General features: G+C 40.0%; 1 protein-coding gene across 1 annotated transcript; it reads right to left on the bottom strand.

Moving 5' to 3' along the window:
* Nucleotides 1-36,735: 36,735 nt before the first annotated feature.
* CDH6 (cadherin 6) lies at nucleotides 36,736-101,000 on the bottom strand. The gene is made up of 11 exons (XM_023545402.1): nucleotides 100,694-101,000; nucleotides 68,699-68,993; nucleotides 65,066-65,185; nucleotides 60,555-60,722; nucleotides 57,718-57,905; nucleotides 54,971-55,224; nucleotides 49,097-49,233; nucleotides 45,817-45,938; nucleotides 43,591-43,708; nucleotides 43,178-43,429; nucleotides 36,736-37,352 (listed from the first exon to the last, which is right to left on the bottom strand). Exons 1-11 carry the CDS (start codon nucleotides 100,919-100,921, stop codon nucleotides 36,862-36,864), a joined length of 2,373 nt encoding a protein of 790 aa, XP_023401170.1. The 5' UTR covers nucleotides 100,922-101,000; the 3' UTR covers nucleotides 36,736-36,861.
* Between the last annotated feature and the right edge of the window lie 43,179 nt (nucleotides 101,001-144,179).

Here is a 144,179-nt window from a genome sequence, read left to right as displayed (position 1 = left end):
GTTCATTGTAACTTGAATACATAGTAAGTCAGGGACTGCCTGTGTGTGTGTTATACACACACACCAACACACACAAGCATTTATGCTTGTATAGAAATATGAAAATATATGTTCAGTTGAAATTTCATAGAAGTTTAAAATGACATCTTGAAACGTATTTACCAAGATTTTATAACTATGCTTCCATTTCTAATGCAAAACCATTTTCTAAATAAAAAAATATTTAGCCACAAGTACAAAATTGGAATGAGATTTAATAATCTCCCTTAGGAACTGGTTTTACGGTTTAAATTGTCCTTTTATGAATACTGTATTAACTCTTAAATCCTTCTTATAATGCCTTCTTATTTCAGCTTCAGTGGAGAAAGAGAGGAGTTTACCATTCTCTCAGTTATTTAAAAATATTCCTGGATTTAAAAATATTAACAGCTGCTGCTTGAAGATGGCAACATAAAGATAATTGTACTAAACTCCACTCTAATATCAACTGAAAGCAACACAAACTCTTACAAAAAGATAGACTCCTCTCTTAATAAAAGCAGGAGACAGACACAATCCCAAACTATAAAGAATTGCTTCTAAACATAGGGACATTTGGCCCCAAATATGGGAGGATGTCCAAAGTAGACTCACATTCTACAGCCCATGCTCCCTGCAGAGTTCTCTAATATTAGGCAACACAGCTCTGGAGGGTTTCATGGGCTACCCTTTACCAAACCAAAACCAAACCTGTGGTGCTGAGTTGATTCCGACTCATAGTGACCATATTGGACGGAGCAGAACTGCCCCATAGGGTTTCCAAGGAACCCTTGGTGGATTCGAACTGCTGACCTTTTGGTTAGCAGCCATAGCTCTTAACCACTATGCCACCAGCGTTTCCCTACCCCTTACTGGGAACTATTAATTCCACATCCCACACCGAGGAACTGCAGGCCAGATGGGTTTGGAAGGAGAAAAAGCCATTACTTTGCAGGAAACATGTGGGAGCCATGTAATGGGAATAATAATAATACCACTAATAGTAATCTTGACAATAGCAATGGCCATTATTTATTATGTATTAGGCATCAGTTTAAATGGATTACATGTACCAATTCATGTAACCCTCATAGTAACCCTATGATAAACCCATTTCTATCGAGTCATTTTGACTCATAGTGACTCTATAAGACAGAGTAGAATTGCCCCATAGTGTTTCCAAGGAGTGGCTGGTGGATTCAAATGCTGACCTTTTGTTTAGCAGCCAAAACCTTAATCACTGTACCACCAGGAAGAGTTCAAACTGCCAACCTTTTGGCTAGCAGTCCAGCATTTAACTGTTTGCATCACCCAGGGGCTCCTTCCTTATCAGTAAAATTGGGATAGTAACTGTACCCTCATCATAGGGAGGCATCTTGGAAGACAGGCCCAGCAATCTGTTCCTGGAAGGTCACTGCCTTGAAAACCCTATGGAGCAGTTCCACTCTGACACACATGGGGTCACCATGAGTTGGAATCAACTTGATGACAACTAACAATGACAACTGATAAGGAAACTAAGGAAGAGAAAGGGAAAGCACCTTGCTCAAGATCACACAACTAACTAGTGATACAGCATGAATTCAAATGCAGAGCCTGTGTTCTTAACCACTATGCCTTACTGCCTTTCTAATATGCACATGGAATCAGCTCAGATGAAGGGTTCAAATTCAGTTGAGGAGAATGAAAATAAATGCCAAGTTACCACCCAGTAAACTTGAGCCTTATGAGTCTTCCCTGCTCACTTCCAGAGGGAATGTGGGTCACTGGGAAAAGACATGCCTTGAAGCAAAGGCACAGCAGAGGTGGCGAGAAAGTCATCTGAGAATATTGTTGGAACTAGGTCCCTGTGACCATAGCTCATGTCTCCTTTTATTTCTCATACAATTCCTAAGCAAAAAGCTGAACAGGATGGAGCTGCCCTCACTTAAAAATGAGTCATAATTAGAAAGGAAATAGCATAGACTATATGATAGTTGAAAAAAAATACTAGATATTTGCAAGAATAAGCGAAGGAAGGAAGAGAGGAAGAAGAGGAAGGAAGGAAGGAAGAGAGAAAAATAGCAGATGGTGTAAGTGGAGAAAAACAAAAAAAGGCAAGTGGATAATACGCATCAGATGAATTAAATTGTAAAGTGAATATAAATTTCAAATGAAGACTTTTACATAAAGCAGAGAACAAAATAAATGGAAACCCTAAAATGTCTCAATGTTAAAAAGAAAAAAAAATTACTACCATAAAAGAAGATTTGATTCTGTGGATCAAAGGTGTACACCATGTCCTCGTGTCCTAGGACATTAGGTAATTGGTAATGTTGGTGGATGTCAAGAATGAAGAGTCTGATATGGATCTATCAGCCAGAAGAGTACCCATTACAGACCAAAAAACCAAACCCGTTGATGTCGAGTCAATCCCGACTCATAGCGGCCCTATAGACAGAGTAGAACTGCCCCACAGGGTTTCCAAGGAGTCGCTGGTGGATTGGAACTGCTGACCTTTTGATTAGCAGCTGAGCTCTTAACCACTGTGCCACGAGGGCTCCTCCCAATCCCAATACATAGTAGACATTAAATTAATATTTGTTGAATAAATGAATAAAACCAAGGCAGAAAATAAAGTAGTTCACCTTCATCAAAGGAAAATCAAGTTGGCATTAAACTTCATGGCAAGACTCAATGCTAGAAAATGCTAAGGCAATCACAACAAAGTCTTCAGAGAAATAGTGTTCTGAGATTTTTATACCCAGTTAAATGCCATTTGAGTCTATAGAAAACACTTTGACATATATGAAAGAACTCAGGGAATATGGTACTCATTAGCATTTTTTTTGAAGTCCAGCCAAACAAGAAATAAGAGATAATTGAAAATAAAAACTCGGGAATAGAAAAAATGTGAAGACTCATGAACCCTGAAAGTAATTAGATGTAGCACCAAGATTGAAAACTGGGAATTACGGCAGTAGAAACGTATGTAAAAGTTATAAATTAATTGCATAGAAGTAAGGATCTAAGTATAGTAATCCAGAATTTGGGGATGTAGAGATTGGAGGAAGTATAAATTTCCTCATTTCCTCATATTTCATTGTGGAGTTTGAGAATATCTAACAAATGCTGATAAATTGTGAAATTTTAAGTGTACTATTTTGATGTATAAAGATAACAGCAGAATAGCTTAAAATAACAATAACCAAAACCAAAAACAAAACCCATTGCTGTTGAGTTGATTCTGACTCATAGTGATCCTATAGGTCAGAGTGGAACTGCCCCACAGAGTTCCAAGGAGCGCCTAGTGGATTCAAACTGCCAACATTTTGGTTAGCACTTAACCACTAAATCAGGATGTGGAGGGGTGTATAAATTTCGAAGGATATATACTATTGTTGTTAGTTGCTGTCAAGTTGGCTTTGACTCATTGTAATCTTATGTTTAACAGAACAAAACATTGCAAGTTCCTGTGCCATCTTCATGACTGCCGGTATGTCATGATCCATCTCATTGAGGGTTTCCCTCATTTTTGTTGGCCGTCTACTTTACCAAACATTATGTCCTTTTCTAGCCATTGGGATATATACTAAAGGAAGTTTATAGATACTGTCTAAGGTTGATGAATCAATTTTAAAAGATATTAAAATATGTTCAAAAGGATAAAATTGAAAAAGTAAAACTTTATTATAAACATAAAATCACATAAGACAAAATAGAGAAACCTAGAGTACATGACACAGTGTAGAAAAACCGGAAGTATTAAAAATGTAAAACATAAAGTAAAATATGGAAGTATAACCAAAGATATTATCAGATTAATAAATGGAGTAAACTGCCTATTGTAAGAAAGGGAAAAAACAAAACAAAAAAACCACTCCTCATGTTGTTTAACAACAAAACTCCACAAGAGGAAATATTCAACAGATAATATCTAAAACTAAGTAACTCAGAAATTTTGAAAACTAAAAGTGAATGAACCCCACCCCCAAAAGAAACCCCCCCAAGCCCCTATAACAACCAAGGAAGCAGGGGTTGCAATGTAAATATAATTCAAGGTTGAAATGCAGGGGAAAAAATGATTAGATGAGAAAAATAAAGCCATTTTTTAGTGATAAAGTTTAATATTCACAATAATCTATCATTGATTATTAAATGCTAAATGTGATAAGATCAAAACTCCTAGAAGCAAAATCTCTGTGAAATATAAGAAGAATATACAGAAACCCAAGTGTGGTGGAGTGGACCCTGGCTGTCTTCTAGTGTTGCCAGATACTTAGATGAAACATTCATTCAACAGACCATGCATTCACTGAGCACCTGTGACCTGCAGGATGCTATGCTGGCTGGGTGATGGGGATAAAATGTGAGCAAAAACAGACAATGCTCCTGCCCCAATGGAGCTTACAATCTACTAGGGTCAGACATGAAATCAGCACAAGGGAACGGTATAATTGCAACATGATAAATGATATGTGAAGGGAAGGCACGTGGTATGGTATATGGGAAAAAGAAAGGGATCTGGCTGAACCTAGGTGGTGTTAATTCCCAAGCTGAGACTGAAGATGAGTAAGAGGTTGTCTTAGTTATCTAGTGCTGCTATAACAGAAATACCGCAAGTGGATGGCTTTAACATAGAGAAATTTATTTCCACACAGTAAGGTAAGGTAGGCTAAAAGTCCAAATTCAAGGCGTCAGCTCCAGGGGAAGGCTTTCTCTCTCTGTTGGCTCTGAAGGAAGGTCCTTGTCCTCAATCCTCCTCTGGTCAAGGGGCTTCTCAAGCGCAGGGACCCCGGGTCCAAAGGACACTCTCTGCTCCTGGTGCGGCTTTCTTGGTGGTATGAGGTCCCCAACTCTCTGCTTGCTTCCCTTTCCTTTTATCTCTGAGAGATAAAAGGTGGTGCAGGCCACACCCCAGGGAAACTCTCTTTACATTGGATCAGGGAGGTGACCTGAGCAGGAGTGGTGCTACAATCCCACCCTAACCCTTTTAACATAAAATTACAATTACAAAATGGAGGACAACCACACAATACTGGGAATCATGGCCCAGCCAAATCGATACATTTTTGGGGGGGCATAATTCAATCCATGACAGAGGTAAATCAGGATGGGGGTGAGGGAGGATCATTTCCAAGAATGGGAACAACATGTATAGAACCCTTTTGGTGGGGAGGGATGATGTTTTTGAGGAACAGCAAAAAGACCAGTGTATAGGGAGTAGGCAGAGTACAGAGCGGAGGCTAGGCTACAGAGTCGTGTACCCCATGTTAAGGAATTTTACTTCACCCAAGAGCAATGGGAAAACACTGACTAGTTTTAGGCATGAATGGCAAAGTAATCAGATTTATGATTTGAAAAGATCTCTTTGGCTGTAGTGTAGAGAACGGACTGGAAAGTGAATGTAAGGGGTCCTGTAGGCAAGTTATTCCGAGTGAGAGATGGTGATACCTGGGTCAGAATGTAGAGGAGAATACAGAGAGCAGTACATGGATTAGTGCCGGGGGCCAGCCTCAGCAATGAACAGGGTTACCAGAGGAGGGGTAGAGTTCGGCGAAAAAGAATGAGAGGTAATGTGTCTTATATTTTCATTTTGCAGAAAAAGAAAGCCTCTGCTCTTTATTTTTTACATGGTCTTTTATATCATAAGCTTACAAAAGCATAACATCGCATGATCAATAAAGGGGCAGTACAAGATATAATCATAAACATCATTTCCCAGAGACATAATTTTCCAAGTGACACATAGTACAGTTCCGCATACACACACAAGTACAATGAGTTTTTGTTTAATTGAAGAGAATATTTTGTTGATATATTTTTACACAAAGTAACAATTGACTTCATACTGCTTTACACTTTATGCTTAATCTTGCAATTCCTTCCACAGTTTTTATAATAATTAATCTTTTTGCAAAAACCATTGCCACATAGGCTTTGTCCATTTTATCCAGGGTGGCCAAATTTTTGAAGTCCAGCCACTTTGGGTTACGTCATATTGTCCACGATTATGCCAAGGACAATTAGCCCAATCTCTATACCCAAAGACCAGTCAAGCGCAGCAGTGAGCGGGGTAGACGAGAAGGTTGACCTGTAATTGGCTGAGAAATTGGCTGAGAGAACTCACTGCCTTTTGTTTTTCCACTTTTATGGGATCATGTGTGGGTGGTGGTTTAATCACAAAAGGGCCTCGGTAAATACCAGGATTCCACCATCCTGTTTTTGTTTTCCATAGTCGAGCTATTTGTTTTTCCCCTAAGACAACTTCATGTTGATCCCCAAGTAATACACGGGCTGTCCCTACCCGAGATTTCACCAGGGGGTTATGAGTAGGACGCCCCCCGTCCAAAGGTCCCTAAATCTATAATGGAATTTTATGCTTATACATTCTGCTATACACAGGCTGAAAATGAAACAGAAACATAACACAGATGACAGAGATATTCCTGACTTTTCAGGAATTCTTCAATGTCTATGCTAGGGGCAGTGGGTGCAGAGGGGCCGCCCTTGCAGCCTGGCTCTTCCTGACTTTTCAGGAATTCTTCAATGTTTATGCTGGGGGCAGTGGGTGCAGAGAGGCTGCCCTTGCAGCCTGGCTCCTCCTGACTTTTCAGGGATTCTTTGATGTTTATGCTGGGGGCAGTGGGTGCAGAGGGGCCGCCCTTGCAGCCTGGCTCCCAGCAGATTAGGAAGGTATTTATAAGATAAATGTACTAGGATTTGGGTGATGGCTTGGCTATGAGAATGAGGGGAAAGGATATATTGTGGATAGCTCCTAGGCTTCAAGTTTTCACAAACCAAAAGGATGGGGGAAGGTTTTCCTCAGAGAGGAAACCCTGGAAGGAGACCAGCACTGGGGTGAGGAGGTTATAGGTTTGGACATGCTGTGTTTGAGATGGTTATGAACAGTAGAAGTGGAAATGTCAAATAAGCAGCTGGAATGGACTCTGGAGCTCAAAGAAGTGAACAGATTAGGAACTGAGAAGTCACATTGTTGGATGAGTCACCAAAAATGCTGTGAATGTCCCCAAGAATGATGAAAAGCGTACAGGTAGAGATGATTGATACATAGTACCTGAAACATTATAATCAGTTCTCAATAAATGCTAGCTAAAAAAAATTTTTTTTATTCTGTTATTTGAGCCTTGTTTCTGTTCTACTTTTTCTAGTGTCTTTTTCAGAAATTCCATTTATCTATGTGTGAGTCTCTGTTAGCTGTCTTCCAAATATTTATATCTAGTTTTCTGTGTGTTCAACCTCTTCTCCAGGCACAAGCTGTGGCTGTGCCTTCTCTGTTTCTTCCCTCATATCATCCAGCCCAGCTGTCATCTAGCTCTCTGGTGGGTAGTTTGGCCCATGCTCTTGGGCTCACAGCACAGCTGCTTCCAAATGATTGTGGATCCCTTGTGCCACGCGTTCTTGTTTTTAACACTCAGCCTTCAGAATTGGGGAGTGTTGCTAAGATTTTTCCAAGAACTCCTCTGCTTGCTTTAATTTGGTTCCATCACTACTGTATCTCTTTGAAGTTATGACACGTGGAGGAACTTTATCTAGTTCAAGTTCAATAACTTTTTCACGCTTTCAAAATCATTTTATCTCTGTAATAAGGGCCTGCAAGGGAGGTAACACACCTTTGCTCAAATCACCATTTTACCTAAAACTCCTTCTCTTCCTTTTTCTTCTTTCTTTTTATTGTGCTTTAGGTAAAGGTTTACAGAGCAAATTAGTTTCTCATCAAACAATTAATACATATATTGTTTTGTGACATTGTTTGCCAACCCCATGACATATCAATACTCCCCCCTTCTTGACCTCGGGCTCCCTATTTTCATTCATTGAGTTTTGCTGTCCCTTCCTTGCTGTTTCCCATCCTTGCCTCTTGGCTGGTGTGCCCTTTTAGCCTTGTATACATGGCTGAGCTATGTGTATTACTGTTTGTTTTATGGGCTTGTCTAATCTTTGGCTGAAGGGTGAACCTCAAGAGTGACTTCAGTACTTTGGTAAAAGGGTATCCGGAGGCCATACTCTTGGGGGTTTCTCCAGTCTCCATCAGACCAGTAAGTCTGTTCTTTTTTGGGAGTTTGAATTTTGTTCTATATATTTCTCCAGCTCTTTCTGGGACCCTCTATTATGATCCCTGTCAGAGCAGTCAGTGGTGGTAACCAGGTACCATCTAGTTGTACTGGATTCCATCTGGTAGAGGCTGTGATAGTTGTGTTCTATTAGTCCTTTGGACTAATCTTTCCCACGTGTCTTTGTTTTTCTTCATTCTCCCTTGCTCCAGTTGGGGTGGGACCAGTAGACATATCTTAGATGGCCACTCACAACCGTTTAAGACCCCAGATGCTACCCGCCAAAGTAGGATGTAGAGCATCTTCTTTATAAACTGTTACGCCAATTGAGCTAGATGGCCACCGAGACCAATGTCCCTAGCCCTCAGCACAATATCTCCATTTTTTTCTCAACCCATTGAAATCTAAATATTCCTATCTCTTGTTCTTCTGGGTCCATACTCTAGTTTCAGATTCTGCTTTTGAAACTTTCCTTTGGAGACTCTGGTGGCACAGTGATTAAAGTGCTTGGCTGCTAAGCAAAAGGTTGACAGTTTAAACCCACCACCCACTCTGTAGGACAAGGATGTGGCATTCTGCTTCCTTAAAGATTTACAGCCTTGGAAACCCTGTGAAGCAGTTCCACTCCTTCCTATGGGATCGTTATGAGTCGCAATCAACTTGCCAGCAAAGGGTTTGGTTTTTTTGGTTTTGGAGACCCACTGACTTTTCCATTTGGCTCTCTGATTCTGATATTTTATTTACTCTCCACCCAGATCTTAATACCATCTTCTTACCACCATGGTCTTGGAGGAAAATCACTTCCTTTACCTCCACTCTTTTAAGGTGTTGCAGAATTTAAGGAGAACTGGCGGCACAATGGTGGCACTGTGGTTAAGAGCTCGGTTGCTAACCAAAAGGTTGGCAGTTCAAATATACCAGCCACACCGTGGAAACCCTATGGGGCAGTTCCACTCAGTCCTACAGGATCTCTGTGAATCAGAATTGACTTTGACAGCAACGGGCTTGGTTTGGTGGCACAATGAGTAAATGCTTGGCAGCTAACTGAAGGGTTGGTGGTTTGAACTCACCAGCTGCTCCATGTAAGAAAGATGTGGCAGTCTGCTTCTGTAAAGATTACAGCCTTAAAAACTATATGTGGGCAGTTCTACTCAGTCCTACAGTATTGCTATGAGTTGGAATCGACTTGGTGGCAATGGGTTTAGGCAGAATTTTAAGATGGCCCGCATGACCTTTGTCTCATATGTTACTTCTATGATTATGTTATACTATATGGCAAAAGGGAGGTTGTCCAAATGAGCCTAATCTAGTCAAATGAACCCTTAAAAGCAGAGAGTTTTTTTTTTTTTTTTTTTTTTCTGGCTGGTGACAGAAGATGAACTCAGAGAGATTCTAAGCACTAAGAGGATTCAGCATGCCGTTGCTGGCTTTGAAGATGATGGTGGCCACATGCCAAGGACTGCAGGTGGCCTCTTCAAGCTAAGGGTAGCTCCTAGCTGACAGCCACCAACGAAAGGGGGACTTCAGTCCTACAACAACAAGGAACTGGGTTCTTCCAACAACCTGAATGAACTTAGGAATATATTCTTTTCTGGAGTCTCCTTATATGAGCCTAGCTCAGCTGATACCTTGATTTCAATCTCAAGAGATCCAGAGAGAAAAACCCAGCCATACCATACCAGACTTCTGACCTACAGATCTTGAGTTAATAAATGGGTCTAGTTTTAAGTTGTGGTACCATTTGTGGTAACTTGTTACACAGCCATGGAAAACTAATATATAAGACATCACTCAGTAGCTTAATAAGTCACAGAAAAAAAGAATATTCCAATGCTTCTGTGAAAAGTGGATGAACCAAAATATAAAGTTAACTCTTTTTTTTTCATGCCTGTCCACCAATCACACAGTCACCAGACAAGAAAGCTGGTAGGCATCATAGCCTCCCTTCTCCTCCTTCCTCAATCTCAGTTAGTCTATGATTCTGTCACATGTCTGTCTGAACTATCTTCTTCTTCTTCTTTTTTTTTCTTACTGAGTGGTCTTATTTAGAAACCCTTATTACTTCTTGATTAAATTACTGTATTAGCCTTCTATCTCAGGGCTTTACTCAATGCTCTACATTGTTCCTGTTTTCAACTTTCTGCTTTGCTAATATGATTATGTCATTCTTCTACTTTAACTCCTTCAAGGATATCCTATAGCTTCAGGAGAAAATGCAAACTCCTTGGCACAGTCTTTCCAGCTTGAAGTTCTCCCACACTTCTTATTGGCTTCAGTCTTACTAAATTACTTGCCTTTACAAGAATGAACCATATTTTTTTCACCACTATATGCTTGAAAGTTCCCCAAGTGGTGCAAATGATTTGCTCTTGGCCACTAAAATAAAGATTGGCCATTTACCCAGAAGTACCGCAAAAGAAAAGGCCTGGCGATCTGCTTCCATTAAGGCAAGAAAATCCATTCAGCCAAGAAAATCCTATGAGCAGTTCTACTCTGAAACATATGGGGTGGCCATGAGTTGAGGTTTTTTTTTTTTGTTATTGTTGTTTTTTGGTTATGCTTGAAAGTCCAACTCATTGGAATTGACTTAATGGCAATGAGTTATGCTTGAAAGACTACTCTGCCAATTCTGTCTTGAAAATTGCTATTCATCTTTAAAACTCAATTAGAGCATCATTCTTTCCAGGAAGCGTTCTACGAATTAGATATTGACCTTTCTCCCAGAGATCTCCTCGTTCTTAGGTGGCTAGGTGCCTTAATGGAGGCTTTTTTCTCTGCGTCACTGAAAAACACTGGCACCTACCTTCCCAACAGACAGCGTTCACCCTGGATTGAGAGTCACCCATAATTATGCAGATGTGTGTCACATAGGCTCCAGCCCAAACTCAAAGCTATTAGTGGGTCTTTATGGCTGTCCGGATGTGACAAGCTTTGGAACAGATATGGGGCAATTTACAAGAAAACTCAGAGTTGCTTGGGAAGGACGATTTAATCAGAGTTTTGAAACTGTTCATACCAGTTCAGTCATGGCTGAGGACTGACACCAGAGCAGACCTGAATTTTTACAATTTGGGTGAACCAGAACAATAACTGGAATTGGAAAATTCCTGGTTGAAGCTCTGGAATGGGAGACTTCCAAGAGGCATAGTAAGCCCTTCCAGGAGTCTGATGCATGAGATTGGATTATTGCAGGAGTTTTTTTTTTTTTTTATGGAGAGTTACACACATTCAAAGCAGGGTCAGCTGCCATCTTTAAGTGAGGTACTGCTGTTTCTGCCTCCGCAGAAAATGGATGGGCAGCAGATTTGGTTGCTATGCAATGCCCACGCTGCCCTTGTTTTCCAAGAGGGAGATTAAGTTTCTAGAAGGGCTTCTAATGTAATTTTTACCTTTCCAGTTATCACTACTGTTCACCCAAATTTTAAAAATTCAGTTCTGGTGTCACTTGCTTGGCCATGACTGAACCGGGAAGAACTGGTTTGCAGCCCCAAGTCTAATTATCTTGTATCACATTGAAATTCAAGCTTATATAAACCCTGGGGTTTACAGGCTTGACTCGATGAAAATCAAATGGCGAGGAAGACAAGGTCTTGCATACACAGTTCAGAGAGACATGTGAAAGGCTAACCCCCTGGGATGGTGGTTCTGGATCTATTAAGTGATGCTAAAATGGCCTGAACTGGTTCCTCTGGGACCTTTTTTTGCCCTGGGAATGTGGCTATGTGAAAACCAAAAGGAGCAGTTACTCAGGCTCACTAAGGCATTTCCCCCATGATAGAACAGGCCACCTTTCCTTGAAGAACATTCTTGAGAGCACCTTGGAGCAGGAACTCAGCATAAGACAGGACAGTGTGAGGGAGCTCCGCTGCTGCCGCCATCACCTTAGATTATTACTCCAGGCATGTTTCTTCAGCCTGAAGCAAATTATTTTTCCCTGCTGCCCAAATATTTGCCTTCTACAGTCTGTGAGGTGACATATACCAGAACTCATTCCATTTGTGCCTGAAGTGGCAGCCTTATGCCTGTGTAAGTGGCTGAGTGAAGGAGGAAAAAGAGATTTGCCCTGAAGGCCTAGGCTGCTTCACTTCTTACTGAGGAAACACTGGGCGTGGGCATGCCCCTTTGTGGAGCTACTATTGCTTTGGTAGCTAGTAGTGTAGGGGTTTGGTTCTGCTTGTGTGCTTTGGACAAGGTCTGCCATAACCAGCTTCTCTTCACCAGTCAGAGCATATCCTCTATGCTGGAGGTGGGAAGATATAATGGACTTCCTTCTGGTACCAGGATACGGTGCTTGATCACCGTGCTCTGGGATCTGACTGTTGTTTGTACCCTGGACCTCTCACTTGTCATCATTTTCTCAGTAAGGTTTTGTTTTTGTTTGGGTATCAGTAATAGAAACAAAACCTGAGCTACCTAAAGCATTTGTCTAATAAGCTATGACCAGAAGAACATCCTCATACTGGAGTGGGACAGGCGGTCCTCAGGCAACCAAGGCTGGGCAGACTCCTCCACAGGCATCTGCAATAACACCCTATTGTATTCACTGGTTTATCTGTTTACCTGCAGATATTTGGGCAGCAGGGAAAAAATAAGAAACCAGCTAATAAACATTTTAAAGTCTTATTCATTTTTCTATTTCTAGTCAGTAACTTGTTCACAATAGGCAATTCAATAAACGTCGAACAAAGAAGAAAAAATGCAAGGTTTTATACCTTGCATTTTTATTCGTATTTTTATTACGATGTGGTTTTATAGCTATAACATGCATTCTCAAAAAATGATAAACACTGATGATTGAATATACTGCTAAATTACAAGTTATTCTGGTATTAGAGAAAAATGTTTGATGCAGATTTGTTTGTAACATAATTCCATCTGATCAAATAAATACTATGAAAGTTATAATAAGAATACTGCTCTATCAACACATTGAAGGCATATTGTTCTCTTCCAAACTTCAAAATTATCTTAAAAGACCAAAGCTTTCCTCCATAGAAAGTATGAAAACAAGAAATAATCAGAAGAACAGATATCAAATGACTATATATCTCTCTCTCTACATGAAATACTATTTTTACATCAATAAAACACTTTAATGTTCAATTTTTATAATAATTTTTTCCTTTAATTCCATGAAAGAAATTAGTAATTCATAAAATAAAGGAAGGGCACTAACAATTTGAAGGATAATTCTAATTCTAAAATTTTACTACAAATGGGAGACAATATTTTTTGTAAAGCTTTTTCCTTTCTTCACTCTATACAAAATTATGCAAAGTAAAAGACTCTGAAATACTTCGAACCATGATTCAATGTATCCAATTCTGCAGATGGAAAGGTAGCCTATTAATTTCTCCTCGGGGGTTTATTAACTCAAGCACATAACAGACTCGTTAGAAAAGCATCCATTATGGGCAAAAGAGCTAAAGGAATCAAGTCATTTTTTCTTCTAACTGGTGAAAGCATATAGAATCATTTTTAATGAACAATGCTGAACCGTTCCCAGTGTGAAAATATTTAGCAACTCTTCTAGGATAAGCAAAAATCTTACTTTCTTTTTATCCCTGACATAGCTTTGCAACGAACGTTGCTCGGAGCAGGTTCACAAAAAATGCTTCTCGAAACAATTGAATAAATTGTTCCAGAAACAAAGAGAGGTTCCTGCCAGAGTCTGCTGAAAGCGAAACTCACATTAAATGCCTTGGGCATTCGAGAAGATGAGAGTAAATTTAAATAAAAATAATTTCATTAACCCTCACTTGGAAATTCGTTATTTTCATCTAAGCTAGTGATTTTTTTCTCCCCCTATCTGCAACTTTCAGCTCTCATCGGATCCTCATCCCAACAACAGAATATCCTACCTAAATGACCAAATTTACTAAAAATAAAGAGCCCCCCCGAAAGTTCCAGAAAGCGAACTTAATCCCAAATCTCGGTCTTTAAATAACAGAACTTTGAAAATTGTTTTTGCCCCTATTTGCAAAGCTGCTGGATGAGACGTTTTTTCGTCAGTTTTGATGGTGCAGTATTTTTCCGTGGTCACACTAAAATCCTGAACATTCTGCTTGCTCAGCACCATTCTCCTCCCCGTTATCATGTATTCAGAAGAGGTGAGCATTGTCTTTTTGTGGGTGTATTTCACTTGTCCCCCAGGTATTCAACCTCTTTTCTCCTGATTAAGAAGCCCAGATGCAATGTTTAACACTTAAAAAAAAAAAAAAATCTGATGTCTCTTCCTGAGTCACCATCCAATATTGTACCCGGGGATTTCCAGGTCAGTGCACAGGGCAACCGGACACTGAGAATCTGTAACAGGCGGGATCACTGCAAACAGGAAAAAGGTGCTTTGTGCACTCGCTCTCTGAAAATGAATGTGAACGCATGTAAAATTTAAGGTACAAAAGCTTAGGAAAATATTACAATTGTCACACTCGATTACTTTTAGACACAGTTTGACATTCCTGAAGAATAGATATTAAAGAGTAACTATTCTTCAAAGATATAAAAATTCACTCATTCAGGTATTCAATAAATATTCATTGGGGGCCTACTGTGTACATAACACAGCAGGTACAGTGATGGATAACAAAGACATATAAACTTATCACATTGGCCACATGTGTATCATTTCCAAGGGCCTTACCGACGAGGCAGAAATAAAGAGGACTGATTTTCTACGGTAAATGGTAGAGAAAGTTATTCCTTATGTGCAGTGGTAACATGAACAGGCATCCCTTTAACATTCTTGCCCTCCAAAAGATACATTATGTATTAGAGATAGTCAGGGAGAATTTTAAAAAGGCACCTGGTCACTATGAGTCAGAATCAACTCGATGGCAATGGATTTGGTTTTATTTATTTTTTTATGGAGCAGTAGACCTAGGGCAAATCTGATTAAAGATAGATAATCCAAGCACCCATGTTTAAAAAAATTTCCAAGTGAAATGACATAAGCCTTGCTTGATGACCGGTCATCCATTTCTGAGATAATCACGTTGATTTTAAAAAAAGGTGTCAATGCAACACAGGGCTCTCATGATTAGAAGGGGGAGGGTTTGCATAGTATAGGAAGCTGCTCTCAATCCCTAAGAACCTGATGTGGTCTTTGAAACTAAGGGAAGGAGAGTAATCAAATAGTTGTTTAAGAGAAACCTTTCCAGGCTTTTTCAATGAGGAAACATGATTTTCCAAACTGGGAACTAGATTGTCAAAAGACTTAATTTTTAACGCTGATGAATATGCCACTCAATTGTTCTATAAATATGACTGTTTCCTAAATTCTTTACATAGCTTACAGGTTTGATGGGAAGATGAATGGCTTTATTCACATCACACTTCTTATATTTTTGGAAAAAAAGGAGATGATTCAAACTTTAATCGCACTAGGATAATGATTGGGACTCCTACAATTCCATGTTATCAGGAGGGATCAGTCCCTGGAGAAGGACATCATGCTTAGTAGAGGGTCAGTAAAAAAGAGGAAGCCCATCAATGAGATGGACTGACACAGTGGTTGCAACAATGAGCTCAAACACAGCAATGTTTGTGAGGATGGCGCTGGAGCAGGCGATGTTTCATTCTGTTATACACAAGGTCACTATGAGTTAGAACCAGCTTGAAAGCACCTAATAACAACAACACAGTTCCATAGTCTTGAACACCAGCTTGGCTTTTAACGCTTTGTGGAAAGCCTTCTCTTTTTCAGCTCTTTATCCTTTTTTTTAATCCTACTCTCAGTAGAGGTAATTGGGCTTTCTCCTTCACAGACCTCCAGAACTTCCTGAACTCAAATCTACCAACGTATCAGTTTACTTGTAACTTATGGAGAGAGTTGGCAAAGTTCATTGGCTCCACATTCTTACCCACAGCAACCTAGTTTATGCCCCCATCTCCCCCTGAAATTGCTATAGCCACAGTCATGAGTTATCTTCTTGTGTCTACATCCACTGGAACCTTTTCAGTCCTTAAATTTTAGTTGACATCTATGTAACATCTGATACTGTTGATCTCTTCATCCTTATTATAACTCTTTCCCTAATGTTGGTAACACCAAGTCTCCTAGTTTTCCTCCTAGATGTTGAGAAAATCTTTCTCAATCTGCATAATAGGTTCTTTACTGTGGTGGTTAAGGTTGTGTGTCAACTTGGCTGGGCCATGATTCTCAGTGGTTTGGTAGTTATGATGTAGCTTGGCAGTTATGTCATGATATAATCACCTCCATGGTGAGATTTGATATAATGTAATCATCTCCATGATGAGATCTGTTATGAGTAGCCAATCAGTTGAAAGGGAATTTTCTTGGTGTTGTGGCCTGCATTCAATATATATGAACTTTCTGGCAAAGCTTGCTGGCTTTTGCTCTGCTCTGGATCCTGCATTTGGCTCATCATCATCTGACCTTTGGTTTTTGGGACTTGAACCAGCAGCCTGCCCTCTTAACCTCCCGATCTTGGATTCATCAGCCCCTGTAGCTACGTGAGTCAGGAGAAGCCTCCAGCCTGACACGTGATCCACAGACTTGGGATTTTCCAGCCCCTGTAACTATATAAGCCATTTCTTTGATCTCTCTCCACACACACACACACACACACGTGCTTCACTGGTTTTGCTTCTCTAGAGAACCCAGCCTAAGACACTTGGTACTGAGAATGGTTCCAGATAAACAAAATTTTAAGGATGAGTTTTCTGAATTGGTTCCCAAGTCTGGTTAATCTTAAAGACTTTACTGCTTCCAGTAGTAAAGAGGGCACTGCTAATCCATGGCATGAGGTGGCAATAGAAATGCACAAAATATCACCACCAATAGATCAAGTATTGGAGAGAAGCAAGGCTCTGGGTAGTCGCCTGTTTGATACTTTTCTATAATTTTGTTCTAATGAGAAGTGTAAGGAAGCTGGTTGGTTGGTCCTGCTTTCACTGTTCCAATAGGTTTTGCCCTGTCTCTCCTCCCTTGAAGAGCCCTAGTGGTTCTGTGGTTAAAGATCTTGGCTGCTAACCAAAAGGTCGGTGGTTTGACTCCACCAGTCACTTTGGGAGAGAAAGATGTGGCAGTCTACTTCCATAAAGATTACAGTCTTGGAAACCCTATGGGGCAGCTCTATTCTGTCCTATAGAGTCAGCTATGAGTTGGAATGACTCAATGGCAATGGGTTTTGGCTCCCCCCTTCACACTCTACAGACTCTCTACATGATCTCATCTATTCCTATGCCTGAAATAATGTGTTGCTAACTCTCAAAGCTACATCTACATCCCTTTAGATTCATATATTCTACTACTGCTTGGCATCTCCTCTTGAATGTCACACAAATACCTCAAACTTAAACAAACAAATAAACAAAAAAACCCAAACCCAGAAGAACTAGATGATGCCCAGCTACTGCTACTGACCATTCTGGGACACAACAGATGGTCCTGTATAGAATGAGAGAAAATTGTAGAACAAAACTCAAATTCCTGAGAAAAGGCCAGACTTACTGGACCAGTGGAGACTAGAGAAGCTCTGAGATACCCTTTAAATTTTGAACTGAAACCACTCCTGGAGGTCATCTTTCAGGTAAATTACAGATTGGCTCATAAAATAAATGATATTATCCATAAATTCTGTGCTCCTTAAAAAAAAAAGTCAGTTATATGAGACCAAAGATCAACATTTACCTAAAGCAAACATGAGAAGTTTGGCGTGGGGGCAGGGGGCAGGGAAGCTAGATTAATGGAAATGGAACAACCAGAACAGAAATAATGAGACTTGACACAATGTGGAAAATGTAACTAATATCACAATATGTATAGAAATTGTTAAATGGGAACTTAATTTGCTGTGTAAACTTTCACCAAAATGCAATCAATTATTTAGAGAAAAAAATAAATCCAAACCTGTTGCCTTCAAGTTGATTTTGTGTTATGACAACCCCATGTGTTACAGATTAGAATTGCTCCATGTGGTTTTATTTCTAGATAGACTGCCAGGCTTTTCTTCCAGGGTGCTGCTGGGTGGGTTTGAACCACCAACCTTCAGGCTGGCAGATGAGCACGAACCTTTTAGGACATCCAGGAACCTTAAACTTATGCTCAAATAGAACATGTTGTCTTTCCTGCAAATCATTTTCTTTTCCTGGATCCTCTCTACGATAATACCATAAGCCACATAAATACTCAGTCCAGAAAACCGTAGGGATGGTCCACAATCCAGTCAATTACCAAACTCTTCTCTCACAAATCCATAGACACATTGAAACAAAATAAAACAAAGCACCCCAAAAAACTGTTATCACTGTTTTAGTCTTGTGTGTCCTCATCCCTTGTCTGAATTATTATGCTAGTTTCCTAACGTATGTCTCTGCTTGTAATTCCACCTGCCTTTCAAGTCATTCTGTACATTGGAGCCAGAGCTACCTTTCAAAAGAAAACCTAATGGTGTCACTCCCCTTCTTCAAATCTTACAATGGCTTCCATCTTAGGATAAAGTCCAAACTCCCCAAAATGTCTTAAAATGCTCTTCATGACTTCTTCCCCCTATTCCTCTTCATCTCAGCATCCTTCCCCCACACACTGTACTCCAAAGTACCATGGTCTCTGTCAAGCTGGGGTCTTCTCATAGAGTGGACATTCCTTCCCTCCTCTTCTGCCTGAGTCTTTTCTGCTTTTTAGCATCACCATTTATTCCTCTCAGAAGCCTTGATGTGTGTCCATACCATCCCATACTTCTATCACACAGCACTTTATTACGAAGCTGCTTATTTATTTTATTTCTGTAAGACTGTAAATCCCATGTGTCTGTCTTCTTCAAGGTTGTAGCCCCAAGTATTTATCACAAAAATATTTATCAATATTCATTAATTGAATGAACATGAAAAGTACATAATTGCTGGGTAACACATTGGATGGAAATGCCTAGATTTACTTACTCCTTCCAGAAACTCCACTAAAAACCAACAGAATAAAGAGAATGAAAAAGTAGCTGAACGCTGATGAGAGATATCAATAAAATTCATAGGATGAAAGGAAGATAAATGAGTAGCAACTTACTTAGCAGAATGGGGAAACAAAAAACTAACTTGTACCAAAGGGAGGCACTCCAAAAAGAAGAAAGCTGGCTCATAATGCGAAACTCAGACAAGACTAGCAATTAGACAAGATCAGACAAGTGCCGGATACTTCTGATTGCCAGGGTGTGGGGTGTGGCTGAAAACAGATTGGCAATCTGTATCCGGAGCAGTTAGACCCCAGCTCCTCTTCCCTGCCCTGCACAGCCAGGTGACTTTTTTTTCTCAATTCTCCTGCGATCCCAGCAGAAGGCAGGAGGCTTACTCTCTGGAAAAGCTCAATTAGAGAGGCCATGTACTTGGGAGCAGCAGGTACAATTGAGGGCAAGTGGGAGAGCTGTACCTCAAACAGGGAGACCAAGTGAAAATGTATATTCTGAACATCAGGGTTCCCCAGCCCCCTTCCCGGTGTTAATCTCTGAATATCGGCAGTCAGGGCTATATCCTGAGGGAGGACAGATGAGGAGTCCTCTCGCTGGAAACTGACCCAAAACAAAAGGCCCACCACTGCTGACACTTGGGTGCCCTGATGAAGCCACTTGTTTCCTTCAGTCACCCTATGATGATGCTTGCCAGCTGATACATAAACCAGTTGTCCTCAAGTCGGTTCCGACTCACGGTGACTCCATGGGTGTCACAGTAAAACTGTTCCATTGGGATTTCAACAGCTGTTTGTTTTTGGAAGTAGGTCGCCATCAGGCCTTTCTCCTGAGGAGCCTCTGAGTAAACTTGACCCTGCAACCTTTTCTTTAGCAGCCGAGCAAATGAACCGTTCGTACCACAAAGGAACTTCTCATTAGGTTTTTGATGCCTCATTATTAAATGTGAACAGATAGCTAAGGAACACCAGACATTTGAGGAAGACTTCTAGTGTGGAAGACAAAGAGCGAAACGATCAGAAAAAAAGAAACTCAGAAAAAAGTAGAAATAAGCTGCAGGGAATAGAAGAAAATCTAAAAAAAGAAAAAAATTATTCATGATGTCAAAGAGATGGAGAGTTTCTGGAGTGGTATTGCAAGCAAAAGAGGAACTGACAGATTCCTTTACACGGTTGAGAGGAATTTAAGAATCTGTCAGGAAGTTTAGGACTCAATTAGAACACCCGAACCAAAAACCAAACCCGTTGCCATCGAGTTCATTCTGACTCATAGTGACCCTATAGGACAGAGTAGAACTGCCCCATATGGTTTCCGAGGAGTGCCTGGCGGATTTGAACTGTCAACATTTTCATTAGCAGCTGTAGCTCTTAACCACTACACCACCAGGGTTTCCCTGAATTATAATAAATATATATAAAATGAGGCAAATTAAAAAAACAAACAACGACAAAAAATGACTAATTTCAGGAAAAAATAAAGTTGTTGTTATGGATTGAACTTTGTCCTCCCCTAAAATATGCTGACCTCCTAATCTCTGTACCTGTGAGCCTGAAGAACCTTATTTGCAAACAGGGATTTTTCTTGGCAGATGTTATCAGTTAAATTAATCAGGTCATTGGACTAGGGTGGGTCCTAATCCCTTCTGAGTGGTATTTACAAAAGGGGAGAATAGACATGGAGTCACACACCCAGGAAAGATACCACGTGAGGGTCTGTTTACAAGCCAAAGAATGTCAAGAAATACATGAAGCCACCAGAAGCTGAACGAGACAAAGAAAGGATCTTCCCTTAGAGTTGACACAGAGAGGACATAACCCTGCAGACACCCATAATTCAGACTTCTAACTTCCAGGCCTGTGAGACAATAAATTTTTGTTCTTTGAAGCACCCACTTTGTGGTATTTTGTTAATGGCATTCCGAGGAAACCAAGACAGTTGTAGAAGAAAGAAAGTGAAATTATAATACACTCAAAGGATCAGCTGTGAACAAGATTTAGGTAGGGATAATATAAACTCAATATTGAGAATTACATACCGGTCTGTAACAAGTGGAAAGCTGGGGACGAGGAGTGCGCATGCGCCTGTTGGGTTGTGGTTAATCTAAACCCTTACTCTCCAAAGTGGGAAGTCAATAAAAAATGTTCAAAACTGTAAACCCAAGAAATAGCACCATTAGGTTAAACTCTCTGAAATTGTTGATATTAACTACTCCTCATTTATAAAAATGGTCATTTCTTATGATTCAACCTAATAAAAAAAAAAAACCTATGAGCATGTTATTTAGAATACGGAAGTAAATACCTGGAAGAGTAGACGGCATTAGCTTTGGATAGGGAAATCCGGGCGGAGCAGGAACTGCGTTTTTTTTTTTTTTAAATACTCTTATAAGAACTATTTGACATTGAAACAATATACAAGTATTAATTTAATAAAAGCTAAAATAAACAAAAAAGAATAAGTGGCTTCCTTCCAAACCACATAAGTGAAAAAGCCCCAAATTTCCTATGACGAACGATTAACAGCTCTAGTTGATCTGCTTGCGCTCACCTTTTCTCCTTTAAGGATTTTTACCTTTTAAAAAATGACTATTAGGACAGCTTTCTCTGAAAAGACACACACACAAAAAAAAGTCTTTTCTAATAGCTCGTTTAGAACTTTAATTGGAAATTTGGTTGTGTCTTCTACCAATTTAGCTAATTGAAGCGCCGCTCTGATTGGGCCCTAGGAGAGGAGGAGGTCCGTAGCCGCAGCTCATGGAATAACAGCTGACTTTAAAAAGAAATAGAAGCAAATGCTTAGAAGACTGGTGAACCAACTCTGGAGGGATTTCTGTTATTATTGACTGACACATGCGGGGAAAATAGCCAGAAAAGTTCTGAAAAAAAGGTGGGAGAGGGAGTGGGGAGCTGCACCTGAGGTTTTAAATCAAAGTGTAAGAAACACTCTGGTATTTTAATTAGAAACTTGCAACCTTTTCAAGGGAGGGCACCTGTTTTAATCCCTTTATCATCTGCTAGACAAGTACATGCTTTGCATCCAACAGGTGTAGGAAAATTGGAAGGGATGTGCAAAAATATTAGAACTTACCTCCCTGGGTATCTCTTTGAGAGCCTTCTTTGCTGGTCAAACTCATCTATTCACGTTTGGCTTTGTTGCTTCAAAGCTTTGTTTCTATCTCATACTTTAGTGTCCATAAGAATCACCCAGGAACTTCCTATAAATGCAGATTCCCAAATCCCATTCTCCACTTTCTCCAAGATGCCTTTTAATACATTAGGCAAAATATACCCAGTCCCTAGTTCCTCTTGGAGGAACTACAGCCTAAAAAACACTTGGGGGGGAGGGGCAGGGGCAGGGGAGGGGAGCCCTCCAAAATACAAAACAAAAATTGCAAAAATAAAATTAAGTCTGATGGTGTGTATAACAATGCTATGTAAACTAATAAACTGCCACTTAATTCATGTATTTAAGGCAAAGTGTAGTTGCATTTTAATATGCTTGATAAGGCCTAATGCTATGATGCTGGCAACTATGCTACATGTATTTCAAATTACCAGCAGGATCACCCATGCTGGACAGGTGTTAGTGGAGCTTCCAGACTAAGACAGGCTAGAAAGAAAGGCCAGGTGATCTACCTCCCCAAATTAGCCAGTGAAAACTCTATGGATTATAACAGAATACTGCCCAATATAGTGCTGGAAGATGAGCCCCTGGGTTGGAAGGCACTCAAAATACGCAGTGTCCACAATCGTGGACTTGAGCATACCAACGATCATGAAGATGGTGCAGTACTGGGCAACATTTTGTTTGTTGTACATGGGGTCGTCATGAGTTGGAGCCAGCTCGATTGCAACCAACAGCAAGGCCTGTGGAGTACATAACATAATCCAGATTATTTCTGGAATGGGGCCAGGGAATTTGCATTTTACCAAAGCAGCCCCGTGATTTTGATGTAGGTTTTAGTGCTTTTACAGAGGCTGGGTTCAAGTCCTCATGTCACAGTGAATCTGCTCCTCAGCCTGCTCCCACTTGATAGCTATCATCTGATCTTGGTATCATTTTGCCAAATTCTTTTAAAGATAGATAGTTTTTCTTTGGATGCAAAAGAGGTGGCCATCTGGATTTAACATGTTTATTGTTTTCAATACAAAACGTGGAATATATATTCAATTGTGACTTAATTTTTATAACTTTGCAGGATTTTTCATATAAATGTCTTCACAAATCAGAAAATACTTTGTCATGATCTTGATTTATGATAACAAAAAAGGTGTTTTACATATAAAGTAGATAGTACTCTTTCACATAAGAAATGTTCAGAAATAATTGAAGACAGGCTCAATTTAATATACTATTTAATGTATTTAATAATATAAATGAATACATTTTATAATGCTTATAGATGGAAAACATTGTTATAAATTGGCATTACATTTTAAATAGTGACATTCTGAGGTAACTTTCAGCTCTTTATGAATCTTTGCCAAAACTGTCAGCCAGGAAAGAATCAGGTGTCTTTCGTAAGATTTTGATTTTGACCTTCTGAGGATTAGGCGAAATGACAATAGCATAAAAAAACCATTTCCGATCAATAAGGATCAGTCTCTGTGCTTTGAGATAGTTGGGAGGGCAGAGCGGAGGGTTAAGACGGAGAACAGAGAATTGCCATATTTTTTTCTGGAACCCATGTGCTCCTCCTAGCCCCCTTAGCCAGTTAACTTTAAGCTTTGACTCTATCTCATCTTCTCCCAATCCCAAATCCTGACACTACCTTGGCCCTTTCGAACTTCTCTGTGATATCCTTGAAAGGATATGGAAAGAAACCCTAAAATGACTAAAGTTGAGTCTCTGATGCTCATAGGAATCTATGCTCAAAACAGAAATTAAGTTCAGTTATAGAGAAATACGGAGCCCTGGCGGTGCAGTGGTTAAGCACTTGGCTGATAACCGAAAAGGTCGGTGGTTCAAACCTACCTGCCACTCAGGGTGAAAAATGTGGCGCTCTGTATCCATAAAGATTATAGCCTTGAGAACCCTATAGGGCAGTTCTACTCTGTCCTATAGGGTCAATATGAGTCAGAATTGACTTGATGCAACGATTTTTCTAATAGAGAAATAAGTACCTGGTGGTACAAATAGTTAACTCCCTTGACTGCTAACTGAAAGGTTGGAGGTTAAGTTTACCTAGCGGTGCCCTGAAAGAAAGGCCTGGTGATCTACTTCCCAAAAATCAATCATTGAAAACCCTGTGTAGCACAGTTTGACTCTGACACACATGGGGTTGCCTTGCTCTGAGTCTGAATTGACTCGATGGCAAATGGTTTTAACTGGTTTATAGAGAGTTAGGAAACCCTGGTGGTGTAGTGGTTAAGTGCTACGGCTGCTAACCAAAGGGTCAGCAGTTCGAACCCGCCAGGCGCTCCTTGGAAACTCTATGGGGCAGTTCTACTCTGTCCTATAGGGTCGCTATGAGTCGGAATTGACTCGATGGCACTGGATTTGATTTGGTTTGGTTAAAGAAAGCTATGTAAACAAAGATTTATAGTTGCTATCGTGCCACATAGACACTCACCTGGCTGGGCATTTGGGTCTCCTGAGGGCATTATGGATGCCAAGCTATCAGGGTGGAGAACTGGATTCAATAGTTGTTCACGGCCAGAGGGGGACTCCCTTCTTCCTCCATGACTCTTCTTTTGGGCACAGAATTGGAATCTTGTGAGGAGTGGAAGTCCTAATTCCTCTCCAAGTCCTTCTCCTATTACAGGGCATTGCCACCCAACAGAGAACTCAAAACAATTGGATATTTGAAGTATCAATATGTCAAGATTATTCTTATGTAAACAATTAGAGCTTTTGTGGTCTTGCGTGAAATTTTATGTTTCTTAGAGATATTTTTCCTCGGGAACATTGTTTCAGTTTTATAATAAAATCAATTGGAAAAACGGAATTAATAGGCAGCGTTTTGCTTTTTGGAGCCCTGGTGGCCTAGTGGTTAAGAACTTTGCTGCTAACCAAAAAGTTGGCAATTCGAATCTACCAGATGCTCCTTGGAGACCCTATGGGGCAGTTTTGCTTTGTCCAGTAGGGTCGCTATGAGTCAGAATCAACTTGACAACAGATTTGTTTGTTTGTTTTTGGTTATTTTACTTTTCAGATTTTTATTTTTTTCTTCAGAGAAAATTTGGACCTTTTTTTTTTTTTATAACTTTTATTGTGCTTCAAGTGAAAGTCTACAAATCAAGTCAGTCTCTCACATAAAAACCCATATACACCTTGCTACGCACTCCCAATTACTCTCCCCCTAATGAGACAGCCCGCTCTCTCCCTCCACTCTCTCCTTTCGTGTCCATTTTGCCAGCCTCTAACCCCCTCCACCCTCTTATCTCCCCTCCAGGCAGGAGATGTCAACATAGTCTCAAGTGTCCACCTGATCCAAGAAGCTCACTCCTCACCAGCATCCCTCTCCAACCCATTGTCCAGTCCAATCCATGTCTGAAGAGTTGGCTTAGGGAATAGTTCCTGTCCTGGGCCAACAGAAAGTCTGGGGGCCATGACCACTGGGGTCCTTCTAGTCTCAGTCAGACCATTAAGTCTTGTCGTATGAGAATTTGGGGTCTGCATCCCATTGCTCTCCTGCTCCCTCAAGGGTTCTCTGTTGTGTTCCCTGTCAGGGCAGTCATCGGTTGTAGCTGGGCACCATCTAGTTCTTCTGGTCTCAGGATGATGTAGACTCTGGTTCATGTGGTCCTTTCTGTCTCTTGGGCTCGTAATCGCCTTGTGTCCTTGGTGTTCTTCATTCTCTTTTGATCCAGGTGGGTTGAGACCAATTGATGCATCTTCGATGGCTGCTTGCTAGTGTTTTAGACCCTAGACGCCACTCTTCTAAGTGGGATGCAGAACGTTTTCTTAATAGATTTTATTATGCCAATTGACTTAGATGTCCCCTGAAACCATGGTCCCCAGACCCCCGTACCTGCTACGTTGGCCTTCGAAGCATTCAGTTTATTCAGGAACTTCTTTGCTTTTGGTTTAGTCCAGTTGTGCTGACCTCCCCTGTATTGTGTGCTGTCTTTCCCTTCACCTAAAGTAGTTCTTATCTAACATCTAATTAATGAGTGCCCCTCTCCCACCCTCCCTCCCTCCCCCCTCTCGTAACCACAAAAGAATGTTTTCTTCTTGGTTTAAACTATTTCTCAAGTTCTTATAATAGTGGTCTTATACAATATTTGTCCTTTTGCAACTGACTAATTGCATTCAGCATAATGCCTTCCAGTTTCCTCCATGTTATGAAATGTTTCACAGATTCATCACTGTTCTTTATCAATGCGTAGTATTCCGTTGTGTGAATATACCATAATTTATTTATCCATTCATCCGTTGATGGGCACCTTGGTTGCTTCCATCTTTTTGCTATTGTAAACAGTGCTGCAATAAACATGGGTGTGCATATATCTGTTCGTGTGAAGGCTCTTATTTCTCTAGGATATATTCCAAGGAGTGGGATTGCTGGATTGTATGGTAGTTCTATTTCTAGCTTTTTAAGGAAGCCCCAAATCAATTTCCAAAGTGGTTGTACCATTTGACATTCCCACCAGCAGTGTATAAGTGTTCCAATCTCTCCACAGCCTTTCCAACATTTATTATTTTGTGTTTTTTAGATTAATGCCAGCCTTGTTGGTGGACTGATTTTTATAGAGAGGAATATTTTTGAGGCTGCAGCCATTGGCAGAGTCCAATGTTATTTGAATTTGTCTGAAAGGAAAAAAAAAAAAAAAAGAATTGCTTTTTTCTCCAAATAAATATTTATCTCAAATATTTGGGATTTGAGATGGGGTTGGGCTCTGCCTGCAAAGGAGAAAATGTGGGGTTCAGTGGGAGGGCTGCAGAGCCGGGGGTAAAAAAGTGGGTTTAGTTCTAATTCCTGTGATACGGACTTATGGGCAAATGACCGCACTTTTTGTTTGTTTGGTTTTGAAATGGGAACGGTACAGCTTATTGTACAGGGCTTTGAGAGAGTTATATTAAGTAATATATATGACAGTTATTTCTAAAGTGCTGTATAAAAGCGAGGCATTATCATCAGGCAGCTAAGCAAAGTTAAAAGCTCTAATAAAACCTCTCCTTTACTGACTATGAGGAGACATTTTCTTACCAATGTGAAAACAAGACATAGTCACTGCTAAAAGTTAAGTTTTTGAGGCTAAATGGCTCAGGAAGCAATAAAGATGATCTAATATTTCAAGGGAGACATTTGAAAAAAGGAGTAAGTATATTAGAGAGAGAAACAGAAGATAGTCTCCTTCTTGTAAAGAGCCATATCTATTCATAGCGTATTTGGAAAAGTATTGAGTTCAGGAATATGAGACCTAGAAAGCGCTCTAAAGAATCAGGGTGCCATCCAGTACAAAATGTTTTGCCAAGCAAGGTCTTATTAATACTGGGTGGTTAAATTGTGGCAGCCTTTGATGGTAAGGAATGCATTGAGCGGGGTTTACCTCTGCATCCCTGTCATCTTGCTCTGCGCCTGGCCCAGAGTTGATTCTCACGCGGTATTTGCAGAAGGAATGTAAAGGTTTAGTAGTATCACTGAGGGGAGATACGTGAACCAAGCTGAAGTTAACACCTGACTTGTCCAAACAAAGACATATGTGTTTGTTGGTTCAGATTTGTGAAATAAAAATGTGCACCAGTTATAATGGCAGGCCAAGCCTTTTAGCTTCCTTAATTATTCCAAACTTTTAACAACCCCAAGACCAGAATGCTGTTCCCAAATGTCAGTGTTGGGTAATCAACAAAACTTGAATGAAAGATATCTTTTCCTGAAGAACGGAATCTCTTAGATTTGGGGTAGCAAATAAGTCAATATTATTCTATTGTTGGTGGTTGCTTGGGGCATTCCTGTTACGGATTTCAAGCCTATATCTAGGAGATCCATGAAAGAGTGCGTTAATTGATTAGCAATGTCTGCCACAGGCATTGGAGGCAGGGATAGTGGGCAACTGCCTCTTCAAAAGGGGTTAAGGTTGAATTTGCAAGGGACTTCCTACCTGCTCTTTTGATAACACCCTCATGGTTGTTATGGGATATTGTTTATGTTGACTGAAATTGAGGAGACTTGGAAAAGATATTGCCAGGTTGACAACTTATATGTAGTAGGGATCTCAGGGTTCACGAAATACACATATGCTTATCTACGTTTCCTAGACTCTGCAGAGTTAGGTGGGGTCATGTGACTGAGTTCTGGCTAATGAGATAGGGGCAGAAGTGTTATATTCCAGGTTCAGGTCCTACCCTTAGAAACAGACCATGATCATCCAGCTCTCTCCCCTCCCCTGCCATGGTCACCTTGAAGGTGGTGTGCTCCAGATAGCATAACTGCAAGAGGGAGAAAGGCCCACAAACCACTCTGGACTTCATAAGATTGAGAAATAAACTTTTATGGAGATTTAGGATTTTGTTTATTTCACTAATATTATTGTATTTATATTGTTACCATACTAATTTTATTTTGAATAAAAAAATTATTTTATTTATATAATTTAGAAAAACCTAGTTGCTGTCCAGTCGATTCTGACTCATGTTGAGCTCATATGTGCAGAGGAGACCTGCTCCATAGGCTTTTCAAGGTTGTGACTTTTCAAAAGTGGATCACCAGGCCTGTCTTCCTAGGTGCCTCTGGGTAGACTTGAACCTTCAACCTTTTGATTAGTAGCCCAGTACTTAACTGTTTGCTCCATCCAGGGACTCCATTTATGTAATTACCATACAAATACTTTGCACAGGAAGTGATTTGTTATGGTGATGGGAAAGGGGCTGAACCCATTTAAGTGTCTGTAGAAATCGGCTTCTCTGAACTTCATATTGTCCACTTTCTGCCTTTGCTGCCATGTTGTTAGTTGCGGTCAAGTTGACTCTGATATGACCCCGTATGTGCAGAGAGGACCTGCTCCGTCGGGTTTTCAAGGCTGTAAACTTTGAAAAGCAGATTGCCAGGCCTGTCGTCTGAGGCATGTCTGGGTGGATTCCAACCACCAACCTTTGGCTAGTAGTCAAGCACTTAACCACTTGCTCCACCCAAGGACTCTTAGGTTGCCATAATGTCAGGGAAGTTTCTTAACATCCTGCTGACTTGACTTGCAGTTTTCGCCTCAGGAGCGCCCCTGCCTGGAGGTGGTGCAAAGCTGCGGGTTGGGGACCTGTTCTAGCGCGTTGTGCAGACCCTGGTGTATAATGTACATATTGTTCCAAAGTGTATTTCTAATCACATCACTCCCTAGGTGGGTTTCCATTTCTTACCAAGATAGCAAAAGCAAAAACTGAAAACAATTTCTATGGCATTTGTGACCCTTTGTGTCTGGTGCCAGGTGACTTTTCCAAGCCTAGACCTCTTCATGAGTTTCAGCTTGGACCACTTGCATTGCTTTCTGTTCCCCTGAAACATCTATGTCTTTCGCTGTTTCCTCTGCTACTCCTTCTGGATTGCCACTCTCTCCCATTTCTCAGCTCCCTGTGACGCCATCCTCCTAATTCCTAAACTTTCCCCACACATCCCCCTGGGCAGAAACAGCTTCTCCTTCCTGTGAAGTCAGGTAAGGGGCCCTGGTAGCACAATGGTTAAGAACTCACCTGCTAACTGAAAGGTCAGCATTTTGAACTCACCAGCTGCTCCGCAGAAGAAAAGATTTGATCATCTGCTCCTCTAAAGATTGCAGCCTAGGAAACCCTGTGGGGCAGTTCTACTCTGTTCTATAGGGTCGCTACGAGTTGGAACCGACTCCAAGGCACAGAAGAGCAACAACGTGAAATCAGGTAGCCCTTTCATCTCTACTTCTCTTCAGACTCTCCATGCCACCTTCTGGCATGTACTATGCTTATGAGTTTATGGCATCTTCTCCAGGACTCTGCGCTTCTGGAAAGGAGGGAAAAATATAACAATCTGGCTTATTGTTGAATATTCCACAGCATACGGTGGAGTGCCTAATATATATAGAATAAATAAATAAATAAATAAAAATCCCATTTGCAAAGGTATATATTCTCCCTGTTAAAAATATGAAACAGCCTTGGTAAAAATAGGAGGCAGCTTAAAAAAGAACAGGCATGTAAAATATTATAGCTCGGAATATGCTAAAAACATTGTATTTACTCATAGAATCAGAACACAGGAAGGATTTTATTCTTAATTCCTTCTTGCCTAGCTTCTGCTGCTTCTCTTTCTTTTTGAAATCAAAGAGACCTAGATAATCGTTTTTATGAGGGGGAAATAAAGGATGGGTAAAAATAAAGGACTGTCCCTTTCATCCAAAGCAATTACCATGAGGATAAACAGCTTTCTTCTTAATACAATGATTCTATAAATAACACTATAATTCTTGATGTCCTAGCAGTAAGGGGTCTGCAGGGCAGTGTCAATGATGTATATTGCCTGCTGGTGGAAAATATTGTTTACAAGCTAATCACTGTCTAACAAGTCAGCTTTAGTTAGCTGTCTGAGAGGTTAAGGCAGCAGATTTAGAAAGATAAAGTGGGTATCAGCAGGTACATTTTTAAAAATCTCTGTGATTACAAAGCAATAGTTTGCGAGACTTTGAAAAAAAAAGCAAGTTAGAAAAAAACCAGTTTATTGAGTAATATCATATAAATAACTTGTTACAAAAATTGATTTGCAAAAGGTATATTTACTCTTTGTGAGAAATCACTTTTTAAATTGCATTCTTTTCAAATTCATAAGTCTAAGAAAACAAAACAAAAGAAGCCATTTCAAGGAGTGCGGATTTGCCATCTGACTACCACAAAAGGCCCGGCCACACTGAGCTAAAAGGTCATTGTCTCAGCCTCGTTCTTTTTAGTACAGAAAAGTTTCTGATGTAAACGGTGAGGTTATGAAAATCTCCCTAACTGGAAATGTTGATGAATGCTGAGCAGCGATAGTTTTCCATCAGGTATTCTTTTTGCTGAAGACATGAACGATACTGAGAAAGATGCCATGAACAGAACACTCCAGCCAGTCAATCTTCGACGGTGGCATCAATTTCAATTTATACATGGGAGCATTTTTAATTAAAAACAATCAATACCAAAAAGCTTTTATTTTTGGGGTTTAAGATCACAAATCACAGTAGGAGAATGCCAAATTGTCTTAGCTTGGTACTACTGAAGACGCACACTGCATTTATTATAAGGCCTATGAACGCGGTTTACTTTCGAAGCAATGAAAAGAATCACAAACAGGATAGTACAGTGGTTTTGAAGCGTTCCGACATTTCTTCTGAGCAGATCAGTTTTACGTTTGCTACACAGCATTCTCCCTGAATGCCTAGTAATTCTATACATTTGATTTTTTAAGACACACTAAACTAACAGATATAGAAAACTAAAAGCTTATAGAAGGTGCCTCCAGACATATTTACATAAACAGTGTAGTCTCCCGAGAAAGAGCAAGATCTCATTATAGTGGGAAGCTTTTTTCCACAACGCTGGGTCCATGCTTCATTTGTCAAATTAACCCCATTTGAGGGGGAAATCTGAGTTTGTGGTCCATGGGTTTAAAAAAAAAAAAAAGGAATTAAGCAACTTGTAAAAGCTCTTTTGAAATTAATCTAATAACCTAGCGGCTCTCCGGCTAAGTGCCTCGGTCGTGTCTGAAATACAGTGGGTAATAGCCTTTGTTTTCATTTGACCTGCTTTCGGCACTTTCATCTGCTGGCTCTGCTGGGCTAATGTTCCCCCCAAATTAAAAAATGAAAATGCATCATAAATAAGGTATTACAAAATGGGGAGTAGATTAAAGATTGTCTCAGCAATGCTAAATTAAATTGACGATGCAGAGACCATAAACCCCTGGCTCTAAAAATGAGCTATTTCTTTATTAACTTTGAACAGGTGAGTGAGTCAATGTATTTCCTTTCTAAGAGGGTATTGCTCTCCACATTAAATATGGTCGGGGTCCCATCTTTTTAGGAGAGAATTATCCCTTCAGAAAATTATTCCAGAAAGATGCCAAAGATAGATTAAAAATGCTGCAACAGTAATGGCCACTGAGCTTTTAAGGAGACCATAGTGTAATCCTGTACTTTCTGAGAAAGAAAGCTGCTTGTCAGAGCTTAGGAAATGGTTCCTTCCCCCGAGGATCCACATCCCAACCAAAGCCAAACCCAGTGTCGTCGAGTCGATTCCGACTCATAGTGACCCTGTAGGGCAGAGTAGAACTGCTCCATAGAGTTTCCAAGGAGCGCCTGGAGGATTCAAACTGCCGGCCCTTTGGTTAGCAGCCGTAGCACTTAACCAGTACGCCACCAAGGTTTCTTAAGGTTCACTTACCAAGTGTTAAACTTTCTATCCTTATGCTCCGGTTAAAAAAAAAAAAAAAAAGGCTGGGTTGTAGCGTTAATTTCAATACTAAATTAACTGCTTGGAGTTTGAATTCCCTTGTCTCAGTGTCACAATTCAAAGAAAGATTTCATCTGGATACAAACTAAAACTTCTCTAAAATGACCCTTTTCACTGGATACCTCTCAAAATGGTGACGGTTGGGACTTTTTAGAGCGTTCTTCCAAAGTAATTCCGCCACTTGGAAACTAGAGACTAGGGTAAAAGAATTCATTCGGTGGTTCTGTCCCTGGGGAAAATGAATCGAGCTGTTAAGAACGAGAACCTGATTTAAATACATTTAGTTTGCTCCTAGTAATCAGAAAACCCTGGTGGTGTAGTGGTTAGGTGCCAAGGCTGCTAACCAGAGGGTCGGCTGTTCGAATCTGCCAGGTGCCCCTTGGAAGCTCCATGGGGCAGTTCAACCCTGTCCTATAGGGGCGCTATGAGTCGGAATTAACTCTACGGCACTGGGTTGGGTTTGGGTTTGCCTAGTAATCAACTCTGTTTTCTACTTTCAACTGCAGCCTTTTTATAGGCCTCAAATATAGAGTCCAAGAATACCCACTTCACAGTTTGTACATTATTAGCTCCAATGATATCCATTCCCAGGCGAAGCATTCCATGTGAGGTATCGCCCAGCAAAAAGGACATCTAAAATTTATCTACTTAAAAAAGTTAGCAATGGAAAATTCTGAAGTCAATTTGGATGTGTAAAAACTTGGATGCTCCAAAGATACAGATTCAGTTTTTAAAAACTTTGCACCATCTTTTGGGGGCTGAGAATGAAAACCAAGCCGCATATTTTTATACTGAGTTAAAATTGAATTGCCAGGTTTTGTTCCGTCTAAAAATGGAGTCATTTGGTGCCTGAATTGCCCTTTATGCGCTTTCACTGTAAAGTCAGGAAAATTCTAGAAAACCAAACCAAACCATGCATTTACCGTGCCCAGATTCCCCTTGTTATGGTTGTATGGAGCTATCTTTCCTTCTCCCCCGTTTGATTTATTTACTTCCGGGGGCGGGGGGGGGGGGTAATGTTTTGCACGCCTCTCAGCAGAAAGCAGCAGGAAGTGAGGGGGCTTTAAACTTATGCGCAATGGCTTAATGTTTTAAACATTCAGCTTATTCTAGGGAGCATCTTAGTGGTTTGAAGAGGCTCTTCCCCTTTGAATAAAGGACCAGAAAAAAAAAAAAAATCGGAGAGGCCTCCAAGTCCTTGAAATAACACACAAAAGCAATCTGCTTATATTAATGAGTTGTAGTTTCTCAGCGATTAAAGCAAATAGTAAACTGTAACTTCTTTCCACTCTCCTTCCATCTTTCTCATCACCAACATCTAATATAAGGAGAGAAAAGGACGATGTGAAAACTAGTTTTTCTCCAGCAGCCTTTCACATTGACCTGAGATCTAGCACTTGAAACAAAAACCAAAACAAAATCTGCACACGGAGTGGTATTTGACCTGATGGTATCTTGATAGGAAGTGAGACTTACTCAGGAGAATGATGAAACTGTGACTAGTACTGTTTTAAGAAGTCAAGGAGTCTTAATAATATGAACGTTATCACTCAAACTTGGTACTTGCAGAACCTTAGTACTAAATTCAGTACTTGTTAGTTGCTGTCAAGTCGATTCCAACTCATGGCAACCCCATGAGTAGAACTGCTCCATAGAGTTTTCAGTACTAAATTGTACTAATTCAACCCCAGCCTCAAATGACTCAGTTTCTTAGACAGTCACTTCATCATCAGCTTTAGTGGTAAAAGATGAAACAGTTATTTCAATATTTAGTCACATTAACCTGTTCTTGATACACTGTGACATTTTCAGGGTGGGATAAAAATATCCTGCCAATCACATCTCAAATATTCTTTTACAGAACTCCTTACTTTTTCACTTAGGAGGAGAAAGTAAATCTTCCCTTAAACATCAGACAGAATTCCCATTAACGCCAAAAGTTCAAAATGTAGGCTTTTGATGATATCTTTCTTTTTACAGGACTATCTTTCTTGATTTGTTACAGGACAAGAAGATAAGCACAGAAAGCTCCGTAATTTTATGGTTAATTGTGTGATTAAGGTGCTCCTCTATTGCTATGAATAACTAGTTCTTATTAATGAAATTTACTATGCCATCTTTTTTTTTTTAACACTTACTGGGACTATGATACGTATCAATTCATTACAGTGAAGCCCTGTTTTAGCATTTTGTTTGCATTCCTCTGTGTGTGTGTGTGTGTGAAGAACTAGAAAAAGAAAACCCTGTCAGCAGGGAATAGCTCAAGCATGAAAAGCTTGTTAGTATACAGGGAAATCTATCACAAATTAGAAAACCATTTAGGAAACACAAGGAATAATATGGTTGTAGAATTTTTCACTCTTGTCTAATTGGGTAACCAAAAGGACTACATTTCTTTTGTTTTAAAGGTACGGTTGTTACTTCCTGGGTAATACGCCTATTTTAAAATTTAGGTAAACAACGGTGTGTTTCCAAGTAGAAAATATGAGCTGATACGACATTGTTCTCTAATGGAAATAATACTAAGATTATCTGTAGAAAATTAACATTAATTGAAAACAAATCCCTAAAACTAGCAAATGATGTCAGTATCTTAAGTACATACTCTATATACACAGTCTATTTTTTTGTTTTCAAAACAAGGATGTTTTCATTACAGTACTTTGGAAATTTCTGATGGCCAAACAATGTAAGATTCTAACGATAAGATTCATTAGAACAGCTGTAGGAAATCAATGATTTGAACCTGCCAAAGGAATAGTTCAGTTCAGTTAAGTCCTCTGGATAATGACTGTCTATGATGCTAATTGCATAATTAGAGAAATAATAGGCTGAATGGATTTTACGTTACTTTTCTGTCATAGTTTGAGACCATTACTTTACCATTAGTTCAAAGAAAGGATGGGGGGGGGTTGCCATGGAAGCAAAGTTAAAAACAGTGAAAAAATATTAATGCTTTTGAAAGTTAACTATCATTTTAATTATCATCTTAAACACTCTTGTAGAAGGGATCCAAGTTTTCCTCTTTAAGCAGCTCCCAATCATGTAATATGCAGGTTTTCACCACAATCCCAATGTTGTCTATCTATATCATCACATTACATAAATATATAGATGCTCCTGGCTAAGAAGGACAGGGTGTCAGGTTCAAGGGTGGTAGCTCTTACCTCTCCATTAAACTCTGAGAGCAAGGGCTTGAGTTTTATTTAATTTAGCTTACTCATTCATTTTAGTTGTATAAGAACTATCTGAAGAACATGAATTATCGTACTTCAAACTGCTACTTTCAAGTATATAAGAATAATACTGTTGACATCTACAGGCAAGGAGCTAAAATTGATCTTGGAACAGTACTTCCAAGAGCTTTTTAAACAATTAGACTTATTTGTAATTAGCCTACTGATGTTGAAATGATTTCAAGTGATCTGTGATACATTTGGTGGCCAAAAACTTTAAAATATGCTAAACGTTTCCTTTATTAACATTATTAGCTATCTTCCCACTTCCTTTCATATGGTAAAAATAAAAACCCAGTGCCCTCAAGTCAATTCCTCATATGGTGCAAGGACAAAATTTTGCATGTCCATAAGGTAACAAATTAGGAGTTGGCAATAGAAATAAACTTCCACTAATTTTTTTTGTCATTCTTAAGTGTTACCATTAAATTTGCTTCTCTTCAGGACAATCTTAAAACATTGATGGATTTGATGTTTTGAATAGTAGTTGGTGCCAGGAAAATTCTTAAAGAATAAACAGGATGGGCAAATGTCATTTTAAATTCTTTGCCATTTTAAATACAGGGAAACGGGTAAGAGCCCTGGAACTGGACCGGACTGAGTGGTTTTTCTGGGTCTCACAAGTTTTCCACCTTTGACGGGACACAGTCTCACTGGTTTTCTATTGCTCTCTATTAGTGGAAAATATTTGAATTTCCCTTCTGTGACAGGTTTCCCCCTTACACAGGTTCCAGCTTTCACAGGTTCTCCTGCATATGAAACCCACATCCATATATGGTTTTATAATCTCTTTGTGAGCTGATATGTTCCTCCCTCATTTCTTTTACTGAAATGGACAGTTATACCATTAAAGCACAATTCCTCACCCCATTCTCATGTGAAATGTACAATCAGAGCAGCCACCTGACCTGAGTCAATGTTATGGAGTAAGAAGACCAGGCCAGTGGAACTGAGTGGGTTCCAAACTTGCCTTAGAAGAACTGGGGGAAGCATTGCCCCCATCCACTCCCCTAGCACTGTACCTATTGGACTGCCTTGGTAAACTGGATGCACTAAAAAATAAAAATTTGCCTCTTGGAAGGTCATAAAAGTGTACTAGAAAAAACGTCTCTAACATTTGATCCACACAGACTGTGGCCATTGACTTTTGGAACCGGTAGAAGAGAGTAGTGGATAAATATAAAGAAAGAGCCACTTGACATATCTCAGTGTCGGATAGGAAAAGAAAAAAAAGGCAACATATTAGGAGTCTTTGTCACTGTCCACCCCTCCGTACATATCCGCCAGTTTTTTGAAGCGAGGGCCCCAGTCACTCAGGTAGTCGTAGTCTTGATCTCCATCCACGGTCACCGACTCCAGCGAGCTCAGAGAGTCGGCGACAGAGCCGGTGCCTTCATACGCGTAGGTGGCCAAGGAGTCGTAGGGCGGGGCAGTGGGGTCCGTGTCGTTTTCCTTTAACCTTTGGTTAATGAAATCTCTGACGTCGGTGTTGTCACGAGCTGTTGGAGTCCGTCGGGGTAGAAAAAGGGCTTCGGGCACGATGTCCCTCCGTAATTTGTTGTCCTCTATGGCTTCAGGGTTTCTCAGGGTGCCGATATCAAAGGCCTGGGTGTCCTCCTCACCGCCACCTTCATCATTGTAACTGACGATGTTATCTCTGATGTCCTCTTTGGAAATGATCAAAGGCTCTTTTTTCCGCTGCCGCCTCAGAGCTGCAAACAGCACCACGGTCACTGGAAGCAGAAGGAAAACGGAAAGGGAAGGGAAAGTTAATTTGCCTCCCAATTAACGTTAGGAAGAAACACGGGGCTCCAAAGGGAAGTTTTAAAAGTTCTCTCGAAGACTGCAGACTCAACTTTTATTCCTTTAAAGATGTACTTGTCTCCAAACGTGATCAAACCAGGACTCCAAAACTGGAGTAAATATTTGTGAGAAGTTTACATTTTAAGGAGAGAATAAACCACCACCACATTTTGTCAGCGGTTCCTTCTTGCTTTGAAATGGCAGACTAGTTTCAAGGCAAGGAGAAAATAAAATAAAAAAGCTCCAGCACAGTGCAAATTATGCTGAACACCTCAAATGCTGGTTATAAGGACAAGGCTGGCACCTTGGGGAGTGTGTTGAAAGGTTTGCATAACTCCACCTCAAAAATAACTTTTGCACTCTGCCTTCTTTTAAAACTGTAAAATTAGCTTAAAACCCAAAGTAGAGATGTGAATGTCTGAATCCCTTTCTACATATAAAGAAATATTGCTACAGTTGACACCTGGAGAGACCCAGATAGAGCTCAGGAAGCCATTGTGGACTTCCAGTTCAGCCAATTTGAAGGGGGTAATTCTATACATACCAAATGATTTCTCTTTGAGCTAAACAGAACAAACCATTGAAGTGAGAACTTCTTTTATATTTCAAAGGCTCATGTCCTGGAAATTTGTTACCCAGAATGGTTGTTCTTTTGAGTATTCCTCCTAACTCAAATGACAGAGAAAGCAAGAATTGTATTTAAGTGGCTCGTGGTGTTTCTTAGCACTTGGGCAGGACGTATTTGGCTACCTGCAGAGTAACACATCTACAGATGGACATGGAGCCCTGGTGGCACAGTGGTTAAGAGCTTGGCTGCTAACCAAAAGGTCATCAGTTCAAATCCACCAGCCACTCATTGGAAACCCTATGGGGCAGTAAAAGCGTAGAGACATCTTAGAGAGAGAACAGCCAACGAGGGTGCAAAATGCAGTGGTAAGGTAAGTTTGACCAAAGGAGTTTATCCTGGAAAATGCCAGTTACATCTCTTTATAATCTCACCCATAACATAGTCCAATTTTTATGAGCCATGAAAACTGAATTATTACAATAAGAATTGCCAAATAATGGCTTTTCACTGGGTATGTACATATACACGAGTCACTGGGTGGTGCAAATGGTTAAGCGCTGGACTACTAACCAAAAGGTTGGAGGTTCAAACCCACCAAGAGGCACTTCCAAAGTAAGACCTGGTGACCTGCTTCTGAAAGGCTGCAGCCTTGAAAACCCTATGACGCAGTTCTATTCTGAACACATGGCGTTGCCATGAATCAGAATCCCCTCTATGTCAACTGACAACAACAATGTATATCTACACATATACAGTAATGGATATATGCATGCCCACATGTCTATATATTAGAACTTCAGAGATTATTAGTATCAGCAACCATAATTGGTTATACCCATTAAAAATTTTCTTTGTGCCAAGCACTATGTTAAGCACTTTACATATTGCTGTTGTTGTTAGGTGCTGTTGAGTTGATTCTGACTCATAACAACCTCAAGAGACAAAGTAGAACTGGCCCATGGGATTTTCATGGCTATAATCTTTATGGGAGCAGATCATCAGGCCTTTCTCTCATGGAGCCTCTGGGTGGGTCCAAGCCACCAACTTTTTGGTTAGCAGCCGAGTGCTTAACCATTGCATCACTATGGCTCCTTTACACAGAAATTTCATTTAAATTATCTTAATAGCCCTTTAAAGTTGGTAGCATTATTATAAGTCCATCTTACACAAGACAAAATTGAAGTTTAGAGATGTCACATGAACACACAATTCAAAAGTAGAGATGTGACCAAATCCAGGTTGGTCAGACTAAAAGACCATACTCTTAATGACCATGCTTTGATGCCTGTTTGGATTGTAGAATATTTCTAAAGAATGTGCAATCTTGCCATTTTCAAGAGTATGGTTGTATAGTTGTACGCACTTTTTTGCCACCAGAGAGTATTCTGATGCTCCATTTGCCACCTTCATTCAGAGTATCCATCCATCCATCCATCCATCCATCCATCCATCCATCCATCCATCCATCCATCCATCCCTCCCTCCCTCCCTCAAATGAACAGTTATTTAGTGCCTACTCTGTGCCAGGTACTGTTCTAGGCACTATCCATAAAAAATGGATAAAAAGCCCTGCCCTAAAAGATTTAGGAAGGAATAGAGACAGAAAATAAACAGTGAGCATAATAATTATGGAAATTATTAGAAGGCGATAGGTGGTATGTAAACAAGAAAAGGTAGAACAGAGTAAGGAGAGCGGGGAGTGTTTCTGTTTATGTTGGGAGACAGCGCATGTTTTAGGGGACAGGTTGCAACACTGAAGAAGTGAGATTTGAGGAAAGACATGAGGAGATATCAAGGGAGCTATCTGGCAAACAACGTTCCAGGCAGAGGAAAGAACTAGAGGTGGTCCTGGGTGGGAGTGTGCCGGGGTATTTGAGGAACAGCTAAGAGACTATGTAGCTGGATGAGAGGCAGCCGGGGTACCGGGGAGCTTTGTAAGGCTTTGGGAAGAGGGAGGCCCATAATCTCCCTTTCATGCTGATTTCCAGTGTGACCAATGGAATGAATTTGCAAAACAGATGGTTATAACTAAGGATAGCCTTTGGGATTAGAGAATAGAATCAAGCCAACTGTCTCTCAAAGGATTAAACTCTGATGTACACAAGTTCATTCAGTGATTTAAGGCAAGATAGCAGGCATTTATTACTTCCTAATTCTCCCACAACTTAAACTTCCTGTAGTTTTCCTAGGCACATCTGAAGCGATTTCTTCGAAGTACAATTGTCTAGAAAAGAGAGGCCATATTCAATAACTCAAAGGCATTTATTTCCTGCCTAATTCTTCCACACCTAAAATTGCCTATCTCTCCTTAATTGGCCCCTGCACATCTAAAGAGAATTTCTTGAGAGTATAATTGTCTAAAGGGGAGATCCTTCCTGATGCTAACTTTTAAAAACTGAAAATGTAATTTCTAAGCACATGGAGGAAAAAAAAAATTCTGATAAAGTGATACACTGACAAGATTCCCTCACCAGGAATGGAGCCTCCCTTTTCACTTGCCCCTTGGTGCCAGAGGGCAGCAGTGAGGTTATTTTTGTGTTTGGAGGTACTTGGACAAATTGGTAGAAACTGTGGTGGCGTAGTGGTTAAGAGCGATGGCAGCCAACCAAAAGGTTGGCAGTTTGCATCCACCAGGTGGTCCTTGGAAACTCTATGGGGCAGTTCTACTCAATTTGATGGCCAAGAGATTGGTTTTTGTTTTTTTTTGGACAAATCGGTGCTCAAATCTCATAAAATTAGAAGGCAGCTAGTCATTTGAAAATAGAAGACCTAAGTTAACTTAAATGATTTGACCCTTCTAAGTCAAGTGTTGTTGTAAGGACCGAGTTAATAAATGTGAAAGATTTGCAAACTCTAAATAAAGTGCAGTAAGAGATGGGAGATGTAGTAGCTATTTTTACTGTTGTTTTATTTTTGTAAAATACTAGATGTCACATGATTCACTTTATTGACTGCAGATTTCCTTCTATATCAACATGACTTTCCTTTTCTGAAACACTCTCCTCCACTTTCCTCAACTGTCCCATCGTAATTTTGGGCTCTCCTCCAGCCTGGCAGTTGCCCTGCGTTCCACAAGCTGACAACGGAAGGAGCATGGAAGCACCAAGCCTCTGTGGGGAGAAGACATGGGCTAGGAACTTGTGCAACTTGCCTATGTGTCTTAATGTCTTGAAGCCTCGGTTTTCACAGTTCAGATGCAGATAAATATGTGCCAGAGGGTTCTGAGGATTAAGCGAGAAAAACATTTAGGAAGCCCCTTTGCACGGTGTCCAGCCCACAGTGTGAGCCTCCTAAAATGACACCCCATTTTTCTCTTTTTTGATTAGGTACAGGATTCTGAAGAGACAAGATAAGATGTTGGAGTTAGCGAGGCTAATTAGGACTGATGAGGAGACATCCCTGGTGGCACAGTGGTTAAGTGTTTGGCTGCTAACCAAAAATTTGGTGGTTTGGATCCACCAGCTGCTCCTTGGAAACAACGGGGCAGTTCTACTCTGTCCTTTAGGGTCACTGTGAGTTGGAATCAACTCGATGGCAATGAGTTTGGTTTGCTTTTGAGGAGACAGCAAACTCACTGGAGGAAGGAAATGACAAGGGCAGATAAAGTGAGTTGGTTAGATACAAGAAAAGAGGAAGGAGAAAATGAAATGGGTAGATAGTGAAAGAAAGCAGGAATAAATGTTATCAAATAAGAAACCCTTCCATGGAAGTCCACAGAATATTACCTGAGTACAGTCTTGCCAATCCAGGGCTTCTAAAAAGAACTTTTTTTTTTTTAATGAAAAAGAACATTCATATCCTCCTTTCCCAAAATTATTTTTACAGACTCACACCATTAGAAACGCTGATTTGTCTTTGCACACTGTCAGTTTTTATTTATCTTTGTATCTTAAAATACTTTCCTCAAATCTTAGCTGACAAAGAGAATCATAGTCCTGTAGTTGCGTTTCTAGACTTCCGTTATAATTAGTGAAGTTGATCGGGAATGTGAAGCCCTTAAGCAGGGATCCCTAGGCATGCTCTTCTTGGAGAAATGTAGGTCCTCCTTTATTCTTCTCAGAGCCACTAGGTCTTCATTTTTAAAGACTTTTTTTTTTTTTTTTTCTCCTCCTGTGTAATCCAGGTTAATCCTAATTCATTCCCTTTTTTTTTTCAATTGTGTAGACAAATCCTGGTGGCGTAGTGGTTAAGAGCTATGGCTGCTAACCAAATGGTCAGCAGTTCAAATCTACCAGGTGGTCCTTGGAAACTCTATGGGGCAGTTCTACCCTGTCCTATAGGGTCACTATGAGTCTGAATTGACTTGATGGCAACGGGTTTGTTTTGGGCTGGTTTAGGCAAGCTTTTCAAATCTTGCTTTTATTTTTGAAAGGATTGTCTTAACTAATATTTGATTCCTTAGTTCACAAAGAGGCAAGGGACTGTTCAGCAATTGGAGCTTAACTTGTGTGCTTAATAAAGGGGTTGGGTGTAAAAATTTCATTTGAATTCATCGTTAGATCTTGACTTTCTATGTTATCGTATCCATTTCTTGGTGGGTCCCGGATTTATTTCCTTCATTATAAAAGTTATTTATTATCAAGAGTCTGAGAAATAATAGTCATTATGTATGTGGCCACCAGAGAGCTAAAAAGGCAGTCATTTAAATGGGTAGGTCAAAATAAATTTGCTGAGTTAAAGAAAATTGCAGAGTGTTTGTTTTCCTGTGTAAGAGAGAAAAAGTCATTACACTCCTCTTTCCCCTTTCTCCTTGATCTTTAAACCTTACCTTTGTAGAAAGAGCCTTCATCATATACTCCATGCTCGACAGTTTCCACTTGTTAACATTGACAATGCTTCACCAGATTAAATATTAAACAAGAAATGAAATGACAAGGGCATATTTGTATTGCTCTCCAAGCCCCCTGAGACTCATCCCCACGAATTTTGATAGGCAAGAGATTCTTTTGGAGTAAGGGTTCCCCAGGTAGACGAGGACATGGGCAAGTTTCACATCTGATCACTCTTCAAAGCCATTTTCAAGCACAAACGAATTCAGTAGAACAACACAAAATTCTCAGAATGTAACTCTACTCACCTAGATCAGGCTGTATGCCTTACTGGGGGAGGCGGATAAATCTAGAGTGTCACAGCTACATTGTGTGCCCCTCACCATGGGGAGATGGGATGTAGGGAGAACCAGTTTACCTAGTAGAATCATGATGCACAGAAGGATGGCAACCAGAGCCCCCGTGCTCAGCCCCGTGGGGTGGATGAGGGCCTCCGCATGGCAGGACTGCATGTTTCCGTGGGGGTCACATGCACAGACCCGGACAGTCACTGTCCCAGTGCTGCTTTGGACTGGGTAGTCGTTGTCTGAAATGACCACAGGCAGGAGGTAGGTGCTCATCTCTTGTCTGTTATAGCCATTTTTCCTAGTTAAGATTCCCGCGGTGTTGTCTGGAACCAGAAAGCAAAATGGTGAATGTATGTGGGCACAGCACCACGTGTTGTATCATCCATGATCTGATCTAGACATGATCGGATCTAGACCACCCATTGGATCATCCGTGATCTAGATCTAGACACATAGACAAAGAATGTAACTTGCACTCATTTACCTTTGTTGTCTTGAACAGTGAAGTTCGAGCCATTGGCTGCTTCAGGGGCCAAAGAGAATGAGAATTGGTGCCCACTATAGGGGTCATCCTTGTCAATGGCATGTAGGGTCTGAATCAACTGAAATAAAACCATAAAGCTGCAATAAAGTTCTGCTAACTCAAAAGTATTTCTTATAGTTTTGTAGTAAATTGCTTGATTAAATGATTTTTCATTGTGATTTGAAGAATGGTCGCTTACTCAACAACAAAAATAAAATAAATTCTAAAAAAATGATAGTTTACAAAACTTTACCATATTACACTCTCTGGGAAGAACTGATGGGTTAGAAAATCACAGAGCTGGGATAATCCTTTGTTGGGGGGGCTGACCCGAGCATTGTAGGATGTTTAGCGGCATACCTGGCCTCTACCCACTCAATACCAGTTGTACCCTCCTAGTTGTGAAAATAAAAAATGTCTCCAGACATTCCCATATGTCCCCTGGGGGACAAAATCACCCCCGGTTGAGAAACACTGCTCTAGGCTGATAGAAAGCTTTAAAATATCACAATGCTGTAGGACAATTGACAATGCTGAATTTTACCTGAACCCTGTGATTTTGGAAACAGCAACATTTAAGGAAATCTCCCCACTCTTTGGGTTACAGAAAGCAGCTTGCTGCGAAGAGCTACGCTTCCTCATATGACTTAGGTAAGACTCATAGATGGCTCCTTGTTTACCTCTAAGAAAGCCAGACACAAACCCTCCAAATTCCCATTCTTGGCCTCATAAATGATTAACTGAACTGCTTCTTTCCAATGATCAATCAAAAACAAAATGCTCATTAGGCAAACGTTGGTAAAACTTCTCTCCTTTCCCAGGTCCTTGCATTTTGGCCCACCCTCAGCCAGAGCCAACATACAACCCCTCCTTAAGGGTCCCTCCCTGAAAATAGGCTGGCCTCAGCGTAAAACATTCTCTAATTCACTAACTGATCACACCACCTTTTCATTGTACTTCTTCACACCTGGCTCTTTCTGTTTAGTCTTGCTTCCATGAAAGACAAACTGGTGGTTTTGCCTACCTCTTGAGATGCTTGCTGATCTGATGGTCAGAGTGTTCTCCTTATTGCAACAGATCCCTCTCCCAATGAAATTAATTGTCCCTTTCCTCCTTGCAAACCCTGATGGCCTAGTGGTTAAGTGCTACGGCTGCTAACCAAAGGGTCAGCAGTTCGAATCTGCCAGGCGCTCCTTGGAAACTCTGTCCTATAGGGTCGCTATGAGTCGGAATCGACTCGACGGCATTGGGTTTGGTTTTGGTTTCCTCCTTGCAGTCATCTTTCTTGCTGAATAAAGCCTTTCCTTAGCTGAGTCTGGATTTGTTTATGATTTGACACAGTATCGCAACTTAACAAAATGGAGGCACTATTGGGACAGCTTGTTTAGAATTGCAGCCTTGCCACATACATAAGCCAGCCACTTTCAGAAAAGTTAAAAAGAAAATGAGCACCTAAAACATAGTGGCTTTAGCTACCTACTTTAACACGTGCCTTAACATGCACGTGTATTTTGAGGAACCGTGACATAATTTGGAAACCCTGGTGGTGTAGTGGTTAAGTGCTGCAGCTGCTAACCAAGGGGTCGGCAGTTCGAATCCTCCAGGTGCTCCTTGGAAACTCTAGGGGCAGTTCTACTCTGTCCTATAGGGTCGCTATGAGTTGGAATTGACTCGACGGTACTGGGTTTGGTTTTTTTTTGTAAAATAATTTTTATATCCCTGGCACCTACTTCAGGTGGGAACAAATGGAGAAAGCAGTAAAACATTCAATTCATAAAGATTCTTGTACAAATGGACAAATGTGAATAAGTGAAAATATGAATTATAGGTAATTGTAAAATATATTCTGGGTATTATTTTCATGTATATATGGCAATTAAACCTATCTGCTCACCAATAAATATTTTGTCCAATAAAGCTCCGGCTAATCTATTTTAATGAAAACTTAAGACCGGTTTGGAATCAACATTAGTCTTTTAGACAACGAATTTCCAAGTTCTTAAAAATTGTTTGTTCTCTTATGCAAGTTAAACATTAGTCCTGGTTCTTGTTTATAGTATTAATTTCCTTACCATTCACTTCATAGATAATTAAGAACTAGCTCTCAGCTCTGTGTATCAACTGAATTATTGGAAGAGCTAAATCAATCTGACTGTAAATTTGAATGTGCTTCCTTATGAAACTCACCTGATCTGCCTTTGCTTTTTCACAAACGAAGGTTTCGTAGAATTCAGCAAATTCTGGGGCATTGTCATTGACATCTAGCACTTTAATGTATAGAGGCACTCGGCTGCTTTGCTTTGGATTATCTGCAACATGCCAAAAGAAAGGAAAATGCATTCATGTGTTGACCACTGATTCCCAGTAGGCAGCATGCACGCACTCCTTCATTCTCATTCATTCAATCTAGAGAGTCCCCACCACAGGTTAAGGTGGTCACAAGAAAGTAGAAGTAGACTGTTTGGTACTTCTGGATACACCTGATGAAAATACCTAGGAGACAAAGCTACTGGTGTTGATATAGTAAAAAACAGCTGCATAATGTTGCTGTTGTTGGTTGTTGTCAAGTTAGCTCTGCCTCATGGTGACCCTGTGCACAACAGAGGAAAATATTACCCAGTCCCGGGCCATCTTTGTGACCACTGATATGTTTAAGTTTATCATTGTGCCTATCGTGTCGTGCCCTTCAACCGAGGGCGGTCGTCTTCCAGCATTGTATCAGACAGTACTCTGTTGCGATCCATAAGGTTTTCATTGACGAATTTTTGGAAGTAGATTGCCAGGTCTTTCTCCCAAGTTTGTCTTAGTCTGGAAGCTCTGCTGAAACTTGTCCATCATGGATGATGACCTTGCTCATATTTGAAATACCAGTGGCATAGCTTCCAGTACCATAGTAATGTGCAAGCCACCACAGTATGACAAACTGGTTGGTGGGTAAGACATAATAAACCCTAGAATAACACAAAATAAAGAAAAACTACCCAGGAGAGGCATTCCGAGGCATATTTTAAAGGAAGTCAAAGAAATAGGCAGATGGGAAAACAAAGACAAAAGGAAGGTGATGGGGAGGTAGAGTGGGAGGTGTGCATGAACCCCCAGAAAACCAAAGGATTGCTACTTTCGCGTTTCAGTCTGAGTGCTGAACAAGAGCTAGACATCATACCAAGCACTTTGCTATGTTATCTTATTTAATCCTTACAAACTTTTGAGGTAGATATAGACACTGCCCCATTTTATAGATGAGAACACTGAGGCAGAGAAAAGTTAAGTAATTTATTCAAGTTCACAGAGCTAGTAAATAATGAAGCCTGCATTTGAACTTGGCTCTGCCTGACTCCAAAGCCCAGACTGTTCACCTGGAATAATGATACAGCAGAATCTATGCTTGAAACCTGAGATAAATGAAGTATTTCATTTGTCTCCTATGATAGATTACTGGGGTAGTATGGGAGACAGATTCCTGGTATAAAAATTAGGAGATGGGACCGCTCACCCCACCTTTGTTCATTCACTTCATTCATGTGTTCACTCTACAAATACTCAGTGAGGATCTAATATGTGCCAGCCACTGATATGGGTGCTGAGACACACAGGGAATATCACAAAGATCCTTCTTCCCGGACCAGTAGTCAGTTGCCATTGAGTCGATTCTGACCCTTGGCAACCCCGTGTGTGTCAGAGTAGGACTCTTTCCCAGTGGCTGATTTTTCAGAAATAGGTCACTTAGGTCACCAGGCCTTCTTCTGAGTAAACTCTGGTTGGACTCAAACTTCCAAGCTTTCCATTCGCTAGCAGTGGAGCACATTAACGGTTTGCACCACCCAGGGACTCCCTGCCTCCTGGAGCTTTCTTCTAATAGAGGTAGACAAACTGCAAACTCATACATATAATGTGTCAGCTGGTGGTAAGTGCTATGGAAAAATTAAACAAAGAAGGATGGATATGTTACTTTAAATAGATGAACGGGGACAGCTTCTCTGATGAAATGACATTTACATGGGGACGTGAATGAAACCATGTGAATATTTCTGGCTCTCCAGGTAGAAGAAACAGCAAATGCAAAGTTCCTGGAGTGGGAGCGAGCTAGTCTTAAACAAGCTCTTGGCTTCCGTTACATCAAAGGTAATTAATTAAGAAGTTTGGACAATAAAATTTCTACAGTCCTGTGCAATTAAAATTTTATTCACACTACTCCTCAAAGTTAGAGTTGCTGAAGCTGAACCTTTAAAAGACCTAATCACGAATATTTTCAAATGAGTCATAGAAACATTAAACCTTAAAACAGAAAATTTTAGGCCCAAAGCTTAAAATACTTATGAAATGACTACTTCAGTAGAACATAAATTGGAATGATATCCTCCACAAAAAAGCTTAAATAAATTTCATGATGTTAAGCAAATGGCCCTTATCAGTGAGATATAATTTTGTAATTTTAAAGCTTTTAGTGTGCTCTGTCACTGGTACCCACATCAGTACCTTGCCATAAATTCTGAACAGCAAATTCTTACCCAACCAATTTATAATAAGGCGTCCTTATCATTATCAAAAAGCAATGCTTCTTTTTGCCTGTATTGGTTATGTATTATTCCACTCAGTATCTTTCGACCACTTCAGATCTCATGAGTTACCTTGACAATGAATACAACTGTAATATACCATATGATATAGAGTATTTCAGACTAGATAGCCAAACAGAGCTAAAAATGATAAGGACCTTTAAAACTGAAAACCAAAAAATGAGCTATAATTCAAAAGTCTTCTAAAGAAAACAAAAACAAAAAACTTTTGAACATTATCTTAAAGATTATACTTCTTTTATGCATTTAGATTTACACATTGTGTTTACTGTACACAGTTTTCATTATGTAGAATAATTTTCATTTAAGCCCTCTTTTGCTTTGCCTCAAATTTCAGAAAGACTGCTATGGTAATTCATTCTAAACATTTTATTGGTCACTTGATGGTTTGTATCTCTCACTTTCATGTACCATGAAAAAGTCAAAATTTGTAATTCTTAACTCTAAATATTTTGAAATAGAAATCTTGAGTATGAATATCCAAAAGATTTCTAAATAATGCATGCTTTTTAAAGTATACTTGACCTTCCCACACACAATTTCTAACGTAATTGATTCCATGTTTCAGCTGCCTTTGTAATGCTTTGATTTATAAGGTTTTTGGAATCAATTGCAACACATACAAACTCAATCTCCTTTGTGAGATGTATTTGCATTTTATTGTTTCCAAGCTGCAGAATTTCCACATTTGCCCCTCTAGTTTATGAGTGAACCAACACATGTCTAGAAGAAACATGACTGCAAATTGTGGCCGGGTGCTTTCTCTCAATATGTATCAGGTAGGGTTATCAATACATGGTGACGAGTTTCAGTGGTGCTCCATGAGCCCTTCCTTGGTAGGACAGCCACTCCATCAACCAGGGACAGCAGCGATATTAGGTTGGACTTACTGATTTCAGTTGCTATCACTGTAATGTTGTGCCACAGCAGTGTTTCTCGGTCTAGAAGTTTTGATGTAAAAATCGAACCATTTCCAGAATCAATGTTGAATATTCTGTCCATGTCTGTGTGACGATCGACAGAGTACCTGAAAATGGGAAAAGAATTTAGAAAGAGTTTCTTTGTATTTGCTGCTCTCATGTCTTAAAACTATTCCCAGAATACCTGTTACATTATTTCTTTTCCTCCTTGTAGTGTCTATTTGCATATCTATAATTGAACATTAAACAAAAGACTCTGAGAAATGATTTCTTTACCACTGAGGTCCTAATAGTAAACTTACCAGACAAGTGAGACAATCTTGAGAATCACCACTAACATTTCCTTTTTATATGTAATTTGGATCCGGTTCATGTAGTAATTGTTACATGTTAACTCAAGTTTTTAGACCCTTACAACTTAAATGTGTGTGTGTGTGCATGGCAGGAGAATGTCACAAATCTAAATAATGTTTAACAAAGATCACTAATTGATTGAGCTGCCACACATAGATAGAAGAGGAATAAAAACAGGATTTGGGGAAGATCATCAATTCCATTTTCAGTATGTTGAGCTGAGGAAAGTCCCGAGGGAGATACCTAATCTGAGGGTTAGGATAAAGATCCTGATTGGCAATGTCGATTTGCTACTCAATGTCAAGGGGGAGAAGTGCTAAGGACAGAATCACTCAAAGACCAATGGAAGCACAGAAATCCACAAGGACTAGGAGCATCCCTGAAATAGAGTAGAGACTCAATAAATACTTAAGAAGGGAAATGTCATGGATTGAATTGTGTCCTTCCCCAAAATACATATCACTAAAACTTGGTTAGGCCATGATTCCCAGTATTGTGTGGTTGTCCTGCATTTTGTGATTGTAATTTTATGTTGAGAGGGTTAGGGTGGGATTGTAATACCACCCCTACTCAGGTCACTTCCCTGATCCAAGGTAAAGGGAGTTTCCTTGGGGCGTGGCCTGTAGTGCCTTTCCTCTCTCAAGAGGATAAAAGGAAAGGGAAGCTAGCAGAGAGCTGGGGACCTCATACCACCAAGAAAGCAGCACCAGGAACAGAGCGCATCTTTTGGACATGGGGTCCCTACTCCTGAGAAGCTCCTCAGCCAGGGGAAGATTGAGGACGAGGACTTTCCTCCAGAGCAGAGAGACAGAGAAAGCCTTCCCCTGGAGCCGACAACCTGAATTTGGACTTGTAAGCTACTAGACTGTGTGAAAATAGATTTCTCTTTTTCAAAGCCGTCCACTTGTGGTATTTCTGTTACAGCAGCACTAGATGACTAAGACAGGAAGTTTGGAGAAATCCTAATGAAAGCAAAAGTGGCATCTTAGAAATCAAAGAAGGAAAGTCTTTAACACTGAAAATGATGGAAGACTAGTCAGTTTTGAGAAATGTTTTCCTATTTATAAATTTATCATTAGTTATTGGAATAGCAACTTAAGGGAAAAAAGTATGTGTGTACGTATACACTCTTTAAAATTTTTATTTTGGGGGCCATTAAAGAGCAAGAAATTGCCAGTTTCAGCTGGAGTCTTGAAACTTATATCATGGTAGGAGATTTAAAAACATAGGCTCAGTAGAGATATAATAGAAGGAAATGACCTAAGTTGTCCTACACATGTGGAATTATCATGATTGCTCTAAGAAAAAAAGTGTTAGCAACTTTCAATGGTATATCATCTCTAGGAGTCTATTTCAACTAATTATTTTGGTTTACAATAGAACTAGTGAGTTTTAATAAACAACATAGTTTATCCTAATAAAATTAATTTTTGTCATCTGAAGCAGTTGCTGTTAAGCCAATTCCAACTCATGGCAACCCCATGTATGTCCAAGTAGAACTCCGCTTGACAGGGTGCTCAATGGCCAGTGTGTTCGGAAGTAGGTGGCCAGACCTTCCTCCTGAGGAGCCTCCGAGTGAACTCAAACCTCCAACCCTTCAAGCATGTTAACCATTTGCACCCCCCAGAGACTCCTTTTGTTATCTAAAACCCAGTGCCCCCGAGTCGATTCCGACTCATAGCGACCCTATAGGACAGAGTAGAACTGCCCCATAGAGTTTCCATGTTATCTAAAAAAAAAAAAAAAAAGTTATCTAGCAGGGTCTAAATTATTGTAAGCTATTTAAATCTGATTTTAAAAAGAAGTAATAAAATTCACAAAGGATACGTATATCAAGTTGGGTTGGAATTCATTTTCAATTTATATCAACCTGAGATATTTATTATCACAAGAGTTGAAACATGAAAAATTTGTTGTTTATTTCATTTATGTCATGAATCAACATTTATTAAGAATTTAGGCAGGCGACAACATGGAACTTGATCATCTTTCTTCATTTTTAATTTGAAAATTATGAATATTTATAGCACGTAATTACCAAAAAGGAAATCTCAATCTTCATAGACGTTGTAAGAAATTTATAATTATCTGCATGCATTTTTTTTTCATGAAAAATGTCAAGCTTAAGACATGCTGCTTATTGCTTTTATAAACTGTTACAATTATATACAACAGCAATTTTTTTTCTTTTTCTTTGGCTCTTTTCCTCCTGCTATTGTTTTGAGTTTTACAAGTATTTATATTTTCCCATCAAGTCTTAAAATAGGAGCAAGAGGTAAGGAATTTTTAGTTGAAGGTGGCTTTTGATTTTAAAGAGAAAGTAACTCTTCAGGACATATCAAAATTGTGTATTTTCCCTTTATTGGGAGATTTGAAAATTAGTAGAAAACATAAACGGCCTACATTTGTTTAGGCAAGATGCTGTCACATGAAGCCTTATTTGCTTGTTGCTATTTTTTATTCTTTCCAAAGTAATTCCAATTTACAGTAAAGATACGTACCGTCCAGTCAGATTAATTGTAGACATCACTGATAAGGAACAGAGTAATCAGTCCCAGTGGATTATAGCAGACCATTCTGCTGGGTACCTCTCTCTCCTCACCCCCCACAAGGCTGAATTGTACTCTGTGATTCAATGATTTGTCTTCTAATGTAGCTGAGAGGAGGCAGTCCTTCGGATGGCCCAAACGGCTATAATTACTCCCTCTTCCTTCCCTCCTGCTAGCATCTTTGGGCTTCGGGACAAACCACTGCACTTCCCCCTCTGAAACCTCATGGTTTGTCAAAATAAGCAGTAGGGCTAAAGAGATACAATTCTGCATTGGCACCCCCATGTCTGACTACCCCCCTTTTTGGGAGATCAGACGGGAAAATTTGCAGCGCATTCTGTGCAGTGGAGTATACTACCTACGGAATATAAAACCATGTGGGGAAGATCCTTTGGGTCCTTTGTCCATGCTCAAAGAGAGGGGACACCTGTCGAAGTTTTCCATCCGACATGGACAGCCTTTGAGCCAGGGAGGACCTCGCGATGGAACTTTCCCTGTTGTACACTGTTTTCTGTGAGTAACTAAAATGGCTTTCACTTTTGCCAACACCATGTATGTGTCTCATGTGTACGACTTGATCAGGTTAAATGGACATAACACCCATGGTGTGGCTGGTACCACTGCGTGGAATTCTCATCCCAGTACTCTATATGTACCAAATCTATATGTACCAGGGGAAAGCCTGCAGGAAAAAAACTTCAAAATTAGCTGACAGTCAACTTAGTTTGACAAGCTAGCTTTGTTCTTTCATAAAAAATAAAATAATGCAATGGTATCTACATTAAATAGTATCTGTATTAAAAAAGTAATATAGACATAGAAATATGGCCTAAATTCCCAGAAGACATTATCTCTTTCATTGAAAAACATGTTGACTGAACAAAGAAGTAACCAAATACTCATATCTGTAAACTCTCAGCATTCATGCTTATAAATTGGACTTGACATTGGCTGGCTGAGATTATTTCTTATGCAATTAGAACAAACTCCAAGTGACATAATAAATGTGAAAATACTAAAAATTAATTGTTCTAGGCAAGTGAAAGCCATCATTCATTTTTCTTATTAACAATATTAAATGTAGACAGAGGAACATTTGGTCCATGGAGTTCACTTATGGCTATTGTGGGTTGACTGTAGTCCAATTCAAGGTATTGGTGGATATTCCAGTACAATGATAAAATAACAGACTATTTTCCAATGATTTAAAATTATTCTCTGAGAGTAAGTCATGCTTTTTTTGTGTGTTTTATATGTGGGGCTTGTCATAAGGTTTTCTTTGAACAAAGGATTCAATGGCTAAAAAGTTAGAAAAAGACTGACAGGCTCAAATTCTTTATCTGCAAATATCTAATATTCTCCATGTAGCAGCCAATGGGATCCTTTTAAATATAGTTTTGGATTATTAACTCTTCTATTCGAGTCTCACTAATGACTCCCATTTCAATCAGAATAAACACCCATTGCTGTCATGTCAATTCTGACTCACAGCAACTCTACAGGGCAAAGTAGATCTGCCCATAGGGTTTCCAAGGAGTGGTTGGTGGATTCCGACTGCTGACCTTTTGGTTAGCAGCCGAGCTCTTGACCACTGCACCACTATGGCCCCCTAATCAGAGTAGAATCCAGTTTTTATCATGGCTGACACACCCCTATGTGAGCTGCCACGCTCACCACTCCACCAAACCTTCCTGTTGCCTCTTATGGCTCCCCCTTTGCTCAATTCCTTCCAGCCAAGTAGCCTCCTTGCTACTCCTTGAACATGCTAAGCATGCTCTGGCCTCAGACCTTACTCTTGCTTTTCCTTCTTTTTGGAATGTTCTTACTCCCAGATATCAGCATGACTCCCACCTGCATTTCATTCAAATCTCTACTCAAGTGATTCACCACCAGTGAGGCTAAGCCTGACCAGTGCTGTCTAAAATAGTACCCCAAAGACTCTCTGTTCCCATCTGCTGTTTTATTTTTTGGCTTAGAATTTATTTTCACTGGAATACGGCATACTTATAATATTATAATCATTTATTATCAACGTGCCCTCATTAGAACATAAGCTTCAGAAGTTCAGAACTTTTGTGCTGTTCTCTGTTGTATCCTTAGTACCTAGAACATGCCTGGCACGTAGGAGGGGCCCAGACTGTATGTGTGGACTGCCTGAGAAGAGGTCCTCCAGCTTTTAAAGCTGCTTATGTTATCTATGGGGAATAATTTACACAACAATATCTTGGTTTAGCAATTTTCTCATTTAGCCAGCTAAGCTGCTGGCTGCAGGCTGAAGGCTGAAGGCTGAAGGTTGGTTGACTCCAACGCTTTCACAATAAGATCCTAGAATTCTAAAGCATCGGTGGCCCCGAAGAGTAATGAGCCTTTATTGGAACGTGATTTACAAGGAAGGTACAAGCAAAGTACGAGGAAAATAGAGCTTGCTTACACAGTATAAATTGTGATTCAGCTCTATTAATTTACCCGGGATTTCACAGGCATATATCATGAAACAGAATTCTTGTTTTTATTCAAGTTGGCCAAAAAAAAAAAAAAAAGCATCCAAACGGAGCATAATTCTGCCCTAAGTGTGACACAATAGGCTCGTCCACATTTGAAAAACAGACTCTCAAGCCCATGTTGCACTTTGGCAAATCTAAGACCTTGGAAGAAATCCCACGCCATTCAACTGCTTTACCTTATACAACTTCTACATAAGCAGTAAGCTTTTTATAGCTCGTTTGTATTTTTTTTAAGAAATTGTGTTCTTGAGGTTTATGCTACTGCTAAAAAAATATTTATGTAGTGAGCAAGGAGAGTAAAAGTGTTGTTTAGAGTAGTTTTTCTGGAAAACACCACTATCTAGTTGAAAAAAGGGGACTCATCCATTCCAGCCTGCAGGCAGATATTTAAATGAACTGAAACTTATAACAGACGTGCGTTATAGAAGTGTGCTTACTTGACGGGATTCCTGGCAGCATCTGGATCTTGGGCTGTGACGGAGCCTATTGTCGTGTTTATCTGAGCATCTTCTCTTATCTGTAGGATGTAGGCCAGTTTGCTGAAGACAGGAGGCTCGTCTACATCTTCCACTGTAATTCTAACCGTGGCCGAATCTTTGAATGGGCCCAGGTAGAGAAAACGGGGTTCAACGTGAGGGTTGGAGGCTTCCACTTTGAGGGTGTACGCTTTCTTCTTTTCAAAGTCCAAAAGCTTCGAGAGAAAAAGGGACATATTTCAAGCAGCTAAGACACAGAAAGCCAAGACAGGAACCATTTTTCGTGCAAATCACTGATAAATGAATGTGCTCATATTGCTCACGACACAATAATGTGGTACTGGGGAAAGAAAAAATGTAATTATTTTTTTTCCCCTACCCATAGACGTTAGGGTGGAAAGCAATTATAAAGTCTGCAAAGGAGTTCGGATGCCACACACCCCTGATGAAAGTGTGGGCTGAATCCCCCCGCCTGCTGTTGGCTCAGGCGTGGGTGCTGAGGTGCCGGGCATCAGACTGGGCAGGAAAGGGAATCTGGAAGCAGGAGTCTGTTACAGGCCCTTGTTTTGTTTTGTGTTTTAAATCCTTGAGGGGGCCAAGCCAGAGGCGAGGCGGCAAATATGCAGCAGGTTATTCTGTGTCAGATGTTCTCACAGCTGGCTTTAATTAGAACCACCTGTGGAGGGTTTAAAACTTGCCAATGTCTGGTCCCCACCCTGGAGCATTAAACCAGAATACATGGAGTGGGGATGGGAGTCTGTATTTTTTTTTTTAATCATGGTAAAAATATATGTGGCTCAATATTTGCCTATTCAACATTTTTTTACATGTATGGTTCAGTGCCGTTGATTACATTAATTATGATGCATAACCATCACATGTATCTGTTGCCAAATTTTCCATCACCATGAACACACTTATCAATTCCTAAACAATGGGGTACCCATATTTTTAAACACCTCCCCAGAGAGTCTGTGTGCAGCCAGAATTGAGAATCACAGGTCTGCATCAGAATTCCGTGTTTTTTTTTAACAGACTAATTTTTTTTTTTTTGCATGAGATAATAAAATATCCCAAATGATACCCTGATAAGGGCATTGGGCTAATTATTTGCCAAAGACAAACATGATCGTTGTTGTCAAAGGTCTTTAGGAAAAGTGTCTCTGCTTCTGGAGACACAGTGAAACCAAATGCTTATTACTGACTTTTAGTTTTCGATGATGATACGACAAGGCTCACTAGAAACCCAATTAATCAAGATGTTAGTGAATGTGATCTAGTCCGCTAGGCAAAACTGCAGTTCGAATCTGATAAGGCACCAAGAAAATTAAAAAGGTTAATGTACGCTAATGGACTTCCTAATTACGTTATAGTATAAAACATCAGTCTGAGAGTTGTTTAAACATATTTTATTGTGTTTCCAGATATTAAGACATGTAATCCAAAGCTTAAGAAAAAAATGTTATTTATATCCAGATATGTTCGTGTTTACCAGCAAACATGTGAGTGTGCTAAAGGAGAAAGTAGTACTCCCTACATGAAAAAAAGTGAAGTCATCAAAACATTTAGCCAAAATAAATATTATTTTAGCCCCAAAGCACAATATTTATTGGGTTTCATTTTTTTGTCACACTTTTATACACTGCTTTGTGGTGCTAGACAATTTGGGGGATAAATAATGAGTAAGTACGGAAGGGAAAACTAGGAATTTGGAACGTAAGAAATTTATCATTGTTGTGTTATAAAAAGTAGGTAAAGAGGTGGTTATGAGTTCGTGTTATGAATTTATTTTTGTGAGTACTGATAAATGTCATCTTTATATAGTCTTTATTTCAGGTCAGCTTGATCACTGTGGCTTCTGTTACAGTTTTCCAATGCATGTATCATAATTTGTAGTTACACATTTAGTTTTTGCTCATCTCCTTCCTTTTTCTCTATCCCCCCACTAGACTAGGAATTTCATGAGGGCAGAGGCCATCATGTTGTACGTGCCACTGCAAACCCAGCACTTGTGTCTGGCACTGTTTGTTTTTTGTTCATTTACATGATTTATTTGATATATTTTATGTATATAATTTGGTTATATTACTTACTTCCCAAACAAATAAACAAAACAAAACAAAAACCCATTGCTGGCGAGTCAATTCCAACCCATAGCAACTCTATAGGACAGAGTAGAACTCCCCCATAGGGCTTTCAAGGAGTGGCTGGTGGATTTAAACTGCCAACTTTTTGGTTAGCAGCTATTAACCACTATGCCACCAGGGCTCCAATATTAAAAAAAACAAAACAACAACAACAAAAAAACCATTGCTGTTGAGTCGATTCCGACTCATAGCCACCCTATAGGACAGAGCAGAACTGCCCCATAGGGTTTCCAAGGAGTGCCTGGTAGATTTGAACAGCTGACCTTTTGGTTAGAAGCCTTAGCTCTTAACCACTACACCACCAGGGTTTTCATTACTTACTTAGGAGGCTCTTAATAAAAAAAAATTGAAAGTGTGGAAACAATGAATGCTTAAAATTATTTTGCACCTCTAAAAGCCAACCAAAGAGATCTCAGTGTGATTCTAATCAGTGTTTTCCTTAATAATTAGAAAAAATAAAAATCAAAAGGAATGTTTATGTGAGATGTAATTGCACTCAGTAACTTGGAAACCAGAAAATGAAATGCATTTATTTGCATGGTATTTAAAAAAAGGCATTACCTTTTTGACAGTTATGATCCCTTCCTGGGTGTCCTGGTCAGTGATGACGTCAAACATGTCCAGTCCCTCTCCCTCTGTGATGCTGTATTCGATTTCAGCGTTCTCCCCGACATCAGCGTCACTGGCTTTGATCCTGCCAATTGGTGTACCCGGTGGAGAAGATTCAGGGGTTTTAAACTGGTAGGTACCTATTAATCACCAGACAGATATAAGTCAAACACAGCCTAAGCATACTCTATCACAAAGGAAAAAAAAAAAATTTTTTTTTCTTGCCGTTCCTTCAGACATTACCATGGATGCAGGCAGATTTGTGCTTTTCTCAAAATAATTAATGGTGTCCTAATTCTTGTTTTATTCTCCTTATGTCTTTACTTTCATGATGGCTAGGGATATTTCTTCTATTCTGTGACCTGTCTCCTTGCAAACAGTGAACATTTTTCTTGTCCTGTAAACAGGCTTCCAAGTTTATGGTGTGACTGGGAGAACGACTGAACTGCAAGAGCAGGGCACAGAAGGTTTCAATGCCTCTGGTTAAAGTAAGCTAACAGAAAGAATATAAAAGAACTTAACCTGAACTGTGGCTGTAGTTAAAGGAGTACTTTCTGCCATTGCTAATAATAAGGCGGAAATAAATGACTGCAATTTGGAGGATATGTCCAAGTAGGCCTTCTTTCACCTATCCATGGAGCTCGGCCTAGTTGCAGAGTTAGGGTTAAAGGTGAATACATTGAGTCATAAAGCTCTTAATTTTTTTTTTCTTTTGGCTAATTCTTTTAAGTTTTATTACAGTATTTTTTCTATACATAGATTTCTTCCATTCTCGGATTTGTATTACTAACTCAAAAACCTATATTTGAGAGCCATACATTTTTCTTATATCCTCGTGATGCAAAATTAGTTCAAACAGACTACACGTGAGTTTCCATTTAGATCTGCCAGGACAGCATGTATTTAGAACCAAAAAATAAAATAGTAAAAACAAAACTTATTCTCCTCTCATCCATTAGGTCTTGCCAATCATTCATGCGAATGGTTTCAGGAAAAAATTAGACTATGACACCACTAAAATATAATGATCCGATAAATTAATCCACTAAGTATTGGGCTTATCCTTGGTGAAATGGTAAGAAAGGCCAAGTTTTTCTCTAGGGTATTCAAATGTCATTTTAGAGCCTTCTTATAGGGTTTAAGTCCACCCAGAGGCACCTTGGAAGAAAGGCCTGGCAATCTTCAAAAAAATCAGCCATTAAAAACCCTATGGAGCACAGTTCTACTCTGACACACATGGAGTGACCATGTGTCAGAATTGTCTTCATAGCAACCAGTACCCCTTTTGACATTCTCTCTTCCCTTGCCTTGGCACATTGTCCAGTAACGACTCACATGCTATCTAAGGAGAGAGCGGAGTGAGTTAAGAGCCTCAGTGGTACCAAGATGCTGGTGAATCCTTATGTTATCCTTGCACGGGGCATCTCCATATTGAGAAAGAGTTTTTTGGGCAGTGTTGGTTATCCTGTTATTTTCATTTCAGGCCTCTGCGGGGGAAACTTTGGGGCTGATAACATTTTTCTTCTACCTATCAAATCGGAAGTTAGTTATTTTGTCTTTTACCTTTAGCCAAGTCTGATGAAATACATATTTCCCGTTGATCCATGTCTATCTCCATTCTAAAAGAAGCCCACGTTAGCTGATCATCCTTAAAAACTGCTACGACTGAGTGAACAGGTTGTAGATCCCGGAAGAGAGGACTCGGGTAACTTTTTCAGGAGATGATGGTCAGAAAGGGGTTTTGTTTTCCAAGAAAAATTGCATTAAAATCACTTCCCACTTGGGCTGCTCTACTTAAAAGGGTGCTTGGTACAAAGTGGGCATTCGTGAACGTTATTCTTTTTTTTCCCCTTCCTATCTAATCATGAGAGTTAATGATTTAGAGATGGCTTTCAGTATCTTTTTTTTTTTTTCAGTATCTTAATTAACTTAATATAGAAAACTCCTTATGATTACAAATGGACTAAGTACATAGTGATTTCCACAGCTGTATTTTTAGAAACAGTAAAATGATAAATCCTTTCCTTACAAAGCTTTGTGAGGATTTAAAAGAGATTACAAGCCTGATTAAATTCACAAAACATAAAGTCAAATTTTTCCTAACAAATAGTGGCATGCTTGTTATACATATGTTCTGCACAAGCAAATTTATGTCCGTGGTAGTCTTTTTAATACGGAAGAATAAAATGATGCTGCCTTTAGCACAACAGTCGTATCAGAAATTGCTCAGCTAATTACCAATACAGAAACATCAAAGTTCGTGTTTACTAACGGCGAGCATGGTTGCCAGCTCATTCTTCAGAAATGTGCTAACCCGTTGCCGCTGAGTTGGCTCTGACTCATAGCGACCCTGTAGGCCAGCGCAGAACTGCCCCGTATGGTTTCCAGAGAGCCACTGGTGGATTCGAACTGCCAACGTTGTGGTTAGCAGCTGAGCTCTTAACCACTGCACCACCAGGGCTCCCCCAAACGTGCTAGTTCTTACTAAACCAAAAAACGGAAGCCGTTGTTGTTCTGTTGATTCCACCTCCTGGCGACGCCACGTGTGCAGAGTAGAACTATGCTCCGTGGGGTTTTCCAGGCTGTGACCTTTTGGAAGCAGGTCACTAGGGCTTACTTCTGAGGTGCCTCTGGGTAGGTTTGAACCACCAAGCTTTTGGTTAATAGTTGAAAGCTTAACTGTTTGCGCCACCCAGGGAATCGCAATACTTACTAAGTCCACTAATTTTGACAATAACAACAGTGAAAAATAAATATTCTTAAAGTTAGGGTTTTACAAATGCTCCTACTCTGGGGAAATCGGGGAGGGTTGTCGTTGACGTCAGTCAGCGTGATGTTCACTGTCGTGGTCCCAGATAATCCTCCCATCTGGCCACCCATATCCTTGGCTTGAATCACCACGTGATACTGTTCCCTGTTTTCTCGATCCATGTTGAGCAAAGCGGTCTTGATGATACCTTTGGGTGGGAAATTTAGAAGTGGAAAGGGATGTATTAAAATTACCTTCTGGAATCATTTATGTATGCAAACAAACAGATTTCTATCTACAATATGCCAAGCACCCTGCAGATGTCATGGGTGACATAAAAATGGTTACAGAGAGCCCTTACACTGAAGGAAATTACAATCATGCAGACAGCTGGATACGTTAAAAAAGAAAAAAACAAAAACCAAACCACAACAACGAAACCCAAACAAGCTATAATAGGAGAATGAAAATAAGTCTAAGCCAAATCCTGTAAGTATAGACTACAAGTACCACAAATATTATTAATAAAGCCCATATACTTGAACTGATTCTTGAGTTTCACTTTACTGAACTGGCTAATTGCTCCTCAAATATACCTACCGTAACAAATGTTCTGGGAATTTTCCAAACTACAAAGCTACAGTCTTAAGAAAACACAGCATCAGTTCTCTCATAATTATCATCTTGTATGACCCTAGAGAATTTAGCTCTTCCTGAAGCTGATGTGAACATTAGCTCAACTGCTCCCAGCAGTGACCAGCATTTTAAAGTTGGGTTAAATTTATATCTGTTGTTAGGTAGTTATAAAATAATTAGTTGAAAGAACTTCTAAAAATCTGCTTATTCTCGATGAAGGGTTTATGCTTAAATTAACAACATTCCTTCAAAAATTAGCCAAGAAGGCTTTATAACCTTCTCTTGTAGCACTTTCCAGTGCTTAACAACTAATGAAGGTGAAAATACCTTTTTTTATTTTTAACGAGAATACCTCAAGCAACAGGTCAGTTCTATTTCTATAGCCCTGGTTTCCCTGAAACTGCAGCTGCTTTTCATTCTCCAAATAATAGCACTTTTCTATTTAAATATAGCCTATCACCTTAGGCTTTTGTCCTTTAAGTTGAATAATTCTAATTTTTCACCCTCATTGTTTTTCAATTCAACATTTTCTTTCTCCTTGGAATTCTTTCCAAGTTCATTGCTCCTTTTTAACACACTGATTTCCAATTAGATGCAATAACCTAGAAAAGTTTTGATTTCTACTAACAATAATGGATTCTTGAAATAAAAAATGTATAAAAGAAGCTCAAATCCTATTATGTTAGCAAAAATATGTGTAGAATTTACCATACAATACAAATAGTATTTATTAAAAACAAATCATCATAAGATAGTGTTATAGACTGAATTGTATCCCTCCAAAATATGTGTTGAATTCCTAACCCATACACTTGTGAATGTAATCCTATTTGGAAATACGGTTTTCTTTATGTAATGAGGTTATATCAGTGTAGGGTGTGTCCTAAACCCTAATCACTTCTGAGTTATAAAAAGAGCAGATTAGACACAGAGGTGAGTGAAACGGGGGAAGATAGATGCCATGTGAGGACTGACAAGGAACCAAGGAATGCTGAAAGAGACAAGGGTCTGCCCTCAGAGCCAACACAGAGAGAGACTTACCCTAAAGACCCAAACTCAAACCCACTGCCGAGGAGTTGATTCCAACTCATAGTGACCTTATAGGACAGGGTAGAACTGCCCTGTAGGGTTTCCAAGGCTGCAGATCTTTAGGAAAGCAGACTGCCACATCTTGCGCCTACGGAGTAGGTGGTGAGTTCAAATCACGGACCTTTTGGTTAGTAGCCAAACACTTAACCACTACGCCACCAGGGCTCTTTACCCTAAAGTAAGAGTCCCGAATTTGAACCTGTAGCCTCCTGAATCATGAGAAAATGAGTTTCTCTTTTTTAAAGCCACCCACTTGTGGTATGAACAACATGAGACAACTAAGTCAGATAGTATGCTACTTTTTGGAGAAAGTATAGAATGTCGAGTAGCTGACGTGAAAGGAGGAAATCATGAAGTAAAAGAGCTGAAAGGAAGATTTCAAAGGGTGACTTGAAAAGACAAAGTAAAGTATTATCAAGACATGTGCAAAGACCTGGAGGTAGAAAACCAAAAAGGAAGAAAAACATACTCAGCGTTTCTCAAGCTGAAAGAACTGAAGAAAAAATTCAAGCCTTGAGTTGTGATATTGAAGGATTCTATGGGGAAAATATTAAATGACATAGGAAGCATCAAAAGAAGATGGAAGGAGTACACAGAGTCACTGTACCAAAAAGAATTGGTTGATGTTCAACCATTTTAGGAGGTAGCATATGATCAGGAACTAATGGTAATGAAGGAAGAAGTCAAAGCTGTACTGAAGACATCTGCAAAAAAACAAGGCTCCAGGAATTAATTGATGGAATACCAATTGAGACATTTCAACAAATGGGTGTATCACTGGAAGGCAGCTACCTAGCCAACTGACTGGAAGAGATCCATATTTATCCCTATTCCCCCAAAAAGTGATCCAACCAAATGCAAAAATTATTGAACAATATCGTTAAAGTCACAGGCAAGTAAAATTTTGCTGAAGATCATTCAAGAGCATCTGCAGCTGGATTCAGAAGAGGACATGGAACCAGGGATATCATGGCTGATGTCGGGTGGACACTGGCTGAAAGCAGAGAGTACCAGAAAGATGTTTACTTGTGTTTTATTGGCTATGCAAAAGCATTCAACTGTGTGGATCATAAATTCTGGATAACATTATGAAGAGCGGAAATTCCAGAACACTTAATTATGCTCATGGGGAACCTGTACATAGATCAAGAGGCAGTCGTTTGAACAGAACTTGGGGATACTGCATGTGTTTCATGGTTGTATCCTTTCACCATGCCTATTCAATCTGTATGCTGAGCAAATAATTCAAGAAGCTGGACTATATGAAGAAGAACGGGGCATCAGGATTGGAGGAAGGCTTATTAACAGCCTGTGTTATACAGATGACACAACCTTGCTTGCTGAAAGTGAAGAGGACTTGAAGCACTTACTAATGAAGATCAAAGACTACAGCCTTCAGTATGGATTATACTTCAACATAAAGAAAATAAAAATCCTCACAATTGGACTGATAAGCAACATTATGGTAAATGGAGAAACTATTGAAGTTGTCAAGGATTTCATTTTACTTGGATCCACAATCAACACCCATGGAAGCAGCAGTAAAGAAATCAAAAGATGCATTGCATTAGGCATTGCTGCAACAGACCTCTTTCAAGTGTTAAAAAGCAAAGATGTCACCCAGAAGACTAAGGTGTCCCGCCCCAAGCCATGGTGTTTTCAATTGCCTCATATGCATGTGAAAGCTGGACAATGAATAAGGAAAATGGAAGAAGAATTGGCACCTTTGAATTGCGGTGTTGGAGAAGAATATTGAATATACCATGGACTGCCAAAAGAACGAACAAATCTGTCTTGGAAGAAATACAACCAGAATGCTCCTTATAAGGAAGAATGGCGAGACTATGTCTCACATACTTTGGACACGTTGTCAGGAGGGATCAGTCCCTGGAGAAGGACATCATGCCTAGTAGAGGGCCAGCAAAAAAGAGGAAGACCCTCACCAAGATGGATTGACACAGTGGCTGCAACAATGGGCTCAAGCATAACAACAATTGTGAGGATTGTGCAGGACCAGGCAGTGTTTCGTTCTGTTGTACATAGGGTCACTGTGAGTTGGAACTGACATGAAAGCACCTAACAATAACAACATCAGAAAAATGAGATGTTAAAAAAGAATTCCATTAAGGCAATTTGCTTGGTTGGATTAGGGCTATATCAGTTAGGATAGGCTAGACAATGATGCGATAACAAATAATGCAAAATCTCACTGGCTTAATACGGCTGAAGTTTATCTCTTGCTCATGCTCAGAGTTGGCCAGCAGGAAACTCCACTCATCATAACACTCAAGCATTCAGGCTGGAGACCCCATCTCTACATAGGTTTCCATGACCACTGTGGCAAGAGGAAGGGAGTATGGTAGATTGTGCACCTACTCTAAAAATTCTACGTGGAAGTGACTCCTGCCACTGTCGCTCTCATTTTACTGGCCCAAATAAATGACATGGTTACATCTATCTTCAGGGTGGATGCGGAGTTGCATCCCAAGTAACTAGAAAAAGAAGAATTGGAATATCTATAAACAGCCTAATGGTTGTCAAAAGGGATTGATATTTTAACTTCACCCAAACCTGGAAGGAAAAAATAAAGCAACGTGTATGTTTTCTGAATCCACACCTTGTAAATATGGTGGGTGAACTATTCATCGTCAGATTTCTTGATTAAAACGCTCTGTATGTCATGTTTACAAATATATCACTGGTGTTGAGCTAATGGATCTAAGGAAATTCAATTATGCTGATTGTTTTTATGAAAAGTATGCTAGCTCAGCTGAGCAAATCAATCCAAATTACAGATTGTAAAAAGGTCAAGAAAGGAATTGCAACCTGTTTCTGATTCAACTGAAAAATAGGGCTGTCCTTGTAGGATGCTATAGACGACTTTAGCGCTGTTCCCGTATGTTGGGTCGTCAGCATCGGTTGCGGTGACTTGGACAACAAAAGTGCCTGTAATGACAGGAACACAAATTGAAAATAAGTTACGGGCCTATTTCTGATCCTTGATACAAGTACGTAAAGACAAGCATGATCTTATTTTTATACAAAACTATCAAAGCAAGGAAGTGGATGTAAGGTTAGAATACCTCGGGTTCCTCACTCTAAACGAATGTTATCAACATTTATAAGTATTGTATGCATTATTCTAAAGATAAACACGATAATGATCATGACTTTGGGTGGGACTGATTCCAATCCATCTACAAGGGTGGAATTTGATTAGATTCTTGCTATAGGGATGCTTGCAAGGTACCCAGACCTCGGTCAATCAGCAGCTGGCATTTCTTTGTCCAAGGGATTAGTTTAGGGGTTGCCTGATCAGGGACATGATGTTGCTGGAAATTCTGTGTCATGGATACTCTTTCTTCTGGAATGTGATGGTGTGAATGTGAAGCCTGCAAATGCAGCATATATTTTGTGACCTTAGAGATGGTAGCTTGAGGACAAAGAGTACCCACTCAATAGCACAGAAAATCACAGAGAAATAGCTAGAGCTCAATTGAACTACATCCAATGCCCACTTTTATTTGGGTCTTAAGTAATGTGACCAATAAATACTTTAATTGTTTAGTTTGAGTTGGGTTTTTTGTTACTTGAAAATAAAAGCATCAAAATATTCTATAATTCTAACAAGTTGAACGACTTTGAACTTAAAAGAAGTAGTTTTGGATTAAACAGAGAATTAATTGGAACAGCAGAGCAAAAACATCTGGAACCTGTAATTCCAAAGATGATTATAAATTAAATATACAAACGAGGCTATGATGTTTCTGATCAGAGTTCTCATTTTTGGGGCCACAGTTGCCTAACGTCTCTAAAATTCCATGCACATTTTTATGTGAATGGCTACTTGTATATTTCACTGAAGAGAAGGTTCATATATTCTCAAAGGGGTCTGTGACTTCAAAGAAAAATAAGATCCTCTGATTAAGATCATTTTATGGCTGACTTTCCATGTTTACATTAAAAAAAAAAAGCCAAAAAATTACTGTTAGAGTTCTCCCATCCATGAATGGAGCAGGGAAATTGCATTTAGGGCATATTAGAATTTTTACAATCCTTTAGTAATATCTAATCAAGATATCAGGAAGCCCTAGTGGCACAAAGGTTAAGAGCTAGGCTGCTAACTAAGAGGTTGGCAGATTGAACCCATCCGGTGGCTCTCCGGGAGAAAGACCTCGTCATCTGCTCCCATAAAGATTACAGCCTTGACAGCACCTAACAAGAACAATCAACATTTTATTTACTGAACAAATTATTGTACTACATCGGCTATTGGATGCTGTGGAGGACATAATGATGCATAAGGCAGAGAATCTACTTTGTAATTTAGCAAGGGTGGTGGGGAAAATGAGAGCATCGTATGATTTTAGGCAAGAATAGAAATCAACAAATACCCAAGTTCCTATTTGACATAAATACAAAATATGATTGCTTTTAAAATATGATTAAGTGGATGTTTTGAGTGCCTGTTATTTGCCAGATATCATACGAGGGGCTCTACACCTGTTTTCTCATTCAGTCTTCACGATAATCCGTAGGAGTTGATATTTATCTTTTATAGATATGGAAGATTGGGGAAATGAAGTAACTTGTCAAAGGCTAAACTGCTGGTAATCAGTAGAGACAGTTTCAAACTCAGATCTGTTTGACACCACTGTCCATTTTGTAACACCCCACTCTTGGTGGACACTATTTTTATTTTAGGATGTTTTTAGGAAACTCCGGTGGTGAAGTGGCTAAGTGCTACAGCTGCTAACCAAAACGTCAGCAGTTCAAGTCCACCAGGCACTCCTTGAAAACTCTATGGGGCAGTTCTACTCTGTCCTATAGGGCGCTATGAGTCGGAATCAACTCGGTGGCAGTGGGTTTAGGATACTTTTATATATCGCAATGATACCATGTTAATTCATGATAATGATGAAGAGCAACAAAACTGGGCCTGAATCCAAAACCTTTTCCTTTCTGAAGGCACGTTAGTGCTAGCTGTCCCTCAGTTTCTGTAAAACATTCAATTCTATAATGATGTCAAAGGTGAATGGCATTCCCTAGAGTTGTGCAGTGCACAACCTGCGTACCTGGTTGCAGCAGCCTTGGATAATGCTGACGAAGAGATTGCCCTTCATTAACTCATCCTGCCTCTTACCAGCTAAAAACCAAAAAAAACCAAACCCACTGCCATCGAGTCGATTCCGACTCATAGCGACCCTATAGGACAGAGTAGAATTGCCCCATAGAGTTTCCAAGGAGCGCCTGGGGGATTTGAACTGCTGACCTCTTGGTCAGCAGCCGTAGCACTTAACCACTGCACCACCAGGGTTTCCTTTTACCGGCTAGAGAAGACATATTCTTTCCCTAACAAATTTTCTTCTAAAGGAATCTCAGTCTTCATTTTTGCTTTGGTGAGGAATTGTGATTTTTCTAATAAAACAAGGTGGTTTCAAGCAATGAGATTAGCAGTATTTCTTCATGAGAAAAAATTTGGATGTTTGACAACCATTTCAGTGGGTTGGGTATTTTCAAACTCTTGGATCTGTGAACTAAAACGTTTCCATCTCTGACTCACAGGATTATAGAATTAGAAAAGTTTTACTGTGTAATTTCAGCCCTTTAGAATTTGACACTGAGCAAAAATAAAAATAACCCTTTAACAAGTAGTTTAGAATCAGTTAGTGTCTCCCATGAAGCATTTTAATGTGGCTAAGAATGATGTCAGTAGAATTTTTTCTTAATTTAAATCCTGTTTACTTTCTCCCAATTTAAACAAATTAAAACCACACATATTAAATTTAAAGTTGGTAGTAGAATTAGGCATAAAATATTAATTCGCCACAGTAAATGTCATGGTTTTCCACCAATTAATTCCACCAATAATTTCCACCAATTAGTAGAGGATATATATCCCCTGGATGTCGTCTACATATTGTTTATGGACTTAAACAAAACAAAACAAAAAACTTTTAAATCTCTTTCCTAAATATACAGTTACTTAAAGCAACTGTTGTTACTCTGTAAATTTAAGCTTTTATTTTCCACTGGGGAGGTCCTTATCTGGAGCCTAATATCAAAGTGGGCTAAGAGAAATAGAGAAGGGTGCTGTCTTCTAGCCCAAGAAATAGAAGTCAGAGGGCAAAGGCTCCTGCTTTGGGAGTTGAGATGGGAGAGAAAGTAGATGAGATGGTCTCCCTTTCCGTCACCTAACCTCTGCTGCCACTTTTCATAACCCCATCATTAAAGGAAATATTGTTTTCCTAAAAATAAGAATGTAAGTGAGACTAGAGAAATACTTAGAAACATGGGAGCACTTACAAAAAGGACACAAGTGCATTGCTTGAAATATGGTACTTTTAGAATTTAGCATCTAAGTTCATTCAGCGTGGTACATTTCACCCACAGGACTCTTCACTCAGATGCTGTGCTAGATGAGTGTTAGTTTTTGGTTAAGAGTCACAGCTCACTTACCCACATCAGACATTTCAGGGACAGTGGCCGTGTAGACCTCCTTGGTGAATATTGGTTCATTGTCGTTGATGTCATGGATCTTGATGATGAATTCAGACTCAGGCTCCACAGGTCTGCCTGTCTTTCTGTTTACAGCTTGAGCTCGAAGGATGTAAACAGGTTTTTCTTCCCTGTCCAACCTCTTGGTGGCCTGTATATCGCCTGTGTTTTCGTTGATAATGAAGAGATCTCCTGCTCCATCTCCTGAAAGGATATATTTAAGTGATCCATCTCCTCTATCCTGGTCTGAATGTAACTAGTGTAGAAAAAAAAAAAAATTAAAGAAAGTAAAAGTCAAGCACGTGATCCTTGAATGATTTTGTCTTTATGATGTAAGCTATGTCAACTTTCATTTAATCCTATGTAAGTGATTCAGGTTTTCTTCTTTTTACTATTTACAGAAATCCTTAGTAGTAAATACCATTCATTAATGAACTGTTCATTAATGAACATGTTTCCTTATAATCATAGAATTTTCCAGAACTGGAACATAGCTTGAGGTAATTTAATAATCCTTCTTATTTTGAAGAAGGGGAAACTTAGGGCCAGAGCAATAGCATGATGCCCAAGGACATATTAGCCTGACAAGAATGAAACTGGAGCCCTGGTGGCAAAATAGCTAAGAGTTCAGGCTGCTAACCAAAAGGTTGGCAGTTCAAATCCACCAGCCACTCCTTGGAAACCCTGTGGGGCAGTTCTATTCTGCCCTATAGGGTCTCTATGAGTCAGAACCGACTTGATGGCACACAACAACAACAAAAGAACGAAACTCCTATTTTTACTACATAGTGACACTATCTTATTTGAACAGTTTTCAGATTTTGCTAATAAATGCTCTTCCTCATTTCTATGTACGGAAGTAATATACTATGTAAAGAAATAATATACTGTTGAGAAAAATACTTGAGTTTTTAGATTAGAGAGACCTGGGTACATTCAGGAAACCCTGGTGGTGCAGTGGTTAAGCGCTTGGCTGCTAACCAAAAGGCTGGCAGTTTGAATCCACCAGGTGCTCCTTGGAAGCTCTGTGGGGTGGTTCTACTCTGTCTCTAGGGCTGCTATGAGTTGGAATCTACTCGATGGCAATGAGTTTGGTGTTTGGTTTGAGTACATTCCACCTCTACATTTTACTTTCTTGGTGAATTTGGGAAAGTTGGTCAATCTCCTTGATGAGGATGGGAAGATATTAATGAGATTCAACTTGAAACTTACAGGGTCACGGGGAACAATGACATTTACACTCAGATTTTAGTTTAATATAGGAAAGGACTTTCTAATAATTTGCACTAGCCTAAATTTTAATAGTCTTCCTTATGAGGTAGTGGGTTCCCTGCTCCTGAAGGTAATCAAGCAAAGGCGTTGATGGCTAATTGTCAGGCTCTCAGTAGGGGCTTAAATTAAATGAAGGCTAACATACCTTTCCAGTGGAAGATGACGATCCTAACTTGGAAAAATAACCATCTTCCAAAGATTATTTCACAACGTTGGATTCCTATTGCTTGCTTTCTTTCTCTTTCTCCCTTCCAGCAAAAGTTTAAACAGTATCTCATAGATCTTTAGATAATCAAACCCTATTCACAAACCATCAAAAAGTGCTTTTTATTGAGGAAAATTACTTATAAACCCTCAGAGTCATAAGAGAACGTAGTTTTAGCGGAAAGGCTGTTAATCTCTACCTTATTTCAACTCCGCCTAAGCAGAGTATGGGCTATGTTACAACAATGGCAACAACAACAGCAGATACATCAAGCCTGTGTCCTCTTGATTAATACTACGCAAAATGCTCAGAAAAATGTCTACACACAGATTTGAAAATAGAATCTCAGAGCAAAAAGGGGCTTTTAAAATAATTTAACCTTATCTTTCTTCAAAAAAAAAAAAAAACTAACCCTGGCTTTCTAAAAATTCCATGATTTCCATGGAATATCATTGGTACAAAACACTGAAAGAAAAGGGTTCTGTGGTCCAATCAGTTTGAGAAGTAATGCATATTCCACGCCTTTATTGTAGCGACCCAGTGTCCACCAACATATGAAAGCTTTTGAATGCCTGCAGTGCAAAGCTGTTCTTGACTTTGTTTCATCTAGTTTTCCCTAACTTTCATGTTTAAAGAATGTTTTTGGGGTGTCACCCATATTGGTAACCCCCATAAAAAATTTTCCAAGAAACACACCTTGGTAAGCATGAACGAAGTAAATTCATCATTTTAGAGTCAAGAAAACGGACTTTTATGATTACGAAGTGTTTGTGTAGCATTTCCAAAATCTTGCAGCGAGTGTGAAAGCATCAGAAGATAGGAACTTGAGGGCCAAAAGAGGCCCTGGAAATCATTCGATGCAGCCTCCTCATTCTTCGAGATGGGAGGGAATGCTGTGTCCCATATCACACAGCTCATGCTAGTTAATAGCAGAGTTTGCTAAAAAGAATATTATCCATACAATTAGTAGCCTTGAAAACCATTTGGCAGAAATAATGGAAGATCAATTTGAACGGGGAGGAAATTGCTTAGAAAGTGAGACTAACGCGCTAAGAGATGTAAAACACGAGCACTACATGCTTTGTGTAATGTGATAGGCTAAGGAAATGCTGAAACCATGATTACATAGAAAGAGCCACTGGGGAAGGCTTAACTCTCCATCGTCAAATTCTAATGACTGACGACAGCTTTTAAAAAGCTATTTCATTAATTCATGAATAAGGAAACCAATGTTGCCCGTTGGACCCTCACTCCAGGGCAGCCATGGTCAGCAGCCTAGGCCTGTGCAGGGGGCATCATACCCTGAGTCATAAGCATGGGCCACATTCATTCCCTTTTGTCCACCAAATCTAAGACCTTAGAGAAGTCCACTAACCTCCCTGCGCCACAGTTATTATCAGTAAAATGAGGATAATGAGAGCTATGGGACACAGCTGTCATGAAGCTCTAATTAAAGGCTACATATAAATACTACATTAATTGACACTTCAACATGCAATAAACGCATGATATGTGTTTTATAAATTATAAAGTGCCTTCCAAATTTAAGGTATTGCTATTATTATTATTATTATGAGCTTTTAGCTCATCCTAAGAGTGTTTTTGCTCTTAGTGTGACTTTGCGAACTTTGTTTTGAGGACTTTGAAAACCCAGTTTTGCTAACACACGGTATCTCTAAGGTAAGGTCTATTATCAAAAGTTAGTATTCTTCTACCGGGGGGTAACTGCTGGCTTTACATGCGATTTATTATATTCTGCATTCCACTAGCTCATAGGCTCCCCTTGGCCGGTTCTTTCATCACTTTCAATATGTAATTGTTGCACACTTATTGGATGAATACCACATCTGGTCAAAAGATTTATTCAGGTAAAAGTAATCAGACACTTATTTTTAGCTGTCAGGAGAGACCATTTTGATGACTTATAGAACAAACACCAGAGATGATATAAAAGGGCAGAGGAGAAGCCAAAAATGAATGTGAACAGACGGGTTGCTTGGCCGATCCCCATTCTGATTTATCAGTATTTGAAAACCAATGGGAACATGAATGTCTTCACTTGGGCATTGTCTGATAATAAAACAATTTAACCTCATCCCCCCAAAGTGCAATATCTGGGTCTGAAAGAGTGCACAGAGCAGAAACTTCCAGAAGGCTGCTTGTTTTCTTCTCCCCATTCTCCTCCCTGTCCACTCAACTCCCCTGGGGCCAGCTCTCTTCTCTGTTCTCGGGGAAAAGAGGAAACGAGACGACATCAGAGCTAAGGACAGTGGTGACGACAACCAGACACGAGGGGTTTATTGAGCACTTAGATTTTAATTGAATTTTTCCTTTTGTGATTTCATTCATCATGGCCACTGTAAAAAGACAGAAGTTAAACAACAACAAACAAAAGGTTGTAGGTTGCCAGAGGCATGTTTTTACTAATTTCACTTTAATGTGGCTGTTCCATTAAGTTTAATCATCTGGCTCATTTTTAATGATTCACCATCAAGTAAAAATAAACCACTTCCCTCAGAAAGTCACATCTCATCTGTGACTGGCAGGGCTTTTTACTACTGTACCTGTAGCATTTTGTTCCAGAAGGAGCTCTTGGTCTTTTTGCTTCTCTGTTGATTTATTTTATTTTATTACATTAATGCAGTGCCTTGGCAGATAAATACAGGCACTTGTGGATATGGACATGGCCTCATGGAAGAAGTCATCAAAGCAGTGCCAGCATTTTTGACTGCTGAGTGCTGTGTGCCACTGGGGACATAGCATCTTTGTACCTGCTACTTGTGCTAACTCCCAACATGACTTTGAATCAAATTCAAAGTTATAACATTAATTGTACAGATCCTTAGTGGTTTATGAAGCTAGCTAGTGTGGCCCCATTCCTCCCATTACCTTTGTGCCACTGAGGCACTATCTTTGTCCATAACCAAGTGGAATTTTTTAAGCAAAAGAATTGTTGAAATAGAAAACAGGGTCTAAACAAAAGTCATTTGAATAGAACAAGGGGATACTGCATAGTTTAAAATCAGGAAAGGTGTGTGTAAGGGTTGTATCCTTTTCCCGTACTTATTCAATCTGTATGCTCAGCAAAAAATTCAAGAAGCTGGACTATATGAAGAAGAATAGGGCATCAGGATTGGTGGAAGACTTATTAAAAACCTGCAATATGCAGAAGATATAACCTTGCTTGCTAAAAGTGAAGAGGACTGGAAGCACTTACTGATGAAGATCAAAGACCACAGTCTTCAGCATGGATTACACCTCCACATAAAGAAAGCAAAAATCCTCACAACTGGACCAATAAGCAACATCATGATAAATGGAGAAAATATTGAAGTTGTCAAGGATTTCATTTTACTTGGATCCACAATCAATGTACAGGGAAGCAGCAGTCAAGAAATCAGTATTGGGCAAATCTGCATCAAAAGACCTCTAAAGTGCTGAAAAGCAAAGATGTCACTTTGAGGACTAAGGCGGGCCTGATCCAAGCCATGGTATTTGCAATCACCTCATATGCACGCAAAAACTGGACAATGAATGAGGAAGACCGAAGAAGAATGGATGCCTTTGAATTACAGTATTAGCAAAGAATTTTGAATATACTGTGGGCTGCCAGAAGAACAAACAAGTCTGTCTTGGAAGAAGTACAGCCAGAAGGTGCCTTAGAAGAGAGGATGGTGAGACTTTGTCTTACATACTTTGGACGTGTTATCAGGAGGGACCAGTCCCTGGAGAAGGACACCATGCTTGGTAGAGTAAAGGGTCAGTGAAAGAGAGGAAGACCCTCATCGAGATGGACTGACACAGTGGCTGCAACAATGGGCTCAAATGTAGCAATGATTGTGATGATGGCACTGGACCAGGCAGTGTTTCATTCTATTGTACAGAGGACCACTTTGAGTCAGAACTGACTTGATAGCACCTAACAACACAAACAAAAGTTTACCCATTGCCGTTGAATCAATTTCAACTCATAGTGAATCCATCCACTAGCTGCTCTGTGGGAGAAAGATGTGGCAGTCAGGTTCCATAAAGATTACAGCCTTGGAAACCCTATGGGGTAGTTCTACTCTATCCTATAGGGTCGCTATGAGTTGGAATTGACTTGATGGTAGTGGATTTGGGTTTTTTTTTTTTGGTTAAACAAAAGTTTTATCCAGATGGCAACATAGGGAAGGTACCTACAACAGCCTGAAAGGAGCCTAGTGCAGAAAGTCTGTGATTCATTTCCTGAAATGAAAAATCAGATTATGTCTAATACACTTGTACAGTGTAGTACAAATGAGGCAGTGACTTGGCCTCCACCAGACTGATGAGGACAGAGCCCTAGGGCATGGCAGAGCCACAAAGGGGAAGGAACCTGGGTTTCAGAATAATTTCATGTCTGTCTAGTCCATAATGTGAAATAGAAATAAATTTTATCTTACTTCAGGCATTGCATCTTTGAACTTTTTTGTTACAGTAGTTCTGTCTCTAACTTAGTGGCTCTCAAAGTGTGGTCCCTGGACCAGCAGCTTCATCATCACCTGGGAACTAGTTAGAAACGCAAACTCTTGGGCCTGAATCAAAAACACAGCGGGTGTTGCCCAGAAATCTGTGTTTTAAGAAGCTCTTCAGGTAATTGCATGCTAAGGTTTGAGAAGCACTGAAATTAACTAATCTGATCGTATGGTTAAAAGCATGAACTTGGGCAAGAGAAAGAAATGGGTTTAAATTCATACTATGTACTAGCCATGTAACCTTGGTGAACTTAGCTAATCTCTCCAAGTCTCAGTTTTCTCATTCATATGATGGAAATAATAATAACACCTAGATTACAGGTAGATTTCTTTGAGTATTAAATAAAATAATGTATATAAAACACTTAGCAGAAGGCCTGATTCACAGAAAGGCTTCAATTAATTAACCTTGCATCATAAATACAAAGTACTCCGAAGGTAGATTTTGAAGGCTAGCAGAAGGCCTGACTCAGAGAAAGGCTTCAAAAAGTTAGTCTTGCATCATAAACATGAAGTATTCAGGAGGTAGATTTTGAAGGCGAAAAGATTTGGATCGGAATTCTGACTTTCCTCCTAATCAGCTGAATTTATTAAATTATCTTGGTCTTTATTCCTTCATCTATAAGATGGAACTCACAGTAATTATCTTTGCCAGCTGTATTCCTGGTCTTTTTGCCCCTTAAACATTGGTATTCCTTAGGTCTTTGCCACAGGTCCTAGTCTTTCCTCATTTTATATACTCTCTTCAAATGAGCTCATCTTTTTTCATGGATTCAATTACTATCTATGAGCCACTGATGCCCAAATCCATATATAACTCCAGGGCAGATCGTTTTTTTGAGACCCAGAGTCAAGGGTACTGTATTCCAGACAGATCTCTTAGGCAACTCACATTCAATATGTCCCAACTGAGTTCATCACTTTCTCTCCAAAACCTGCCCTTCCTCTTGTATGTCCCATCTCTGCAAAGGCCACCAGGGAGTTACCCTAGACCCTCCCATCTGTCCCCATCCCCGCATTTACTAAGTCACCAAATCCTGTCAATTCTATTACATATATTCTAACTTGCCTACTTTTCTCCTTTCTCACTGGTCCAAGCTACCACCATTTCTCATTGGCCTATTGCAATGAGGCCCTCCTAGCACGCATCCAGTCTTGATTGCTTTCAATCTGTTTTCCTCTCTGTAAGTAAACCAACTTCAACAACAACAACAACAGCAATATCACCAACTCTGATGTCGTTACTCTCTTCTAATTTAATCTTTTGGCATTTTGTCTTTATTTGTAGGATAAAGCCACCACTTTCACTTCTTAATATGGCCTCCAAAGCCCACAGCAGCCTCTGTCCCTCTCTCTAACCTCATCAGCCACTTCTCTCCCTGACTCTCCTGGTTCCAGCCATACTCTACTTCTTGCAGTTTCTTGAAGGTACACTGTTCTCCTTCATAACCAAGGCTTCCTGCATGCAGTTTTCTTGATATAAAGTCATCTTTAAAAATCTTCACCGGGTTAATTCAACTCATGTGTCAAGTCTGCTTAATCTTTATCTCCTCAGGGAAACCTTCCCCAATCTGCTAAATTAGATTCGCCTGCTACACACAATCTCCACATATGCCCTACTTAGCCGTAGCACCTTCTATTTTCTTGATGACTCCTTTTACAGCAGTTTCCTGGCTAGATTGTGAGTCCCATAGGGCAAGGCACCAAATCTGCCTGTTTCACTTCTGCACATTGTAGGTACTCGATAATTAATGACTGCAAAGAATGAATGAATAAATAGACAATGTCATAAGGATTGAATTGGGTATCAATAATCAATCAATGTTTCTGGCACATAACAGGCAGTCAACAAATCTGAGAGTCCTCCTTTGCCTATCTTGCCTTTTTTTTTTTTATTAGGAAACCTATGTATATCAAGGATATATATTCCCGAAGTTGCCAGACAGTTTATCAATTACTACCAAACATCCCACCACCTGTCAGTTTGTCCTGCTGTGGTGGCTTGTGTGTTGCTATGATGCTAGAAGCTATGCCACTGGTATTTCACATACCAGCAGGGGTCACCTATGGTGGACGGGTTTCAATGGAGCTTCCAGACTAAGACAAAGTAGGAAGAAAGGCGTGGTGATGGTGATCTACTTCCGAAAATCAGTTAATGAAAACCCTGCGGCTCACAACAGAGCACTGTCTGATATAGTGCTTGAAAATGAACCCCGTAAGTTGAAAGGCACTCAAAATGTACAGTGGCTACCACAATGGACTTGAGCACATCAAAGGTTGTGAGGATGGTGTAGGACCAGGCTATATTTTGATCTCTTGTACGTGGGGTTGCCATGAGTTGGACCTAACTTGACAGCAGCTAACAACTACCAAACATTAGGTACATGGTCAAACTTGGGGGCAACAATCTGAGGGAGGAATTCAAGTTATTGCCTCAGATCTGAGAGCCCCCCTTTAATAACTAATTAAACCTCAATACAATAATAAAATCAACTCGTATTGGAGGGGTTGTTGAAAAGGACAGACCAGGTACATCAGAAGTACATTGAGTGCTGGGTTAGAAGAAATCACCTATTAAGGGTAAAGAAGCTGCAGAATTTTACTGAACCGTATTTCAAGTATCATTCTTGTTACAGAAACTAATGGACGACAAATAGAACGTCCTTCTTTTCACTGAAACATTGTTCCATAATGAAATAATTTAACTTTATCAACCAACGGCACTTAAAAACACTTGCTCATATGTGGAATTGCGTAAAGCAATGAATAAAAAATATTTTAATACCTGCCTTTTACAAACTTCCAATTTTAGTTTAGAAATACTCATATATATCCAACGCACAGAATAAAAGAAGAAGTGAGTCCCTTGAGCACTGTTACTACCAGTTAGGAATAACAGGGTAGGTAAAAAGCTGAAGTACGGCATACAAGGAACTAATAAGTTGGACAAGGTGGAATTTGGGAATTTGGTCTTTGATGGTTTAAGATGACTTGGAGAAACTTAGATTACTGATGGAAGAAAAATGACTGAGCAACCGGTATGTGTGCATGGCATGGTTTCAAAGCTCAGTGTGGGAGAAAATCAGAGGAGGCCTTGAGTATGTGCCTGGGGTAATAAAAGCAATAAAGTCAGCTAAAATAGAAACACTCCTTCCCTTGAGTTGCAGGGTCACATATTTTCTCACACTGCACGCAGATGTGCAAGGGAAGACACAGCTTTCTTATTTTTTTTTATAGTTTATCCCTCAAGCCCTATTCCCATTGAGTATGAGGAACTTGATATTAGGTTGAATATCAAGTCAATAATTTAGTCCAATCCGATAAAGTCTGCCTGACTCAATAGCACAGTCTCTTTAGATGATTCTTTTAGATAAACCTGGGTCTTTCTGGTTTCTGCTTTATTCCCCAGCCCCTGATCCTGGCCAAGATGCCCGCAGGGTATATGAAGGAGAGGATCTCATATGGCCTGTATCAGAGGGGAATTAGGAGGCTTTTCACTTTTGGACCCAAAGGTGGCCATCATACTTGCCTCTGGCCCTCTGCTCTGTAAGGCCTTTACTTTCATCCTTAGTCTCTTACCCACTATTTTTGCTCAGTGGAATCTTGGGTTTAAGCAGGTGGAGTCATGGTCTCAGCTCTCCAGGGTCTGGGTGACTCATGTCACCTGTCTTCCCCATTGGTATTGCACATCCACTGGGGTCTGACTATGACTTCTTTATTGCTCTTGGACCATGTGGCCTTGCTACAGGGTTGTTTTATCCTCAGTAGGCACCATCTGTGGTGTCTTCTCCATCGCTTCTTGCCCTGCAGAATTCCGAGAAGGCTCCTGGGAGCTAAGCCGGGCCTTCTGCCTTACCACATGATTGCCCAAAATGTAAATGGGCAAAACCTGCTCTGCTTTCACCTTTATCTACAACCTTGCCATTTTTCCCCTTTGGGACTTGTATCAGGGCAGTAGAGAGTATGTGCTTCTGTGTTTCAGAGACAGGAATGTGGAATCCCTTCTTCAGTTTTACGAATTCCCCATCAAGTGAGTTTGGGTGGGAGGAAGAGCCAATTCCCACTATTAACACCTGAAAAGGCAACTGGGGTGGAAACATGACCTGCAGCCCAGAGCTGGGTATGAATAATGTTTGGTGACTACATTTATATACGGGATTAGCAAGTTTTATTCTGGTTGACCAGGACCATCTCTTGATACGTTAAAAGGGAAGCAAATGAATCTAGAATATCACTTTTTCTCTGACAAACCCTCAGATCAGGCTGCCTCTATGTTTCATGTTCTTTTTCTATCACACCATGTTGCCTCTTATAATGAGCAGAAAAATTATTTTCTTCTATTGGATATAAGTAATTTGATTATTTTTATAACAGTGGAAACATTTTACAGTAAAACATTCGCTTATTTCATTCATCCTTTGGCAACTTGTCTGGTTGGGATTTGGACAAACAATAACAAAAAAAAACTCATTGCTTACAGGTGGATTCCAACTCACGGGCACTCTATAGGACAGAACAGAACTGACTCAGGGTTTGCAAAGCTGTAATCTTTACAGAAGCAGACTGTCACATCTTTCTCCCATGGAGCAGCTGGTGGGTTCGAACTGCTGATCTTTTGGTTAGCAGCTGAGCTCTTAAACACTGCAGCACCAGGGCTCCTCAAATAATAATAATAAAAAAAGCTCATACTATGAAGGAGCCCTGGTGGTACAAGTGGTTAAGTGCTCGACTGCTAACTGAAAGGTCAGCAGTTCGAACCCACCAGCCACTCCATGGGAGAAAGATGTGGCAGTCTGCTTCTGTAAAGATTTACTGCCTTGGAAACCCTATGCGGGCAGTTCTACTGTGTCCTATAAAGTCGCTATGAATTAAACTCGACTTGACAGCAATGGGTTTGGTTTTTTTTTTTAAGAGCCAGAAGATGTGTTGAACTCTACATAGATTACAAAATTTAATACTTATCGTGACCCTAATCCCATCCGTTCTTAACAAATGTGGAAACTGAGACAAGATAAGAGGTAAAGAACATCTCAGCATCACACAACCAAATAGGAGCAGAATCTGACTCCAGGTGGGTGACAGCACAGTCTGTTCTATCAGCCATGACACACATTTTTTTTCTCTGTGTTGTTTACATTCAGTTCTATGAATATTAAGGTCTTACTGAAGCCAGATGATGTTTTAAGTGCTGAGTCACAAAGATCTATCTAATTCAGAGTTTCTCAACCTTAGCATTAATAACGTTTTGAACTGGACAATTCTTTGTTGTGGGGGACTGTTCTGTGTATTACGAGAAGTATAGCAGCACCCCTGGTCCTGATGATGCCAGTAGCACCATCCCAAATTGTGGCAAACAAAAATGTCTTTAGACATCGTCAAATGTCCCCTGGGGGAAAAATTCCTCCCAGTTGAGAACCACTGATCTAATTCTTCTTATCTATCTAAACCATCCTGGGATCCAGTGGCACAGTAGTTCAGCGCACGGTTGCTAACTGAAAGTCGGCAGTTCAAACCCACCAGCTGCTCCTGGGGAGAAAGATGTGGCAGTCTGCTTTTGTAAAGATTTACAGCCTTGGAAACCCTATGGGGCAGTTCTGCTCTTTCCTATAGGGTTGTTATGAGTCGAAATCAACTTGGTGGCAATGTGTTGTCTATGTATCCGTCTGTCTGTCTGTCTGTCTGTCTATCATCTATCTATCTATCTATCTATCTATCTATCTATCTATCTATCTATCTATCTATCTATCTATCTATCTATCTATCTATCTATCTATCATCCATCCATCCAACCATCCATATTTCCATCCTTCTATCTTGCATACCTTGTAACTTTTCAAATACATTCAAAAACACCTAAGGGTTCTGGATTTGCAGCGATTCCACACGACCACACTCAATTCAATCTCTTATCTTTCATTAATAACCATGGAAACAGTCCTTGTGTTATGTAGAAGGGAATTTTTGACAAACTGCTGAAAGTTAAAGAATTTTAGATCCAAACTCAGGAGAAATTTGTTAATTTTCTGGACATTTATCTTTTACACTCAATACCTTGAGTCTAATATTGAAAGTACCAGAGTAATTTTTACATGAACAAAACTTTAGTGCTATAGTTGTTGAGGAAGACAGAATAATGTTCCCCTGGCCCCAAGTGATGTCCATGGGCTAATCCCCAGACCTGTGAGTACAGTACTTTACCTGGCAAAAGAAATTTGCAGATGTGATTAAGATGGAGAGGTTATTCCGGATTATCTGGTTGTGCCCTATGTAATCACAAGGGTTCTTATAAGAGAAAGAAGAAAACAGGAGAATTAGCTTCAGGTGACAATGGAAACAGAAGGGAGTCAGGAGAGAGAGAGAGAGAGATTTGAAGATACTGTACTGCTGGTTTTGAAGATCAAGGAAGGGGCCACTAACCAAGGAATGCAGGCAGCCGCTAAAAGCTGTGGAAGGCATAGCTCCCCAAGAGTCTCTAGAAGGAAGCAGACCTGCAGACACCTTGATTTGTACCTCTCACTATAAAATAATACATTCGTGTTATTTTAAGCCACTAAATATAAGTTAACTTTTTTTTCCAGCAGCAGTAGGAATCTAATCTTTGAAATTCAAGGTGAACTGAAACTGCACATGGCCCTTCAAGAATCCCAGGGTGAGAGGGAAGGAAACTAACCCTTGTTGAACACTTACTCTGTGCTAGGTACTGTGAGGATGCTTTGTGTGTTACCCCAATTAACTCTCGCAATGCTTCCAGGAGATAACCTTATTTCCTGCAAATTTCAGATGAGCAAAACGAGGGCAGAGTTAACCCAACATGAGGGGCAGAGCCAGGAATGATACCAAGACTTGACCAACTCCAAGGTCTATGCTCTTCCTTATGACCCCACACTGCAAACCAGCATCCTCCACAATGATTAAAAGAAGTTCCTGATTCATTGTATTTATTACATTAGACCCCAGGCAAAGTTATTCGTAAATCGTATTGGCACAAATTATACAAAATGTAGTAGATGTTGTTGTTCATTTGGAATTTATCAGTTAAACAAATGCCTTTTGGTTTATTAACACCATGAAGTTATCCCCCACAAAAGGCATTGTTTACTGCATTCACTTGGCTTTTGAAGTCCAAGGCCCTTGTCTTGGCAGACTGCGACATTAGTCTCAGCTTCTGCTTAGTCTAACATTTTCATTTTCAAAAAGCCAGTGGTGAATCAAAACGAGAGCCAGACGCCCAGTCAAAAATTGATTTAGCAAGACATTGTAACTCACCAGTTACAATCCTACCTTTTTGCCTATAGCAATTGCCAAACTTAAGGACACACACACACGCTCTCACATCTTCTCTCTCATTCTCTCTTTTTTCCCTTCTCTCCCTCTGTCTCTCTCTCTCTGACACCGATGTCTTAGAAAATAATATCAGCAGACATTTGAGACCTGATGATTCAAATGGCAGAAATTAAAAAAAAAATACATATATTCATTGGTAGCTAATGGACGTTTTAAAAAAAAAAAAAATTTTTTTTCTCCAGAGGAAAAAACATATTGGATTTAGTATTTTCTCGTTAACTCCTCCTTGGGATCTAAAAAGTTAAAGCTATATCTTTATAAAACAAGTCATTTGCTTGAGGGAGGAAATACTTCCTATTCAAATTCATAACTCTCCAGCATCTTTCATGTGCCGAATAAATGGTGATTAAATTGAATTCAGTAACCTACTCTTAAAGCCAAGGAAAAAAAGGTGAGCAATTCTAGGAAAGCAGACTCTGAGTGCATTTATTAGCTTTTCTTGCTTGGGAATCAACTTGTGAGTTCTTAAGTGATTTGAACAGCTTGGGTTTTTTTTTTTTTTTTTTTTTTGCTTTAAGAGAAGTATCTGAAACTCGCAGTGAAGAGAAATACATACTGTTTGGATGGTCACACTGGGGAATGTGTCTTCACTGTGATATTAGTGTCATGAACTTGAGTGCCCCTCTTACTGAGCTCTGGCTTTGAAACATTGTTTCCTTTGCCCACCATTATGGATTAAATTGTGTCCCCCCAAAATGTGTATTAATTTGGCTAGACCATGATTCCCAGTATCGTATGATTGTCCACTGTTTTGTCATCTGATGCCATCTATGTGTTGTAAATCCTACCTCTTTGATGTTAATGAGGCAGGATTAGAGGCAGTTATATTAATGAGGCAGGACTCAATCTATAAGATACAGTTATATCTTGAGTCAATTTCTTTTGAGATACGAAAGAGAGAAGCAAGCGGAGAGAAGGGGGGGAACTCCTGCCACTAAGAATAAAGAACCAGGAGGGGAGCGTGTCCTTTGGACCCTGGGTCTCTGTGCTGAGAAGCTCCTAGAGCAAGGGAAGATTGGTGACAAGGACCTTCCCCCAGAGCTGACAGAGAGAGTAAGCCATACCCTGGAGCTGGTACTCTGAATTCATACTTCTAGCCTCCCAGACTGTGAGAGAATAAATTTCTGTTTGTTAAAGCCATCCACTCGTGGTATTTCTGTTACAGCAGCACTAGATAACTAAGACTCCCACCACGTCAGAAATACCTTCTTCTACTTTAATATCTTAATAAGATGGTGTAAGAGAAGAGCATTAGACTGCCAAAGATCGATAGACACCAACAATTGTGAAGATGGTGCAGGACCAGGCAATGTTTCATTCTGTTGTACATGGGGTGTCATAGATCGGAGCAAACTTGATGGCAACTAACAACAACTCTAGACTTAACTGTGTCAAAAAGCTGGACTCCAGTTCCCACTTTGGTACTCTGCTGTCAATGGACGTACAGTCTCTGAAACTATTTCCTCACGTGCAAAAGAATATATGCTGATCACATGAAGCATGCTTGTACACATGAGAGCACTTTATAAACTTCAAAGCCCCATAAAATATGAAGGACTATTATCCTTGCTTCTGATCTCATTACATATTTTCTGCAATGATAATCCACTAAAAAGTAATCTATGAAGCCTTTTTGTCTCGCCTGGGTGATTTCTCTCGTTTTGTGTTTCTGATTTGTCTCTCTTCATCCCATACCCTTCCATACTTGCAATGTTACTTGACGGTTTGCATTGCAGTAAAGATTCTGAGTGCCACATTTTCATTTTGAAACTCACGTAAGTGATGTCTAGACTGTTAAAAAGGAAATAAAACTGAATGAAGTACTGTCATCTGAGTTTGCCCAAGTCACTTAATTTTTTCTATTTGGTTATAAAGTGGTATTTCCCTTTAAAAGGTAGCTGGATTGGTGGATTGGAAACCACCAAGATCAAAGCTCTAATACAAAATACACAGGTTCCCCCCTTTTATTTATTTTTTACTTACTACTAGTGGTTGGGGAGATAGAATACTCAAGGTACAAATAAGGTAAGAAAGCAATTACTTACAATCCCTTCTACTTTACTTGATTCCAAGAGTCCCTGGGCGATGCAAACAGTTAAGTGTTCGACTACTCACTTAAAGTTTGGCAGTTTGAACCACCCAGGGGCCCCTTGGAAGAAAGGCCTGGTGACCTACTTCTTAAAGGTCACAGCTTTGAATACCTTATTGAGTGCAATTATACTCTGCAATACATGAGTCTGACTCAACGGCAATTGGTTTATACTTGTTTCCTAAAGGGGCAGTTGGCTTCCCAGATGGTATTTCCTCTCCTTAGACTATATATATATGGCTCCAGATTATAGGGCAAATAAGGAAATAAACCAGATTCTTACGCTTCACAATTTATGAGAACAAAACAATAAAGCATGTTAAAGTTTTGTGTAACTGTATTTTGTACAAAAATAAAATACTGAATTGTACTCATAACATAAACATAAAAAGAGTGAAGACGAGATTATTTTTTTTAAAAAATTATTTTTCCTATGAGTACTCAAAATATGTTGTTAGAAGAATATCTGTTGGTTAAAAAAAAAGAAAAAAAAGGATTAACAATTATGTAGAATTTCCTGCCCCTGTGTTGTCACGTTCCTCCCTATAGTTGATTTTTTTGGTGAATCATTGCAATCGGATCTCAAATGATTTCTCTTTCACTGAACACTTGAATTGTCTGTAGAATGTGGCTTCTTAGGAATTTTAAGAAGAAGGAATTTGGTTTTTATCTTTCAACTCTCTGACTTTTTCCTATTTTGTTTCAAGCTTTCTTGTACTGAGACCCTAAAGAACGTCTGATTTTCACTGGCAAACATCTTAAAGAAATCAGCTTTTACGAATATAATGTCATTATTTGTTAAAGATTCTCTTTTTTATTTTTTTAGCTTTATGCATGTAGAAGTGTGTTGTCTTTAGTTTCTCTGGAGTGCATTAAGAAAGCTTGAGTGTCCTCCAGTAAAACAAAACAAAACAAAACAAAACAAAACAAAACAAAACACCCAAACCTGTTGCTGTCAAGTAGATTCCAAATCATAGCGACCCCATAGGACAGAGTAGAACTGCCCCATAGAGTTTCCAAGGAGTGTCTGGTGGACTCGAACTGCTGACCTTTTGGTTAGCAGATGTAGGTCTTAACCACTACACTACCAGGGCTTCCATTCATAGTATCATAAAATATTTGTGCCATTTTGATGTGAAATTTCCAAAGGTAGTTTCCATGGGAAGACTTCATGACAAATTTAGTTCAAAAGTTTCTTGTTTAATACATTCTCGAACTTTAAAGACTTCAGATTTTCAGCTGCCAACTGGTGGACACAAAATGCTGTCAGTGATATTGATAGGAAACCATCCACACCAATGAACTGAGAGGCAGTTTTTAGATAATGAAGCAGGTTTTTAGCTTGTGCGGTCATTGCAGCTTAATTAAGTAATATTTGGCTGTTTCCAATGTGAAAAATCTGTGCCAACCACCACTGGAAACACAAAGATGAGTAAAATATGTAGTCTAGTATCTTGCAGAATTTACATAGATATGTTATTCAAAGATTTAAATTCTATATCTAAAAAAAAAAATAAAAAGATATCTAAAGTATTCATTAAAAGGCAGTCCTGCAACCCAATATAAAACAGTACTCAATAAACTGAAGGTCAGAGTTCAACCTTAAACAAGGAACTTATTTTGCTCCTAAAAGGTAAAAAATTCAGAGTAATTAAACTATGAAGTCAAGAGTAATTTCCCACAATAAATGTTAGTTCATTAATATAAGGAAGTTATGACTTAAAAAAAACTCCTGCAATTTCAACTTAAAACATTATTATATGTCAAGGGCAAGAGTCATTTTCTGAATTGTCGGATGCACTTAACTTTTTTTATTGGGAAAAAACAAGACCTACCAGACTCTAACATTTCAAGGCAATTTAAATAATAAACACCAAATTGTAGGGTAAAGTGGTAATGTTTTAGAATGACATAATAAGTAGCCTTAATAGGAGCAATCCATAAAAGTTACCAAGATCATCAAACAGTGTGAAAGTGTCGCATGCACTCTGTTTTTATTTTGGTTGAAATAATAAAGAAAATGCCATATTTTTATATATACTTCTCACTCAAGGTGCTGTTGAGAAGTCATATTTGCAGCTGCCTTCGGGATCGACTTGATAGCAATGGGTTTTAGCTGCTTTGGCACCATCTTCTGGCCCATAATGCTTGACTTTACAGAACAACATTGGGCATTACTAGAATCATCATCTGTGAACCTTTGGTTTTTCCTTCACTTTACTTTGCTTCTACTGATCTTCCCTTAGTACCTTACTAAACACTTTCTGCCATATAATATGTGAAAAGTGCTTCAATTGCTTCTTAATCACCCTGCTGGTGAGGGAGGGATTCCCCCCTTAAGGCTATGGAGATGGCCAAACACACTTGACACTGGGCAGATAAGACTGACAGCAGTTATTAGTCAACATGCTCTCACAGTCAGGTGGAGGACACCGCATGCCATGCAGGTCCACGTAGGAGTTGCACTCAGGGACAAAGCGAACAACCAGGAGCTGTGGGAGGCAGGCTTTGTAGTATTAAGAGGGTGGGATGGCTGTTGGTTTCTGCGAGAAGATGTGATTGGCTTATTTGAATAATTCTGCAGGCTGGCAAGGAACTAAAACCTGCTACTCAGGTGTAAGCAGGGACTGCACCTTGTCAAAAACAGTGGGTTATTTGGCTAGGGGACAATATCCATGGGAGCAGAGTGGGAAGGGAAACTTGAGGGCCTCTTAGTTTCACCAAGTGTCAAAGACCTGATGCCGTCGAGTTGATTCCAACTCATAGCAACCCCATAGGACAGACTAGAACTGCCCCATAGAGTTTCCAAGGAACAGCTGATTGATTCGAACTGCCAATCTTTTGGTTAGCAGCCAAGCTCTTAACCACTATGCTGCCAGGGCTCCACCAAATGTCAAGGCAGTGCAAAATGGGCCTTAATTTTAGGCCCTGCATCACAAGTACTTACTGAGTTCTAGGCTCTGTTCTAAGCTCTTTCTCTGGGTTAACTTATTTAATCCTTACCTCAATAATATTATTCCTTTAATTTTACAGCAAAGGGAATGAAGGCAAAGAAGTTAATAACTTTCCCACTATTACATAGGTGGTAAGGTTCAAACACAGGCATTCCATTTATGCCATTAACTTTACTCTTTCTAGTGAATAGTTGTTGAATGAACGTATTTTGTCTTCATATCTATTCTTATTCTACAAAGGCTGTAGCTTAGAAAGCTCCTTCATTTGCCTTCTTAAATCCCATCTCCATTCCCTCTAGTCAGCATTATATCCCACATCCAGAGAGGTATTTCAAGCTTTTTCTTATGCCCCCATTACTACCCTCAAGTCCTCTGAAACACACCACTTTGCCTAAAATATTTATTCATATGTTTCACACATGTACACATTTTAATCTTTTAAAATGCCTCTCTTTTTTTGTGACTATATATTCTCCATGAGTGGAAGACTGGAAGAAACTATAAATATTTTCCCTGTGAAATATTTTGGCGTGCTGCTTTCTTCTTATTCCAGGTATCATAATTTCAACTTTGATTCCTCACATCAACCTTCGAGAATACTTGTTACTTTTACTTATTTATCAACAACAGCAATAAAAAATCTGCTTCTTACCCTCTTATGAGGAATTCTGCATTCTTTCAACAAGCAAAAGTACAATTCCAGATGGCAAGATGGGTTTGTAAAGAATACTGATATATTTAGCATGCTGACAAGGATCACATATCGTTGCGATCTTAATAACTGACAACATAAAATCTTATAGGCAAGTGGAGTTTACTACCAGCAGGCTGCATCTACACAAAAATAGTTGGCTCCCTGAGGTTCCAATGCACATTAAAATCTAACCATAATCTCTACGTTTGATTAAGGCTATCAAAAGAGGGAACTTGTCAAGGATTTCATTTTACTTGGATCCACAATCAATGCCCATGGAGGTAGCAGCCAAGAAATCAAATGATGCATTGCATTAGGCAAATCTGCTGCAAAATACCTTTTTAAAGTATTAAAAACCAAAGATGTAACTTTAAAGACTAAGGTGTGCCTGACCCAAGCCATGGTGTTTTCAGTTGCCTCATACGCATATGAAAGCTGGACAATGAATAAGGAGGACTGAAGAAGAATTGATGCATTTGAATTATAGTAATGGTGAAGAATATTAAATATACCATGGACTGCCAGAAGAACAAACAAATCTGTCTTGGAAGAAATTCAGCCAGAATGCTCATTAGAAGCAAGGATGGTGAAACTTCGTCTCACATACTTTGGACACATTATCAGGAGGGATCGAAGGACATCATGCTTGGTAAAGCAGAGGGTGATCAAAAAAGAGGAAGACCCTCAATGAGATGGATCGACCCAGTGGCTGCAACAGTGGATTCAAGCATAACAAGGATTGTGAGGATGGTGCAGGACCGGGCAGTGTTTTGTTCTGTTTTACATAGAGTCGCTGTGAGTTGGATCTAACTTGATGGTACCTAACAACAACAACATCCAAAGAGGGATCTCTTACCCCAAGCCTGTTTATTGTTGGTAAAACGGAAGGAATGGGCATAAGGAAGGTATTTTTAGTCTTAACTGGAGAGATGGGGGAGTCCCTGGGTGGTACAAACAGTTAACACTTTTGTTGTTAGCCAAAAGGTTGAAGGCTTGAGTCCATCCAGAGGTGCCCTGAAAGAAAGGCTTGGCAATCTACTTCCAAAAAATCAGTCATTGAAAACCTCTGAAGCACAGTTTTACTCTGACATGCATGGGGGGTGTCAGCATGAGTTAGAGTCGACTTGATGGCAACTAGTTATGTTTGGTTTTTAGTTGGAGAAGTGGGGGCCTCCAAAAGTTAATCCTGGTAATTTAATCCTAGTTACAATGTATCTTTAGCGCCTCACATTTAAAATAATACATGAATTCCATCATACCATTGGAAATGAAAATCAATTCAGTGATTCAAGTATCTGTTGACTGTTGATTACCAATCTGACAGGGATTTATTATCTGATTTTTGAAATGAAATTCAGCTAAAGTGATTTAAGAAGAACTTTAGAAATTTTGATTTTAGAAGAAATGTGAACTAGACTGATGGTATTCTGCATATTGATATTCCTAACCATGCATGGGTAGACCCATGATATGATAAAAGATGAAGAAAGGTTTTGACATAGATCAAGTATTTATCAGTTGCCTGGTTTAATAATCATACCAACGAGTTAAGGTCATCAATAAGTAAATAATTAACAATGTCTATAGATAAAAGGGAAACCCTGGTGGCATATTGGTTAAGTGCTAGGGCTGCTAACCAAAAGGTCAGTGGTTCATATCCACCAGGCACTCCTTGGAAACTCAATGGGGGCAGTTCTATCCTGTCTTTTGGGTCACTAAAAGTTGGAATCGACTCGATGGCAATGGGTTTGGTTTTTTGTTTTTATAGACAAAAGAAGGAGCCCTGGTGGTGCAGTGGTTAGGCACATGGCTGCTAACCCAAAGGTCAGTGGTTTGACCCTATTAGCCATTCTGTGGGAGAAAGATGTGGTAGTTTGCTTCCGCAAAGATTTATAGCCTTGGAAACCCTATGGGGCAGTTCTACTCTGTCCTGTAGGGTCTCTACGCGTTGGAATTGACTTGATGGTTTGAGATGGATGAAGGAGCCCTGGTGCAGTGATTATGCAGTTGGCTGCTAACTGAAAGGTCTGTGGTTTCAACCTATCAGCTGTTAACACAGGAGAAAAGACCCGGCGATCTGTTCCCATAAAGATGACAGCCTACGAAACTCTATGGGGGCAGTTCTACTCTTTCCTATAGGGTTGCTATGAGTCACAGTCAACTTGATGGTACCCAACAACAACGTGGAATAGATTTGATGGGATGTGTTATAAAGAGCACGTGGGTTTTCTATAACCTTCCAAAGGCCTGTAGCTTTGTCCAACCAATTATGGAATGTGGAGGTAAAACAGCTACGATGGGAACAAAAGGGATCTGAATCCTTAACTCTCTTTCATTCACCCTGATCCCTCCATCTTGTTCAACAAATTGAATTGGAAGCAGGAGGATAAAAGATTCCACAGGCATAATGAAATGGAACTTGGAGGATTCGAGATTGAGTCCCTGTTTGGCTTTCTATATTTTACTCTGCCTATGTGATCTGCGTAGTGGAACACTTGCCTTTGGGTTTATAACCAAGGTCAGACGTACTCATTCTCAGTCTGCTGCTCTCCGCATGGGCTGCCGTGCATAGAGGCAAGCTGCAGAGTCAGAAAGAGAACTGCTGCTCCACAGGACGTTTTATTAGCATCAAATCGCAGGTTGAAGCTTTTCTCATTAAGAAAGTGAAATCAGTTGGTCGACAGTGGAAACAAAACGAGAATGACTGCCAATATTGGCAGCTGGAAGTCACCTCTCAAAACATTTTTAGAAAGTACATTCAAGGAGCAAGTGGATGTACATTCTCTTAAATACACTAACCAGCTAAAATGTAAAAATGTTAAATGGCTGAGCATTAAATTTAAATAATGAAGAAGAAAGATGAGCCCAAGGCTCTTGCTCTGACTCATGGAGGGAAGGTTATTGCAGGTCATTGAACCTGAACACAAGTTTAGAGAAGGTTATCAAGGAAAATAAAGAGAAAACACACTTTTCCCTCATCATCACCAAAAAGATCACTAATTGCATGTCTAACTTAAAAATGCTCACAGGTAACTATTTTGAATATCACTCATGTGTTCTGGAAGTTAAAGTCACGAAAAAGTAAAAGGAATGTGTATAATAGTAATGCAAACATGTTTGTGTAGCTCTTTAATAGTAGTCTCTTAAAAAAATTTTTGTTTTTCTCTCCACCCTTGGGTTTCACATAGCGGACTCTTAGCAGATGTTTGTGGTATTCAACAGAATGCAATCACTAAGTGCTAGAGCATACCCTGGGACTGTCATTTTCTTTGTGGCTCACAATGGCTCTGTGAAGTAGTGGTGGTACCCAGTAGGTACCCATTAGGCAGTCAGACAGCGGGGTCAGAGTACTGGGGTCCGAGCACTGATAGACACTGGGCTAAATGCTTGACTCTTCTGGGCTTCAGTTTACCCATTTGTAAAATAGGGATATGATTAATACCCATTCATTAGAGTTGCTATAAGAACCCAATGAGCTAATACAGTCACTGTGATGAACAAAGTAATGCTCAGCAAGTGACAGCTATGATGATGCTTTAATTTGAAGCTGCTGCTTGATGGGGGAAGTGGTTGGGTGACCCTCTAAAGCATAGTCTGACATAAAAAAGTCTGCACACATAGTAACCAAAAAAACCATATCTGTTTCTGTGGAGTCGATTGTGACTCGTAGTAACCCTCTAGGACAGAGTAGAACTGTCCCATAGGGTTTCTGAGGCTTTAATCTTTACGGCCAGTGGCATCACTAGGGGTCCGGTGGGGGGAGAGGGGTGTAGACAACACCCGCTGACACTGTCAAAGGGGTGACACCAAAATGACCCCAGGCGACGCAGTGGTGGCGGTGGCGATGAGTGGGCTACAGAGGCTGCAGCAGTGACATCACCAGGGCTGGTGTCACTCATCACCAAGTGTGAGAAACCCTGGTGGTGTAGAGGTTAAGAGCTATGGCTGCTAACCAAAAGGTTGGCATTTCGTATCCACCAGGCGCTCCTTGGAAACTCCATGGGGCAGTTCTACACCGTCCTAAAGGTAGCTATGAGTCGGAATCGACTCGAGGGCAACAGATTTTTTTTAACACCTGGTGCAGTAATTTGTCACTCCCCCACCCACTAGTCAGGATGGGAGCACCCGCCATTGGGTGGAGAGGAGGGTGTGGCCAATGGGGGAGAAGAGGAGGAGGTGCAGGAGTCACAGGGGGTGGGGCTAGCAGAGGCAGGGCTGCGGGGCGCTGCTCTGGGCCCTGCTTGGAGCTGGGGTGGAGAGGTGCGCCTCACTCACCAGGGGGCAGTTCCGGGCTGGCCCCACCCACCCAGGGTGGGAGGGTGTGGGGGACACCATGGTTGACACCAACCCTAGTGACACCACTGTTTATGGTCACCACACGTGTGTCAGTTTGTTGTACTGTGGTGGCTTTCAAGTTGCTGTGATGTTGGAAGCTATGCCACCAGTATGTCAAATACCAGCAAGCTCACTGCCTCTCTTTAACTTTGGACATGTTATCAGGAGGCGCCAGTCCCTAGAGAAGGGCACTATGCTTGGTAAAGTAGAGGGTCAGTGAAAAAGAGGACGACCCTCAATGAGATGGATTGACACAGTGGCTGGAACAATGGCCTCAAACACAGCAAAGAATGTGAGAATGATACAGGCCCAGGCAGTGTTTTGTTCTGTTGTACAGAAGGTCACTGTGAATCGGAACCAATCCAATAGTGCCTAGCAACAACAATCTTTACAGAAGCAGACTGCCAATCTTTCTCCTGCGGAGCAGCTGATGGGTTCAAACAGCTGAGCTTTTGATTAGCAGCCAAGGGCTTAACCACTGCACCATCGGGCTCCTTTGACACATAGTAGGGGCTCAGAAATGAATGTATCAATGAATCATCCATCAGTTTAGCCCTGTCGTTATTTTTAGTTGCAGTCAAATTGATTCCGACTCATGGAAACCCCGAGTGTGCAAAGTAGGACTGCATTCCATTGGGTTTTCAAGGCAGTAACTTTTTGGAAGCAGACCACCATGCCTGACTCCTGAGACGCCTTTTAGTGGGTTTCGATCTCCAAACTTTTGGTTAGCAGTCTAGTACCTAACCACTTGTGCCACCCAGAGACTTCCTAAGAGGTTTCTAATCTTAAACGTATGCTCTTTTGAGGAAAAAAACACATGGTAACAGGGATAAAAGAAAGCAATATTTTTACAGTAACTAGTAAGCCAGTTGTCCTTGAGTTGATTCTGACTCATCACGACCCCATGTGGGTCAGAGTAGAACTATGCTTCATAGGGTTTATAGTGGGTGATTTTTTTGGAAGTAGATCACCAAGCTTTCATTCCAAGGTACCTCTGGGTGGACTTGAACCTTCAGCCTTTCAGTTAGCACCTGAGTATGTTAACCATTTGCACCATCCAGGGGCCCCATTTAGCATCATTTAAGTCATCTTTCTTTCAGAATGAATAAAATATTGCTTAATGTTTCCTAATTTTGGATCACGTAATTATAGGAACACATGATTGAGAATAGTTGTTTCTGTTGAATTGAGTAGACATTAATTTTAAACGTTCAAGGAAAAGGCATATATATTAGAGCCTCAACTATAACCCAAATTTTCATGATACTTTAAAATAAAAAAAATTTTTTTTTTTTTTTTTTTAAGAAATACCACATATCATATTGGTCTCTTCCAGTCTAGAGCGAAGGAGAGTGAAAAAACCCAAAAACTCAAGGGAGCAATTAGTTCAAAGGACTAATGGACCACATGAACCATGGCCTACATGACTCCAAGACCAGAAGTCGATGGTGCCTGGCTACCACTACCAACTGCTCTGACTGGGATTACAACAGAGGGTCCTGGACAGAGAGGGAGAAAAATGAAGAATAAAAGATCAAATTCACAAAAAAGACCAGACTTACTGGTCTGACAGAGAATGGAGGGACCCCCGAGACTATGACCCTAAGACACCCATCTGACCTGGAACTGAAGCTGAACAATAGACAAGCCCAGAAAATAAAAAAATAATACCTGAGAGGAACATGCTCCTTAGAACAATCAATTATGAGACCAAAAGGGCAATATTTGCCCAAAAGCAAAGATGAGAAGGCAGGAAGCAGTAGAAAATCAGGACAAAAGGGAACAGTGAACCCAGGGCAGAAATGGGGAGAGTGCTGACACTTTGTGGGGAATGAAGCCAAGGTCATGAAACACTTTATGTACAAACTATCGGGTGGGAATCTAATTTGCTCTGTAAACGTCCACCTAATGTGAGCACACACACGCACACACACCAAAAAAAGTCTCATATCAATTTTTTTGAAAACCCTCAAAATGAAAATCATCACAAACTTCCAAAAAGCTACATCAGAGAATATCTATCAGAGTTTACCGTTTATTATATTCCATAAAAACAAATCTGGTATGCTGCTAAAAAGAGAAGCATCTCAAATGCTTCTAATGGAGATTAGTCTTATGTATACATTGTGGAAGGAGGAGATAAAGACCACCGAGGATTAAATGGAGGAGACAAGGAAGCTAAGTGTTGCTATCAGCTGTTTAATGATAATGTGTGAATATGTTGCCTAAATTTAGCCATAGTTCTGAGATTTTAAATGTAGTCATCTTTGTATTAATGTATGCCTACGTCTTCAGAAACTGTATCTATACTATGTCTGTTGCCATAGAGTCAGTTCTGACTCATAGAGGCTCTATAAGACAGAGTAGAACTGTCCCATAGGGTTTCCAAAGCTGTAATCTTTACAGGGAAAACTGGTGGCATAGAGGTCAAGAGTTATGGCTGCTAACCAAAAGGCTCGGCAGTTCAAATTCACCAGGAGCTCCTTGGAAACCCTATGGGGCAGTTCTACTCTGTTCTATATGGTCGCTATGAGTTGGAATCAACTAGACGGCAATGGGTTTGGTTTGGTTTTGGTAATCTGTACAGAGCAGACTGCCACATCTTTCTCTAGAGGAGTGGCTGGTGGGTTGGAACTGCTAACCTTTCAGTTAGCAGCCAAGTGTTTAACCACCTTGCCACCAGGGCTCCTTATACCAATACTTCTATCTACAAAAAAAACAAAAACAAAAACCAAACCCAGTGCCGTCAAGTGGATTCCGACTCATAGCGACCCTATAGGACAGAGTAGAACTGCCCCATAGAGTTTCCAAAGAGCACCTGGCGAATTCGAACTGCCAACCCTTTGGTTAGCAGCTGTAGCACTTAACCACTATGCCACCAGGGTTTCTACTTCTATCTATATTATCATTTATATTAACTATGTTCTTCTTTTCTTACTGAATCAAATTTTAGACCATATACCAATCATCATCAAGAAATTGTTCCATTATGTAGTTAGCAGGAGGGTCATGGGGATCCTGAAACATCTCTCATTTTTTTTCTGTTAAGTTTACATGAGCCAAAGATAACCTAAGTGGATTTTGTACAAAATCAAAAAACTCTTCCCTTTAGCTCTTGACAAGAACATAGGAACCTCTTCCTGTTCCGTGACTACGCTCGTGACATTTTCACTCTCCTGGCTGTTCAGTCTCTAAATCTCTGACCCTTTGAATCTCCCTCTTGCTCTTCTCTGGCTTCTGCGTCCAATTAATTGGGAAGTTTGGCAATTCTTCCTCCTCAGTGTTAGCTAACACCTGCTCTTCCTTTAAAGCATTCTTCCAAACGTATTCAAACATTATCACCCCCTCTTTGTTGAAGTCTCAAGTCTGACTGGCCCCTCTTCTTCATTAGTCCATAATACTTTGTGGACGCCCATTTTATCGTTGAACTTGCCTCACTGTGTTATAATTATTGGCAGTAAGGTTTTCCTAGGGCAGAGGTTCTCAGATTTTGCCACATGTTAGAATTATAAATACTTCACTGAAAACCAATGAAATTAGGCTCTCTGAGGCAGGTAACAGCCGGGCAAGATATTTTTAAAAGTAGAACTTATCAAATTTTCATGTGCATGCAGTTTACCTGGGTATCTTGTTAAAAGCAGATTTTGATTCAGTACATCCGGGGTGGGCCCGAGAGTCTGCATTTATAACACGGTTTCAGGTGATACAGATGTTGCTTATGCTAAATCATCTTCAGGCTGCCCTCCAAATGGTTATTTTTTGTAAAATCTATGTCTATACCAAAAAACCGGTGGCCATTGAGTTGATTCCTGTTCATGGTAACCCCATGTATGTCAGAGTAGAACTACGGTCTGTAGGGTTTTCAATGGCTGATTTTTCTGAAGTACCTTGCCAGGGCTTTCTTCCAAAGTACTTCCGGGTGGTCTTAAACTGGCAATCTTTTGGTTAGCAGCCGAGTGCTTAACCATGTGTGCCACCCAGGGGCCTACTCATACCTAGGCCTATATCTACACCTATATTATCTATATCTTAAGCTCACAAAACTCTTTACCAAATACAGGACCACTTGTTCCCGCCCTGTTCCTCATACATACCACTGCCATGTTAGGTGAGTAGAATTGTTGAGATTGTCTCATAAATCAGAATTTGGTTCGTCAGTATTTCAGCTATAGTTGTTCTCCCTAAGTGCATCTCTCCCAACCTTGCCTTGGTCACGTTTCTGAGCTCACCTTACCGGCTGTGGGACTCAGATGCTGAGGAGCGCTAAGGCAGGGGGAGGAGGAAGGTCTCACTGCCTTGGCTTGTGCTTCAGCCTTAAAGTATGACCTTGTTTGTTCACTTCATTGCCACTCCAGCCTCCAGCCTCCAGCCTCCAGCCTCGGCTGTTTCTCAGGTGCTCACATAACCCTCCCTCTTCTCTCCCTCCTGCGCCCAGAAGCCATTCCTCACATTTCCTGTCCCACCATCATCACTGCTATGCCTACTGACTCACCCTAAAATAATCTGAGTGAATTAACACAAATACAAACAGAAGGTTAAAATGTAAAACAGTTCTTCAATATGTCCTTTAAGTGCTATTTGCTCAGCAGCAATGTCTTTACATCCGTCTGTGCATTGTTTTTCCTCAGTTAACACTTCTATCCATTGCATTTACAGATCAATCTCTTCAGGTGCAGGGCCCAAGGATAGGCTTTAGGGAATGATTATTTAACAGGGCTAAAAGCACAATGGGAGCCCTAGTGGCACAGCAGTCAAGAGAGCTTGGCTGCTAACCAAAAGATCGGCAGTTGGAATCCACCAGCCACTCCTTGGAAACCCTATGGGGCAGTTCTACTCTGTTCTATAGGGTGGCTATGAGTTGGAATTGAGGCAACGGGTTTGGTTTGGTTTTGGCTTTAATAGCACAATTAAAGATTCTATTAGCCTGTGTATGCCTTTATATGTCAAACTAACTACAGTCCCATGGTTCCCAGGGTGTGCAATGAGGCACCCTTGGGTGCACTAGGGAACTCATGGGGCATTGTGCAAGGCAAATATAGTAACACTTGACATCTGTTAGACACCTTGGGAATGTCTAGCTCAAGGTAGTTTACAGTCCCAACAGTAGGTAGTGTTACAATCTTTTTGATTATGTCATATATTCATGAAGCTGGGCTTTCCAGTTGTGATAAAACACAAGTATGGTGCAAAAATCAATGTGGAAAAGAAAATGAGGGTGGTGACATCCAATCTGATTGAGAAGTTGTGCTTTGCCCAACAGGCACACACATTCCATTCATAAAAATCAAAACAAAAAAAAACCCAGTGCCCTCAAGTCGATTCCAACTCATAAGTAACTATATTTACTTATTCATAAGTAACTGTATTTATTTCAGAATGAAACAAAAATACATATATTTTTTTCTGTCCATTTACATGTATTATTTTTTCAAATGGCTACCAAGTTGTTCTACCACGCTTCTGTCAGCTTGTCATACTATGGTGGCTTGCATGTTGCTATGATGTTGGAAGTTATGATACTGTTATTTCAAATACCAGCAGGGTCACCCATAGTGGTTTCAGTGAATCTGCTAGACTAAGACAGAGTAGGAGAAAAGGCCTGGTGATCTACTTCTGAAAATCAGCCAAAGAAAACCGTATGGATCACAACAGAACATTGCCCAAAATACAACACAGGGCTGTGCTACATTTCAGTCTGCCGTACATGGGGCTGCCGTGAGTTGGAGCTGACTCGAGTGCACCTAATAACAACACTTAAGTTGCTAGAACATAAATACTAAGTTGTTTGGACTTAACTACTTAATACATGGAACTTGTATGTGAAAAAATTTATTGAGACTTTAAGGACACTATGAACCAAGAAGAAAACCCTGGTGGCATAGTAGTTAAGAGCTACGGCTGCTAACCAAAAGGTTGGCAGTTTGAATTCACCAGGTGCTCCTTGGAAACTCTGTGGGAAAGTTCTACTCTGTTCTTTAGAGTCACTATAAGTCGGGATAGACTCAACAGCAATGGGTTGGGTTTGATTTTATGAACCAAGAAAGTTTTGGAACCTCTGCCATAGGCTAATCCTTTTGTCCGATGACGGGTAACTCTGAAGACTGACTTGGGAAAAGGCCTTATCAACAGTGCCAGAACACCTCTTCCACACAGCTGATGGAGCCATGTTGGCAACTATGACAACTTGAAGTATTGCCCTTGACTTTTTTCTCTTGCTAACACTTTCTTGTAGCCCTGGTATGGTTAAGAGCTTGGCTGCTAACCAAAAGGTCGACAGTTTGAATCCACCAGCTGTACCTTGGAAACCCTATGGGAGCAGTTCTACTCTGTCCTATAGGGTCTCTATAAGTCGGAATCGACTCGACGGCAATGAGTGGGGGGTTAGCAAGGAGGGGAAGATGATAGTGAGGTAAGGGAATTTATCTAGCTGCCAATAAAATATCCAAGCACGACCAATCAAATCAAAGTTGTGATTCTGAAGGGATTTTGCCACAATTCTCTGCATTTTTCACCCATACAGAAATTTTTTAATTACCCCATTTTACTTTTGCAATAACATAAAAATCAACATTCCACTTGAATGCATTACAGATTGATTTATTAGAGCATATGCAATATGGATTTTTCACCAATAGTGATAACCGCTTTGTGTGCCTACCATGTGCCCGCTACTAGTGCTTAAACTTCACTGCAACTCCACAAGGTAGGCATTGCTGTGCACATTTTCAAGATGAAGAAACCGAAGCCTGGAAAGGTTAATAACTTGCCTCGAGCCACACAACCAGCAACTGGCAGCACTGCTATGCAGTCTCAGATCTGCTTGAGTCCACAGCTCCACAACTTTTCCCCACGGCAATACTGCCTCTCCCAATTACAACTGCAAAACTGATTCTTACCCAGTTTTATCCATTACTGCTCCTAGTATCCCAAAATATACTGGCCTTCTGTAGAAATATGTGTTTTTTTTTTTTTTTTTTAAATAAGATGGCATCACAGTTTGAGAAAGAAAGCAGAAAGGAAAAGAAAAAAAAAAAGGCAGGATCAATTCATTTAGACATAGCACTTTTTAAAACAATCTTCTGTAACAGTCATGTTCTTTATGTTATAAAAAGTGCTTTGAAGATTATAAAATTATTATTATTATTTTTTAAACAACTAGAACTCTGTTAACTTAGTGTTATTTAGACCTCACAAAGGAAATAAAATAAAGTACAAGTGAATTATGTTTTTTTTTTTTTTGGAGTCACATAACTTGTGAATTTCACAGCAAATGCATGGCCAGGTCCTTTGGAATCTGTGTCGATGTTCACCCCGTCACTGAATACTTCCTCTCCTGCTTTTTTCTGTATTAATAATTCACTTCATTGGAACAATGCCTGGTTACTTCAGCCCAAACCCCAGACAGCTCTCCTGCATTTACGGTGGGCAGCGCTTAAAAAGAATATTTGCACACAGTTACTCAGTGATATTTGATCACATATTGAAGTGTGAACATGCAGCCCTTGGAATAAGAAAGGTCTGTTATTTACATGATATTCTAATAGAGATGTTTTAAAATCATAGCTGTAATCATAAACCAAGGGATTTTATCATCTCTCCTTTAATGTTCAGTCCCAGTTTGTCTATGTAAGGGAGTTAGGACAATGATTTTTCCCTTCAGTACCGTATTAGGAAACACAGAAACTAAAAACCACAAACCTGTATGCCTGTGTTTGCTTTTACACCTTTGCGGTATGCAGATATTCTGCAACCAGCATATAGCTGATGATAAAATCTCAGTGAAACTCCCGATGACGATATAACCCGGCTGTTTCCCTGACTCAGCTCCAGTAATCTGTAGGGGCCATAGCAAAGGATGCCTCCTCACTCTGCTGTCTGCAGTCAATAAAATGGCCAGATGCTATTTGGAAAGAGCACCTTTACCTACTCATTTTTCTCTTTTGGAAACCCTGCCACAATTAAATCCCAAGATTTCGAACTATCTGGATGGTGCCTATCGTTTGACACAAGAAGAAACAACAGCAGCGACCAAATCTAAGGCCGCGGAGGGTGGTGAGCACAAAAGGCCCCATTTGGTCCGAGAATGAGTGGCCTTGTAAACAGCAGAGGAACGAAGTAGTTAATTTGAACCTGGCCCAACCGGCTAAAGCTCACAGCGTTTGCTTTCAGAATAAGAAAAAGGAACTTTCCATTCTTTGGAGCCTAAGTGCTCTATTCCTATTTTTATGACCCCCCACCCCCTTTACAGAATAGCTGGAGCGCATTTTTCAAACTCACGTAAAAACTAAATGATTTATGATAATCCTATGGGGATGGTTGTGGGCGTTTCATTTTCCCCCGGAGCATTTTCTCTTTTTTTTGTTGCCAGGCTAACATTTCTCAGCTTCTTGCTACAGTTTTCTTCCCGAAACTACTCAAGTGCAAAAAAAAAAAAAAAAAGTCTTACCAGATAAGCAACAATTTTTACTGTATAGGGAATATAGTTCACATCCTTCACATCTATTTACTAGCAGTAACTTCTTCAGGCTTTTAACACCAGAATGTCAAAGCGCCCCAAGGACTCCTACCTTCCCCACATACTGATAATCGGATCCCGTGTATTCCTCCAGGAGAAAAAACTGGTTCCACATCCAGCTCCTTTTCGAACGGCTCAGCTCATTCTTGCTGCTTCCAGAGAGCTCCAGGGCCCTTTTCTTGGCCGGCAAGCCACTAGTCCTCTTAGCTAAGGAAGTTGAGAGAGTCGGGTAGGGCTGACCAACCCAAAAAAGCAGCAAGAAGTACCGATAAGTTCTCATGCTGACGACAGAGTCGAGGGTCTGGGTAGCGCGTGGCCCTCTCCCTGAAGCTCCTTCCTTCACTGCACTGAATCCAGACTCATTCCTCCTTCCTTCCTTAATGCTCTTGGCTTGGCTCTCGGAGGATATCTGGAAAGAATAATAACATATCAAGCATTTTTAGAGATGCTTAAAATTCAGTGTGAGAGCAAATAAGCTGGAGAAAGAGGACAGACATTTGAATGGGGGAAAAAAAAGTTGGATATCAAATTTGGAAATGAGGAAAACCGGTCTTTCAGATGTGCTAAATGGAAGGGGTGTGTGACTAGAAAGCTGCTGTTTCCTTTCCCCTGTCCGATCACCTGAAGATCTATTTTAAGTGATAGTCTTGATGGGTCAACATGCCTGACGGGTTCACTTGGCTAACCCTGGCGGGCTGAGATCTGGCTAGAAGAAAGGAGTCTGTGTGTTTTCTGGTTCTCTTTGCATGTTTATCTTCCTGAACAAGTCTAAGGCAAAGACTATCACAGACAATTTCAGTGCAATTGAAATAAAGTTGAAATTTCACCAGCAGGTACTGAGCACCTGTGATGAGCCAGGCATGAGTCAGGGCAGAGCCTATTCTGCAGGCTCCTTGCTGCAGAGAGATGCTGTGCTAGAATGGTTCTGGGTCAAATAAGGTTGGAAAAGACCACATGTCCTCTCTCCGGAATGCCTATTACCATGCTGAAGTTTCCGTGACATTTTGCAATGATGATGATAAGAAAATTATATTTAATCCAGGATTTCCCAAACTAATCCAGAAAACTTTCTTTTTTTTCTCATAAGACCTAATAACACTACATCAGTATCAGTTGCTGTCAAGTCAACACTGCCTCATGGCGACCGCATGTGTGTCAGAGTAGAACTGAGCTCCATGGGGTTTTCAATGGCTGGTTTTTCAGAAGGAGATCACCAGGCCTCTCTTCTGAGGCACCTCTGGGTGGACTCAAACCTCCAACCTTTCAGTTACTAGCTAAACATGTTAATTGTTTGTACTACCTAGGGCCTCCATTTTTTTTTAAAGTGGGTTAATGAACACCCTGTAGAATTTGTATTCAATAGAGTATAAGAATTTAATGAACACTTTTATTAAGATTTCTTTGGGAAATATCAGGCTTTATTCTCTAAACTTTACTTGTATCATAAGCAATCAAGTATCTATGTTAAAATTGGTCAAACAGTGCTTACGCAATTTTCGCAAGCCCATTAAACATTATCTCGATATCACAGTGAGTGCAATGGACTGCAGGATCTTCAGAAAAGCCAGCTATTATACTTGTGGGTAATAATTTTCCATGACAACTCTTAAACCTAGCAGTTAAAAAATCCTGGGGCCACACTGCTTAGCATAGATGTTCCAAATTAGTTTACTTGTTTATGCAGTTAAAGTAACATATGCCAAATACGGTTCCTAAACTTTTCCATATTTCTTGGAAAAAAAGAATCCAGCCAATCATTTACTCCTTGATCTTACTATTTGATAGAGGACAATATTTTCTTCAACAGTACTATAAAAAATATATCAAGTGCTTTCTAATATAAAACGTAATAGTAATTGACATTAACTCCAAACAATGTGTTTATGTTGACTCCAAACGATGCAGGTAAAGAAATACATTTTAGGTCATCTGATCAGTATTTTGGAGCCCTGGTTGTGCAGTTGTTAAGACCTCGGTTGCTAACCAGAAGGCTGGCAGTTCGAATCCATAAGCTGCTCCTTGGAAACCTCATGGGGTAGTTCTACTCTGTTCTACAGGGCTGCCATGAGTTGGAATCGACTCGAAAGTAATGGGTTTGGGTTTTTTGGGATCAGTATTTTATTTATTTCTCTATGTCAGAAAAAATTTGTTCACTTGGCTCCTATTATCTACCAGATTAATGTACATGTGATCATTTTTCCCCTCGGCCATGAGTAATTATAGCCGTGTGACTTAGTGAAAGCTTTTTGTTGGCATATACCTGAAATATTTCATAGTGCTCAGCATTTTAAAATCTCTATTTCATTATTATGCATTTTCTTGACAGCAGGCTGGGGAAGTTGAAAATTCCACAGGTGAGTAAATTAGTACAGTGACAATTAGTCATGCTGGAAAAATGCCAGGCAACAGTATATGTGTCATTATGTGGCTTTGGTACAGGTGGGGGAGACTGACGATCGATTAAAAAAAAAATTAGGTGGTGATAATTCTGCTCTCTTCTCATGGATGGTGTATAGAGGGGCCTGCGGGAGCATATGGAGAAAAGCCCTCTAAAGACACCCATTCCTTTTTAGTAGCAAAGATGGCACCGAGGTTTATTCAGTGGAAACTACATTTTTCTTGACTTCCCACATTCTCCATTTTTTGCATAGACAAATCCTGCAGTGAAGAATTACATGTCTGTGGCTGCCCTGGGTGTGTGCCCCATGGTGCTGGCAGGAACGAGGGAGACAGAGAATGGAGGTGTCAGCTGTTTAAAGACAGATTTCTAAAGGCCATTTTAAAGAAAAATCGATCTCAGTGGGTGTTGTGTGCAAACTCTACAAGCTGTTGTCACTTGAATATTAAATATTAGTTCTTTTAATATCACAGATACCAAAACGCCAAGTATTTATTTTTCTTTTTTGTTAATGAGCTTTTAAAGTGGTGGAAATTTAAGCAATATTTCCAAGTATGCTATAGAACCTAGTTTTGCTATAATCCAGCTCTTTTTGTATCAGCTTCACAGGGTGTGTCTTTGTTAAAAACTCAATATGCAAAAATGAATTATTATAATTCACACATATTTGACATTAGCTTTTTAGAGGGATCGATTTCTTTGTAAAGTGCTGTATAGTTAAAAAAACAAAAACAAACAAAAAACCAAAAAAGCCTGTAAACTGTTGACTATGTCACTTAGCAATTCTCATTTAGTATTCCTTAACAGGTGGGATTGTACAGTGGTCATCAATGCTGGCGCCAGACTGCCTGGATTTAAAACCAGGCTCTCCCCCTTAGTCACTGTGACCTTGGAAAAATTACTTAATCTCACTGTACCTCAGTTTCTTCTTCTGCAAATGGGAATAGTTATAGTATCTACCGCACAGGGTGTTGGGAGCATGAAATGAGTTATTACAAGCAAAGTACTTAGCACAGGGCCTGGCACTTAGTACAAGTTTAATGCATTGACTATTACTATTATTGCCACTAAAAAAAACAAACCAAGCCAATTGCCGTCGAGTTGATTCTGACCCATATCGACCCTACAGAACAGAGTAGAACTGCCCCATAGGGTTTCCAAGGAGCGCCTGGTGGATTCAGACTGCTGACCTTCTGGTTACCAGCCGTAGCTGTTAACCACTACTATTAATGCTATTATCGTTTGTGTTACATGTGCTGAATTCCTTCTATAACACTCTGCAAAAGTCTGCAAAAGGCGGCAAAAAAACCAAACCAAACCCATTGCCGTTGAGTTGATTCCAACTCATAGCAATTGTATAGGACCTAGTAGAGCTGTGCCATATGGTTTCCAAGAGGTGGCTGGTGGATTCGAACTGCCAACCATTTGGTTAGCAGCCGAGCTCTTAACCACTGTGCTACCAGGGCTCCAAAGGCGGCATACATTGAAAAAAAAAAAAATTCAAGGAGCATTTCCAAGCCAAGACAAAATTCTTTTAAAATGAAAGAATAGAAGCATTTTAAAAATCAGAATTACTTCATCTGCTAATTGTTCTCCTTAGTGACTTCAATTCAGCATTTAACAGTAATGGTTTAGAAGTAAGGAAAGTAAAGGATACCCTGTGTCTCAGCAGCCCTGTTTGCATGAGAACAAAGAATAGGGGCAAAAGGGAAGTCCACAGGAGGATGGACTCCTTCATAGAATATGTGCCTTTTTTTCCTTTCCATTTTGTTATGTTAAGGCTTTAAAAATCATCTTTATTCAGTTGGAAAAAAAATTCAGAACTAGTTTCAGCTCCAATGCCTTCAGAGCAGCTTGGACCTCTTCTTTCAGCACCATCAGTTCCTGATCATATGCCACCTCTCGAAATGGTTGAACATCGACTAACTCTTTTTGGTATAATGACTCTGTGTATTTCTTCCATCTTCTTTTGATGCTTCCTGCCTTGTTTAATATTTTCCCATAGGATCCTTCACTACTGCAACTCGAGGCTTGGATTTTTTCTTCACTTCTTTCAGCTTGAGAAATGCCAAGCGTGTTCTTCCCTTTTGTCAGAGTCTCCTCTGACATCCATCTTGGTCTTTTCTTTCTTTCCTGTCTTTTCAATGACCTCCTACTTTCATCATGGATGATGTCCTTGATGTCATTCTACAACTCGTCAGGTCTTTGGTCGCTAGTGTTCAATGTGTCAAATCTATTCTTAGACGGTCTCTGAATTCAGGTGGGATATACTCAAGGTCATATTTTGGCTCTCGTGGACTTGCTCTGATTTTCTTCAGTTTTAGCTTGAACTTGCATATGAGCAATTGATGGTCTGTTCCACAGTCGCCCCTGGCCTTGTCCTGACTGATGATATTGAGCTTTCCATCGTCTCTTTCCACAGATGTGGTCAATTTGATTTCTGTGTGTTCCATCTGGCGAGGTCCACGTGTATAGTTGCCGTTTATGTTGGTGAAAGAAGGTATTTGCAATGAAGAAGTTGTTGGTCTTGCAAAATTCTAACATTCGATCTCCGATATTGTTTCTATCACCAAGGCCATATTTTCCGATGCATTGATCGAACATGCAATGCATCTTGATTGCATGTTCGATCAATTTCAGATTGCAGCAGCTGATAAAAATCTTCTATTTCTTTGTCTTTGGCCCTAGTGGTTGGTGCGTAAATTTGAATAATAGTCATATTAACTGGTCTTCCTTGTAGACGTATGGATATTATCCTATCACTGACTGCGTTGTACTTCAGGATAGACCTTGAAATGCTCTTTTTGACGATGAATGCAACACCATTCCTCTTCAAGTTGTCATTCCCAGCATAGTAGACTATATGATTGTCCAATTAAAAATGGCCAATACCAGTCCATTTCAGCTCATTAATGCCTAAGATATCGATGTTTATGCATTCCATTTCATTTTTGACAATTTCCAATTTTCCTGGATTCATACTTCGTACATTCTAGGTTCTGATTATTAATGGATGTTTGCAAACAAGGCTCCAGGAATTGATGGAATATCAATAGAGATGTTTCAACAAACAGATGCAGCACTGGAGGTGCTCACTCGTCTATGCCAAGAAATATGGAAGACAGCTTCCTGGCCAACTGACTGGAAGAGATCCATATTTATGCCTATTCCCAAGAAAGGTGATCCAACCAAATGTGGAAATTATAGAACAATACCATTAATATCACACGCAAGCAAAATTTTGCTGAAGATCATTCAAAAATGGCTGCAGCAGTGTATCAACAGGGAACTGCCAGAAATTCAGGTCGGTTTCAGAAGAGGACATGGAACCAGGGATATCATTGCTGATGTCAGATGGGTCCTGGCTGAAAGCAGGGAATACCAGAAGGAGGTTTACCTGTGTTTTATTGACTATACAAAGGCATTCGACTGTGTGGATCATAACAAATTATGGATAACATTGCAAAGAATGGGAATTCCAGAACACTTAATTGTGCTCATGAGGAAGCTTTACATAGATCAAGAGGCAGTTGTTCGGACAGAACAAGGGGATACTGATTGGTTTAAAGTCAGGAAATGTGTGCGTCAGGGTTGTATTCTTTCATCATACCTATTTAATCTATATGCTGAGCAAATAATCCGAGAAGCTGGACTATATGAAGAAGAACGGGGAATCAGGATTGGAGGGAGACTCATTAACAACCTGCGTTATGCAGATGACAGAACCTTGCTTGCTGAAAGTGAAGAGGACTTGAAGCACTTACTAATGAAGATCAAAGACCATAGCCTTCAGTATGGATTGTACCTCAACATAAAGAAAACAAAAACCCTCACAACTGGACCAATGAGCAACATCATGGTAAATGGAGAAAAGATTGAAGTTGTCAAGGATTTCATTTTACTTGGATCCACAATCAACAGCCATGGAGGCAGCAGTCAAGGAATCAAGAGATGCATTGCATTGGGTAAATCTGCTGCAAAGGATGTCTTTGAAGTGTTGAAGAGCAAAGATGTCACCTTGAAGACTAAGGTGTACCTGACCCAAGCCATGGTATTTTCAGTGGCATCATATGTATGTGAAAGCTGGACAACGAATAAGGAAGACCGAAGAAGAATTGTGGCATTGGCAAAGAATATTGAATATACCATGGACTGTGAAAAGAATGAACAAATCTGTCTTGGAAGTATAACCAGAATACTCCTTAGAAGCAAGGATGGTGAGACTGCTTCTAACATACTTTGGACATGTTGTCAGGAGGGATCAGTCCCTGGAGAAGGACATCATACTTGGCAGAGCATAGGGTCAGTGGAAAAGAGGAAGACCCTCTACGAGGTGGACTGACACAGTGGCTGCAACAATGAGCTCAAGCATAACAACAATTGTAAGGATGGCTCAGGACTGGGCAGTGTCTTGTTCTGTTGTGCATAGGGTCGCTATGAGTCGGAAGCGACTGGATGGCACCTGACAATAACAACAACAAGCTTCAGCTCAGTAATTTTACCCTTGTAAAAATGGTACGGGACAAACGTAGGTCTTCTTGTAATTCATGTACTGACATTATTCTATTATTATATCTGGTAAGGATTTGTTATGGTTAAAATGAATGAAAGGAGCCCTGGTGGTGCAATGGCTAAGAGCCTGGCTACTAACCGAATGGTCGGCAGTTGGAACACACTAGAGGCTCAGTGAGAGAAAAGACTTGGCGATCTGCACCCATAGGATTACAACCTAGAAAACCCTGTGGGGCAGATCTACTCTGTTCTATAGGGTTGCCGTGAGTCAGAATCAACTCAACCGCACAGAATAGCAACAACGAAAATGAATGACATACCTATTTTAGATTTTACTTCATGTAAAAATATGAAATGGAAAAAAAAAAAAATGACACTCCAAGCATGACCTTACATGCAAAAAAAGCTGTAAGGTTAAGATGCTGAATGGCCATGAGTTCAGTGCAGTGAAGGGAGGAAAGGGACCGGGAGCAGCACAACTTGACAAATGAGGGCCCGTGGTTGGCCGCCGAGCAGCCTGCGAACAAGAGGACCACGTGGCAAGCAGTCGTCAGACATGGCGGCTCACTCTGCAGACGCCCGGAAGAAACCAAGACCACGAACAAGTAAGGTCATATGTAGATACTGAATTTTAAAATAGCAGGCATGGTTGTTCAGTCAGGAAATAACCAGAAGATTAGGTAGTGGGAGGGGAAAGAAAGCAAAATACCCCCCTCATCCTGTCCCCTCATGGAATGAGAGCGAATTGATTAGAAACTTCGAAAACTCTGTGAAAACTAGAAGGGAACTGCCTCATTACAGCCTTGTGACAGTTTAGCAACGGGCTTAAAAGGTGATTTAATACACTATGTCTCTACTTTTTATGTTCGTTTTGTTGGGATCCGGGTTTTTGGGGGAAGTTTCTATTTTCTACAAGCAATCGTTAGTATTTTCTGAGATCAGACGTGCAGAAGTGGTTGATCTAGAAAAATAGTTTGAATCTCTGCAGAAGCCTTGTTTTAGTGATGTGTAGAAGGTAATTAAGATGTTTATGCATAGCGGGGCAAGGCACACAAAGCGTTGATAACTGCATACTTTGAAAAATTATTTGCCTGGCAGCCAATATGCGTATATACTTCCATCTTCACAAGAGTACACAGTCAAGTCCAGTTTTATTTAATGCATGCCATGGAGGAGGAGACTGGGCCTCATTAATTCAGGTTCTACCAATTTAGAATAAGTGATAATTAATGCAGAAGCTGGGCTGAAGTTTTCCTTTGATTAGCAAAACCCTTTTCCTTACATTATAGGAAATTAGTAGTGTAAAAATATTTCATAGGGATGTATGGAATGTGAAGACAAACCACAGTATCTTCAAGTTTCCTCAGGTACTTTGGAATCACCTTTTACTTGCAAATAATTAACATGCTAATTAGAAAATTTCTTTGTTGACTGAATTGTTTCTCCAGTGACTTATGTTTGATAACATTTTGAATGGCTCAACTGTATTATCTGGTTTGAGATGCTGATTCTATTACACTGTTGGCAGACAAACAAATAAGTAAATATTAGATAGATTTGAAAGCAATATAACTACTTTAAAGTTTTAGAATTCAGACTTGCCGTACATTTGTTCTGGTGTTCTTGATTAATTCTAATCAGTGCTATCTCACTATAATGTTATCTAGGCTTACAATTAAACCAAGCACATTCCTTCTTTGGTATGCAGAGTCTTAGCTTTGTCAGCGAAAGCACAGCAAGGGTTTAGTCAAGCAGCATTATTAATATACTTTAACCATATGCCATAGTAAGAGAATGTTTAAAAATCTATTACGAAATTGTTTCTTTAAATAAGTGCTATGCGTATAAATACTGCAGCATAGCACTTTGCTAGGAGTCCCTGGGAGGTGCAAATGGTTAAGTGCTTGACTGCTAACCTAAAGGTTGGTGGTTTAAACCCATCCAGAGGTGCTTTGGAAGACAGGCCTGGTGATCTGCTTCTGAAAGGTCACAACCTTGAAAACCCTATGGAGCTGTTCTACTCTGCACACATCGGGTCGCCACAAGTCGGAATCGACTGGACAGCAACTAACAACAACAGCAGTACTTTCCTACTCCAGGAAAACATTTCTGTAAAAACTGCCTGTACTTAAGTCATCCTAGTCCAATGGTGTAAGCCATTAGCACAGTATTTTTTAGCATATGCATCATAAATCCCTCTTTATTAATTTTCATTTCTCACATTACGTCATCAATGAAGTAGATACCAGCTAGTTATTTATGGCTGTTTGACATCTCTCCTGGTCCTACTGCACTCCAAGTATGAGACTGAAATCTCTCTAGTCCCACACTGTCTTTGGGTGGAATGGGGGAGGAGGGTGGTATTTATCCCATCAAAACCTAGCAAATTCGAGAAACAGAACTGTGATATCAGGATGAGTCCAACAGTGAAGCAAAGAAGAATGTGTCTTCCTACAGGTAAATCTTTAAAAATATATGTTATTTAGTCTGTGCGAAGACTTTCACAGCCAATTAAGTTTGCTCAAGATCAATTTTCTGATCACCGAGAACCTTTGTTTTGAATAGGTTGCCACCTGCTGTGAGTAAAAGTAACTCTGTGTAACATGGTTGAGCTTCTAGAAGTGGTGACATAAGGGTGGAACCGATTTAACATTCTCGGTAGGGATTTCACATGAAGTCTTCATTTCTAAACCACCATTTCATTTTTCTGTAAATGTCAAAGTCACTGTTGAATAAAATTGGTTCAGTTTCCTGAGTGTAATGAACTCCATTGAAATGTGTCAAACAGCGTTGGCACGTCTGGCCATGTGGCACTTTTCTGGTGCCAATTGATCATTATGGCAACGACCATCACATGATGCCTGATTTTTTGGTAAATGTTTATAATTCGTGGATAATATGCCAATCTGTTTGCAAATTGACATATTTCCAGATGAGGCTATTTCAACAGTATTACCCTCATTCTAAAATCATATTCCACACATTGCATTAATGAAGATAAAACCAAATGTGTTACAGGACATAACATGGTGTTTTATATGGAGTTGAGGCTCAAGGAATATTTGTTGATTTGAAATACACACCTGGGACAAAAAACAAATAGACAAACAACAAACTTGAATTAGATGTAAAGGCAAAGTTCTTTTGTCACCTAGCAAAAATCTCAACTATTTTAAGATGAGAGGCAGTATCAGGATATGGCTAAGGGCAGACTGTCTCACCGTATGTCTGGGCTAGAATCTCAGCCCTACCCAGCATGGACAGGTAGGGGATCAATTTGTGTCCAAGAGATGGTATTACTAGTATCTGGAGTCCCTGGGAGGTGCCTAGGTGGTGTAAATGGTTTCATTCAACTACTAACCTAAAAGGAGCCTGAGTGGAGTAAAGGGTTTGGGCTTGACTGCTAACCCAAAGATTGGTGGCTTGAACCCACCCAGCGGCTCTGTGGAAGAAGGGCCTGATGAATGGTTTCTGCAAAGATTACAGCTAAGAAAACCCTATGGAGCAGTTCTACTCTGTAACACATGGGGTAGCCGTGAGTCAGAATGGACTTGATGGCAACTGGTTATTAATAGTACCTAGCTTTTTTTTAGCTCGTAAGACGGGTGTTAGGATTAAAGGAAGTGATTCATATGAGGTCTTAGCTATTAACATTAAGATGGCTACATCTGCCTAAACTGGCAAAGGATATCTTATTTTTGTTGTTTGGTGCTGTGGAGTTGGTTTCAACTCATAGTGACCCTGTATACAACAGAACGAAACACTGCCTGATGCTGTGCCATCCTCACATTCGTTGTTATGCTTGAGCCCAGTGTTGCAGCCACTGTGTCAATCCATCTCCTTGAGGGTCTTCCTCTTTTTCGCTGACCCTCTACTTTACCAAAGGATATCTTAGCAGAGGTTATCGTCGGCCATCCATGGGTCACTTTTTGCCCCTTATACCTTTTTCGTTTTCACTTTTGCAATTAAAATGAAATCAGTTGCTGAGTTTTAAAAATCAGTAGATCCACAGTTCTATATTAACCTGAAACCACAGATGTTCTGGAGCCACTTGTATTCCTGGAGTGAAGGGAGGAGGCACAGCTCCAGGAAGCCATGCAAGGACTCCCCAACTTGTCACAGTTGCCACTGTTCCTTATTCTCTCCCCAACTGGGGCCTTGCCATCTCACTTCCACTGTGTTACCTTAGACCAGCTTGCTTCGTTCTTTGTGCATCCTGTCTAGCTCCTATGGCCCTTTGAACCTGGGGATCCTGCCTTTTCTCAAAAGATTTATTCATAGGAACAAAGGAGGAGAGAAAGCATTTTATACTTCTCCTTAGCTATTCATGCTATGAATTTTAAACATCTGTAGCAGAAGATATGTTTGGGTTGCAGAAATGTATGCAAGACTTGGTTTCATATTTGTCTCTGCTTATATGTTAGGTTTCCCAGCAACTATGTCAATTCTTTTGGACATATAGCCATTTAAGATAATGAAGCACGAACAAGCTTGGAAGATGTCAAAACCCATTTATACATTCATGGGAATGATTTCAATGAGTTTTCTCTTCTTTTAACAGCTCAGTGGAAGGGGAACCCTGGGAGTGTAGGTTGGGAGCTGTGGGCTAGCACAAGAGAGGCACCTTAGTGGGCATGACGGGGTTCAAGACAGATTTAATTTTATTAAATTGCACAAGAATTCACATGGTTGGCTTGACCATTAACTAGGGAAACTTGGCACATCACAAATGATTTTTAAAGGTTTATGGCACAAAGTTTAAGTGCTCTGCTGCTATCCAAAAGGTTGGTGGTTTGAACCCACCCAATGGCTTCATGGAAGAAAGACCTGGCAATCTGCCCCTGCTGTAAAGATTTCAGTTAGGAAAACCTGTGGGGCTGTTTGACTCCATCACATGGGGTCTCTATGAGGCAGAGTTGACTTGACGGTACCCAACAACAACTTGTGTTTTGAGAGGTGGAGACTTTATTTTTGCTGATATGATATCTAAGCCTTTTATTAGCGACATGAAGTCTAATTCATAAGTAACAATGCTAGTTAACATGTGCTGTGTTTCAGTCCCCAAAATTTGTGGGAGAGGGTAGCTGAAAGAGCTGAACGGAAGGGTCAAAGAGAGTGGCTATAAGAGGCAGACAGAAGAACTAAAGGCCAAATGAAACCAGTCAGGGGCTGGTCTTAGGACAGTGTAATGTTTCCACATTTCTGTGTCAAGGACAGTGGCTGGCATATAGTAACACCAGATTAACATTTGAAAACTAAATGCATGTATAAATGAATGCTTGAATGAACAGAAGATGGTCTAAACATGTGAATTAATGACTACATGCATAATGACTCTAAGAATGAGCAAATGAATACCTCACAGCCCTTGAGGGTATTACCATGTTGCAAATACAGCACACAGATATTCACAATAATGGCCATAAATCATTAAGAAAAGGTCCAAATTCTCTTGAATGTTTGGTTTGAGAAGGTATGGTTATGTATACTAAATATTAGCAAAATTACTGTCAAAAGTTGTTGGTATTGAGAAGACCTGGGCTTTAGGTCTCATTGTCTCTCTCTTTCTTCCCTTGTTATCTTGGGCAAGCTACTCCACATCTCTGAGCTTTGGTTTCTTATATATGAAATTAGCACCAGTATGCTAATATCCAGAGCTCTGGTGGCGCAGTGGTTAAGAGCTACGGCTGCTAACCAAAAGGTCAGCAGTTCAAATCTACCAGTTGCTCCTTGGAAATCCTATGGAGCAGTTCTGCTCTGTCCTATAGGGTCACTATGAGTTGGAACTTACTCGATGGCAATGGGTTTGTTTTTCATGCTAATACCCAGAACAGAATAGCCCAGTGCTTAGAAGTTCATTCTTAAACTAGTTTACCTGTTTAACACCCATCACCAATACTTCAGAGCCTTGAGAGATTGGCTTGATAAATGATTTGATACCACATGCCTCAATTTTCTCATCTTTAAATTAGGAAGAATAACCTTTTGGGGTCTCTGAGGAATCACCCAATAAATAGCACCCTTTGTTCCCCTCCAAATTCCAAAGAAATTAAGAAACAAAACAAAGAAGCATTAGACAGAGGTCAAAATATCACCTTTATTACTAAGAAAGGCCAGGTTGAAAAGGTAGCTTAGTGTTAGAGCTGAAAGGGCTTGCTGAGTAAACCCTAGAATTAGGAAGACTCCTTATAGAGTCAAGTCACATTTTATTTTGACCTTTCTTTGAAAAGAGCAGAAATGGTTCCTACTTTCTGAGAGAAGCCTCCAATTCTATAATGCAAGGCCAGAGGGGATGCCATTCTGCTCCTACCCAAGGCCGGCTTGGGTACAAAACCTGAGGGTCTCAAGAAAGTGATTGGGAGGAATCTGTTTTAATCCTCACTAGCTTAAAAAAAAAAAAAAATTGGAGCCCTGGTGACTCAGTGGTTAAGAGCTTGGCTGCTAACTGAAAAGTCGGCAGTTCCGATCCACCAGCTGCTCCTTGGGGCAGTTCTGTACCATCCTATAGGGTCGTCATGAGTTGGAATCGAGTTGATTGCAATAGGTTTGGTTTTTTGGTTAGCTAGAAAAATGTCATTAGAGACATCAGTGATCCTGAGGGCCGGCACTTAATAATTACTGACGAGTCTGTACTTAAAAAAAAAAAAATGTACTTAAAGCTTTGCTTTTTGGAGTTACCCATAGCATCACTAGAAGGAACAAAGGATGAATATTTTAAAGATGGGGAGTTTAAAGCGTCCCTGAAAATATCTTTCACTTCAGGTCAATCGATGTATTACAGGCAAAATGAATCCTTTCGCATCCCTCCTCATCTTTCTCACTACACACACACACACACACACACACACACACACACGCATGCACACACTTGGGAATACAACAAAGAGGGATAATGATCCAGGTTTTTTGTATGCTTCAGACACTTGACTATTATCATTGAAAAGTCACCGTGGCTATTCTCAGCCACGAGGACAGAGCTTTTTATAGAGGTATTGTAACGCTTTACACCAAGCTATAAATAAGAAAGAATTATCAAAGCCCCACATGATGTTTGGATAGCTTTGTTCACTCAATCTCCTTTATGTAACTTTTTTTTTGTAGAGGATTCATAATCTAAATTAGATGCTTCTCATAATATTCTGGTGTAAAAACTTAGAAGAAATTCATTTTAATAAATATCATACAACCACTTCCCAAACTGCAAGCTTACAGGGGTACTGTGACATCCAAAGATTTATGGAGATGAACTGAAGTAGAAGGGTCCTATGCCTCTTAGATAATTCAGATGAATGTGAACTGACCATCAAATTAAACTTGTACTTGACAGAAAGACAATGTGCTTGAATAGGTTGCTGGATGTTTTATCAATTGTGATTGCCTTCATCTAAAAACTTTAATTAGAGCCTCTGTTTACTTGATTCACATTGCGCATAAAAATCATGCAAAACAATTTAAAAGAGAATTTTAATTATACTGCTAAAGAAATGCCCTTGTTCAATGTTTACTAAACACTTGCCAGAACAAGTTAATTAATACATGTTTAAATAAGTGAAAGAAAGAAGGGAAACAAACAAACAAAAAAACACATTCATCTTTTGTCAGGTTATACTGCGGTTGTCAAAGAAGTTCCATTTCTAATTTAACGACTTGCAGCGTCACGGTGCACATGTGTAATTATACACAGTGAGGCACCGGAGCACAGCGAAGGCCGGTGGAGAGCTAATTCCCACTGGAAGCTGTTGTTCACAATAATTGCGCATTGTTGCTTGAGGCTCTGCGGCCATCAAATCAAGCGCTTTTCAGTTCAGTTCATCTCTTCGCGTAGTCCCTGGTAGAGTATCACAATATTCAGATGTTGCTTTTTAAATAAGTTAATAATATAGCCTTCTAACTATTTAAAGCTACAGAAAAAATACGTTTTAAAAGAGTATGATGTGTAGAAAAAACATTTTGATATAATAAGTTTTTAGCTCTAATTTTAAAAAATTTCTTTTATTTTTTTTTTATGGTTGAAAATATACACAGCAGAACATACACCAATCCAACAGTTTCTACATGTACAATTCAGTGACACTGATTACGTTCTTCAAGTTGTGCAATCATTTTCACCTTCCTTTTCAGAATTGTTCCTCCCCCACTGACATGAACTCACTACCGCCAAAGCTTCCTATCTAACCTTCCTAGTCGCTGTTGTCAATTTGATCCCATACGGATAGTTCTTTAAAAAAGCACAGTGCTCAAGGAAGACATTCTTTAGTTTTAATTTTAATATGCCACCAACTTTTAATTTTACTTGCCTTTTTAGATTTCCCATTTCCCCCATCTATTACAGTAATCCAGGATTACTTGGGTTAGTAAAGATTGATATTGGGATGCAGTTGATAATCTACTAAAAAACAAAATGAAAAATCATTCTGGGATATGCTGTTAGCTCAGTAGCTTTATGAAATAACAGAAGGAAAAGTATCCAAAATAATTTTAAGTGCCTTTGGAGAAATAAGATACATACCTGCCGTTACTGGTCCCTACCATTATTAAGAAAAGTATTTTCATAAACAGATTAACAGGTGTCTACCTTTTCTTTCTTTAAAGAGAAGACTATTTTTAAAGATCTACTTGCTAAGGTAGTTCATGATCTTTTTTTCTGCAAACCATTCCAATGACTAACAATCTCGTTCAGAAGCCCATCTGAAAAGAAATCTCTTATGAAGCCTGTTATAGTTTGCTCCCATACTGCTGAAACTGGTGGCCAAATTTCTCAAACCATCTAAGGAGCGACAACCTGTGCAGGTCTGGGAAATGACATTGGCTTTAGGAGCAGGTCTCTCTTAGCCGTTCTATTTGAAATTCAACTAACAGGCCTGGTTGGGCTAGTCGAGAGTTGAATTAGGTTTCTCCTAGGCTCCGGTTGAATTGTTACAATAATTAAATATGATGGAGTATGTAAACACTTAGCACGTTGCTACATAAGCATCCAATAAATAATAGCAAGCATTTTATTGTTATTGGTGCCTACTGAGAGCTGATCATATGCTGTGTGAATGTTATGTGCTGAGTTGTACCCCCCAAGAAGATATGTTGAAATTCTATTGCTGTTAGGTACTGTCCAGTCAGTTCCGACTCATAGCGACCCTATGTACAACAGAACGAAACACTGTCCTGTCCTGTGCCATCCTCATAATCGTTTTTATGTTTGAGCCCACTGCTGCAGCCACAATGTCCATCCATCTCGTTGAGGGTTTTCCTCTTTTTTGCGGCCCCTCTACTTTACCAAGCATGATGTCCTTCTCCAGGGACTGTTCCCTCCTGGTAACATGTCCAAAGTACATGAGATGACGTCTTGCCAACCTTACTGCCAAGGAGCACTCTTGCAAATCCTAACCCCAGGTATCTGTGAACATGACCTTGTTTGGCATTTGGGCCTCTGAAGATGCTCTCCGTTAAATTAACATGAGGTCATACTAGAGTAGGGTGGCTCCTAATCCAATCTGAGTGCTGCCCTTATAAAAGAGGAAAAGAGACTCAGACAGACAAAGGAAGGACAGTCAGGTGAAGATGCATCTCTAAGCCAAGAAACATCTGGGCTACCAAAAATGGAGAGAGACAAGAAAGGATCTTCTACTGTGAAGGGAGCTTGGCCTGGCTGACATGTCACTTTGGATTTCTAACCTCCAGAATGATGAAACGATACATTCCATTGTTTAAAGCCACCCACTTTGTTACGGCAGCCCTAGGAAAGAAGTACAGTGAGAATAGAACATATAACAATCTGCAGTCTTTGGGCCAGTTAAGACGAGTAAAGAACAATAAGTGAAAGTATCATAAAAGATACTCTACTTAAAAATCAAATCGAAACAAAATCCTTTTTGTTCTATATTTTTTTGAAAAGAAAACTGTATACCTAGAAAAAGGCATGTTTTTGTACTTGAGCATGCCACTGACTTGCTCTTGAAATTTAGCTGGCAGGGGAGATAGAATTTCCTAATGTATTTTCCCTAATAAAATAAGAACCTGAAGGGCCAGCATATTTGCACACCTACCAATTATAAAATGAGTTTCCCTGAATATGAACACTAAGCCAAAATACAATTTAGACCTATAAGCTACTGTCACACTCAGCTATGGTTCCATTGGGAGCATCAGGGACTGTTATTTGATTAGTGTTTGTTCAATGGCCTTTAATGCAACTGTGGGAGCCCTGGTGGCTCAGTGGTTAAGAGCTTGGCTCTCAACCAAAAGGCCTGCAGTTTGAATCCACCAGCTGCTTCTTGGAAACCTTATGGGGCAGTTCTGCTCTGTCCTGGATGGTCACTATGAATCAGAATCAACTTGATGGCAATGAGTTTGGTTTTTGGTTTTCATGCAATTGTTTATTTTTTTCTATAACACAGAAGAAAGTTTTTTTTTTTTGTAGAGTGTGTGTGTGTGTGTGTGTGTGTGTGGTGTTAGACACTTCTGAAACATCTTAAATGTATCCTCGGGAGTCAAGTGTTTCTTAACATTCTGACTTTAGGAGATATGGTGGCTTTGTTGCTGATGTAGAATTTCAGATAATTGTAAATAAAAATCAGGTATCCAGGGTTATAAATACCTCATTTTACATTTTCTTTAGCAACAGCAAAAAAGTTTCAATTAATTGAATTGCAGCCAACTACAAATAATGCCAGAAGTGCAATACTTGGTGCCCCAGGTCGTGGGCAACCATTCATTAAGATGTGAAGGATCTGCATTAAAGGCTCCAAATACAGGATTTTTGTTCCAAAAAAAAAAAAAAAAAAAAAAATTTTTTTTTTTGGTGGGTATGGACTGAAATATCTCGAAAATGCAGTTTCAGCTATATGGGAAAAGGGAAATTGGGTACAATCTTTATTTTGCTTGCTCTGGAATTTTTAATAAGGTTCTGATGTATCTTTTTCAAAAATGAAAATAATCTCAAGTCAGGGCTTTCATTTTCAGGAAAAAGAAAACCTTTGTATTCCATGTTATCTTTATTTTAATTAATTAACTTAATTAATTAAATGAGTTCCCACTGAGGGAGAGGGATGGGAAGTGCAAGATCTTTTTGAAATGTTTAAAGCCACCCAATTGGGAATTTGTTAACAGTGACATACCTTAGATAGAAAAGAATATTTATATATGGTGGATCTCAAAGAAAATATTTTCCCCGAATCGTCTGCCAAGGCACCGACAGAAAGGGATTATTTTCAAGAGACAATTAATAATCTTTCATAGTATCTAGATTTATTGGCAGTATAATTGTGTGTGTGTGTTTGCTAGAGGGAGATTTCTGGAATATACACATTTCTTCATGTTGCTTTGTGGTGGTTGAGTTCAAACAAGAAGAATTCTGAGAAAAAGATCAGTACAACTTGTTAGCCTCCAGTTTGTCACCCACCTATACAAGATTTAATGGTGATGTTAACCCAGAGTCTCAAGAATAATTACAGTCTAAAACAAGGCCTTAGAGAGATGAAAAGAACTATATAAAGGGAAGGCTGCCATGAAATAGAAATTGCACAAGCAAGGTAACTTTCATCGTGTTGAGTAAGTGCTTACTATGGGATTCTTTTTTAAATTAAGGTGTCTAGTAAGTTGGATGAAAATAAAATGTGTATGATTAGCAGTGACTATCTTGGCCTGGAGTAGTTGGGTATGAGTGGAAAAAGGACAGAGAGGTGTTTTTTTTTTTTTTTTCCCCAAGTCATTACCAGCTTTAGTTCACAGAAAAGTTATTTCAAATACTTGCTTTGAAAGGCTGCTTTGAGGTCTGCTTTTAATTTGAACAGTTAAATATGGTATTCATGCTAGTGAATCTTTTTACTTGCTTTAATATCATCAGGAAGAGAGCCTCCTTGGCCAGAGTAAATAGTATCATTTCTTAAAAGAAGAAATACACAATGTACATATTTAATAAAAACCTTTAAAACAACTTCCTTATGTTGGCTAAGCACCTTTGATTATATACGATAGGCTTTTAGGTTTTTGAAACTCAACTGCATCGAGCCGTATGGAAAAATTTCTAGAATAAGATTTTAGCAAATAAATAACCTTTCACAAGTTTGGCTGTTGAGCCTTCTTTGGAAGCTGTTTGGGCTGCAGTTTAATTTATTTTTGTTTTTTTTTTAGAGGTCCTTTATTTTGCTAGTACAATTAAAGTAAGCCACAGGTTATATAAACTTGAAAAATTCCTAAGAATAAGATAGGGATCGCCATAGAATTTTGGTCATAAATCCTCTAAGACAAGTGCTTTGAAATTTTCTACATCTTCAAATACTCCCACCAACTGAGAAATACTTGTTTTCATGAAGAGTGAAATGAAAAGTTTTTTAAAAAATAGAGTGAATCACCACTTTTCATAGCTCAATAAATTGCCACCTGCATGTACACTTCCAACTGCTTATAACTAAAGAGAAATGACTTTGTCACTTGATCTGTTTGATGAGAGATTGTTATTGCAATTGCCCTTTGAGACACCAAGCCACCTGCCACAGCATCCTGGGCTCATTTCTTGTCCAAGGCGATCCTCCCTAGTCAGGACAAGAACGGCAAACCAATATGCCACCAGACATAAGCCAGTGGAGCCTTCTGGTTGAGAATGGGCTTTGACATCAGCTAGATATAGGTTGAAATGTTTATTTATGTAACATTGGACATGTCACTTAACCTTTTGAAGTTTTAGCTTTTTCACCTTTAAAATAAGGGTGATAATAATATATTCCCCTGGTATTAATGCAGAAATCAAATGGCAGGGGTTAGACAAGGAGTAGATACATAAAACCTATTATTAATTCAATTTTTAAAATGAAGGTTTGATGAATTGATAACTTTCGAGACCCTTTTCTTTTTCACCATGTCATTTTAGATAACGTGCTCCATAGGGTTTTCACAGGCTGAGTTTCAAAAAGTGGATCACCAGGCCTTTTTCTTCCCTGTCTGTCTTAGTATGAAAACTCTGCTGAAACCTGTTCAGCATCATAGCAACATACAACCCACCACTAACAGATAAGTAATAGATGTGCTTGAGGTTCGATGACTGGGATTTGAACCCGAGTCTCCCATGTGAAAGTTGAGAATTCTATCCTACACATCCCTATTTTGGGGTAATTAAAATCTCCTTAGCGTCAGGAGGTTGACTCTAGAAATCACGGCATGTGCTCAATAGAGGTTGAGTCTCCTCCTAGGAGTCCTGGGAAACTTGGAGTTAATTTTGCAGATTAAGTGATGAGGATGACAAAAGCCTGTTTTAGGTGCATGGCTATGTAGACAACCCGGTTGCTGGCTTAGGTTAAATAAACTTGATTTTAACTAAAAACCCAATAAGTGATGAGGACGACAAAAGCCTGTTTTAGGTGCATGGCTATGTAGACAACCCGGTTGCTGGCTTAGGTTAAATAAACTTGATTTTAAGTAAAAACCCATGATAAAGAATAATAATTGCTTGTATCAGTTCTCAGCCTTCTGTCACTTGAATAGGTTAAACAAATATTCAACTTAATAGTAAAAACCCCATAGCTTCCGTTGCCAACCATTAACCCTTCTAAGCCCGTGGCCTGGGACACAGAGGTTGAGGAAATTGTAGAGGTAGGATGGTGCTGGTTAACGTTTCTTCCTGGACAAAGTCCAATAAAGTGGGAAAGAGGGAGGGAAGGAGAAGAGAGAAAAGGACATGCTTTGTGGTGGTCCATTTATAATTATAACGGAGAGAGGATTGGCATCAAGATATGACTTTATCTCCCGGTGTCTGCTTCAGTTTTAGTCGGTGGAGGTAATATATCCTTATTCCTGGGGCCCAGGACTTTTTTGTCTTTCGTAGTTTACAGATGGGGCTACCATCTCAATTCAGTAATCAGACTGTGTCATCTACACATAATGATCGAAACTGCAAACACGACTTCTCATAAATCGTCCCTCCTCTGCTCCGGCTTACTTCCTGCCGAAATCTGCAGTGGGGAAACGAGTGTGCTTCTTCTGCTCCCTCTCTGCCTCTCCTCACCCACATCCCAGATAATTACCTTCTCTTCTGCTCCTTGTCAGTGGTGAGGTGGTTAGTAGGGAGGAAGGATGAGGCCATAGGATGGTTCTTTATGCTTCTTGGACCTGGCCAGTTGTTAAAGCTGGTGTTTCTGGATGGCTCAGGTGGAAAAGCAGCACCAACTTTTTCTCTCTTGAGTACTTTGATGGGTTCCTCAGAGGTTCCCTCACTCTGGAACCCCTCCTCCTGTTGTCCTCGTGCCCCAGGCATAAATGGCTCTATTCAGGGTGGCCTACTAGGACATCTTCTACAGGGCCAGGCCACTTCTAGACTCTTTTTGCTGAGGTCACTTGCTCCTCCGGGCAGCCCCATTGCATAGAGCCCGAGTGACCCCGTGCCAGCTTTTTCCCTTGTGGGTTACATCGGCTCTGCTGAAAACGCTCACACAGCCTTATCCTGGCAAACTCAGGGTCGAACCCAGTCTGGTAGAATACCCCTGGCTCAGCCAGCTAAGCAGTGAGTCAGCGCCTCTCTTACTCTCTCCACATCCCCATTGGAAGGCTGCCTTCAGACTACATCCTGCTTTTTCTCTCTCTAGTTTGAGTCAGAAACTAGTGACCCTCTGTATCTCCTAATTGTAGGGAACACATTTCACAACTATTTTAATGCGTAAGGCAGTACCAGGATATGATTAAGAGCAGTTTAGGCTAGAATCTCCGCCCTACCCAGCACTGGTGAGCAAGTAGGGGATCAGTTTGTGTCTTGATTTCTTTATCTATAAAGTGGGAGGGTATTAATAGTACCTGGAGTCCCTGTGTGGTGCAAACAGTTAACACGCTCAGCTGCTAACTGAAAGCTTGGAGGTTCTATTCCACCCAGAGGTGCCTTGGAAGAAAGGCCTAGTGGTCTTCTTCCAAAAAAATCAGTCATTGAAAACCCTGTGGAACACAGTTTTACTCCGACACTCCTGGAATGACCATGTCCCCATTGACATGTCCCTAAATATTAAAGTCTTTCTTAAGTAGGTTTAGGATTGGAAGTTAGCAGCCTCTCTTACAAAGGAGGGAGGGGACTTGGCAACTACAGAGCTTTCCAGAGAAATTTATTCACTAGTTTCATCTTAGAATCCCCACTCTGACCCTTTTTATGTTGTTGATCTGGTGAGGGTGTCCTTCATTCCATTTATAAATTCTGCACATGATGGGAGTTATTAAATCTACCCCTTTGTTGTATAAATTACAGTGGTATTTCAGCTGAATCTGAGTTAGGAAGATTCTTCATCCTTGTTAATTAAACACAGATCTGGCTTAATCAGTTATGTAAAAATAAATGAACATTCCATTAAAAAAACCCTTTGCCCTCGAGTCAACTCTGTCTCCAACTCCAACTCATAGCGACCCTATAGGACAGAGTAGAGCTGTCCCATAGAGTTTCTAAGAAGTGGCTGGTGGATCTGAACTGCTGCCCTTTTGGTTAGCAGCCTAGCTCTTAACCACTGCGCCACCATAAGAAAAAGAAAAATGTTGCCAAACTTAATCACTGCAAGGCATTTAACGTCTCCGGGCAGATAATCTAGCACTTGAAGCTTGATTTGACCATCAAAACAAGCCTGCACAAAATCGGCCTGAAATTGTCATAAAAAGGGAGAAATTTTAAAATGGTATCAAATTCACATTATGAACTTTTCCTTTAAAAGTAATATTCATAGGCTTGGTGCCAAACCTATGAGTGAAATCTGAAGCAGACATTTCCTATGCACATTTTCGTGAGGGATCGTGTTGACCAGAGAGTAGATAAAATACTGGTTTGTTTTAAAGGCATGTAGCAGGGATCCCAGTCTGAGCATGAGCCGTGTTTGCCTCTGGGATTCCAACTGGTCTAGATGTGTCTGGCAGACTCGTGGGTCAGCCTGCCCAGAGTGTCTGAGCATGAGACACCATGATGCCTCCCAGGAGAGAAATTCCCCTCGGGGAAGAACCAGTAACAAGCCTGAGCCATCACACTGGAAGAACAACTCTGAGCACAGTGTAGTGCTGCCATTTGGATTTATCCCCCTAGGGACTCAGGTCTGAGTCCTGGGGAGAGAAGAGCTGTGAGTAGAAACTGAAAGAGCTATTTTCATTAAAGTCTTCTGAGACACTGAAGATTCAGATGACCTGAGTTCCCCGAGGTCCTAATCTCCCCCTGTGCCTTCCTTGCTGGAAAAATTGCCCCCCTTCCTCTGTCTGTTGAGATTGATATAGTCTTACTTGAAGATGGTCTAGTAACCTCAGTCGGGATAGTCGCCTCGCAAGGGAATGTGATTCTCCTCATGCCCCCACCTCACCGACCCTCATTGCCTCTAGACCTGAATTGAGCTGCAGACCTCAGCATGCCTCACAGGGCCAATTGCAAAAGCAGACCAAGGAGAAGATTGTTTTCACACCAGAAGAACTGTAAGATTTTGAGGAATATGTGTGGGAATTGATCCTAAGGGTGTTATATCGGGTATCGAGGCACACACCTTTAGATTGGGCATGTAGGCACTTAGCAGAGATATTCTTGGTTCTAATTATTTGCTTGGCTGGTTGATTCAAAACTTGCTTCAGAAGTGAACTATGATTAATGAAGCTGAGAGGCCAGAGATCCATTGGTATAACATAGTAAAAGGAATCCAAAGACTTAGGGAAACAGGAAGTTGAAGTGGATTTATCTTTTGTTACTGCTCATCCACCTTAACTAGTTCCCTCACCTGCACCCATGACCCTCGACACATACACACATATCTCAGGGGCCACAAAGAACACTCCTTTCATCAATATATTGACAAAATATACTTGCATCATTGCTGAGTGCTAAAGAATTGTTTTCTGTAGGTTGGGGATAAATATGAAGATGCTACCTCAAATGTCACTTTGAGGACTAAGCTACACCTGACCTAAGCCATGGTAATTTCAGTGGCCTCATATGCAAAAGCTGACCAATGAATAAGGTAGATGGAAAAAGAATTGATGTATTCGAATTATGGTGTTGGGGAAGAATATTGAATATACCATGGACTGCCAAAAGAATGAACAAATCTGTCTTGGAAGAAGTACAGCCAGAATGTTCCTTAGAAGTGAGGATGGCAAGACTATGTTTCACATACTTTGGACTTGTTATCTGGAGGGACCAGTCTCTGAAGAAGGACATCATGCTTGGTAAAGTAGAGGGTCAGAGAAAAAGAGGAAGACCTACAATGAGATGGATTGACACAGTGGATGTGAGGATGGTACAGAACTGGGCAGTATTTCATTCTGTTGCACATAGGATTGCTATGTGTTGGAACCAACTCAGTGGCACCTAACAACAAAAACAACAACAACAACAACCACTGAAATGGGCTTCCTAGTTGCAACAATGCCTGTATGCTGCCAGGTGGCAGAGGCAAGGTGTAGCAGGTAACTTCAAGAGGCAAAGTCAGTGTGGTGTTACAACCAACACCATGGCCAGAGTTTTGATGAGACAGAGGCAACCCGTAGACATCTTTGGTAGTGACTAATGGATCATAGAGATCCTAGGACTGCAATAGATTGTCTGCTAAGGTCCTCCTTGATCTGTAGAGCCACTGGGCAAATGGAAGAAGAATGTCACTGTGTAGTGGATGATTCATCTTGATTATCAAGGAGATAAAAGATTGGTGCTTCATAATAGGGGCTGAGAGGAAGCCAGGTACCCTCTGGAATAACACTCAGTACTACCATGTAAGGAGGCAAAAGTTAACGAAAGAGTGGAACCACTCTGTGGCAGAGACTGCAATATAGTCACCAAAACACATTTCCTCTTCCCTCCTGGGCATGTGGTTAGACTGTAATTCCCAGCCTGCCTTGCAGCTAGCTGTGGTCATGTGACTAAAGTCTGTCAATGGAATGGGAGGAAAGTATTACATGATACTTATGAGCCCAGCCCATAAAAACCTCCCATGCAATCCAATCTTCCGCTTTCTCTTTCCTCTGAGGTTTAATGGTGAGAACTCCCAAGTCCCTGGAGGAGGTGGAACCACAAGGTGGAGGGAGACATGGTATCTGAAAGGCACCACCATTTGACAAAGGGCACCATTTTTGAACTTTACTTAAAAGAGAAATAATAGTCTTTTGGGTAAAGCTGCTGAAATTTGGAGGCTTATCTGTTCCAGCAGCTAGTGTCACCCCAACTAATACAAACTCATTAAAACATGATTTTCCTGTGGGTCAGCGGCACACTTCAGAAGAAAGTCTAGCCACAGGACATTATACTTTTACTATATCCAAGAGGGATGCTTTCTGCATGAGGGGACCCAAACTGCAAGCGACCCAAGCTAATTCATATACTAGAAGTTGAGCTAGGGTGGATCTCTCACCTTAAGAAACTGTGCATTTGGGAGGCTCCTGCTGGGCGCCTAAAACTCTCACACTTGGGCTGTATGTGAGAACTAGGCATGTGCATGCCTGCTACACAGACAGCACGGGTGGCCAGTGACAGTAGGCCATCACCAATAAGACAAGAGACACTTGCTTTGTCCATCTCCCTCCTATCCGTATCCAGCAGCGAGGAGCTAGCACCAGAGGAGGGTGCAGAGAAGGAGGATGAGAGAAACAGCCCTCTTTCCAACCCCAGTTTCTAGAGCTGAAGGCTGGCTGAGGCAAGAGAAAAAAAAAAAAAAATCCCAAACTCGTTGCTGCTGAGTCAATTCTGACTCAGAGTGACCCTATAGGACAGAATAGAACTACCCTATAGGGTTTGTAAGGAGCAGCTAGTGGATTTGAGCTGCTGGCCTTTTGGTTAGCAGCCAAGGTTTTAGCCACTTCACCATTCAGGGGTAAGGCCACAGGGTGCAAAAGAGATTTAGATTGTATATGACATTGGAATTCCAATCGGACAAGGCTACACTAGACTACATAAATAACCAGGCGACCAGAAAGTTATGAAATTTTCTCATGATGTCATTAACAGAGTGGGAAAGAGAGACTGAACAGAGCATGAAGGAATGTAACCATTGATGAAAAATAAACCCATTTTGTTCTGGTCAACTCTGTCAAACACAACTTAAAGTGACGCCATTGTCATACACTTACTTTATCTACTTTTCATTCTGTGTTGCCACATGAGCCTGAAGAATAATCAAAACAAACCCTAGCATTATATTTTCTAATTGTGGGAAAACCAATCCATATTAATAAATAAAAATAGCTGTGTTCATTTCACCAAAGAGGCTATTCCAGTGGCCAGGAAACGTGAAAAGATGCTCAGTGTCATTAGCCATTAGAAAGACACAAATAAAAACCACGATGAGATACCACTTCACCACCATTAGAACAGCCTGTGAACCTATTGCTGTTGAGTTGATTCTGACTCAGAGTGACCCGATAGGACTGAATAGAACTTCCCCGTAGGGTTTCCAAGGAGCGGCTGGGGGATTCGAACTGCTGAGCTTTTGGTTATCAGCGGAGCTCTTAACTACTGCACCACCAGGGGTCCTTTTAGAATGGCAGTGATCAAAAAACCAAAAAATAACAGGTGTTGGCGAGGTTGTGGAGAAACTGGAACTCTTATCCACTGCTATGGGAATGTAAAATGGTACAGCCACTGTGGAAGACAGTTTGGTGGTTCCTCAAAAAGCTGAGCATAGAACTACCATATGACCCAGCAATCCCAATTCTGGGTATATACCCAGAAAAAGTTAAAGCAGGAACACAAACAGAAACCCGTTATACCAATGTTCACTTTTCACAATAGCTGAAAGGTGAAAACAACCAAAATGCCCATCAACAGATGAGTGGATAAACAAAATATAGTAATATGTACAATGGAATACTACTCAGCCATAAAGAGAAATGAAGTCCTGATGCATGTCATAGCATGGATGAACCCTGAAAACATTATCCTGAGTGAAATAAGTCGGTTGCAAAAGAACAAATAGTGTATGATCCCAGTTATAAGAAACAAATAAATAGAAACGAAAGGTTGTTAGTGGTTACCTGGGGTGGGAGGGAGAGGGGAAGGGAGAGTTTTTGCTTAGTGGACATTGAGTTGATGTTAATGGTAGTGGAATAACTTGGAAAAGGATAACCATAATGGTCGCACGACATGACGAATGTCATCAGTGTCACTGAATTATATACATAGAAGTTATCGAATTGGCAAATGTTTTATTGTGTATATTTTCACCATGATTAAAAAAAAATAGCTGTGTTTCTACTTGGCAGATGGTGGGCTATCTGAGAAAACTGAGGCTCTCAGCTCTCATAAAGGAAGGAGACCCTCTCGATGGAGCTGTTGCTCACGGGATACAAGGTAACTAATTTGTTCAGGATCATATTTCTGCTGCAAAAATGACCTAAGTGGTCCGGCTCTATCTCCACACTTTGTCTCTAAGTGAAAGACAAGAGGCTGCAGAGCGCTCATGTTGGAAATATTCCCTCACAGTCCTCTGTGAACCAATGCATCTGTTGTTCTTCTTTTTCTCCCAAAATTGAAAAAAAAAAAAAAAAAAGACGTACATAGAGTTAGCATTTCCTAAAGTGTGCTCCACAAGGCTCTAGTTCCACGGGATGTTAATAGATACTTATATGGGAGGGGTGTCTCTATGGTCAAATAACTTGGGTAAATGTGGATTAAACAAAAGGGAATAGTTTTCATTACTGCAGAACTCCTCACAGCCTTTAATATGCTGAAGTGTGCAGTGAATCTTTTGAGAGATCTGCAGAGAGCAGAATTTCCCAGACTTCTAAGCCCATGGACCCTCTTTTCATCCCAGATTATCTTGGGAGATTGAGTGTTCATCAACCGGTGCTTTGAGACCTGCTGGTCAGATTCATTGCCCCTTTTGCAGAAAGATTCACAAGTCATGAATTGATGTGAATAAAGAGATAACGACAGTGAAATTCTATTCATTAATCTAAAAGACCATTTGAAGAATTGTCTGTGTGAGAATTATGTGCTTTTTTTCCCGACTAGAGAGGGGCCATACCATCCCTTGATAAAGCGAAGGCTGGTGAAACTGGAATTCATGTTTCATCCCAACGCCAAAGAGCTATGAATTCCTCTGTGACTCCTCTAATACATAACCTTTGTATAAGAGAGTTGTAAAATGAACACTAAGCCTTGTTGCAGTCTTCACTTTTCATCACGTGTACTACCTTTAAATGGCCCGTGAGGCTCAGTGAAGGAGTGCTTGGGAGTCATACATTTTATTAAAATCGGGGCAACCTCCAAATTCCCTTTGCTTTTGAAAGTTGCTTTTATTAACCATTCATTTATAAATATTTTTCTTTCCATACACTTCTAGAGATGCTTCTTTATACCATTTCACATTTTTAAATCAAGGATTTCTAGGGAGTTAGGTTTTATTTCTAGAAAATTCTGAACATAAATGGAGAAACAATGTTCCACTGAAATAGTATGGATTAGAAACATGGATTCAGTGACCCTCCAAAGGGTCCAGACGATAACTAAAATCACATCTCACTGTTTATAAAATAAAATAAACCTGAACCTGGAGTCAAGTAATCTAGTTTCTACTTCCTCTGTGTTCCTAATAAGTTCTGTGGCCGCTGGCAAGTTTCTTAGCTTCCCTTGGCCTCAGTTTCTTCAACTGTAACATAAGAGAGTTGGAAATGATGTCCTCTAGCAATATTTCAAGCTATAAAATTTTAGGATTCTTACACTGTTTTTTTTTTCCCCCATATTTCCACATTTAGCAGATTTCAATATGTAGCTGTCATTGTGGTGCCCTGCGGAGGAACATTCATGATTTCTAGAATCACGCATCCATGGCTTGTTGAAATAGATGACCTAACGGGCAATATCACTCCCCATCATTTTATAAAGGAAGAACTTGGCACCATTCTTCCAGCAAATTTGGGTTTGGGTGCTTGTGTTACTTAAGTGTGTCATTTTTTCCCCTCTGAATGTATATAGAGAAATAAACTTAGGAGCCGAAATTCAGATTAGCTTTTAATTTTGGAATGTTCTTTAATACAATTAAGAACATGGTTAAAAAAAAAACTGATTTTATATATATATATATACACACATAGCATAGGAAGAGGCAAAAATGTTTAGGGCTGTGCTGTCCTATATGGTAGTCAACATGTGGGTACTGAGCACTTGAGATGTGGTTAGTCTGAATTGAAATGTGCTTAGAAAAAAAAAAAATTTTTTTTTTTTATGAGTAAGATACACACTAAATTTTGAAAACTTAAAAACCAAAAAAACTTGTTGCTGTTGAGTTGATTCAGGCTCATAGCAACCCTATGGGTCAGAGTAGAACTGCCCCATAGAGTTTCCAAGGAGCCCCTGGTGGATTTGAACTGCCAGCCTTTTGGTTAGCAGCCAGAGCACTTAACCAGTACACCATCAGGGTTTCCTTTGAACACTTAGTTAAAAACAAACAAATAAACAAACAAAAAACAAAAAAATGAGTCCATTGGTGGCACAAACGATTAAGCACTCACTACTAGCTGAAAGTTGGCAGTTTGAATGCATCCAGAGGTGCCGCAGAAGACAGGCCTGGCGATCTGCTTCCAAAAGGTCACAGCCTTGAAAACCCTATGGAGCGGTTCTACTCTGCCCACATAGGGTCGCTATGAGTTGGAATCAACTCCACAACAACTAACAACAAAAACTGTTAAAAAAAAAAAAAAAAGAGAATATAAAATATTTTACTAGTAAATCAAAAAAAATTTTTTTTTGATTACTTGTTGAAATGATAATATTTTGGATATATTGGGTTAAATAAAATATATTCTTAAAATTAACCCTACTTGTTTCTTTTTAAAATATGGCTAATAGAAAATGTAAAACTGTTGATGGTTCTTGTTCTATTTCTTCTGAATAGCACTGTGCCAAGAGGTCCTCTCAGGTGATGAAGGTAAAGATGCTTTAAATATCAACACTAAATTCTGCCTTATTCCCATAGAAACATTCATCAATATAGGTAGGTAGCTCCTAACTTTAAGTACGTTATGTTCTAAATTTTCCTGCCACTTTTCTGTCAGTTAGAATAATTTTTTACACTGAAATAATATTAAAAAGTGGTTAGTTTTCTAGCGTAGCTCTAAAGACTATTTAGTCTTTAATGGCACTAAAATATTGCATATTACCGATGAAAACATTAGACAACAACACCATAGCAGTGACAATAACAGAACAAAACAAAAGAAAAGCAAAACAAAAGAAAAACAAAATCTTAATGTTTGATGTTTTGATTGTTTATGCTTGAGTTAATTATGTTCAAACAACGGAGAAATACAAATAGAATGCTTTGATGCGGCCCCTCAAGGACTTTGGGGGCATTTTCAAAGATTTAGACTTTTTATGTCTAATTTCACTACAAAGCTTGTGGTTTTCATTCTTTTAAGACATGGGTGATTCTCTCACTACCTTCTTTTATTTTGCCATGATTGTTGTTGTTAGTTGCCACGGAGTTGATTCTGATTCACTGCAACCCTATGTGTGCAGAGAACTGTGCTCCGTAGGATTTCCAAGGCTGTGACCTTTCAGAAGTAGATTGCCAGGCCTTTCTTCCAAGGCATATCTGGGTGGGTTTGAACAGCCAGCCTTTTGGTTAATGTCTTAGTCATCTAGTGCTGCCATAACAGAAATATCACAAGTGGATAGCTTTAACAAAGAGAAATTTATTTTCTCACAGCCTAGTAGGTTACAAGTCCAAAATCAGGTCGTCAGCTCCAGGGGAAGGCTTTCTCTCTCTATCGGCTCTGGAGGAAAGTCCTTGACCTCAATCTTCCTCTGGTTGAGGAGCTTCTCAGGTGCAGGGACCGCGTGTCCAAAGGACGTGCTCTGCCCCTGGTGCTGCTTTCTTGGTGGTTTGAGGTCCCCAACTCTCTGCTTGCTTCCCTTTCCTTTTATCTCTTGAGTGATAAAAGGTGGTGCAGGCCATACCCCAGGGAAACTCCCTTTACATTGGATCAGGGATGCGACCTGGGTAAGGGTGGTGTTATAACCCCACCCTAATCCTTCTAACAAAAAAAATTACAATCACAAAATGGAGGACAACCACAGAATACTGGGAATCATGGCCTAACCAAGTTGATACACACATTTTTGGGGGGACATAATTCAATTCATGACAGCTAATTATGGTAATTGTTCTGACCTACAACAGGAAAAACAAAAGGGAAAGAGAGAAAGAATTTAAAAAACACAGTTCTGCCTGTATGCTCTCAAGGGGACAGCTGAACCAAGACAGCTCGGTTTGGGATTGGGAGAAAGTAGAACAGCTTTGGGGTGGGAAGGTGCAGGCAGAGAGTGGGAGCGAAGTCTACACCATGCAATGTGGGACATTTTTTCCTTTGAAGTAGTACTTTGCCATGGGTACACTTCAGATCTCACTCTGACAACACAAGGCATTATTCCCAAGGTGCAAAACTTCTGGATTCTACATACCAATACAATTTTCCCACTTGATTGTTTTTTAGAATACTTAAAATGCACACCAGAACTTGACTATGTTATCACCCTCTGCCACCATCTGACAGTTATGTCCTAGACTGAAAAATCCTTAAATGCAAAGTTTAAGATAATTAAAAAAATCAATCTGTTACTTATTTAAAAATCAAATGAAAGAATATTTGAAGAAAAAAAGATTTGAGCAGTCCTAATTTCAGTATACACACACACACACGTATACCACCGTCTGTCAGTTTGTCCTACCATGGTGGCTTGCATATTGCTGTGATGCTAGAAGCAATGTCACTGGTATTTGAAATACCAGCAGGGTCACCCATGATGGACAGGTTTTAGCAGAGCTTTCAGACTAAGATAGACTAGGAAGAAGGACCTGGTTGTCTACTTCTGAAAAAATTGGCCAGTGAAAATCTTAGGAATAACAGCAGAACATTGTCTGATATAGGGCCAGAAAATGAGCCCCTCAGGTTGGAAGACACTCAAAATATGACTGGGGAAGAGCTGCCTCCTTCAAGTAGACTCAATCTTAATGATGATCTTTTGGGACCTTCATTTGCTGATGTGCCATGACTCAAAATGAGAAGAAACAGCTGCAAACATCCATTAAAAATCAGAATGTAGAATGTACAAAGTATGAATCTAGGAAAATTGGAAATAGTCAAAAATGAAATGGAATACATAAACATCGATATCCTCGGCATTAGTGTGCTGAAATGGACTGGTATTGGCCATTCTGAATCAGACAATCATATGGCCTACTATTCTGGGAAAGACAAATTGAGAGGAATGGTGTCCATTTATCATCAAAAAGAACATTTCAAGATCTATCCTGAAGTACAATGCTGTCAGTGATAGAATAATATCCACACACCTACAAGGAAGACTGGTTAATATGACTATTATTCAAATTTATGCACCAACCACTACTGCCAAAGATGAGGAAATTGAAGATTTTTACCAACTTCTTCAGTCTGAAATTGATCAAACATGCAATCAAGATGTACTGATAATTACTGGTGATCGCAATTCGAAAGCTGGAAACAACAACAAAAAAAGGATTGGTAATTGGAAAATGTGGCCTAGGTGATAGAAACAACACCAGAGGTCACATGATAGAATTTTGCAAGACCAATGCAAATACCTTTTTTCAACAACATAAACAGTGACTATGCACGTGGACCTCACCAGATAAAAAACACAGGAATCAAATTGACTACGTCTGTGGAGAGAGAAGATAGAAAGCTCAATATCATCAGTCAGAATAAGGCCAGGGGCCGACTATCAATTGCTCACATGGAAGTTCAAGTTGAAACTGAAGAAAATTAAAACAAGTCCATGAGAGCCAAAATACAACCTTGAGTATATTCCACCTGAGTTTGGAGACCATCTCAAGAATAGATTTGATGCACTGAACGCTAATGACTGAAGACCAGACGAGTTGTGGGATGCCACCAAAGATATCACACATGAAGAAAGCAAAAGGTCATTAAAAAGACAGGAAAGACCGAAATGGATACCAGAAGAGACTCTCAAACTTGCTCTTGAATGTAGAGTAGCTAAACCCAATGGAAGAAATGATGAAATAAAACAGCTGAACAGAAGAGTTCAAAGGGCAGCTCAAGAAGACAAAGTAAAGTATTATAATGAAATGTGCTAAGACCTGGAGATAGAAAACCAAAAGGGAAGAACACACTTGGCATTTCTCAAGCTGAAAGAACCGAAGAAAAAATTCAAGCCTTGAGTTGCAATTCTGAAAGATTCTATGGGCAAAATACTGGACGATGCAGGAAGCATCAAAAGAAGATGGAAGGGATACACAGAGTCACTGTACCAAAAAGAATTGGTTGACGTTGAACAGTTTCAGGAGGTAGCTTATGATCAGGAACTGATGGTACTGAAGGAAGAGATCCAAGCTGCACTGAAGGCATTGGTGAAAAACAAGGCTCCAGGAATTGACAGAATATCAATTGAGATGATTTGGCAAACCGGGGCAACGCTGGAAGCGCTCACCGCTCTATGCCAAGAAATTTGGAGGACAGCTACCTAGCCAACCCACTGGAAAAGATTCATATTTGTGCCCATTCCAAAGAAAGTGACCCAACAGAATGCAGAAATTATGGAACAATGTCATTAATATCACACGCAAGTAAAATTTTGCTGAAGATCATTCAAAAGTGGCTGTAGCAGTATATCGACAGGGAACTGCCAGAAATTCAAGCTGGATTCAGAAGAGGATGTGGAATGGGGGATATCACTGCTGATGATGTCAGATGTATTTTGACTGAAAGCAGAGAATACCAGAAAGGTGCTTCCCTGTGTTTTATTGACTATGCAAAGGCATTCGATTGTGTGGATCATAACAAATTATGGATAACATTGTGAAGAATGGGAATTCCAGAACACTTAATTGTGCTCATGAAGAACTTGTACATAGACCAAGAGGCAGTTGTTCAAACAGAACAAGCAGATACTTCATAGTTTAAAATCAGGAAAGTTGTGGGTCCTGGTTGTACACTTGTGCCATGCTTATTCAATCTGTATGCTGAGCAAATAATCCAAGAAGATGGGCTATAAGAAGAAGGCAGCATTAGGATTGGAGGAAGACTCATTAACAACCTTTGGTATGCAGATGACACAGCCTTGCTTGCTGAAAGTGAAGAGGACTTGAAGCACTTACTGAGGAAGATCAAAGACCACAGCCTTCTGTAAGGATTATACCTCAACGTAAAGAGAACAAAAATCCTCACAACTGGACCAATAAGCAACATCATGACAAATGGAGAAAAGATTGAAGTTGTCAAGGGTTTCATTTTACTTGGATCCAGAATCAACATTCATGGAAACAGCAGTCAAGAAATCAAAAGACGGTATTGCATTGGGCAAATCTGCTGCAAAAGACCTCTTTAAAGTGTTGAAAAGCAGAGATGTCATTTTGAGGACTACGGTGTGCCTGACCCAAGCCATGATCTTTTCAGTCACCTCGTATGCATGTAAAAGCTGGACAATGAATAAGGAACACTGAAGAAGAATTGATGCCTTTGAAATATGGTGTTGGTGAAGAATACTGAATATTCCATGGACTGCCAGAAGAACGAACAAGACTGTCTTGGAAAAAGTACAGCCAGAGTTCTCCTTGGAAGGGAGCATGGCGAGACTTCGTTTCACATACTTTGGACATGTTATCAGGAGGGAATAGTCCCTGGAGAAGGACAACATGCTTGGTAGAGGGCCAGCGAAAAAGACAAAGACCCTCAAGGAGATGGATTGACACAGTGGCTGCAAAAATGGGCTCAAACACAGCAAGGATTGTGAGGATGTCACAGGACTGGGCAGTATTTCATTCTGTCATACATAGGGTCACTATATGTCAGAACCGACTTGATGGCACCTAACAACAACAACAAATATATGTATATATATGACTATACAAAAGTATATATACATATTTGAATTCAAATGTTAATTGAGGGGAAATGCCTAAAAATGAGAAAGGAATCAACTCGACGGCAGTGGTGGTTTGAGTAAGCATCTTCTATGTACTAGGCATATATATGGGCCAGACGGAGCCCTTGGTGATGCAAAGAGTTTATGCACTCGGCTGCTAACTGAAAGGCTAAAAGTTGGAGTCTACCCATAGTGCCTCAGCAGAAAGTTGAGGTGACCTAATTCCGAAAAACCAACCCTTGATAGAGCACAGTTCTACTTTGACATACATAGGGTTGCTATGAGCTGGAATTGACTGGAAGGCGACTGAATGTACCAGGAACAGTGAGAGGCAGTTAAAGATCTCTGGAATCTTTAATTATTGCACCAACCCTGTGAAGTGGACATTATACTCCACATTGACTGATGAGAAAACTGAGACTTGGGATTCTAAGAGTTGAGTAAGTTTTGCTCAGGTTTGCTCAGTGAACAATACAAGGGTCAGATATGGATTTGGTGTTGTCTGACTTGGAAGCCGTTCAACCTTGCTGCTTCCTCTGCTTTGTCTCTCAGAAAAAGATGTGAGAGGAAGAACACAGCATGGAAGAAAGAAATGAGAGTGTGAAACATATTTTATACTCAAAGAAATATTGGGAAAAAAGGGTCAAATCCATTCTTTTATCTCTGTCTCAGGCACGAAAAGTCAATTTTTAATTATATGGGCAAGGTTGACCTGGGGATAACCTACCAAAACTGCTGAGTTCAGGGTTGGGGATTAAATATGGAGACAGCCTCAGCTTTATTACTGATGGTGAGGAATAAACATCCTTAGGTAAAACAGAGACTGGAAAGTCTCTGTTTCTAGCCTGCCCTTGACCCTGAGGTGAGCAGTGTGACGTAGGATCTCTCAGGACAATAAATAAATAGCTAGGGCATAGCATGGTTTGAAGGGTATGCCATATAATCTGGGGACTGAAGGGCTGACAGTATATGGGAAATCACATGGTTATCACCATCTGCAATCATCTCCATCCCTTAGAAAGCACAGATTTTCTCAGGTCATATAACATCCTTGAGAATCTATACTGAGGGACCCCAGATGGGGGTACATGCTCCTTTTTGCCTTGTGATAACATGGACCCTCAATCCTGTGCCTAATTCATACTTTTCCAAACAACATGCCTCCATTGCTACGCATTTATTAAACGTTATTCCTTGGGCTTACCTGCCTTGTTCAGCTGCCTGGAATCCTCTCTGGAACAAGGCAAGATTTAAATAAACAAACTGGGTTCATTCATTCTTAAACATACCAGCTTTCCAAAAAGCTGTTTCCCCCCGACCAGTTCAAAAATATAAGTTGTCAAATGCGATCTTCAATGTACAAATCTATGTGGATTTTCTTCGAAAATGAAATAAAAATTGCTCTTTACCGTCTTATCAGCATGATTCCACAGTACTCCCCAAGCATCAGATATCACTTTGAATAAGGTAATCACGGTGATGAAAGACGTTAGGGGAGAGAACAGGGCACGGGGACCCCCTTCTCCATTCAAACGTTGGGCACAGATATTGACGTTCAATCCCAGTACATGGAGCCAGATTTTCAAATTCTGCTGATCAAAACAGGTTCGGAGCCAGCGCACTCAAGTTCAGGTGGAGGACAAAATGACACTGGGAGATGGGGGATACCTTCTAAGCAGAGCTTTCCGCTTTATCCCCTGTAGTGTTTCAGTAGATTAAAAGCAGCAGGGCCAGCCAAAGGAGTTGGAGACGGTTTAACGACGTTTGCGTTAGGACGGAGCTTGTGACAATGCGTGCCGCCTCAGTGCTGTGCCCAGGAAGGGCTGTGTACTTCTGGAGAGATCAGAGAGAAATTTGCCTCTTTTTCTTTACCTTGCTTCACGTCACCTTCATTCAAATTGTGTTCACATCACTTCTTAATTAGGGGAGTATATTATGATACTTCAGTGGGACATTATAAGCCATAACCGAAATAAAGTGATTTGTTTCAGTGAAAGAGACCTTGATTGAGGTGGTTATTAGTAAACTATAAAGTACAGTGGGGATAACTGGTATGAGGGCTATCATTATTGACGGATGTCTTCAAACTTTTCCATTAATTTTCCTGTGATTAAACAAAATTACTTACATTTAGCCAACTGAATATAGAAGAGAAGAAAGACTAAAATTCGTTTGCCAAAAGATAAAATTGCTATTTAGACTGAAACCATTAATAAAATTCATGCCTCATAATAAATTGCAACATATTTTTAGACATCTGTTTCTTATTCAAAAGCCCAAAGAATATTTTCTATAGTTTAAAAAATGATTGGCAGAAAGAGTAAATTCTTAGCAATTAAAAATAAATAAAAATGCAAATATCAGTCATGTTAGGAAAAGTAACAGGCATAAATTAATACAAATAAGGTGAGCCAAAGTCTCAAAATGCCATAATTCTCTTCTCTGGATCAAAGGAATACAAAACCTGTAAAATAGTCATTTTGTAATAAATTTCAATTACATAATTTTCTTAATTAATTTCCTACAATGTGATTAAAGTATTGCTTCTTGCAGTATATTCAGGTTTTGGCCTTTCCTTTGGGTTCAAAACAGAAAATCTGTTCAGGGAATGAGATTGTCTTCCATTTATTTCTTGAAAACAAGTAATTATTCATTTGGTTTTTATTGCTAGAAGTGAGTTACTCATTTCGGGCTTGTTTCTCCAAAATGAAGGGTTTAGGCTATCAGTCACGCATAAAATGTGATATTTCCCTCACTTAGTCCAGTAGCTCCTTGCAGAGACATTGTTTGACTAGTTCGTTTTCTCTGTCTTTATAGCCAACTGGAGACAGAAGAGTCCGAGAGGATAGTAGAAAACAAATAGAGGGAAATTCTCAATGTAACGTGATAAGGACAGCAATGTAACTGTTGATTTTGAAATGAAATCACAGGACAAAATTTCCTGATGAATATATGGGCACAGAGCAGCCACTCAAATCCCAAAATCATTGTTTTGATGTTGTTGGCTCTGAGATCATGTAAGGATTGAAAATGTGGAATTTTTTTTTTTTTTTTTTAACATTGGGCTTAAAATGACAAAGAAGAAGAAGAGGAAGGAGGAGGAGAAGGAGAAGAAGGAGAAGAAGAAGGAACACAGTGTTATAAAAACATCTTTAAACCTTAAAGAAATCATACTTAGGCAATTCACTGAATATCTCAGAATCTAAAATGGGATGAAACACTCAATCATTTGATAATATGATTGACTACAGAGTGGCTGGCTCCCTCATGGCTCACAGTGATGCTAAGAAGGGATACCTGTGAATAATGGAATGCTTGGGTACAGGATGTTCAAGTTGCTTAGTCTAATACAGTAGGAAAATAATTCGTATGTAGCTTTAATATAGTAAAAATTACATATGTGTGCGCACATGCGCACACACACTGCCCTGGTGGAGCAACAGTTAAGTGCTTGGCTGCTAATGGAAAGATTGGCAGTTGGAACCCACACAGTGGCTCCACATGAGAAAGACCTGGTAATCTGCTCTCGTAAAGATTACAATCTAGAAAACCCTATGGGGCAGTTCTATTCTGTCACATGGGGTCGCCCTGAGTCGAAAATTGACTCAATGGCACCCAACAACAACAACACATACATGCACGCACACACACACACATGAAGTCCTTGGGTGGTGCAAATGGTTAAGGCACTTGGCTGCTAACTGAAAGGTTGGAGGCTTCTGCCCGTTGAGAGGTACCTTGGAAGATAGCCCTGGTGATCTGTTGTTGTCTGTTAGGTGCCATCGATTTGGTTCTGACTCACAGCGACCCTATGCACAACAGAACGAAACACTGCCCGGTCCTGCACCATCCTTACAATCGTTGTTATGCTTGAGCTCATTGTTGCAGCCACTGTGTCAGTCCACCTCGTAGAGGGTCTTCCTCTTTTCCGCTGACCTTGTACTCTGCCAAGCATGATGTCCTTCTCCAGGGACTGATCCCTCCAGACAACATGTCCAAAGTGTGTAAGACGCAGTCTCGCCACACTTGCCTCTAAGGAGCATTCTGGCCACATTCTTCCAAGACAGATCTGTTTGTTCTTTTGGCAGTCCATGGTATATTCAATATTCTTCACCAACACCACAATTCAAAGGCGTCAACTCTTCTTCAGTCTTCCTTATTCATTGTCCAGCTTTCACATGCATATGATGTGATTGAAAATTCCATGGCTTGGGTCAGGTGCACCTTAGTCTTCCGGGTGACATCTTTGCTTTTCAACACTTTGAAGAGGTCCTTTGTAGCAGATTTGCCCAATGCAATGCGTCTTTTGATTTCTTGACTGCTGCTTCCATGGCTGTTGATTGTGGATCCAAGTCAAATGAAATCCTTGACAACTTCAACCTTTTCTCTGTTTATCATGATGTTGCTCGTTGGTCCAGTTGTGAGGATTTTTGTTTTCCTTATGTTGAGGTGCAATCCAAACTGAAGGCTGTGGTCTTTGATCTTCATTAGTAAGTACTTAAGTCCTCTTCACTTTCAGCAAGGTTGTGTCATCTGCATAACACAGGTTGTTAATGAGTCTTCCTCCAATCCTGATTCCCCATTCTTCTTCATATAGTCCAGCTTCTCGGATTATTTGTTCAGCATACAGATTAAATAGGTATGGTGAAAGAATACAACCCTGTCGCACACCTTTCCTGACTTTAAACCAATCAGTATCCCCTTGTTCTGTCTGAACAACTGCCTCTTGACCTATGTAAAGGTTCCTCATGAGCACAATGAGGTGTTCTGGAATTCCCATTCTTTGTAGTGTTATCCATAGTTTGTTATGATCCACACAGTCGAATGCCTTTGCATAGTCAATAAAACACAGGTAAACATCCTTCTGGTATTCTCTCCTTTCAGCCAGGATCCATCTGACATCAGCAATGATATCCCTGGTTCCATGTCCTCTTCTGAATCCAGCCTGAATTTCTGGCAGTTCCCTGTCGATATACTGCTACAGCCGTTTTTGAATGATCTTCAGCAAAATTTTGCTTGCATGTGTTATTAATGATGTTGTTCTATAATTTCCACATTTAGTTGTATCACCTTTCTTGGGAATAGGCATAAATATGGATCTCTTCCAGTCAGTTGGCCAGGAACCTGTCTTCCATATTTCTTGGCATAGACGAGTGAGCACCTCCAGCGCTGCATCTGTTTGTTGAAACATCTCAATTGATATTCTGTCAATTCCTGGAGGCTTGTTTTTCGCCAATGCCTTCGGTGTGGCTTGGAGTTCTTCCCTCAGTACCATCGGTTCCTGATCATATGCCATCTCTTGAAATGGTTGAGTATCAACTAATTCTTTTTGGTATAATGACTCTGTGTATTCCTTCCATCTTCTTTTGATGCTTCCTGTGTCATTTAATATTTTCCCCATGGAATCCTTCACTATTGCAACTCGAGGCTTGAATTCTTTCCTCAGTTCTTTCAGCTTGAGAAACGCTGAGTGTGTTCTTCCCTTTTGGTTTTCCATTTCCAGCTCTTTGCACATGTCATTATAATACTTTACTTTGTCTTCTCAAGAGGCCCTTTGAAATCTTCTGTTCAGTTCTTTTACTTCATCAATTCTTCCTTTTGCTTTAGCTGCTCCTCTGACATCCATCTTGGTCTTTTCTTTCTTTCCTGTCTTTTCAGTGACCTCTTGGTTTCTTCATGGATGATGTCCTTGATGTCATTCCACAACTCGTCTTGTCTTTGGTCACTGGTGTTCAATGCGTCAAATCTATTCTTAGATGGTCTCTGAATTCAGGTGGGATATACTCAAGGTCATATTTTGGCTCTCGTGGACTTGCTCTGATTTTCTTCAGTTTCAGCTTGAACTTGCATATGAGCAATTGATGGTCTGTTCCACAGTTGCCCCTGGCCTTGTTCTGACTGATGATATTAAGCTTTTCCATCGTCTCTTTCCACAGATGTAGTCAATTTGATTTCTGTGTGTTCCATCTGGCGAGGTCCACGTGTATAGTTGCCGTTTATGTTGGTGAAAGAAGGTATTTGCAATGAAGAAGTCGTTGGTCTTGCAAAATTCTATCATTCGATCTCCGGCATTGTTTCTGTCACCAAGGCCATATTTTCCAACTACTGATCCGCCTTTGTTTCCAGCTTTTCCATTCCAATCACCAGTAATTATGAATGCATCTTGACTGCATGTTCAACCAATTTCAGACTGCAGCAGCTGATAAAAATCCTGGTGATCTACTCCTGAAAAATTAGCCATTAAAATTCCTATGGAGTATAGTTTTCCTCTGGCACACATGGGGTTACCATGAGTCGGAACTGACTGGATGGCACCTGGTGGTAATATATACACATACATATATATACATGTATATATATGTGTGTGTGTAGATCTATATACATATGTGTATAAGTGTATAATGTATATATATGTGTGTGTGTATAGTATGTGTATTATAGACACACACACTCACATGCACAATTTGAGTTAGTCATCGTCAAAATAATAGAAGCCTAGGGAAGAATACCCAGGAGCCCTGGTGGCACAATGGTTAAGTGCTTGGCTGCTAACTGTGTATGTATGTATATTGCATGTTGCATGTGCACATATGCATATATGTGTGAACATATATGTATACGATGCACACGTGTATGTACACCTGTGTACATATGTAGGTATGTAAAGATATGTGTATGCATGCATATATATGTCTATATGAGCATGTATATATATGTACATGCATGCATATATGTGTATATATGTATGTGCATGTGTATATATGTGTATTGAAAGGAATATATGTGTATGTGTGTACATGTGTATGTGTATACGTGTGTGCATGTGTATATATGTGTGTGTATATGCGTATATACTCAACTGTACATAGCATGGTAAGTGACAGCATGGCACAGTGAACTTTGGATTGCCTGGGTTTGCATCCTGGACCTCCTATTTTCTAGCTCTGGAGCCTTTGAAAGGTTATTTAACCCCTCTGTGCCTTAGTTTCCTCATCTGTACCATGGAGATTATTAAAGAATCTACTTTGGAGGATGCTGTGTGGATTAAATGATTTAATGTATGTAAAGCTCTTGGGACGGTACCTGGCACACAGTAAGTGCTATACAAGTGCTGCTTTTATCATTTCCTTAACAAACGGCATTTTATCCAAATGAGTAGACTATATCGTAATCCTTAATTCAAATTTAAACTCCCAAAAGAAAAACTGATAATCGAAAACTCTGACTTGCTATTTTTTCATTGTTGTTGTTAGGTACTGTCAAGTTGGTTCCGGCTTATAGTGACCCTATGTACAACAGAACGAAACACTGCCCAGTCCTGCACAATGGTTTTTATGTTTGAGCACACTGTTGTAGCTACTGTTCAATCCATCTCGTTGAAGGTCTTCCTTTTTTTTTCACTAACCCTCTACTTTACCAAAAAGTTACCATTGGCAACTCTTATTAATTTACTCGGCAAACTTTATTGAACTTTAATTTCTTTCTTGGAATATTTCATACTTAAAGTGGGAACCTCATTTGCTTCTAAATTGGGACAATTGAATTTTCCTGTTATAATTGGAAGGTGCAGCCAAAAGTGTTTTCTAGAGGTGAAGGGTGCATTAAGTATGTGTCCACGTGAGGGAGCTCTAAGATTTCTCCAAAGTCCCCACCTCAGAGTCAATCTAGGCTGAACCAGGACAGGGAGCTCTTGACACTGGGCTTTGGTTATGTAAAATGTGGAAGGAAATAAAAAAATGTCTGGAGTTAAAGTTTGGGGAAAAAAATGTGGAGTAGTAAAACTGATAACGATTTTACTGTTTTCCAGTTATGTATTTAATTGAGGGGAACAGAATCACTTTTTTTGAGAACTTCAAACAGCTCAGCTGGAAGCACGAGAATTAGCATAAAGTGAAATATTTATGGGAGCTTAATACTGTTTAAGACTCATTTTCTCCTTGCCTTAAGACAAGAAGCCAAATTAACCATTTCTAATTAAAGAGTTGGAGACAAAGTAGTGTGAGCACAGGAGTAGAAGCTAAATGGTAATGTCTATGTCATGAAGTGTGAAAAAGTCATTTGACACAGAGGTCAAGAATGTGAAGAAAGAAAAGAATTCTTGTAGAACAAGGGAAACAAATCGGGGTGATTTAAAAAGAAATATAATTATGGTAGGCTAACTACCACTGCTTCTTATATGACTATTTTTCCTCTTCCGGTAGAGTTTGAAAGCTGGACGTGGTGATGTCCTTGTCTTTCTGTGATTGGGGCTGAGCTACAAAGGAATCACACTCGTAGTATTCAAAATGAGCTGGATGGGATGGCTTTAAATATGCCTCATGTGAATTCTGGTTCAAAGGAACAGTCCCTAAAGGATATCAAAATAGGAAGAGATTTCATAAGCCCAAGGTAGATGCAAACCTGGGGGCTCCAGGCCACTCTCCTTTTCTCATTTTGAAACCACTATATACTGAAGAAGAATTGATGCCATTGAATTATGGTATTGGTAAAAAGTATTAAATATACCATTGACTACCAGGAGAAGAACAAATCTGTCTCGGAAAAAACACTAGTCAGAATGCTCCTTAGAAGCAAGGATGGCAAGATTTCCTCTCACGTACTTTGGACATGTTATCAGGAGGGACGAGTCCCTGGAGAAGGACATTATGCTTTGTAAAGTAGAAGGTCAGCAAAAAAGAGGAAGATCCTTAAGGAGACGGACTGACACAGTGGCTGCAACAATGGGTTCAAACATAACGACTATTGTGAAGATGGTGCAGGACCTGGCAACATTTTGTTCTGTCATAC

The sequence above is a fragment of the Loxodonta africana genome, chromosome 2 (genome assembly GCF_030014295.1).
Source record: "Loxodonta africana isolate mLoxAfr1 chromosome 2, mLoxAfr1.hap2, whole genome shotgun sequence".
Taxonomy (NCBI): domain Eukaryota; kingdom Metazoa; phylum Chordata; class Mammalia; order Proboscidea; family Elephantidae; genus Loxodonta; species Loxodonta africana.
Note: the sequence above shows the minus strand (reverse complement) of the source record. Positions and strands in the feature narration are given on the sequence as shown.

Coding starts and splice junctions, on each gene's coding strand:
- CDH6 (XM_023545402.1), bottom strand. CDS start 100,921: ATGAGAACTTATCGGTACTTCTTGCTGCTTTTTTGGGTTGGTCAGCCC. Junction 55,225..57,717: donor GGATCATAACTGTCAAAAAG/GTAATGCCTTTT, acceptor TTTCTCTCGAAG/CTTTTGGACTTTGAAAAGAA. Junction 43,430..43,590: donor CACTGTTCAAGACAACAAAG/GTAAATGAGTGC, acceptor TTCTGGTTCCAG/ACAACACCGCGGGAATCTTA.